Genomic DNA, 144,179 nt, shown 5'->3' on the forward strand with positions numbered 1-144,179 from the left:
CGTCGGGATGTTAAAATAAAATAATTAATATACGCGATTAAATCCGTTAAAAAAAAAAAAAAAAACTAGTTTTATTTCAATGTGTAATAATCGCGAAAATCTAAGACAACATTATATGTCTATATAGTTTTAAGAACGATTTATAGAAGTTCCCAAAAGTAGTCTCTGAGATGATCGTTCAGGCGTAGCAAACTATGGCGCTTAAGAGACCAGCAATAATTTCGAATTTAAGAAAAACATGAAAAACTTATCCTCCCTTATCAAAGTAAAACTCATAGTAATGATAAGCATTATCCTACATGACCTTTTCGTCTAAATACCTTAAAAGTTTTCTGATAAAAATATTAAGGTAGGTTCAGAAACGCGAGATAGCACGAGTGTCATATATTACAATATAAATTGAATTTTGGTAAATATTTACAGTCGTTTTCAAATATATCAAATAAAATAAATGTATGATATTATTATAATGAGATCATATTTTTTTATGTAAATAACATAATAAATGCTATTTATAGATTTTAATATTTAAGTTTTATGTACTTAATATCAGAGTATACGAAAGACGTATTTACAATTCATCAGGTATACATATATTTATACTGGAATGTGTCTTTATCATACAATTTATATGACTATGTTGATTCTTCACGTTCCACTTCAGTAGATTTCCCTTTTCCAATGCTAAAATCTTTTAAAGCGTCTTCTATGTGTTTGACCTGTTAAAAGAAATAAACTCAATTTAAGAACATGTAAAAGAAGGGCTTTAGGCACGGTCAAACCACCACTCCCTTGTAAATACCACCCACTTATCATTTATTCAACAACCAAACAGCAACACTTATTATAATAGTGTTCCGGGTTGAAAGGTCAGTGTTACTACAGAAACAAGGGTCCATATCACCCTAGTCGCCGAGATTGGTGGTATTTTTAAATTACCAGTACCAAAGTCTATGGGCAATGGTGACCACTTACCATCACGTGGACGAATTGTGTGGCTAAATATATGACATTAGAAAAAATATACATATTAGGACCGGCATCTGAAATATTGCGTTGCTGACATATGTCATGACTTGTGATACGCTAAAAAAATAATATATATATGGATTTAAGATAACGTTAACGCTACATAACGTAACGTTCACAAAGCTATAGGACTCTGGGTAAGCTTTGTTTGGTCGGTTTCACCCTCTTATAAAATATTCACCTAATAGTATTCTTGTATTCCAATTTGATGATAGAGTGAGCTGCACAGCCACAAGGGACATGACATTTTAGTTCCAAAGGTTGTTGCGCGTTGAGGATTAATATTATCGCAGTGCCAATGTTTACGTGGTAGTGATCACTTACTATTGACCCATTTGCCAGTCTACCTTCTGAGTCGAAGTAATAATAATGGCGCATTAGTAATTAAAAAAATAAAACTTTTTTTTAAATTAGATTAATAGCACAATTATAACATTTATTGTAAGTTTACATTAAAATATCGTTTATTGTTTGTCACTAAGACAAAAAAATGACAAGAAAACGCTTATTCATTAAAGTTTTTTCAATATTTTTGGACTATTTTGATAATTTTGAAATTTATACATTAAATAAATTTTTGTAAAGCACAGTTAGATCTCTACTAAATTATGTTTTCAACGGAAAGTAAACTATTATGATTCCGTGAACTAACATGAGTATAAATAATAAATATAGTTATATATATAAATATTATTAAATATGAATTCTTTGCTACCTTAAACGCGCTACATCCATTCACGTCAGGAATACATATGGTTTTGACATATAAGCGGATATTTAAAATTGGCAACACTAGGTACCTAATGCTATTATTTACATAAATTCCCATAATATACAAACATTGTTAATGAAATACATCATTTATTAAATATTATATATATGATTTTTTTTTATTATTTTAATTATTAATTGTCAGCTGTTCTACACCGATTAAAATGAAAATTTGAAAAGAGATTAGGTGACAAATTTATAATTGAGTAATATTCAAACTTTTTGAAATGTATTCAACCATTTTCTTATATATTCTTATTCATCTCAATTAAACTTAAGTTAAAAACTCTTACCTAAAACATACCTAAACAAGTATGTACATACACCTTTATATTGAGTGTTGCTATAACAATTAACATAACACTAAATTCACCGCAATTTACTAATGAAGTCTAAGGTAATAACTACAGCGGTCCAACCCACATCATACTGTCCGCAGAATATATGAGTCACCTGCGCGTTAGGGCTACAAAATATTACTATAGGAAATAAAGTCACCTATGACATGAAGCGCTTTAAAGCGGCATTAAGGATACGATATCAAATAATAAGAGTTTTGTATCTGTGTGTGTGTCAATTATGTTAAATGTGTTAAAATTAAAGTTATCGTTGGATGTATTTTCAATTGAAGATTATTCACCGAAATAGTTACGTTACATAATCGTACATACTGTTAGGTATTATTATAACTGGTCGCAATTAGTTAATGAAGGTTACCCATAATTCCGGACCAACCCATGTCACAGCGAATAACACAAATGACTCACCTGTGGTTATGAATTAAATAAAGCCGACCACACAGCGTATACGAAGCTTTAGATGTGACAATCTCAATTATAGTCCACGAATATGTTTTGTTTATATACTTATTTTAATCTATTTAAGTATGTGTGCGTTAAATAATATAAATAATTAATTTAAAGCCCGTTCTACACAACCGATGAAGCTGGAATTCTCTGTAGACTTGTTGATACTGGCGATATAATCTTGTACACTAAATATAATTTATATCACATGCTTAGAAATCATATACATAATGTCGACCATCCACAGTGCATACAACGATGCAGAAGAGATTCTTGTAACTTACTTTTATCATGATCTTTTATGATTTTTAAGGTTGTTCGATACAGAAGTACCTCATTTATATTATTTAACAAACTTTCCCTTAAACTATTGTTAAGGCACATATATGTTATATGTTCGATAGAGTCGATATAATTGCTCACCTGTGTCGCTTCAGGGTCTGTCCCGGGGTGCGTGTACTTGTGTAGGAAGTAACATGTTCCAGGTATGTCCTTGGGAAACGAATTCGGCAGACAGGATCGATCACGCGGCTCCATTTCGAATCCCGGAAACTTTATTAGCCACCTGCGTGCAAAATTTTTACTCTTCTCATTTCAAAAAATATTTCATGATAAAAGAAGTCAAAATAATGAAAATTAATTATAGTAGTAAGACTTGAATGAGGAACATAATGTTTTATCAGAGTAGGCTTCGATTATATGCTGATTTAATTCTAACAATTTCATTGTGATCTTAGTTTTATTGAAATCACTATACTACGAACTAGATAGTATCGATAGACTTATAAAATAATGTGACATATTTTATAAGTCCCTACAAAGACATCCTTTTATTGAAGCAGAGTTAACCACGTTGCTTGAATACGGGTTATATTTCACTGATGCATGTTTCCCTTCAACGCTTATCATGTTTGATAGAAATTTAGAAACGAATTAAGAACATTTAAACGAAGGTTTCTTAGCCATTGAGCCATCAGTGGATTTGTTCCAGCACATCCGGGTCGGTATCGTCAATTATAAACTGACTTGTCAATAATTAAAAACACCTTTCATTGCTTTTTTTCAATTTTGAGGGTGAGTCAGTAAATTAAAGGACGTAAGTTTTGAATGTTAGTGTAGAACATTGAAAATGTCAAAAATATATTTATATTAAATGATAATTAGGGATCAAATACTATAAATATGCATACACGTTTGTATGTATAAGTAAAAATTGGGATCGTATCTTGTAAAAATTGTACATATATATGTCGTTACTAGACTAATTTCTATGCAATGAAGTAGCTTGGAAGATCACTTTTTAAGTAAAGTTATAATGGTAACTTATTTCTTTGTTTTATTTAGTTATAGTTGTGCTGTTTAGTTAAGTGTTTTTAATTTTTTTTTAATAAATGATTCTACGCGGACGTGATTTATACAGCAACAATTTTTTTTGTAAATGAATTGAATAATTTAAACTATCATGTTCATTGCTGCTCATTTCAATTGCTAGCGAAAAAAATATGCCTATATTTGTGGGAAATAATTTGAAATCAGTGCATACAATTTAAGAAATTCACAGAAACAATGGCAACATTTTGGAAATATATTAAACAGTCGATAACATAGTATAAAACAAACCTTGCCACTTTATTACTATTATTGATTCGGGATATGGGCAATCAATTAATTCGTACAATAAAGTTTAACGGCGGCAGGAATGGGTTTCGATATTAAAATCAATGATGCGAATTAATTGAGTATTGAAACGGCTTAAGCTCCCATTGAGAGCAAATAGAACAATAGGCTGTAAATCTGAGACACTTAAAACTAATGAACAATATAGAGGATGATTTACAGTCAATAGAATAGATAATTCAAGTCACACTTATAAAATATTCGTTTATATGTTTTTGATATTTATTCAGACTAATGTGATAGAGTAAAGTTTGTCTGTCTGTGTATTTGTTAACATGACTAAATCACTTTACCGATTACAACGACTTGGCATAGAAAATAACAAATAACGGACTTAAGGGCTAGTTTTTGTACAAATTTGAAGATATAATAGAACAATTCTAGTTAGTCTAATTCTTTAATACCTAGTCGATATTCTTTTAACTAGTTTTAACCAGTTCGGGCGGTTATTTCCGAAATAAAAGTAGTTTATTACTCTTTCATGTGTCCAAAACCAGATGGCCCAGTTGGAATATGTGCATCCTACCTAGAAGATTACGAATCCAAACCCAGGTAATCTCAGTGTTTCCATGTATAAGCAAAATACATGGAAACACTGAGATTACCTGTGTTTAAAACTCACCTCATATTATTATCGTGGGGAAATCTACATGGGCTTTCTTCTTAAAAGTATGCCCATGTCCCATACATAAATACCATAAGCTCATCTGAAATTTTGACATTAATTCAAAACTTACTTGTAGGTGGTTGGACTGACGTTGATTTTCAAAGGCTCCGATCCCGATTCGAACTTATTAGCCAGTGTGACGTTGTGACCGAAGAGGCAGTACTTCAACATCGTTTTACCGACCACACCAGCCAAAACTGTTCCAGTGTGTAATCCGATACGCATCTGTTTATAAGAACAATCTTAAGATCTTTTAAGGTTACATTTTTTAGGTTGTGAAAGAGAGAGAAATGTATATTTATGCGTATATTTTATAGTTAACTATCTCTAAGAAGCAAAACTTTATAGCGCGTCCTCATTTATATATATTTTTTTATGGCATTGGTTGGCGGACGAGCATATGGGCCACCTGATGGTAAGTGGTCACCACCGCCCATAGACAAAGGCGCTGTAAGAAATATTAACCATTCCTTACATCACCAATGCGCCACCAACCTCGGGAACTAAGATGTTATGTCCCTTGTGCCTGTGATTACACTGGCTGGCATTTATATACAAAAGTCATCTGTTTTCTTCAAAAATACAAACACAATTTACTTATTACCAAAAAGGTTGCCAAGCTGGTTGATCTGTTTGTTGCTGAATCTAAAATCAATTCTTTTTTTCATGATATTGGTAGGCAGACTGGTCAACTCATGGTCATGGAAATCAGTTACCTCCGCCCATAGATAGTAAAATAAACATAACTCAGTACATACTCTGGCTTACAAGAAAAATTAATCATTTAACAAATAATTTGAATGGAAGTTTTTATTTAGTAGATCAAGGTATACCTTTATAGGATTTCCTTCGTGTGTAAGGTGTTGAGCGCATGTCTCGACCATGCGTAATGCCATCCAAGCGATTTGTGGTGCGTGAGTTTCTATTTTTCTGTGCAGTCCACTGGCAACACAATACGCGTCGCCAATTGTTTCTACCTAAAGTTTATTTGAAATGATTAGCAAAATGAATCTAAAATTATAAGCAAACATTCTTCCTAACAAAATTTCCTTTGAAAAATCTGCACATATAAGAATACTTCCCTTTATGTATTTGCAATAGGTATTTAACAATCTGTAGAGCTATTAAGTAAGAATTAACAAAAACCAGCGCTGGCCACTTGGGGGGGGGGCTGTCATTTGCTTGGGGCTAAATTACGAGGATAAAAAAAAATCTTCATGTTATCGAAATTGCTTTTCATATTTTAATTAAAAAATTAAATTGTATATTTTCTACTACAAATGACTCACAATGCGTTATTTATTTAAAATTGAAAACTTTATCCAATTTATGCAAAATTTAGATAATAGGGCGGCATTTTTAGGGTGTCCAGGAGTGGCGCTCAAGTTGAATCCAGAACTGCTTAAAATTCACGAACAGAACACGATCGTGAAACGTCCAAAACTTTTTAGCTTCTGTACTTATATTGCTTAGTATTTCGAACACAAAATAGTAATACTCTATTACCTTATAAACATCGAGTTCCCCGCAAAACACGTCAAATACGCTGTATAAGTCTTCAAGCATGGCTATCACCATCATAGGCGTGGCTGTGGCACAAATAGAGGTGAACCCCACGATATCACTGAACAGCATCGTGACGTCGTCGTGGCTCTTGGCTTCAATGTTCTCACCTATGGTTGAAAAGTTGTTAAAACCAGTGAATTTAACTAATTTTATCCTTTTATCATTTGGTTGGTTCTGCTGTTGGCTATGTTCTGGATTGAAGGGTAAGTGAGCCAGTGTTACGGACATAAGGGTCATAACATTTTGGTTCTCATGGTCCTTAAGCTCATTGGTAATGGAAGGAATCTATATTAATATAATAAACGCAAAAATAACTCGGTCTGTCTGTCTTTTTTGTATTCTTTCATTGTATGATATAGTCTAATTATTTATGCCTAGCTCCTTTCGATTAACCCCTAAAACGTGAAGCGAAGCCGAGAACGCCAACCAGTGGTTAATACTCCTTACAAATATATAGGAATTATGATATAACATATATTAAATCCCAATTCACTTGACGTGACGATACGCTATAATTATTCACTTTTCACTTTGAAGTGTACTAGCAACTTACTAACCGAACGAAACCTTGTACTTTTAACGCCTTGTCTGAGATCAACGCATATTATAAAATAAGAAAATGAGCTTAATCTAAAAAAATGCTTGAATATAGTTTACCAGATATTAAATTTTATATTAACAGTTTCCGATAAAATCAATAATGCATATTGATAAAACAATGATTTTTTTCTACATTGTGAAAGCAATTTATAGATAATTAATCATTGTTCAACTTAAATAATTAATATATTTATAATTATTTCATAAAAGTCAATCTCTGCTCCGAGAGTTAACTCCTTAATAAAAGTCTTTAAAACACGTAATAACTATTCGCCGGTAACAATACACTTTTGATGGCTCAGGAAATTGGTTTATGAAGCTCATACTGTCACGTCTGTTTAAATTTTACTTTATAAACTAAAAGGCTATAAGATATAAGAACAGTAAATTTGAAAGTAATCATATTAATAATATGTTATCGTAGAGTAAATATATCACTGGGCACTGTTACTTTTAATAGATCTTCTCTTATTATGATAAGGTGGAGTCGATTCCGCAACTCTCCTTGGCGACACATAGGGTAGATATTAATCTGACATAGTTTTCCTTACGGTTTTCTTTCAAGGCCGAACACGAGATAATTATAAACTAAAATTAACGTTTTCAAATCTCTAGGCCAATTTAGTTTATTGTGTTATATTGATTTCATAAAATATCACTCAATCAAGTTTGTAATAATATCTGCAAACTTTTGCACCAAAACAAAACAAAACAAAACCAAAACTACAAAATCTTCAAAGACTTTGTGAATTTCAAACCGTAAAGATATTACAAATCTTTTAAAGAATTTCGGAGAATGTGAATTTTGGTATTCCGTTACACTCGCTACCGGTGAATTCCACATACGTTCTCACTATGTCATGCGAAAGTCATAACGTTTTTCAAGGGGATTAAAAAAATTGTACGACTTTTGTTGTTGATCGAAGTATTTAGCATATATTTTCTGTGCTAGCAGTTGCACTTTTTAATTAAAATATATATATGCTTGTCTATTCAAAGGCAAAAATCTGCATTCAATATAGACACAGAAACAAAAACCTCGGATCAGAGAAAAACCGGCGAAAGGACCCAGTGGCATTTGTGGATGTCATATTTAACAATCAATGTTTTCATACAATTATAAAAAAATATATATTCGTTATTTGAAACAACCTTAGAGGCGATCATATCATTTCCACTCATCAATAAATTTAGTAGCCTACCATGATTTTTTTTATAACGTCCAAAATTGATTTTAAATGTTTTTTTTTTTTGTAATTACTGGCATTTGTAGTGATTACTAGACTATACAGATGACATATACACGTATTAAAAAACTGCTTGAAAAACTGTTACTTGAAACTTTCCTAATTACCTTAATACTAGTAGTATTAAGGTAATTAGGAAGTAGTTTTTAGTTAGCTTAGTACTAGTATTGAGGTGTTTTTTCAAATTCGATGATCTAAGTGAATTGTAAGATCTTTTATCTCTATCGTAATAGAATCATAGACACTCTTAAGGTTTATTTTCTTTAGCTTTACCGTTATGGTAGCCTAACCTCCTTTCTAATTTAGATTTTTTATGTATCTGATAGTTTTAATAAAATAATATTATTTATATAATACTTTATGTTTTGATATTATTTAATAATGATACATACATAATATTTAAGTCAACGTTATATTTGTGATATATGTAAGTAAATATGAAAACAAAATGTTTCTATATTAAATTTATAAGTAAACTAGCACACAAAAAACAACCATGCCTTAAGGGTGCTAAGCATTAAAAAAAAGATCTCGTTATGGTTTTTGCCATTATAAAAACTAAGGACCCATTTAAGTAACTCTATATGACTCTTCAACATAAAAAATATTTTCATATTTATATTACATAAATTAGTTTAACTTAAAGTCAGTTTAAAAGTTAAAATTCAGAACACTCAAAATGATGCAAAACTCACCGAGCCACAGACGTTTCGCGATGTGCGGTGGAAATATTAAATGCAGTAAGCTGACATTTTTCTCCCGTTCTTTGTCAACAGATTTACTGGTTTCCATTATTGAATTTTTCAATTTGTCCATTCTCTTCCTCAGTCCATCCTGTGAAAAAAGTTATAAGTCTGACATCGACAATAGATATTTTGAACATTTTTACCGAAATATAGTTTCGTGGAACTATAAGCAATGTAAATTAAATATATATTTATTTATGAATCAAATGCTTAAGGGTTTGGTCAACATCAATAAAAAAAAAATACCAAAACCATTACGAATAGCTTTATGAGTTATATAAAATATATATTTGTCATCGATTATCAAATTGAACTCAATAAATATTTGTGCTTTTTGGTGAATTTTCACGGTACAAATATTTCATAAAAAAAAAAAAAAAACACAAAATGTAATAAATATTACACTAAACTCGATATAATTTACGTCCACGAGGAGTCCACGAGGGAATTAATATGGTATTCCAGACCAAACAAAATACACAAGAGGGAATAATCACATTAAATAATATCATATGAATTATGTAAATCCTTATTTAAATGCAGTGAAATTCGGGAAATTTGACATTCCTTTAAAAACAGAAAACAAAAATCATCGAAAAAGAGAATTAATTTACCAAAATTACTTAAAAAATATTAATTTCACTTAATAATGTTGTGTATATTATACACATAACAATGTTATTTATTTACTTTACTTTATTATATATACAATGAAAGTATTTGAAACTCGCATAAAATGCTTTTACTGCGGCTTTAATAAGTCAAGTATCAGCGCTTACATCGATATTACACGGAAGGAAAAGGTCGTATTTTTCAACAGTAAAATACAGGCTCGTATTGAAAATGGTATTTTACAGAACGCTTTATTTTAAAGCAATTATTGAAAGCAGATAACGTCGGAAAGTTCTCATTAGGGTTCTCATTCCGAGTATTCGATTGGGGGATTTATATAACTCTCATTAATTTAGAAATCAATTTACTTATTAATAAAAATAAAAAAAAATCGGTCTCTCTTCTGTATTTTAAATATTTACTTTTTGAAACATAAAACAGTTTTTTGATATTAAAATTCAATAAATTGTTGAAAGTCTTAATCATAATTTGAATCAAGGTCTATAGCGTTAAACTAACCATTGAACCAAAGAGGCAATTACAAAGTATCAGTTTTTAATTACTGTATAAAGAAGCACACGTAAATATTATGTGAGTATAATTAATATATGTTGATCTCTGAAAACATACACACATACACTGTTTGTTTATCAATGAATACTGTAAAAAAATTTTTTTTACAGTTTTTAGTAAGAACTTATTCCGGACCCAACATAATCTTCAATGGTTGGAATGAAAACTCATTTTGAAATGTAAAAAATCATTTAAAAAATCCAAAGAACAAAAAAGGGAGTCCTGTTCATAATCTGTATTAATAAACGATTTGACAATATTTTTATAAAGTCTCACTGATAAAACTACTAAACTAATATATGGACATCAAACTTATGTCAAAAGATGCAGCGTCTTTCGAAAGAGTTTTTAATTTTTAATACATGCCGGCTGACATTTAATATTGAACACACATTCATATTCACAATTATGACATTATTTAAATGAAAATTACGTTTAGATGTTAATTTGTCTAACATAAATGTATTCTTAATATTCTCATATAAAATTAAATGTTTTAACAAGCCAATTATTGTACGTGTAAGCCCGGAGCTTTGCATGATAAATATGATAAAACGGGATGTACTCTCACATTTAAATTTCTGTTTCATTAAGTTTAAATTTCGAACAAGCTGCAAATAGATACATAATTTTTTTTAATTTTATTTGTTAACATAATAATTACATAGCTTTCATTATACTATAGAAATAAAAATTAAAAATAACCATTGCACAAATCATGATCAGAAGGAATTATTTCTAAAATAATAATAATAGTAATTTAATATTATGATAACACACAGCATTTTGGAACGAAGTTCATTTACGCGGCTTATATTAAAGTGAACTGGCATAAAACTTCAAGTAAGTAAAAAGCGTTGTGCCCGTCCGGAGACATTTCCTTCTCTTTCTCTTTATCCCTGTCTCTTTTTGATCTTATGCGGTTTTATTGAATATAATTTAAATTTGTTTTTTGTTATTATTTTATTCATTTTAATGACATTAATATTATTCTCAAACGTTGTTCATTAAACCAATTCATTCTAACAGGGTTTTTCACGACAGCTTTCTTTTTTTTTAACTGGTATCATTTTTTTTAAAATTACTAATAAAGACTATAGGCTGTATATTTTGTATTCCGCAACAATGTTGTAAACACTTGCAGATTTTGAGCTACTTCTGAGACTTTCGTCTCAGATTCGTCGACGGAACAGCTCAATAACCTGGATTTATAGCATTACAAACTAGCCACTAGATCAAGGAGGCGGTATAGTCTCTAGTTCTAAGCAAACACAATACCAGCTGCCAATAGCAATTACCACTAAACCAATAAGTTTTTATTATCATAGATAATGTAGTGTTTATGTTAACGCCTATGATTAGGCAGCTGTTGAGCATAATATAAGCATAATTAGATCGTGTAGCAGGTGCCATTCATAGTGATAATAATACTGTAAGAAAAATTTAGGATCCTATCTGCCAAAATTATGGCGCTACTAAAACGACAAATGTGTAATTAAATTAATTTACTTCTAAATCTCTTTAAGAATGAAGAAAATCGAATACGATTTGTGTTTCAGCAAATCTTTTAAGTTAATTTCAGTGTAACGGTTGCTAATTCATTTCCATTAGTATTCTTAAATGTTTCTTTAGTTAAGTGTATAATATTACCATGCATATTATACACACACAGAGGTCGTGTACTCTTATTGATATGTGCGCACACAGGTCACTTACTCTACCCATAATCCAATTAGATAGCGATTCGAATATATTGAGAGAAAATCTTGATTTAAGTACTTTCTGTGCCACAATTTTCCAATACGGAACACAATAACTATTGAAGTGGCTTGAGCCGGGATATACCGAAGACCTCTTTGGGCTCTGATATGAATTAAACCAACAAAAAAATTATATACTAATAAAATACAACATATACTACAGAAAACAACATTGTACTTAAAAAAAAAGTTATTCTCCTTAGTTCAAAACTCCTTAAGTACTAAAAAACGACGACAGAGACGATACATTAAGACAATTCGCAAATGGCGCTCTTAAAATACAAACCTGAGCTCTCGTCTGTTCACTGACTAAGATGACGTCCCTGGTAGCGTCGTGTAATGGGATGTCGGATATAAATAGCCCTCGTCCTGTCAGCCCTTCGAGCCCATCAAGGAAAGGCGAACCAACAAAAAGTAGCGAGTCAGACTCCGAACAGAAAACCATCTGCCCTTTTATCTCGAGACCCTGCGGAAAAAAAATGGTTACGCGTTATCGAAATGATGTCACCGTGGATATAAGAATGGGAATCGCTGACACAAATAATATTAAATTATATCTTTAAAATGAATCCTTTATATATTTAAAATATAAATGGACTTACAAAAGAATTATAGATGTTTTGAATTTTAACAAATGTTGACGATTAATCAGCCTTTATTTTTTGCTGCCCGTCCTGACTACGTTATGATAAAATTCACACAAAGTTACAACAAAAAAGGGGGCTACTTCCCCCTTTGAAGTTGAAATTTCCAAAAAAATTGTTACGAAAGGAGTAACTATGCTATATTTCAAGTAATTCGGACGATCGTTTTGGAGATCACGTCATGAGTTGGTGGTCGGTGGTCGATCGGACAGAATATAAATTAGATATTTCATGTGTTGTAGTACCTATTATCTTATAAAAACCTACTATACTACTACTATAACAGCCTGTAGTATGTATGCAGCACTCACCATTAGTATGCTGAGCAATCACCTGCATTCGAGATAGTCGTTTTTAAAATGAGTCGACTAGTAACAAATGTGGTAATCTAACATTTTGACAAATGTTGGTAAAACAATAAAAACAGATTTTGGTTAAATTTGTTTGACTTGGGGTTACAAAACTTTTTAAATATAATAATATATAAATATAAGTTTATATAAGGTTGAATTAATGCTATATGACAATAAAAATCATTCTACACAAGTTATGAAAACTATTTTAATTTTGTAGATTGCTAGCTTTGAAACTATTATTTTAAGAATGCCGAATTTGATATTAAACCTGGCGCAGATAGCTATCTTTGATTGCAAAGACCATATCCCAGAATCAGGGTTGTCACAAATCTTTATGTATACTATATTTTTGGAATACAGAAAAAATGGTAGACAGATATTTTTTTTTTATTTAACTTATTAAATATTAAGAACAAAAAATATTATATGCGCAGATTTCTTGAATTTCATTCGCGGTAAGAGTCTACTGAGTATCGAATATTTGTTTATAAAAATTTTCTTGCAATTCTTTTAATTGAGTCATTGATAATGTGGCGCATTATAATGCTTTCGAATTGTGGTTGCACACTCTGTCAGGCAAGGATTTTACTGAGTACCTAAACTAAAATTAAATAATCAGAACACAACATTGTAAACTTTTACTTTCTATATTATGTCAAGAAATGACAACCCTATGAATAAACTTATACCTCAATTCCTTGGCCCGGTTTTTAGCCCAATTTTCTGGATTTCTCTTGCGTTTTCGTGCAATGTTGTTGGTTACTACGGTGGGGTGGTCTTCCATGATTGTAATTTTACTTGTTTTAATTAGATTCAATGAAAAAAACACTTAGAGTGCAATAAAATAAACAGATAGAAATGTACCGGCGGCCGTTACACGATGCAAATGAGCCATATCTTCTGATTGGTCGACAGCGTAAGATAGCCGGTTTTGAATTCAAAGTTTGTCAGATTGCCGGATTTGAAACTGATATGAAACTTTGATTCGCTTTTTCAATGGTATATTACCAGTTTTGAAAGCAATGCCCAAAAGAAAACGTTTTTATTCAAACTTATCTATGTTGCCATATAAATAACATTTTTTTTGAAAAATGCACAGATTGCCGCCTTTGAAACTAGTCGACTCAAATATCGGAAAATATCATATTAATTCCATAATGTTATTAACGTAATAAAAAGCAAAAGATATCGTTGTCATAACTTAATTCAAAATTGACGAAATTTGTAAGATTGTGCTCTTTGATACTCAATTTTTATTTGTAACTGATGTAATGTTACAAATCGTATCACTTCAAGTTGCGATTCTGGTGTTTAGTTCTTTTTATCAACTTATTTATTTCTAATTGGATCTGAACTGTTGCAATACATAAATGCTTACAGCGAGGGAACACAATAAAACAAAATTACGCTTAGGGCAGCAAATTGAAAAATTATAATTTTAACACTTTTTGGCTCCTAAGCCATCATAACAATTATTAGCTTTTGTATTAGGTGTGCTGTTTAAATTGTTGTAATGAACACGTTTCCCTCAATTTTGGTCTTTGTTTTCGAGATAAGGTCCTAACATCTCATAGGTCCTAACATCTCATAGTCTGTTTTTTTAATATTAAATGTTTCGAGTCCCAGATAAAAATAAAGGTAATAATTCAAATATGTAATAATGTATATTTAATTTTTATTAAAATGATTCCTCGAGAACTCTCTGAGCATTTTCACCAACTTTTAAAATTACGCTGTAAATCTTTAAAATCCAATTATAATATACTCCCAATGTAATTATTAAGTATATTTAAAGTATACGATTAGAATTCATAGTAATCGTGAAAATGAATCTTCATACGTAACTTTTAATAGCGACTTGTAATCCTTTTGATGTCACGTTTCCTTAGCCTAAGTTTTAAATTATTATTTTTAATGCCGTATTTCCATTATTTAATGACACTGTTTAAAATGTAATTAGTACTGAGTGGCGTTAGCGCTAATTACATTGACATGACAAATAAAATATTTATATGTTTTTTTTGTCTGCTTATTAAGGAACTTTGGGATAAAATTAGTGCGACTAGGTAATACTCACACATTAATATTTCTACCGCGAAACAGAATTAGGTTTGAAGAGTGAGTGAGAAAAAACATAATAGTTGATAAATAAATGGTCAATAAATTATAATTAATGCGTGTCCTGCAAAACTTCGTATTTATTCAAAAGATTTCTTAGGAACTTCGAAACCTATGACAGGTTTTGTTTTTATTTAATTTCATTGTGAACTGCAAGTCACTCACCTACATTTGACGTCAAAATGATGAAACTTCTTTAAAAGATTTTTTTAATATCAAATAGGTAAGTAGTACAAATTAGTTCAGGTAGTAAAGGAGTTTGTCGACAACAATTTACTTTAATTTTGTTTACGTATTTAATTTTTTTTATACATCCATAGCGCCGCTCTCTAATCGGCCAGTAACTTTTTTCAAAAGAAATTCTTTGTTAATTCCTAACAATTTAATAAAATGCCACTAAGAATCCTCTTTAATTTTCTGCTCATCTACGCCTGGAGCTCTTTAAAATTAGACCATAACCGATTATTTATATGTGGCTATCGCCCCACTGGGACAAAAATTGATTTACGCTATTAATATATAAGATGGTTGTCAATCATAGGGACTTAGAATGATCAGCTGTTTAAGCTTATTAAAAAATACGTGTGCATCTCGGGACGCCCGACAGAAGTGATAACTTAAACTACTCGTTGCCGTATGCGTAAGAGTAAGGGAAGCCAGACAGACTGGCTCCGTAACGCGTTACGTAACGAAACGGTTTACCCTCCCGTACGAAGTTATCACTTCAAAAGTGTCTTGAAAATACATAACTGAAAACCTTAATTATTTTGTCATAAAAATACAGGTAAACGATATACAAACATATGAGCAGGAATAATACCTGACAACCAACCACTAAAACGCAAGCAAAACCGCGTGCGACAAGTAGTATATAGGTCTAATACATCTCTATTCTGTACGTAGGTTTGTATCCTCTTATTTAGATTTTACTCAAAGTATTTTTTACTTTTAAATTGCCAAATATGCAAATATTATTCACGCCACGTGGCCTTAATATGTTGTCGTGTGCACGAAGACTTGGCCTCACAATTTTTAACTCGCATTGTGTTTTCAGTTGAAATAGTTTGAGCATTTTAAAATTACTCTAAAATTCTTTATGTAGTTGCCGGTTGAAGAATTAAAAATGCTTAGAACAAACACGTAATTACTTGAGTAGAATATTTCTGGTAGACTTTTTTTAATCATATTTATACTAATAAGGAAAACATTTAACTAAAAATTATCAACATGGCCTTCATTTTATACAAATAATTATTGTACAAATCATGACCGCGTGGAATGGTGGCAAGAATGCTAGCAGCATTCCCCGCTGAATCGCAATTTCGATCCTGTGGGCATAAAATGAACCGGCCCTCTTGTCACCAGTCCCCACTGGCAATAAAGCGAAGTGCACGTACCTATAGTAGATTTTTATCCTAAGTTTACATCGACATAGACGATGGTTAGGTTCTTACTCATAAATTAATTCTATTAACCTTCTATCAATTAATAATTTTGGTAATTGTTTATTATTGGTTAATATGCGGGACAGGAAAATGGGTCACCACTGTACATAGACGAAGCCGTAGTAAGAAATTTGAACCAATCCTTACATCACCAACAACTATAGGACCTAAGATTTTATGTAATCATCATTTCAGCAGAATCGATTTAATTGTAGTAAATTAAACGAAAACTTGTTAAAATACAAATCGAATAATACCAAGAATACAATTAAAGCTTACCACAAAATTACAATTTAATCCCCTACAATCCGTTTACGAAGATCTTTCGTGAATCAGTCGAGAGAATGTAATTTCGACATTATATTCGCACGAGTTGTGACTTTAGGGTTTATATAAGGTATTATTTTCGGTCGACATGATAGAAGAGGACTGTGAGAATATAAATAATATTGAAGACATTCGTCTCACTTCGTAATATATTTAAAAATAGATACGTTGTCGTCACGTGGTCACATCACTCAAAAACATTGGCAATATGAGAAATATTTACCATCTCATCCAATTTGCTTGGTAGGGCACAAATACTCATCAGATATTTTACTGCCAAAAAGCAGTACTCAGTATTGTTGTATTTCGGTTTGAAGGGGTGTAATTAACCGGCATAAGGGACATAACATCTTAGTTTCCCGGGTTGGTGGCGCATTGGCGATGTCAGGAATGGTAAATATTTCTTACAGCACCATTGTCTGTGGGCGATGGTAACCACTTACCATCATGTGGCTCATTTGATCGCCCGCCAACCAATATCATAAAAAAAACCCTTAAATCCCCAATGCGCCACAACCCTTGGGATTTAAGATGTTACGTCTGTTGCGCTCTGCTTTATTTAAACTCAAAAAACAACGTAACAATGCTCTTAGCTGCTTGGCGATATAACATAGGAGAAACATGTTTTACTTAGACGGGCTTGCATAAAACCCTTCCACCAAGTAAAAATAATATATTTACTTTAGTTAGTAATTTATAAAACATAATAAAAATATAGAATAACTACTGATTTTTTTATTGATTCGATCCTGTATAATTCATATTTTGGAATTCGAATTAGTGTAACCAAGAAAAGCGAAAACAATTTGTGTAAAATACTAGTTTTCAATAATAATATCTCTTTCATACCGCTTGCGACTCGTATCGTGCGACAGAGAGAGTTGCAAGTCCTGGAGGCAAATATGGCAAATTCCTTTTTGAAATATTTTTATAATGTTTTCTCCCTAACCTTTATGAAATTATACAAATTTTAGTCTACTTTAATTCAATAATTTTTTATCTAGTTTTAACTGTCTAATAACTGTCGTGGGCCATACTTGTTTTTTATTATATGAACAACTATTAAATTCATTATATGAATGTTGGTAGCTAACCAAAAATTTGTAAATTGTAGTATCATTAACAGAGAAAAAAAAACGGTATTGCTTTTTGTATGAAAATTTACAGCTACAAAATTATCTTAACTAAATTCTTTATTTTTTAACTGAAAAATCTGTTAGTGTTCAAAATTATTTTTGTTACTAAATATTCCAGTTTCAGTTACGTTACAAAGGGATAAAGGCTTGACATTTTTTCGTATTGAATACTACGAAATAGGACGCGGATATCACGTAGCGGACTTATTTCGACTATTCAGTCGACCGGTCAGCGAAATGTTTAATAATACTCAAAAGTCAATTAAATTCTATCCCATAGTATATGTACGTATTTACACAAAGTACTGTAATATTGTAATGAAGTTATCATGGAGCCTTTCCGACGTAATATATATTTATTTAAATTTTTATTATATTAAATTAATATTACTAAATTTATATTTTAAAAATGTAAGCAATTGTCTTATTTTTACATAAACAGTTAATGTGCCGCTGGGCTAAGGCCTTCGTTCTCTTTGAGCAGGAGTTTTGGAACTTATTCCAGCACGCTGCCCCAATGCAGGTTGGCATGTAGCAGAATTTCATTGAAATTAATCACAAGCGGTTTTCCTCACGATTTTTTTCTTCGCCGCTAAGCTCGAGATGAATTACAATTAAACACTAATTAAGCACGTGAAAATTAAGAGGTAATCTTACTCGTAATCTTCGGCTAAGATTTAGTAGAACTATATATAAATTATTAAGGGAATTTCGAAAACTGTGACAGGTTTCATTTTGTTTTCATTTCATCGTAAACAGCAAGTTACTCATCTACATTTGACGTCTAAATTATGAAAACTTATTGAATGAAATTTTTAATGTCTAATAGTATACATTAGTTCAGTTAGAATTGGAGATTTTTTTTTTCTTATACAGCCCTAGTACTGCTGACTAACCGGTCAGTAACTTTTTTCCGCTCTCTGAAATTAATTATTTGTAACAATTTAGTAAATTATAATCAAGAATCCTCTATGCTACTAATATAAGATATTTTTTAATAGTATAAAACATTTTTATATTTTTCTTAAATAAAACGGAGTGATGCATATTTTCAAAAGATAGATAAAGATAGAAGAATAACTAAGTAACGCCATTAAAGTACTATTACTGAGCGACTCGATTTTATATTTTGCATTTTAAAATCCAACGTAAAAAAAATGTTCCTCAAAAGAATTTCATATTTTACCTGAAGTGGTAGAAAAAAATGAACTTAATTTATGTGTGCCAGATAATCTTTTAGAATTTAATGTAATAATGTTTAATGCAAAGCTTTAATGAGTAATTACACACGTCTTTAACAATCAATCCATCATAATGAAATTTTGGATTTTGTCCGAGTCCTACACATCCCTCCTTCCCACACGCACACACACACATTCACACGCGGGCTATGGTGCGAGTGGAAATTAGTACTATATTAATATAACAAAAAAGTTTTATTTATTCTTAAACGCCAAATTTAATAGACGAATTGAAAACAATGCACTTTTGTATTTTTTATGATTTAATTGTATAATAAAACAAAGGAAATATAAAAAAAAATCATGCGATTAATGACACATTTCGCCAAAGACTCAAACAAAAGACAATAAACGGAGCGTTAAAATAAAAAAATAAAAAAAATCACCTAAAATTCGCACCATTTAGCGATTTCACTAGCCATTGGAAGTTGATGTTGGAAAACTGACGGCTACAAATTTCTGTACGTACGTTTCTGACATTTACGTCAGTCAGTTATTCGGTCGCGGCCGACGACATCGCAGCCATCGTTCTCGTTGCCGTATAAAATTGCGAACATTTCGTATGCCAGACATTGATTATAGTTTCGTTGGTATTTAAAATTGAAATAGTTCGATATTTAAAAATATATTTTTTAAATTATCTGTCGAATAGAGTAATGACCTAAAATACAATTATATGTATTTGAATTCGAATTACGACATTAAATGATTCGTTTTGCTTATAGTTAGTAAAAGTATTTAATATACTTATCCGCCATTCGAAGTCAATGATCAGTTCTAAATTATATTTCAAAGACATTTTACAATCGGATAGGCGGACAGCTCAGTCAGTCTTTTACATAACCAATACGCTACCAACTTTGGGAACTGATGTCCCTCGTGCCTGTGGTTACACTGGCTTACCCTTCAAACCGGAACACAACGGTACCAAGTATTGATGTTTGGCGATTGAATATCTTATGGGTAACCTACCCAATAAAACATACATATACATATTTTTATAGACTGCGGAAATAAATTTCATTTGATTTTGGTATAAATACATCAGATATTAAAACTAGTACTGCGTTGATAATTTCAAAGTATCAATTTTGTTTCAATAAAGCTGAAAGTTGACTTTCTCTATATTATTGGCGAAAATTAAATTCAATATGAATTGAATTCCATTGATATTGAATTTCAGTGACTAATAGAATTGTGCCGTATATGCACATAGGTATTAAAGTAAACAATTGATAAAGCTCACATGACTAATATGTTTCACATCTGTGTATCTCCTTACTCTTTGATATCATGTATAAAAGTCGAAACATTGCATATGTAAAACAGTGCGTCACAGTCCGTATAATTGTACCGTCTCGTTAATAAATCGTAAACCAGTTAGTGACTTTCATTATCATCAACATCAGCCCAGCAACAATTCACGTCGGGGTCACCAATTATTTTATATATATAACATATATATATAACAATATAGCTTTATCAATTGTTTACTTTAATACCTATGTGCATATACGGCACAAAATAAACTGTTTTGTTTTCAGTATTCATTGCATCTGATATAACGTTGTACAGTTTATGGTGTTTCGTATAACTGATTATATTACTATTATAAATTGCTAAATCAGGTTTGGCTTCAACAGTACATTAGAGCCTGAGAAATGCTTAAAGATCCAACTAAGCAGAGATATAATTATATTATTTATAGTAGTTTTTATTGTATTTATTTATTTTTATTTTAACGCTCCGTTTATTGTCTTTTGATTGACTTGTAGCGTTGAATAAACGCATTACTCGCTTCAGACTCTTTGGCGAAGTGTGTCAATAATCGCATGATTTTTTTGTACATTTTCTTTAATAAATTATACAATTAAATGATTAAAAATACAAATGTGTTTTGTTTTTAAATTGTTTATTAAAGTTGGCGTTTCAGAATCAATAAAACTTTTAATGGTTGCTAATAAACTATTATTAGACAATCAGCCTAGTATTATTAATCAAAGATTATTTAAATCGTAGAAATAATAATGACAATTCATGACTGATTTTGGTCATCTACATATTATAAATAGGAAAGTAACTCTATCGTATACACTTAACTTTTAAACCATTATAGGTGAAATTTGGAAAGGAGATATTTAATTTACCCCTCGAGGGTGTAAAATGGGGGATGACGGTTTATGTGCTACATAGGCATAGATGGAGATTTAAATAAAGAGGTAATATTTTCTAATATCGTACAGGTAAAGCCGTGGGTTCAACTAGTAATGTATAAATGAATGAAAGTTAATTAATGTATGATAAAACTTATTTTATTACATAATATAATTGACAATATATTAATAATATATGATACTAATGATAAATAATAATTGCAATACTTGCACAAATTAATTAATTATAAATAAGCTAATCACTGTTTCTTGTAAAAATAAATGTGATTTATCTCAACAACCCCAACTTTTTTATAAACCTTCTCCTCAATAGTTAAATTATTTACACTGCCTATGACCAGTTCCCAGTACTTTTCAATGTACGCACATGACAGGACAATGAGCATCCCCCTTTATAATATTTTTTTAATTACAATAAGAAAGTAATGAAATATATGCCCATATTAAGAAACTCAAAAGAGTATCTACAATTTTTACTATAAACGCGGCATATTATATATTTATCATACCAATCCGTATTTCAGCAGGTGTAAAAGTTCTCATCCACCTCCTTAAAGAGAAGAGCGACCGTAGGATATCTGATAAACTACTCACAATAAAGGATAGGCAAACTATCATCCCAGTTTTTGTCCGCACTTAATCCAACGCACCGAAGCGTGGATTGCCTTGTATTACTTAGTGTGTAATGATTCATGACGTCCCTGGACGCCATAACTTGCACGTAACAGGTATACATATAGCTTCTGATTTATTATCACGCGTATGAAAAACTATCACAAAACATCGTGAGCTGTCCTGTTAGAAGTAAGATAAATGGGTTACCATATAAAATTATTACTTGTATGTAAATTAAGTACTGGACGTAGAGATATTACTTGTTTTTGTTCCTTAACACCTTATAAAAAAATTATACTTGTATGTTTTTTTTACTATAACTAACTATTTACTTTTTGGTAGCATCCTGATGGAAGCGATGATAGACATCAATTTAGGCTGAGTTCGCCTTAAAATTCTAATTAACTCTTTCCCTGAAGTCCCAAATTAAACGCGGCAGGAAGCACAGAGGCTAGTAAAGTGGAGAAAGAAGAGATTTCTTAAATATATGAAATACTAGTTTCTATATCAAATTTAATCAAGAGCTACTTTCACATTTATAATACTATTATCGATCTTAACTACCCAAAGTACGCTTTCTTCGTCTTCCTGCGCTTATATTACAAAGGTTAGCTTTTATGAAATAAATAGACGGGTCGGGAAAATGGGTATGTGGTCAGCATCGCCCATAAATATTGCCGCCGTAAGAAATTAATCATTCCTTACATTTCCAATGCGCCACCGACCTTGGGAACTAAGTTATTATGGTCTGTACTTAAACTGGCTCGAACATCCTTAAAACCGAAAAAGTAATACAAAGTATTGCTTCTTAGCGGTAGAAAACATGATGAATGGGTGGTGCCTACCCAGATAGGCTTGCACAAATCCTACCTTGTAATTTTGTTTAAGTAACAACTTAAGTTCGATGGTTTGTGGCGTTTTGGTAATATAATACCTGGTTATTATTACGGCCCAAATGTTAATGAACTGTGGTGATCACTTACTATGAGATGACCCACTTACTTATTTACCTACCTATAGCTTAAACAAATAGTTCAAAAAAATATTACATCTTACACAAACGGTTTTTCAAATATGGAGATTCATCGAACTCATCCCTTAGCATATTATTGTAAAAAAAAATTTGTCCGTTATTTACAAAGTAGGATTTGTGTTAGTACAAGATCGATATTTATCTTATTTACTTATAATCAAATACCAAACTTCCAATACATGAAGATAAATGTCAAGTCTTGAAAGCAGGTTAGGTAAAACTCGCACAGCATACCTAACTAGCAACGACTAGAGGTCACAGCGTAGAAGCCGTTTACAGAATAATAAACAGGAACTACGTTGAGAAAATGCAACTATTGAAGAATAAATAAAAATTTATAAGAAAGTGACAAAGTTCTATAATATCTAATAATAAATATTTTTCAGCCAGTTTGATTAGGTATCGCCTACTAATATTCTGCCGCCAAACAAAGTATTGTTGTGATTCTGGTCTAAGAGTGAATAAGCCAGTATTACTACAGACACAATGGGCATAAAAAAAAAGTAACTATTGAGTTTCTTGCCGATTCTTCTCGGTAGAATCTACAATCCGAACCGGTGGTAGCTTTACTTTAAATAGTTTTTTAAATGAAGATTCAAAAGTGTAAAAGCCTACTTGCATAAAGTATATTTTGATTCGATTTGATTTGATAACGTCTTAGTTCCCAAGTTTGATGTTGCATGGACGAAGTTATGGTTAGTAAATCTTTAGCAATATATATGGTTACCTTACCTGTTGGTAAGAGGTAACCGCCCCTTTACCATTTTGCCTACCAAAATCAAATGATTGAAAAGTATTATATAACTTGGCTACTTTAAGTAAAATGAATAGCGTCTTTAAAATCAAACTTCCATGATTTCAGATATTAGAACCTCACGGTTGGCAGTACATTGCCAATGGAAGATGTAACAATATCTGATTACTCCATTAAGTGAAGGTTAATCAGATTACCATCAAGTTGACCAATTCCTTGTCAGTCTTCCTCATTTAAAAAATCAATATAAAGGCTAATGAAGAACAAAGGGCCTTGCAATGGTAAAGAATATTTAAAATTGGAAAGGTAACGTAACGTTTATTCAGAAACGGAAGCTTTTTATATGAAGTATAAAACTGGAATTCTCCAGCGGCGCTGACCGTATATGGGGGCAATGGGTGGAAGTTTTAGGCATCATATATCTTTATCCATGCCTCAGCCTTTTAATGCAAAATTCCATGTAGTTTTGTTGAGAAGTTAAGAGATAAAAGCGTAACAAACAAAGAAATAAATACACTTTCGTATTTACAATATTAGTTAGGATGTATTATTAGTAGTAAAATCTAATATTTTGTTTCCTGATTCGAATTCGTATATATATAGCAATGTGCACTATTTTACTTTTTTAACTCGACTTTATGAGTTTGCAAAAATAAGTTTAATCATCGTCATCATCAATGTGGTACCATCGTTACTTCTGATTTTCCATAACACATGTGCTTTAGCTACTTACATTGGGATCACATGATATTTATTATTTATCATCGATTTTCATCTGATTATCTTGTTCTTTTTTTAAATGCTGAAGAATAACTCGATAGTGACTGTAACTCTAAAATTCTTGTTGCTTTGCCATTGGCTACAATGAAATCATTAATTTATGAAAAACAAAATTGTAAATAATGATAGTTTTCTTTAGGATAAAAAACGCTTGATATTCGGTTTCTGTAAATGTAATTGAAACAAAACCTCTTTTATGTACATATGTATCTATATTTGGTTTGTTCAAGAGTATACTTTTATTTTGATAAATAATGTAATTATGCATAACATTATTACATTATTTAATAATAATATAAAATATATATTATTCTAGAACGACGGAAAATGTATTTCCAAGTTTTCCGTTCCTCTCGCCTCGTGGCCCAATCTTGGTCAAACATAGTTAAAGGTCCAACAAACAAGGGGATTGTTTGCTCTTCCTAACAAATCCCCAATAACGAGCTAATTTCGATCGCACACTTCGGTATATAGTATTTTATCTAATAACAAGAAATCTGTTGAATCTCATCTACAAGAAACCACTTTTTGATACTGTATCCTTTCTTTAGATGCTTAATAAAGTATTTTTTGAATTTGGAACATATTCTGATATCAAATTTCATATGTTCATCCATTTATTAAATAACTATGACATAAAAAAGGCATTCGTTAAACGAGCTCATCGTTTCGTTTTAGGTCAATTTAAGAAGTTTCATACGGGGGTAAGATGCTATTTACTCATGGATTGAACTACTAATACGTGATGCAGGTGAAGTTGCAAAGAGCAGCTTGTATGTCATAAATATATCAAAGAGGAAAAAATATTTCAAAATACAGAAAAATAAATACAAAAATATGAGTAAAACGTTAAAAATAAAATTGATGTATGTCTTGTTATCCGGAAAATTTGAAGGAAAAATACGTGTTTTTAAAAAATATAATGATGAAACCTTTTGACCTATTTCAGAAATGGTCGCTTCTCGGGGGAGATTTGGCAAATCTGTAGGACACAATTCAAAAGTTTGCGCGGAAACACAAGTTCACTTTCTGTTATCTCACTCTGACAATTCGTCGGGACAACAAATATAAAAGTAAAGTACCACTTAACGGCCTGTAAATGTACCACACACTCCCTGGAGAAGTACAGAGAAGCTGAGAAGAAGGTCAAGATATTTTCCTTCACCGAGCATAAGATGTATTATAAACACAAATTAAGCACATGAGAATTCAGTGGTACTTGCCCGGGCTTGAACCAGCAATCATCGGTTAAGATGCACGCGGTCACTAGGGCATCTCGGCTTCACAGCTTTTCATCATTTCCACACACAACACGCATTGAAGCAGTGTGGTAACCTAAGCTTCTAAACTTCTTCCCAAGAGAAGAAACCTTTGCCCAGTAGATTTAGCCAGTAGAAGTAACTGGCTACAGCAAAATACTTTTCTACAGAACACAATTCATAGGTCATTAGTAAACAGGAAACAGTTACGCTGATACTGCAATATTCAAGGAGCTGACAAAAACTAAGCTTTGAAACTATTAATTAGATCTTCATTAGCGTAACTATCGCTGACACGGAATCTATACCTGCGTCACAGACACAAAGGAGTTTTAATACATAAGGTGCTCAATAATGTCGTAATTATGAATACGTTTTATATTTTGTTCCGAAATAGTTTGGGACAAGTGCAGGGGAAAGAAGAACCAATTATAAAACAGAAATGTATCATAACTCTGAGAAAATAAATAGACAATATTAATAAAACAGTAACCCAAAAGGACTCGTAAGTCTGTGAAAAACAAATATAATTATATATAAAAAAAAAAATGAAAACAAAAATGGCGATTTTACACTTGAACGAATTTGAAGATTATTTGGTTGTTGCAAATGCTTTAAGGTCATTAATTCATAGATCATCTACTTTGATACAAAATTAAAAGTGTGTTGTAATGTTTAAGAAATAGATGAAGAATTTTTTAATTTCTAGTATTGTGCGATATTTAAAATTTTCCACTGTCTATTTTCAGGTAAACTTTCTTGTAGCACGCATAAAACATATAGAATGATCTATGTTAGTTTCCCAAGTGAAGTAGTTTATCCCTGAAGGGATAGCATAACAAGAGCATTGTTGGTTTCTTGTGGAGATAAAATCTTAATTGATACATTAATCGAGCACTGGTGTAATTTTCTTAGATAATATTTTGAAAACATTCATATAATATTATCTGCGTATTAAACGTAATAATCTAATTTAATGATTCTCCTTAATTAACAACTACTTATTATAGTAAATTGGATGTTTGCGCTGATTTTGAACTGATATGAAAATACAAACAATTTAAATTATTTATTTAAGTATGATTATATGTGTGAAAAATTATACACAGATTTCCTAATTGTAATTAATTGTCAATATCAACCGTTATAACCATCGGATGATTATTTATTAGTGGACAAACGAAAATTGTAAGTCTGAAATTTTGCTTGCGATGCTGTTTGGAACTAAGAACCCGCTCATAAAACTTGATTAAAAAATACATAGATACACCAAAGACACGTAGAGATTACAAATACTGAATATAAAAACAGTTGATGTGATGTGTATGAACGCACGTGTAATATTTTTATTTTATATCGCGATTTAAAATATAATCTTCTTTTATATTCTTGTGTTAATGATGACGTCATCTAGACACGCGGTAGCGTGTCAGCCAAATTCTAGTAACAGAACTGGCGAGCAGCACCGTGTATAATATTACACGAACCATTTGGAGCCACTTTTGACCTCCTCATAACTCAAAAACTATAATATATAACTAATTCGTATATGAGAACTAGCCAAGACAGACCTTAGGCAACAATATATTATCCCAAGTTATGAGAAGAAATAATATTTTATGTAGTTATAAATAAATTTCAGAAAGGACGATTTAACTTGGCACAAATTTAGATTTCACTTCTTTTGTTGTTGAAGACAACAACCAAGGTATATATCATAATATTTAACTTGGCTCTCATTTTTACATTTATGTTTTTGATGGGATAATATTATTACTTCATGGTCCATCACTGACACATAGGGTAACCATTGAAAATCAGCTTTCGTTTTCCCTTTATTAAAATGGTTGAAATGAGTATTTAATGAGTTTCTTGCCGGTTATTCTCGGTAGAATCTACTTTCCAAACCGGCAGCTTTACGTTTAATTCAAAACTACAACGTAATGATTCAAAAACCTATTTATACAAAGAATATTTGATTTGATTGGTTAACATAAATATTTCTTATCTTTTGTGTTCGATTTTGTTTGTTTTTTTTTCCTATTATTGTATTTTTAGTTATTTTTATGCTTTTTTATTATATTCCTATTATATTACTTGTTTATTTTGTACAAAATGGAATGCCTCTTTTTGTTATTACTATTTATATTATGACTGTATTATCTTCGTCCTAAATAAGCCTGTTCTAAATCCAATTTATTTAAGATTCTCATCATCCTCACCATATACATTCCACACTTAAATAAATAAATGGATCTAATTTACTTGCGAACAGTATGACAAAGCGAACGCAAGTCTAACGTAATGTTTGAGAAACATTTGAAGTGGTTTACAAAGGCTCTTGCGTGGAAGTGTTTTGGGGACTATTGATACCACAAAGGTACGTGGACAATAGAAGACCAATGTTCATTGAAATAAATGGGTATATGTAAATATTTTGATTCAATGAAATATAATTTACATTTACTTGCAAGGGAAAAATGTCTGCGAGATATTGTGCGCAAACATAGGTTTGCTCTCTATTTGCTAAATCTCATAGTCCAATTGGAGAACAATCTGACACGACCAGAAAACCGGAGAATTAGAAACATCAATACAACGCCGGTCAGAATTACGGACATGTTACATTTGGTTTGGAATAAAAAACTTAATTACGTTAAGCTGAAGATATATTTTTGTAGAAGAAAAATAATAACAATTCAATTAACGTTATGTCTGTGAACAATTTTTAAATTTGAAATTACGAAATTGTTGCTTTTTATTAAAATTAATTTAGTGTATTTTTTTTAAGTATTGTACGTGGTCGTTAATTTTGTCAGCTCAACACTGTCAATCTGTGTATAACATAATACAGTTATTTTATCAACTCACTAACAAAATTTTGTCAAGTAAAACCTCATTACATTCTTTATACCTCGTACAAACTCACGATTCATCCCTATTAAATATGCTGACACTAGAAATATTGTGGAAATTGACAGCCATGTTACTATTGAAAAATGTTGTTACAAATATCGAAGGTCGTTTATATTATGCAGAAGATGTAAGCCGTCAGCTTTGCTAGACGTAAATTAAAATATACCTAATCGTTTTTGAAGTAAAACTTAATTGGGAGTAAAATTTCAAGGTCAAATGTTCGTAAGTCAACGTTTCATATAACCTAAGAAAGAAACTCAGCAGATTTTGTTTTGTCTAATTTTGTAATTGTCTTAAATTATCAATATGACAAAGAAATTCTTGTAGGCGTTTTACTTACACGGTATGCTATAATCCACGAACACACTAATTGTATGTTGCTGACATTTATAAGTAAACAAGGTTGGTCCCCAATTTGAGAGACTAAGTCAATGTAGTAGTACTCAACGTAGTAAATTGAAAATTATAGTGAAGACAACAATATTTCAAGCTATACTATTACTCGAAAGCTATTCCATATTCAAACTTATTGATAACAGCTGTATTTGTATTAACTGAATGATGAAAACCTCCATATTGATAGATGCTACTAGCAAGTTTAATATTTGTATAACATCGTACCCAACAAAACGATGTTATCAAATAATTTGGATTTTTGGCGTTAGAATTGATGATGATTAAGGTATCTCTAGTAGGCATACATAGTAGTATAGTATTGTTTATATTTCTATATAATTTGTATGGAATGTCCAATTAAATATATATTTTTATTACGATATAAGTAGGAGGACGAGCAAATGGTCACCACCGACTAAAGACAATAGCGCTGTAAGAAATATTAACCATTATTTACATCGTCAAAGCGCCACCAATCTTGGGAACTAAGATATTATGTCGAGTCTGTAGTGACACTGGCTCACTCACCCTTCAAACTTGAAAAGTAAATGTTCTCTTTATTATTATTTCGTTGAATATAATAAAGATGTTATGTTAGGTAAAGATAAAAATAACCCGATTTTACCCTTGGACTACATCCCTAAGTTATTTCATGAAATTTCACTTGATCTTTGAAAATAATTCTGTTTCAAGTACTCCGTAACCTTTGTTTGGGTCAAAATAGATAAACATTAGGGAATTACGACGATCTTTATACGAGATTACATTTTCTTTGATGTAATATTAACACTGACATTTCCATGCGGGGTACTTTGAATTCAGATGTTTGTTGAATTTATTCGCTTCTTGTATTATTAAGTAGATGAATTCTTTTCATTGTTGACTTGTTTTGTGTAAGAAATGATTTATTTTATCAGACTGTCTTATCGGATATTTATCATAAAAGAAAATCTAATAATTTACAAATAATTGTTAAAAGTAAAGAAATGTAATATTACGTCCACAATGTGTGATCCACTGTTAGGCTTTGGCTTCCTCACCTCTTGAAGAGAAGACTTGGAGCTTATTCCACTTCGTTGATCCAATGTGGATAGATATACATATTATATGGCAGAATTTCATTGTGTAGCAGGCTAGCAGGTTTTCTCACGACCTTATACTTTGAAGCGATCGTACAAATTTTGATGAAGCTATTATATTTTTACTTATATTTATCTTTTTTTATAAAATAGTTTATCTTGACCAACAGTCAAAGTGTAGCCTAACTACTAAGTATATGAAGCGAAATTTAAAAACAAAGGTTTATTGATGTGTAACATTTTCCCCTCGCTTTCCTGAAATCTTTCGGAGCAAAATCATGCAAAGGGACGGAATTGTGTAACAGGATGCCGGGGAAGAGCGCGCTATTTGATTTGACCAATGAGCGCGCGGTGCGACAGTTCAAGTTCAAGTGGTACCTCAATTTCCAAGAATATATAATGTTAATATTGCTTATTTTATTATGGTTATGCCAAGGTGTCAGATAATACTCATCATAATATTACTAGTGTAAGTCTTGTTTGTGTAATGTTTGTGAAAGACGATATAATTAGAAAGAATGTTACTTGTGAGATGACGTCCGACAGAGAAGTATGGAAGAAGAAGACATGCTGCACCTACCCCAAATAAAATTGGGATAAAGGCAGGAGGATGATGATGATGTTTGTGGAATGTTTTAACGAAAAGATTTTTGGAAATTTCAACTTTAGCAAAAAATGTTGACAAATAGGGTGGTTGGAGATTTAAGTTATATGAATTTTACCAGTACGAAATCGGTACGGGCCGCTGGTACAAACAGGTCCATTAGTAAGAGTGTAACTTTATTAGTGATTTCCAATGAATTAATTTATCTAAACAACAGCGAAATGAACGAGATGAATAGGGTAATCAATTATTATGTACAATATATGTTGAAAGCACGGAATACAATTATTGACTTTCCCGATATGAATTAATGTGTACGTATATTTTAACGTTAGCTCTGATCCGGTAATAATTTCTATTCACAGGGTATTCACGTCTATGTGATTAATATTATTTACTGCATAATATTTCATGGGCTACATTAGCCTATCCTACCCTTTAAGTGGGTATTTTAGAAAACAATTACAAATATATATATTCGTATATCAATCATTTGATTGTTTTTTAAATTTAAATACGAATATAAAAAAAATGACTAGGCATATCATTACCGCCAAACAGCAATACTTAGTGTTGTTTTGTTCAAGTTTGAAGAGTGAGTAAGCCAGTGTAAAAAGGGTTGTCTTACCTCCCATGGTAGGTGGCATATTTGCGATGTTAGGATTGTTAATAATTGAGGTAAGTAGTCCCAGCCTACTTAAATTACCTGCTAATATAATTAATAGATTGTAGCAGCCCTAGTTGGCGCTGATCCAGTCTATATTACCCTGCATCATTTATTATCCTAATCGCTTAGATATCGGTTTGTTAATCACAATCCATTTTGGGGCCAAAGACCTCAATTTTAATGCGATTTCCAACTGAACCATTATAATTGCTTTTGCGAGAATGTTCAAATTAGTTACAATTTTATTAATTACATAGTTTAGTAACTAAGTAAATGTACTTTATGAGTAGGTATCTTTTTCTATTTGAAGAACCTAAGTTAAAATCATTAAATCAAGAAAATCTTCCTTATGCTTTGGAGGTAGCAAATACTAGCGTGCAAGCTAGTAGGTCCAACCATTGCCCAACCATTGACCCAAAGTTTAATGTTCCGTAGGTCCAATAGTTGGCAGCACATCAAAGGCCTTTACGATTCTCGAAATGCTTACCAGGATCTTCTGGTATTGAAAAACTATTCCTTAGAATGAAATGAAACGAACTCTGTTGTTCTAATCACAATCAAATAATTTGATTAAAAAGATATTTAGAAAGAAATAGATAATGATCGTAAATTTTTTGTAAAAATAAAAAAACATAACATACCAATAATTTTGATTAAAAAAGAAAAATGAATTCAGTAGATATTTTTACATTCAACAAATACGTAAAAATAACAAATCTATCAAACAGCCGCGAGGTACAAATGGATTTGTGATTCTTCACCAAGGTTTTAAGAAATGTTTATTGTGTTTATGCGTTTTCCTTTTGATCGTTAACGCTACTTACTGTAAGATCATTTATAGATTTCTGGATTTACAACCAAATAATAAATTTTTTATCATTTCAGAATATTTTTTCCCCAACCTACTGATCTAAGCATGTATTTATTTATAGGTAACTTCCATAAGAAAGTAGTAGTTGGTCCCCATTGTATTGGAACAGTTAAAATTTGCACCATTTATCTTGTGCTCCATCCTTTGTGATAGATCAGTGTATAAAACAGTCTTATTATCTTCTTGATGTAATATTTTAAACGCTTGTTTTGGTTAAAAATAGTGAGAACGGGAAGAGTTGGGAAATAACAAACCTCACGAAAGATGAAATTTCAATTTGAGAAAAATTATTGCACGTGAATTAAATCAATTAACAGGAGAAGAGGTCTTCCTGATGAAATAATAAATGGGTAAAAATAATCCTATTGGGCGTAGGAAATAGAAATCTCCTCGTAACATGCTAGCCATTTTTCTTTAGAGGATTTGGGCATTTTCCTGTTCGTGGCCAATAACGGCGATGATTTAAATAAATGTGAAGGATGTTTTTAAGTCATCTAAAAATATATATATATATTTTAATAATCATTAGTATTTTTAAGATTCGTTAACTTCAAAATTTGTTGATTTCAAAAAATGTTTTCTTAGAAAAATTTTAGCTTGATGATGAAAAACTGTGATGAAAACAATAATCATATAGATTATTGTTTTCATCACAGTTTTTCATGTGATTTTGTTTATTTTTTTTTTTGTTATCTATTTATCAAGTATCAATATAGAAAATACTCAACCTGTCATCATAAAATTTTGCATGGACGTTGACAGTAAAAGACATCCACTATCGAACAATCCCCTAAAATATGTGGGCGAAGCCGCAACCGTAAACTTTTATTTTTATAGAACGACGACAGCTTAAAATTTATTTTACCGCCTTGTTTTCATCTTAAAACTACGATAAAAACTTAATGTTATCAAGATTTTCGAAGACTGCTTTTAGAACTCTATTGATGAATGTGTATTGTACTGAAATTCTAATTCAAGAAAAAAATTGTGAATTTCATAAATCATAGTAATAGGTATTATAGCGATATATATTAAAACATAGGTTGTTATATCTGTTAGAGATCAGATCATAGTCAGATACAAAAAAAAATATTTATATATTATATGTATTTTGTCATGAAGAACGTTTTTTTAATATCCAATTAGTTGGAACGCGCCTAATCTAATTCTAGATGGAGCTACAGCACCGATTGCCGTCACAGTTGGTATAGTTTTATTGTTAGTAATAATTAAGAACAAATTGTATCAGATAATAGTTTTTAACCGATTGAAAAAGGCCTGTTGATATAGCCAGTATTGTAAAAAAACTTAAGAAACCCAATGTTTAGTCTAACGAATTTCTTTTATAAAGGGTATTTCTTCTTCTGAATTGGTGACATAAATATTTTGGACTTACCTCTGCGAGAGAAGTTGACCCAGGTATCTTCAAGCTGAATGTGAACGGGGTATTCAATCTTTGAAGGACCTCACGGAAATCCAGCGGTACACCCCTCGGCCTTAGAAGTCTGAAGTAAGTGCCAAGAGACGAACCATGTAAGGAGAGATACGTTCCGAAAAGTCGCATAAATCCGCCGCCTAAAGGAGAAATGAGAAATAATTATTTTATGTCTATAATATGAAACATTGGTATTTATTGGGCACCTTCGTTGATAATATTTGAACAATACACGCAATACTCGTAACAATAATATACTATTATTAGTATATACATATCAATACACTGAAATGGTTTTTCGAGTGCTATGCGTAATTTTTAGACAAATACATTTTTATTTCATATAAATCATCTTGAATCGCAAACATACCCATTTTTATATCTGTTGGTAGCACTTGCTAGTACGCACATACATCTGTCCACATATAACCGAGTTGATTATATCACAAAATATTAATATTAAAGGTAAGTGAGCCAGCGGCACGAGTAGGCAAGCTATGGCCTAATAAAATGGTAAAATAATAGCATACATAATTTACCAGATAGATATTGGAGTTCTTAAATAAAATATAGCCCAGTGGATAAAACATAAGTGTAGAAGTGAATGTTCAGCGAAGATTACGTGTTCAAATTAAGACAAGCACCATATTTTTAATTTTTGCCATAAAATATTTTATATAAAATATTAAAGATATACTTAAAGATTTGCTTATAATATTTATAAATTAGCTTTATAATATTATCACGCATATAAATTTCTTCTTAGTATTAATTCTTGTTAGTATTTTGGAGATCGTAACGGAATAATCAATTAATTTCTTTTGTCTTCATTCGGGCTATAGAAATGCGGAAAGCTGCCGATCTGATTGAATAATATCTCCCCAAAGTCTCATTCAAGAATATTTACTAAATTATATCTGTGAGATAAATTGTGTCATCGTTTGAGGATATTGAAAGATATTGGACATTTATTCTTCAAATATGTTTAGAGACGAATGATGTTGAAGTCCTTATTAAGTTAGGCAGTAAATTAACAGTGTGTAAATGTCTCACTGGTAAATTAAGACATTTTCACCTTAGATCTTATGATATCAAAATCTTCCAATGCTTGTTGCTGGATGAACATGAGGCACATTTTCACCAGCTTCCTTTTTTTTTTGCAACACCGTACACGATATGATTTATAAACACTAAACACTTGAAATTCTGTGTCGCTTGCTCAGATTGAAGTTTATCTTTTCAGTTTAAATTTACATGTTGTTACTACTGGTCCATCTCAGTTCTTTCACCATTGTGTTTAACTTAGTTGTAATTAATTATTAGTTGCTCTGTGTACTATGTTTCGTATTACTGGTATTAATATTCTATATATATAAAAAGCTAGCTGTTTATTTTGACATATGTATAATAATTTATGACATTGTAGTTAATATGTTTTAGAGAAAGGTATATTCTAGTCACAGCAAAGCGTGGCCAGGTCTGATAGTTCAGTATAAAAAGTTGAAAAAGTCGTCAAGCTTCTCCAGTAATTCTTTTCAGTTTCACTTTCCTTCGAATACAAATAGTAGTTAATTTTTTTTAAACATTTGTAATTGTAAGTAATCCTTCATGAAATGTATGAAATTAAAATCGCATTTCAATAGAAATTACTCCATCAACACGCGAATGCATTAACAGGGGTGACAGTCACAATTCACAGACAGACAGAACGCAACTTTGCGTGAGTTGAATCTATTTTGTTTTCAGTAACACCATACATTTGTAAATTAGCAGTAAAAGAGCAACTACTAAGTTTTTTTGAATACTTTAAAATCTACACTCCAGAACAAAAACTTTATATTAAATTCGAATACATTGCTAATAGGAATTTCGTATCAAGACGATTGAGTCCTTTGACTTATTACGATCCCAAATAAATATATACTATTTGAATTAAATATCGGAATCTACAATTTATTTTATAAATCCAGACAAACTATATCAATTACGATATAGTTTAGTCGGAATCCATCCGCTAAATTATAATAGTCAATATAATTTAAATAGTGTAACAATACTTTAGGATCAGTAACAGAAAATGAAATTGATTTTTGAATTTAGAACGCAACGACGACTTAACTTTAAGCCAACCCTTTATTAAATAGAATTAATTAAATGGAACCCAAACTGAGTAATATATAAAATAGTTATTAGAATTCTTACCTTTATATGTATTTTTTATGTAATAGGTTTTTTTATTTCCTTAATCCTTATGCGTTATATAAAAGTGAGTATTTTTTATACTTTATGATAATACATACAGATGCTTCTAAACATTTAATTTCAATGAAAAATTAAATATATTTGCTTCTATTAGTGATGCGTATCGATAGTCCACTATCGATAGACTATCGATGGACTATCGATAGTTAAGGTGTTAGCGATAGTATCGATAGCTCCTCCAGTAATCCCAGTATCGATTGATCTATAGTACTAAGTCGATAGTACTAACGATATCCTGAATAGTTTTCGAGGTCAACTATCGATAGTTCTGCAACGCTGGTTTCTATATTCATGAATATCGATATAATTAAATGTTACGAAAATATCGCCTAATAATTATTGAGAATCGTAAATAGGCTCGTAAATCTGACAAGACATATTAATACGGATCGTTAAATCGTTAGGTTGTAAAAATAGCTAAATCGTCTGAGATAAGCGGTGACAAAAATTTTATCTTTTATTTATCGTCACCAATTTATTTAAGAGATTTCAATTTAAGAGTCTTTAAATTCGTCTATCATTTGTTTTCTTCCTCTCTTCTTGTGGAGAAGGTATAACGTTACAAGAATTATATTTATACTTTTTAACTCGCTGCTCGCTACAGTCATGAGTTTTGACAGTCACCATATAAACTCTAGTCATTATTCTAAATATGGCTTTGTCAGCTCACTTTCAAAACAATCTGGACGCAAAATCACTATGCCATAATTCAGACTAATTTTTAAACTGTGCTCACTTGGAAAACTACTCGGAAAAATTGATTTTTCTTTGATAAAATTGACAAAATAAGACGCTTGGTGCATGGTAGTCTTTGAAGTTGGTGAAGATCATACAAAAATAAAACAACAATTGAGCTGTTTGTTAAACGGTTATTGGTTACCTTACAGTACTTTTTTTGTCTCTTTCCTTCCTGTATTTGGCTCTCATTAAGTCCAGCATTACAATATATTTTAAAGATAAAAAAAAATATAGCCTTTATTGTAATCTCAGCCATAGCTGATGCACCAAATTCGATATTGTATTTTATTCTTATATCATTAATAGTAATATTGACTATTTGATTTTACTATCCAATTTCAACTTCATCACTAAGGCCTGGCCATTCATTCGTTTCAATCATAAGTTTAATATTTTCGTGCTTCAATTTTTATCAGACAGTTTCCGTTCAACGTTTCACAAAACTATATGATCGCGAATTTTCATATCTCAATATTTTTAAAAACTGCTGTAAATAATTGTATATACAAAAATGTTTATAAATTTATTTGCACCTTGTTCTGTTAGAACCGTACAGCATTAAAAGTCAATAAAAAAGATACGTGGACCAATGTTTTTACGGACAAAATAGTTTTGAACAAATTGGTTACATTTTGTGGAATAGACTTATAGTTGACAATGTCAATATCTACCAGCAGAGGTGACCTCTTATTATAAACTTCTTTATTTATTTAACAATTTTCTCTCATCGGTGAATAAATTAAATCAGAAGAAATTACACTTACTTGCAAACTTTTCCCATCATCAGAAGTTGCACTCGAACATTGCATAATAATTTTGGAACATTGTATTCAAAATTGACCTTGAAATTTGACTTTTAGCACGCCGAAATAAAATTCACTTCAAAATTAAAACGAAATTCTTTTTCTCATTAAAACAGCAAAAGTAGATACACTTCTTTATTTCTACTGCATTGACTAAGAAAGGTTATGTAACAACAAAATAGAAGCGAGACTAGGTCAAACAAGAACAGCATCGGAGGCATCAAAAATAGAATTTCCAGTTATATCCTGACTGAATTGATTTAACTCTACCAGTATCGAAACAATTTTATAAACTCAACATGAAAATTGATATCGAAGAAATATCGGAGCAAAAATACAACCAGTAAGAAAGCTACAGTTACGTAAAATATGTTGAAATATAATTCGAAAATCTTGGATTAGTGTGAATGAAAGTTAATTTACACTGTTGAAAGACTGATAAAAGTTACGTATTTTAGTAAGAAAGAGCCATTGTGTCCGCAATTTCGTTCGCTTGGACGATGGAAGGGTAAATATGGAATCTTCTTGTAACCCTTTCAATTGTGTGAAATGAAAATATCCCATATTTTGGTTCCAATATATAATGTCTCTTTCAAGGTCTTTAGGAATAACAATTCTTTGTTTACGTATATGATGTATACAACCATATGACGCTAGTATATATATTAAGATTGATGAATTAATGAATATTTTGTAGACAATTGTGTTGGTATTTTTCTATGTATGTTTTATATAAGTCATGTAACTCAAATAGACAGCATATGAATTTCCCACGGCTGGACTAAAGTTTCTCAACTTTTGGGATGCTTGGCATATTTCACCAGGTTATTTCTGTTTCAACGCAAGTGATGTGTTTGTTAAACATGTGGTAATTCTAATAGGGTACAACATTTTTAAGATGCTGCATTATCTTACAATTAGTAAACTATTCAATGAATCTATAACTATATGTTTATAAAAAACACGCATTACAACTAATAATACACTCATTGCTTATCATAAAGAGTTACTTTAAGTACAAGTTAATTAAAATATTTTTAATCATCTCCTGCTAATGACGCAAATATTTAATTTAGACGCCGTTAAACTTTATCATGATATCCTTCTTGAAAATTGTTTACAGGGTACTTAATAAAAACAAGTTTTAAGAAAGCGTCGGTGAGCTGAAAATACAAACTTCTTGTTCATAAAGTAGCGCATTTCGTCCAATTTGGAATATTCTCCAGACTTTATGTAATACTGCAGCATCGTATCTTTGAATTCAGCCAGCGGTCATAAATATATGAAATTGCTTCGGGAAATCTAGATACTACTTTTAGGAATATATCAAATCATTAAAAAATGCGAAAATTGTCTTTAAATATATTTTTCTATATTAGTATTAATTATATTTTTCAGTACGACAGAACGCTATGTTTATATGCAGAATAACTATTGTAAAACTAATTAATACGTAATTATCGCGAATAAATAGTTAAATAAGATAAAAAAATAGTGATATTAATACAATTATGTATAGTTTTATAAATATGTTATGTATAGTGAGTTATCTTATACTATATGTATACATTTATTTTAGGTTTAATTATATAATTTTTTATAAGATCAGTAAAATATCAGCCAGTGATATCTCACAGCTGGACAAAAACCTATCTATCTGTCCTCTTAAAGAGAAGGATTTATGTTCTAGCTACTGGGCTATCTCGTCTCATCACATATATAATAATAATTCTAATTGAAACTTTTCTTAAAGTAATCGAACACGAGAACACATGTCTGGCAACTTAAAGTATTTCCAAGAACATTTCCGAAGAAATTAAAAAACTTTTAGTTGTAAATTACGTACCAAGTTGAACGAGCTCCAATCGCTTGTCAGTGATGAAGTGCCAAGGAAATGCTTTGCAGAAACTAGCAACTCCGATCCTTAAATCATTTACTTTGTTTGATGTCGCCAGGCTCACTGCGTCGCTGGCAGCTTCGCAGTTGTCTTCTTTTAATTTCTGATGTAATGGTAGTGCACTTATATCATATCTGCAAGAAATAAAATTCCTTTTATATTGTTTTTCTATTTTTTCTTTTTCATGTGTAATTTTACTAAACTTACCTAAATCTTCTAGGATCGTTGGAATAGCTGATCAGTCTTATGTCAGTCTGGGTATCGTATAGTCGCATTGCTATCGCTTTCAAACAACCAACAAGCAAGTATGCGACGGGTTCGCTCTCCGTTGTTAGGTGTAATTGTATTCTGCCAGCGTGCGAAGTTGTACAAACGAAAGCCGCTTCGTTTTCTGTTGATTCATCTTTGAGAATATCGTCCTGTTGAAATTGTGTCAAACATTAGTTTATTGACTTTATATATGTTATCATATGTTTTCGTTTCTAGTAATATTTCATTTCCAATCAAGCGTATGAATTCAGTAGGATTGGTACCAAAAATATTTCAAGGTCAGAATCATAGTTGTGATTTACATACTGAATAGACCTAAGAGGCATCACGTTTTAGAATAGTATGGCAGCATGGAGATGATAATAGCTCTAATGCTTATTAGTAGGTCAGAGTTAGAAAAGCCAATACTGTTGCATCTTTTAATAACAAGTAATGAAAATAATAAATTTTTAATCAAAAATCATATCAAAACAACTTCTTACCTGATCATGTAAAACATCGTGTACACTGTCGAGGGTTGTTAGAAATTCAGTCAAATCTGTTCCTAGACATTTAAACGCTCGCTCCAATCGACAGTTGTGTGAAAATGCTGTTAAAATTAAATATTCTCCTAATTTTGCCATAAAGTCTTTAGTGCTTACACCTGAAAGAGATATAAATTTATTAAAAAAAAAACAATGTTAAATACGAATTTGATTGTCATAGTTTCTAATTTAAATAATAAGAGATATCTCTGGCAGATAACGTCGAACCGTTGAAAGACAATAATCCTATTGAAATCATAAAATTATAAAAATAAATGAGTAAGAAAAATTTAAATTCTAGTAAAAATTTTGCAGGAAAGTTAAACTATATTGAAAAGATTTGTCACATCAGAGTAGCATAGTTCATGAAATGAAAAGTAATACATTTTTTATTGTATTGTCCAAGAAAATATCAGTAGCGTGAAGAGAAACCATATTATATCGCGTGAAAATTATAAGTACTATGTTAATACAATTTCCACGAATGTGTTCTTTGAGTATGTACTTTGCAAGTATGAATGTTTAAACGATTCGCAATGTTTAATAAATATATTATTTTATATAATGTTCCAAATTTAATTTGGAAACATAGAAATGAATACCATCTATTTATATTTGCAATAAACTATAATTCTTAGATTATTTATTAATTTAGATATCTAGAGTGTCGTACTACAAAAGAACTAAAACAGACGTGCCAACTTTATTATCTTGGTGTGTACCACAGCACGCTTGCTTTCGCCAAATGTCATACTACTTTACTAGAGCGAGTGCACTTAGTTTCCAACAAAAGGCAATCTTTTTTGACGCGTTTTCAGAAAGCTTAAACGAATGTTATACATTCGATAGTAATTCTCTCCGAATATCTGAAAACACTGAACCTAATTTGAAGATATTTTGAATAAAGCAAGCTTGAACTCCAAGGAAGGCTCTAAGGCATAACCGAGGGCGACAACTAGTTTTAAATAAAAATGTGCAATCTATTTTACTTTGATACAAAAAAATTAAACTTAATTAATTACAAATGATGGCATTCACATTAATTATTGTTCATTGGTACAAAACAAATACAAACATTGTATAATTAATATGTTTATAATATTAATACATATATTTAATACCACACATTTTAATATATAATTTATTTTTGTATAGGTATAGTTAAATATTAAATCAAAGCTTATGTTGTTTGTAAGTTTATTATCTGTTTTTTACAGTTACACAGGCTCACTCACCGTTCAAACCGGAACTCAACAATACTCTGCTGTTTGGAGGTAGAATATCTGATAAGTGGGTGGTACCCACCCAGACGGGCTTGCACAAAGCAGTACCACCAAGTAAAAATCGTCTTTGTTAGACGATTAAATAAAGAACGACATTTGTTAAACCGAGATTAGGACAACACTGTTTATTATTTTCTGTGTCGTATTTTTTTTTAATAATGTCACAATGGAGCGGTTCTTTAAAAGGTTGACAGTACGCAAGTTCCAACGAATTGTTCGAATAGTTACTAATTTCTTTAAGTGTCCGATAAAGTTTGGACACGGCTACTAGTAGGAGGTATTAACGAAGGTTCTAGAGTATTTAAGAATGAAAAACTAAAACAATGGTGAATCCTTTGACAGTGACAAAGAAGCCCACTTGGGCGTAAATGACAATGAACCTGCTAATTAAAAATATCAATTTCAGATTTCTTTCAGACTAAATATAAATGGACGCCAAACTCTTGCAACGATGGTCTGAATTCACACCAGTTTCTCGCAAAAAAATTACCTACATATTCAAATGTGCATAGCTTGAGTTCACTTAAGATGACATACTCAAATTAACTAGCATGAGGTCTGATAGATTAGATTATTCATTGGATCTGACGCTATACGCATTGGCACATGACTTCGGTTACGTGTATATTAATATTTAAGCGCTACGCTATAATATTAAGGATACGAACGCGAATGCGTTTGCGTTCAGGGTATATTCATTATAGTTTTATGGGTTGTCACAACATGAACGCCGCAAAAACATTTGAAACCCCAAGTCATCATATTTCAAAAATGGAACAAAGGACTAACTTACTCTGTTCGTGACGTTTGAAAAAATTGAATTAATTTACGAAGTCATCAATCTTACTTGAACATTTTTTACCGACAAGAACTTTATCGGAAGAATTTTATCACTCATAAGTATGAGGAAACAAAATAAAATAACAATATAAAAATATTTTCAGCAACTTGGAATATTGATGAGTTTAATGTTCATGGTGTTACAATTAGGGGTTTGAAACACAAGGTATACAAAAATTTGCATGACCATTATTGATTATCTAACAGATTTCCTGGCTTAAAATGAAATTATTCAAATATCTAGATAGATCGTCGCACTACAAAATGACCGAAATAAACAAGCTAACTTTATTATCTTAGTGTGCGTGACACTCGAAAGACGTCATACTAGTTATGCGTGTACTTGGCCACTAGGTTACTTGTACTTCGATGCGTTCTTCGTTTTGACAGTCTATTTAGGCATATAAATAATCAAAGGTTCAAGCTTTTATTTTACGATTCCCAAATAAATTGTAATATAACAATTTAATTAAACGTTATCACTTTAGTTGTTTACGAGATGTTTTCATTGTTCTTTTGAAAATCAACCTTTTACGTTGAGACAAAAAGTTTTACTTGAAATTCATGCCAAAAATTCAGATGAGATTCGCGAATGAAAAACAAGACTCAATAATGGAATTCTTGGAAGAGTGAAAGGTCATATTATAATAAACAAATATTTTTTAACAAAAGAGTGTGTGTTAGGACTGTGAATTTAGTTACATTACCATTATCGATATTTTATACGAGTAATAAAATACAAAATAAACATACTTTTTTATACATTACAATATATACAGGACGATAAAAAAAGAGTTCACTAGACAGATATGATCACAACGTGAATTTCTTCAGATATTTTTTTAAATAAAAAACATAAGATCGACTATAATTTTTCTTTAGATTAATGAATACATATTGGTTGAAATTAAAATTATATTTTTTTTACAAACTTTTCAAGAATATTTGATAAATAGTTTTCGGTAATGGTTGGGGAATTTCAAATCGCTATCTATGATTATTTATGTAAATACGTGTGCAGCTGTATATGTATATATGTGCTGAACTTACAAATAGAAATAAAAATACAAAATATGAAATTAAATAAAAAAATAAAACACATAAGGTGCAATTTCATTCAATAAATAATAAAATATAAATACCTAATTACATAATAATTGCAAAATTATTTAGTACTTACTATCAGTAGCTCGGACCGCGTCATATATTTCTTGTAAATATGCGTAATTTCTACAGGATTTGACGTCATCTGGTAATCGCCGACTAAAGATATAAACATATAATTACTATTTTTAACATATAAGAAGTAACAGTAACAGTCTGTAAATTTCCCTCTGCTGGGCTAAGGCCTCCTCTCCTTTTGAGGAGAAGGTATGGAGCTGCTTAAATGTTAGTGCATAAACATTTGGCAGAATTTCGTTGAGATTAGACACGTGTAGGTCTCCTCACGATGTTTTCCTTCACCGCCGAGCACGAAATGTGTTATAAACACAAATTAAGCACATCAAAATTCAGTGGTGCTTGCCTGGGTTTAAGCCTGCAATCATCGGTTACGATGCACGCGTTCTAACTACTGGGCCATCTCGGCACATAAGAAGTGTATTGTATTTTACATAATGATTGTATTTCAAACACCACGTATAACAAAACGCAATTATAAAATAACCATTATAATTGTGTTTTCTTTTGAGTATATTTAAAATAAAACTCGGTATCGTTTCGCTCAGATATAATATTTAATTACTCATATTAACAAAATATGTTTTTATGTTAATGCATTTTTATTTTAAACTCATAACTCGTTTTGTTGGTCTCGTTAAGGATTGAAGATTCGAAACTGTAATAAGCATCATCTAATTACATTCATTAAAGAGATAATTCTAAAGCATTTTTATATAAGTTACAAATGCAAATTTAATAACGAATGCTACCTCAATTTAAAAAAAATATATATATTGCCACAACATTCGGTGTTCACAATACTCAAAACATCATATGAAATTACTGGAGCATATTTTTATGAAATTAAAAAGCTGTCACATATATAAAAATAAATATGTCATTAGTATTCATAAAATCCAGTTATAAGACAAGTATGTGAACTTCTATTTACCTAATTTCAGCGACATGTGAATATATCGAAGCATGCTCCGTACGTTTTCAAAAGGAGATATAAATAGTTTCTTTTGTCTTTGTAAGTATTCTTTTGTTTTCGATGTTGCAAGCAACAAATATAGTTTTGAGAAAATATTTATTTTTTAAATTTTTCTCTTTTAATAATCTCATTATTTTGTTTTGTATGATTTGTACCCAGCCCAAATGAATGGATGAATCATAATTTTCAAAGGAATTATTGCTAAGCGCATCTTTTATTAGAGCAAGTAAGCGCCTTTGGTGGCAGGAAGCCAAGCCAGCATAGGTGATCCCATGGCGTCTCATTGTCGTCAGGTAGGCCAGTTAAGTCAGCCAAAAACTATTAATTTATTATGACATACATGATATTATTAATAATTTATTGTCGAGAACTCCAATATATATAGTCTAATCAAATAAATAATCAAGACATTTATATCATATTAAAAATGAAACACTTTTAAACATTTGTGGTTCAAAAAGAATATTATATTTAAAAAAAAAGAACAAGTTATTAGAACCATTGTCTGTGTGTATGAATAGTAAAAAATAATACAAGAACATGCTTCAATTTTTTTAAATTAATGTTATCAATAAATCAAGAAAAACGAAGACAATGATCTGCATACTGTTAGAACTCACTTCCTATCTTACGCTTGAAATGTTGTAACTGTAAAATTCCATAAATATACGATATTTATGGAATTTTACAGATAAGAGCCGAGATGGCCCAGTGGTTAGAACGCGTGCATCTTAACCGATGATTTCGGGTTCAAACCCAGGCAGGCACCACTGAAATTTCATGTGCTTAATTTGTGTTTATAATTCATCTCGTGCTCGGCGGTGAAGGAAAACATTGTGAGGAAACCTGCATGTGTCTAATTTCAACGAAATTCAGCCACATGTGTATTCCGCCAACCCGCATTGGAGCAGCGTGGTGGAATATGCTCCAAACCTTCTCCTCAAAGGGAGAGGAGGCCTTTATCCCAGCAGTGGGACATTTACGGGCTGCTTATGTTATGTTATGTTATACGATATTTTGTTGCACAGGTTCCTTAACTAAATTTATAAAAACAATATTGTAAAATCACTGACATATTACAAACGTGTTTTTCGAGTTTGTTCTTAAAAAAAAACATTGAAGTTTTTTTTAAAAAGAAATTGACATTGACAATTAGTCGAATAAATTTCAGTTAAATACTCAATTTCACTTTTTATATGAAATAAAAAACCGTCCAAACAAGAAGGCAGTATCCATCAGCAAGATTGGCAGTTACTGTAGAATAGTCAAAAGAAATGTCTCATAAAAAAATGTTACAAAATATGAATAAAAATTCATCCATCTACATTACATTCCTTTAAAAAAAAACAGACCTAAATTATTCTGTTAATCCAATATAATCAGAACGGTAAAAGTTAATCGAGGGCGAAGTTAATGGTGCAAAAGAAATTACAATTTTATTAGTACTCACAGGCAATCGTATTTGTCGTAATGCTCTGCCTGGTTCTTCGTTAATGACGTCACTGCGGCGTGGAGGCAATCATTCTGTAAGAAAAGAGCTTGTTTTATGTATTGAACATAAACGCTTCACTTTAATTTGTTATTATCGGATAATTGGTTTGGAAATTAGTTCGTTAAGTTTGAATATAACAAAGTTCTTTTGCAATGAGAGGCTTCGTACATCATCTATGTACAAATAGGCTAAAAACTTGCTTAAGTGATCGAATTATCTTTGAATTCTCCTATTTCTTCATGCATTGGGATTTATAATGTATGGAAGTGGGTAGGACCAATAAAATCACTGCGATGATCGTCTTCGGCACGGATCGGAGACGCTGCTTGGATCCTATAGATATGACTTAGGCTTGTGCTAGGGATCGTATAGATATGACTTAAGCTTGTGCTAGGGATCGAGAGGCCAGGATCATATCTGTGACTTCTAAGTCGTTAACTATTGCCCTATTGACGCTTTATTTGTACATTTACTATATCTTATTCTTAATTTTATATTCTTCTGGTAAGTAATTTTACATATATTTTTAAAAACATTAAAACCTGCGTGTGTCATTTTAGTATGATTTTTGTATAGTTGTAAAATTTAGATCGAAAAATAAAATAAAATAGTTAAGAATTCTTATGACCAAAAATATTTTTTTCTGATAGCGCAAGGGCAAAACGCCAACCGATTCTTAATGGCGCCATAAAAACAACATATATCACCATGACATGCCAAAACAGATGATAGATTTTTAAAAAGGTTCTTTTTTTTTGGGCCGAAAATATTTGTGAAATTGACAGCTAACGGTGGGACGTCGAATTTGAGACCGATAGCTAAATTGGTTTGAAAATAGATTCGTCTGATTTATTTTTTAATTGACGTCTGAAGGGCATAACTGAGAGAAATGTTTACTTAAAACGTAAATGAAGCTTAGATGAGTTGGTTAACGCGATTAGGTAATTGCGCGGTAAAATGTTTATATTTTATGATTAATTTGGATTTTTTTTTTTAGTGTCGTTTTTATAAATGAAATGTGATATTGCACAAATTCTAAATGGTTTTCAATGTAATCTAGCAATAGATATTTTGAGTTAAGATAAAATTAAGGGATAATTTTTTTCATTAAGAATGGCGTTCTTGTAAATAGCACTAGATAGGCCTTTTGACATTGGAATTGTTATATTCATCAGATTATAACAATAATATCGCTAATGTATTTCATGTCTATAATAAATACTTGTGTGGATTTATACTAGATTTATGTAATATTTTTTTTCACATACATTACTCTGATCCCAATGTAAGTAGCTAAAGCACTTGTGTTATGGAAAATCAGAAGTAACGACGGAACCACAAACACCCAGACCCAAGATAACGTAGAAAACTAATGAAATTTTTTCTACATCGACTCGGCCGGGAATCGAACCCGGGACCTCGGAGTGGCGTACCCATGAAAACCGGTCTACACACTACTCGACCACGGAGGTCATCAAAATGTAGTATAGTATTTAAATTGTAATTATATCTTGCATATCAGAATCAGATCTGTTATTATGGTCTCGAGAATTAAGCGTTTTATGGAATTCATGAAGAGGTGTTTTTTTCCGAACAGTTTTACGAAATAAATGACGTTCAATACGAAGTTCAGAAGATGAATTACACGAATAACATAATATATTCATCTCTATAAATAAAATATTTAAATATATAGATTATATATCGATGTATAGTATTATATATGACGAATGTAGTAAGGTCATGGAAGCCGTACAGTGCTCGACCCAGATACGACATACGCCTGTGGATAGTTCAAACTGAATTATGGAAAGGCAACGTCTTCGCCAAACTTTATATAGATTTTACGCAAGATATAAAATTATTACTGAACTTGTGATCTTGAAGTCGAATCTTTGGGAGGTTCGAAATCCATCACATATTTTTTATTGAAACGAAGTAGGTTAACGTGGACAATATGGCAAATATGGACCATGTAAGTGGTCATCAGCCCATAGTCACTGGCACTTTAAATATAAACAATACCTTACGCCGTTAAGGACCTTGTTTACCTATAAATAATTACACTAGCTTACTCAGTATTTCACTTATATGATAGTGATGATTACAAAGATGGGTTTGTTCAGAGTTTTATCGGCAATAAAGTACTTTGAAAAACAATCCAAATTTTGAAATAAAATGCTTCGAAGTAGAACATATTATGAATATAAATATAAATCATGGGTAAAGATTTAGTCGTATAATAATCTTGCCCTTTTTTAAATGTGATATTTGACGTATAAAATTGAAATTTAATGGAAGCATACTCTTCGTGGTTATTGGGAATTAATACCTCGACCATCGCTCGTACACCAACGTAAAACATTGATTGGTAGAAAAGTTGGTTCCAACTTGTAATACAGAAGATTACTGATTTCAATCAAAAGAAATAGTAACACGTACGCCGATATTACTTTTGTAGTTTTGGCACATGTGAGTTTAGTGTGGGCGAAACGTTGATGTTGGCTAAATACGTTGAGGGAAATTCGAAATTTGAAAAAAAAATGAGGCAAGGCTGATTATATTTGTTTTCCACTAAATGAAAAATCGTGCTACGTTCAATTTATTAAGGTCAAAGTACATTGTGCGTAATAGGAAACCTTAAGTGATGGAACCAACGGATCGTATTGCGAAAGACGGAACAACGATGCTATACGCATTTCGGAGTGTCAAATGACTAATGGAGTGATTTTTTGTCTCCTCAGTAAAGTATATAGTATGTATCTATCTATTCTAATAAACGAGGAGACAGTTCTTTGTAATACCTCACTGAAGAATCTTTTGACCTCATATTCATAAAACTTATACCACATGCAGCGTGTTTCGGAGGTTTTTGTATAATAATATAAACGACCCGCTTCGCAAGGATGCAATTTATTGTTAAAGAAAATGAGGAGTGCTCTTAGCAAGGAAGTATTCATACGATATATTTATTTTATAACGTTTATTTATTAGTCTATATAAGTAGGTCGTAAGAAATACGAATAATATCAAAATTGGTTTGAGCCGTATTTTTGTTTTTTTTTTTACCATTTAATTAACAAATTGAAATTCCATTAATTTTCGTTCTATCTAAATTTTTGCATTGATTATATTAGTAAGATTATTTTTATTTTAACAAAGGCATAGAAAAATTGAAATAGTCTGGTATCACATTTAAGATGATCTCTGGCTAATGAACTGTTACGCTTGATTGATAGTATTCGCAGGTTCAAATCAAATCAAATTCCTTTATTAAATATTTATATTCCTCTTACTTACTGATTGTCAAATTAAGCCGGTGGTTCACTACCACCACCGGCCTGAAAAAGAAGATACCCAGCGGGGTATTTTTTATTTGTAAATTTGTGATTATTTAGAAATATTCAAAATCAAGAAAGAAATAACTACGAGGCGATCGTTTCATTTCCAGAGCGTGCTATCAACCATAAATTCACTAATTGTATAATACGTTTGTGCACACAAGCGTTCTTTAACAATTTATTTAAATTTGACGACAGTCTTATTGGACGCTAATTCCAAGAAATTGCGTCGTCTTGGAATTGCCATGTTCGTATTTCTACATAACCTGTGTTTTATGTATGTCCAGCGATAATCCTACCGAAATAAGACTAATGTCAACGTCACGTGCAGATACATGTTGTAGATAGTATAGTATATACAACTATATTGTATTAGATTTTCGTATATGGATCTTCAAAACGTCTTATCATGATGTTCGGAGAAATTATAATTTATTTCGTCAATTTTCCTGTAGTCCTCGGCTAAGGGTTTCTTTATTTAGTGTAGGAAATAGCGTATGCTGGATGGAATACCAAGATAACCCACATTGGAGCAGTGATAGAATATGCTCCAAAAATTCATCAGAAACTTTGTAACTTTGTGGTCCACTTAAGGAGTATTGGTATTTTTATAACAAAATAGGTAGGCGGGCGGAGGTATCTACCTATAGACAATGGCGCCATAAGTAGTATTAACCATGTCTTACAACACCAATGCGCCAATCTTGAGAACTGATATCCTACGTCCCTTGTCCTCGGTCTGAAGAGACCGAAACACAACAGTATTGAGTATTATTGTTTTGAGGTAGAATTTGTGATAAGTGGGTAGCATCTACCCAGATACGCTTGCACAAAACCTTTTCAACCAGTAAAAATTGGCTTCGAATACAGGATACTTCAAAAATTATTTTCGTATCAAAAATTCTGCTTTTGATCAATTTCCACCGCATCAACGACGGGAATATTTCTTATAAAATATTATGGAATATGACAGTATATAAAGCCTTAATTATACAGTATTACTTTCCAACAATGTCATTACATTCTACAAAGGAAATTTTAGAATTTTAAGCTTATTCAAATATGTTTTAGGAAGCAATGAAGTATAAAATAAATGGCGTTCTTTTATCTTTCTCGGCTTATGTTTTTGGTACGCTTGTTATAATTGGAAGGAAAATATTAAATACGAATTTGTTGAAGGCAGTATAATATTTGTAAATTAAGGATATTTTTGTATACTGACAAACAAATATAAAAAGATCTACGATTACACGACGTAGACAAATATGTGTCGTGTGTCGTAATTAGATATGTCAAGTGCGACGCGATTTCCGTGGGAATTTGGAAAATTAAAGTTTTCATATAGATTTTACTGAAAATGTATTTTTTTCCATTTATTAGTTTTATTATTTATCATTATTTTTTTTGGTATTTTTTCCCAAAGTTGGTGGCGCATTGGCCATGTAAAGATTCATCAAGATTTCTTACGATGACAATGTTAGTGGGAAGTGATGAAAAATATATACATACCGATAAAATTTAATTTATAGACAGTGGTATTGAATAATATTTCAATAAAATTAGTCTCAAAATTAAGATCAATGATGACGATGTCCTCCTAAACAACTTCACCCACGTCGATCATTCTCAAGGGATAATACCGGTCGTAATATCATGAAAATATTGTACAAGTATTATATTCACTTAAATATACCAAAAAACGTATCACGACTCTTTACTGATATTTGAATTGAATGATACTAATCTTTATTTTCTAGTAGTTAATCTACTAGAAAATAAAGATTTTTGAAGGAGTATGGCTATAAGACATGAGTCACTAGACTCTACCAGACTTAAGGCTATTTTAATAGTTGTTAATTCATAGATCGCTGCTTAGCAAGCTGCGTTTTGTAACATAAAATCGTCATAAACATAATAGAATACGTATCTGTGAATTTTTAACGTAATAGAGTTTATTGTCATAATAAATAACTAATTGGTGCATGCTGTATTGATTCAGCTGATTTTGAATACGTCTGCTCTTAAAATGATAATATGAAAAAAGGTTTTGAAACTAATCTTTGCTCTAAGATAATGACAATACAATGTTTATTTGATTTACTCCTAAATTCATACTCCCTTAATACACTCACTACACCAAATCATAACAGTGTAACTGGTCGCGTTTAAAATGTATGTATTTTGTTTATTATATATTATTATTTCAAGTCAATCTTCTACCATAGGCACTTTAATTAAGTACACACTGTATCGAAATTAAAAAAAAATAAAATTTTCGTGAATATTAAACGAAATGCCGATATCGTTAAGCCGACAAGGGCTTTTATGAAAATACTGATGGAATTTCGACATTTTACTTTGATACAAAACACTCATTTTTATCTCGATTAAGTTTTGTTATAAAGTGTAAAAGAATTTGCATATTAAATTTTTTATGCACGAAGTTACGTTAGTTAACGTATAAAATTATTCTATGAATAAAAATTGTATGCACACAAAACCACTTTATATGACTATGAGATGTTTAATCTATTTAAGCCAGAGACTTCACATAAAACTATGAATTCAATGGGTGTTCATAACCTCAACCTTTAGTACTAAATTTTTACCATATAGGCCAATCTCAAATAGTAGTTACTGCACAAGCGCGGCGCAATCAAAGATACAATCCAAAACTATCAAAGTCCAATGAATATGCAAAGTATACTATAGAAGTTTTAATTTAAATAATACAAAGAAGATATAAAAAAAACGAGCTAAAGTAAAACCATGTATTTTTTTAAGCAAACTACAAAGCTGTATCAATCGAGCTGTACGGTGCACCCTTTTGAGGGAGGCTCTCCGTATTCCGAGAAATTCTCTAGATTGGAAACCCGCACCGGCAAGCCAACCCTCATGGTATGCACGTGTGATCCCGTGATGCCCTTTGCAGGGAAAGGAACTGGTGGTTTCTTAGAGGGTATCCCGGCAGTCGGTTGCTGGTGAGTTCCACATACCTACCTTCACGTGGAGAAAAAGCATTAGCAGCCCGTAAATGTCCCACTGCTGGGATAAAGGCCTCCTCTCCCTTTGAGGAGAAGGTTTGGAGCATATTCCACCACGCTGCTCCAATGCGGGTTGGCGGAATACACATGTGGCAGAATTTCGTTGAAATTAGACACATGCAGGTTTCCTTACGATGTTTTCCTTCACCGCCGAGCACGAGATGAATTGTAAACACAAATTAAGCACATAAAATTTCAGTGGTGCCTGCCTGGGTTTGAACCCGAAATCATCGGTTAAGATGCTCGCGTTCTAGCCACTGGGCCATCTCGGCTCTGGAGAAAAAGCAAAAATCCGTATTTGTACCGAAAAAAAAAAAACTTTAAATTTTTTTAATTTATTATATACAACAAATTATTCCTAAATTATAGTTACCTACATAGTAAAATTATAAGATATAAGTTCCAATCTTGCTGATGATAATGTGTTGTGTACAACAAAATTTTCAACTTCAACGCGAACGAAATCGCAGGCAAAAGCCAGTAGAATTAATAATATGGTTTTTAAGTATATAAATATCAAAAGAAATAAAAGATGTTTTGATAATTATTCACAATTAAACAAGCGAAACGGAACAAAGACAAACGAAAAGCTCAAGTAATATTGTTTATCTGAAACTTCGTATTTCAAATAAAAGTTTGTTTATAAGAATGAAGTGAATTACAATGTTGAGAAAATTCACAACTTTGAAAGAAAGTTATCAAATATTATAATACCAAACTACAATATTGTACTTGGTGTTGTATTCTTGCTTCTCTTTCATAACAGTAACAGCCTGTAAAATGATTACAGCTGGGCTAAGTTCTCCTCTCCCTTTGAGGAGAAGTTTTGAAGCTTATTCCACTTTCGTAAGCTGCTCCAATGCGGGTTGGTGGATACACATGTGGCAGAATTTCGTTTAAATTAGACACATGCCGAGCACGAGATGAATTATAAACACAAATTAACCACATGGAAATTCAGTAATGCTTGCCTGAGTTTGAACCCGCAATAGGTTAAGTTGGACCCGTTCTAACAACTGAGCCATCTGGGTTCATATAATTATAATTATAGCAGCAGTATTATTCTGAAATAACTCACTTCGTATTTCACTTTTGGAAAATAATTATACGTAATACGTGTGTACAATTTTTATAATCATTATTCCATATCTATAACAATACTAACTTTATTTACAGTTTACATTTATATCATACCATTTTCTTTGTTAATAAATTATAATAAATTCACTAGTAATTGGTACTCTTCGATCGTGTTTTGCGATGAGACTGGGTTATCTTACAGAACAGCTGCTCTACAGGAAGTAAATCTTAGTCAAGTGTGACATTGTGTTTTCGTTTTTAACATATTTTATTAAAAATATACTTTATAAAATTTATGTAACTATTATACTTATTAGATCATAATATAACAACAGCTTTAAAGTTAACACTGTGTGCATTTAGTGAGATATTCTGAGAGTCTTTTTGGGTCAGAATAAAATCGTTAGCTGGTTTTTATCGTTTCCACGACGTTTATTGGTTGTTAAGGTAACTTTTCAAAGGGAGATGTTTGGAATGTGAAAGTTTTGAAACAAATGCTTGTTTCGTTTATAAGGAACATAAAAGACTTGAGTATTTTATTTTACGGCTGAAATTGGATCTTCAACTATTTCAATAGAAGGGATTCCTCTGCTAGATAAATATACTTTGTGACAATTTGCGACGTATTTCAAGGGATCAGTTATACACTTATGATATGATTTTTTTTTTTTTTTCATTAGCAGCCCGTAAATTTCCCACTGCTGGGATAAAGGCCTCCTCTCCCTTTGAGGAGAAGGTTTGGAGCATATTCCACCACGCTGCTCCAATACGGGTTGGCGGAATACACATGTGGCAGAATTTCGTTGAAATTAGACACATGCAGGTTTCCTCACGATATTTTCCTTCACCGCCGAGCACGAGATGAATTATAAACACAAATTAAGCACATGAAATTTCAGTGGTGCCTGCCTGGGTTTGAACCCGAAATCAGCGGTTAAGATGCACGCGTTCTGACCACTGGGCCATCTCGGCTATATATGATATGATATTCTACTATAAATTAAAGGTTGTAATGAATTATATTTTATTAATAATATTTATGCCTTGTTGAATTTTTCAATACTAAAAATTTCAACTGAATAAATTACACGTACTTTTTGTTGATATTTTGTCTTTTGTTTTGATTATAATATAATTTTTTATTTAATTTTGTGTTGCATAATATTTTTAAATAAAGGTAACATCTGTGTGTCCATTTAATTCACTGTCGACGGATAATATTATCTCGTTTTTTTATTAATAAGTAAGTCAATTCTTTAACCGTCTTAAAAATAAATATAGGATAACAATACGCTTGTATTTTTATGTTTGTTAGTCGATTTGGGAAATTCTTTATTTAATTTCACCACCAGTAGGTTTGCATTTATATTTTAATAAAAATATATTTTGTTTTTTTATCTAAACAAATTTTATATTATGTAACATTAAGAATTTAAATTTTAGAAAACTTATATTTGAAAGAACTAATTAGACTTTTTTTTGTTTTCTGTATGCATTGCAAGTTAAGCTTTATATTATTGTCAAATATATTCTTCACTTTAAACAACAATGGTCAATTGAATGACGATTACATTGATCGAAAATAATTGTGACGAATTTGTCGATTGCGTGACCATTTAAAGCATATAGCGCTGTTATTGTTCGAATAGCGGCGATGAAAATCACGGCAATCCAATAGATTCTAATTATTACCTCCAATATGATTAACGAAGATAATAAATTTAAAACCTCCGATGTGAAAATCACTCGTTTCGTTCAATTTCACAAACTACCTATTTCAAGGTGTTCAAAATGACTTTCGTATAAAAAATTATGCGAATAGTAATGTATTTTTATATATTACCTAGTTGTAATATATAATTAACCACTTGTAAAACTTATATACTTATAAGTAGACAAGTATGTTTTCTTTTATAGGAGTAACTGCAATAGTTCCAATCGTCAAATAACAAAAGAACTGCCTACTTTAGGACCTCATATGTTGTGTCCCTGGTGCCTGTAATCACACTGGCTGATTCATCCTTTAAACCGAAACACAACAATAATAAATAATACTATTTGACGGTAGAACATATGGTGTGTGGTACCTGACCAGACGGGCTTTCATAAAGCACTATACTAAATTGTAACATAAAAATTAATTAATCTCAGTTCAAAGATATCCTTAAAATTTGTTGATTAGGTACTTGAAACAGATTTAATTAATGACCTTCTTAATTTCGGACCCGTAATTTTTATAGCGTCTACTAAAAGTTGTTTCAATAAAACTCGGTGTTGAGATGAGGTAGAATCTCATATTGAAAACAAGAGCATTCAATGTATGTTGCGTTTGTGGATAGATAAATATTGATGCAGAAGTTTATTTGACAACTACCTTCCTTACGAAGTTTTCCTTCACCAAGCACGAGATGACTTATATTAAAAAACCTAAAGCTCATATCAAAAAAACATTGACAAAAAGAGCATATTACGCAATAGAAGATTACATTAATGATAAAATTGTGTGGACTTAGCATTTGTTGATTTATAGACATGATATATATAAATTTTGATTGTACTTTATTGACATAATCTGTAATTGGACTTGTGGAAAAGAGTAACTACTGAGTTTCTTGCTGGATATTCTCGGTTGAATCTACTTTCTGAACCGATGGTAGCTTTATATTAATTATTAATAATCCAATACTGTGCTTTTATGAGCCTAATTGTTTGTTGTTTGAGCCCTTGTACCTGTAGTTACACCGGCTCACTCACCGTTCAAACTGGAACACAACAATACTGAATACTGTTTTTTTGTGGTAGAATATCCAATTATTGGATAGTACCTACTAAGATGGGCTTGTACAAAGCCCTACCACCATGAAGATTTTTTTTATGATTTTGATTTTATAAGTACAAAATTTGAAGCTTATTGACACAATTTTTTCCCCGGATTTGAATTTACGTCATAGGTCATCTCGACCCATTTCGATATATAATAGAATTTGGGACACTCAACATTGATAGCTTTGACAAATTAATTGTAATTCGACGTTAATAGCGTTGATTGGAATGGGGCTGTTCAAGCACATTGATTAGAATTGATGCGAGAATATAGTTGACAAAGCTGTTAATATAAGCAAATAGTTAATGACAATTAGTATACAATTGCATAATGATTATTCGTAACATAGAATAGGCATGTTGTACACACCGATGAGAATATCTTATTGTAAATTAATATGTATATTACTTGGTAGTTGCTTAACATGAATAGAAAAGTGCAATTGATCTGTTTTAACTTCTAGTTGTGAGATCCAATAGGAACCAATAATAAGCGCATCTGACAATCGCACGCGTAAACGCCTTCACTGACCGTATGGTGATCGGGACGAAAAAGTTCTCCTATAAAAATATTATATATTTTTTGTCTCTTTTTTGTTGACCCACTTATTTTTTTTTTGTTTTTCTAAAAGCATTGCAAGTAAAGCCTAACGTTATTGTTAATATTTAAATTATATAAATTGTTGTATAAAACAGTTCAATATACTACAATATACTGCACATAATACGAAGTATGACATAACGAGCTCTTTAATTTAATATCATTGTGGTTCTCTTGAAATTTTTTAATATTTTTATATATTTGTTATAACAAGAACTAAATAATATTTTACCAACCATACCATACTAACAAATTATATATAATTATATGAGTACTTAATTTCAAACGTTTTCATGTAGTTTTACAAAAATATGGTTCTGACTGATAGGCAGACGATAAAAGACCCTAAAATGAAGTAATACGAAATAGTTTTATATCTAGCTGATATCTCCAAGCAACACCACAAAGTTTACAAGTGTTTAAATTGTTTATACAATTTCATTTGCAACTGGACTGGAAAGAAGTCTCTATTTTTGAAGGAAAACATTCCAACATACAACACTAATTCGACTATGAATACACACGTGTGTAAATCCATATGAATTTGCACAAACATTTCTGAGTTTGTTTTCAATACGAGGGGAATTTAATACCCAAATTAACCACCTGAAAACTCTGTAATATTCCCCAGATTTGAATTCATAATTTTAAGTAAAAATTTGTGTGTTCTTTCCGGTAAACAATTTTGACTTTATTGTTTATTTTCAATTAAATTTATTATGATATGATGTATTATAGTCATAGTATTATATTATGATCAATTAGTAGACAATTAATAACAATACTGCCTCAATAGCGAAATTTTTTATGGCCTGCCTAGCGATGTAAAAAGTCGCACGTTCGATTCCTGATCTCTTGGGCTCTTGTCATTCTCAGACCAAGCACATAAGCTTAAATTAATTTAAAAAAAGGCTTTGTATTATACCGGTTTCAAAATTATTTTGTATTCAAGTCATTTCCTTTTACAAGCTTAAGCTAGATATAAAAATATGTTAATTTTTAGTAGTTCATATTTGATAACAAATCTAGTATCAGAAGTAGAATTATAGCAGTCATCATTCGTTATTGCTTTATTTTGTAAGCAATTTAATTCGAGTCGATATTGCTCAAGGAAGATATGCTAAACGCTGAAGCAATTAGTGATGATTAATAGTTTCTGGAATTAATTGTTGATAACTGGGGTTTTATGTTAGACGGGGAGATGTTTTGTGATCTTATTGTTAATGAATGTTAAAAAATGGAACATTCTGTTGGTTTCCTCGTGTTGTTTTCTGTCACCGACGAGAACGAGAATCATGGCTGAATGGTAGTTAAGCATATATTATATTATATAAAAATATACTTTTTTATTTGATTTTTTTTAAATGAACACGTGATTTAATTCACATAGCATATTTCGAATTCAATTGTATCCACCAATCCGTATTGGAGAAGCGTGGTGCATAAAGCCGCATAACCTTTCAAGAAGCTGATACTTTTTGTTCATTGGTTATCAATATAGACATTGGTGTTCATCTAAGTATTACAATATATATATATATATATATATTAGTGGTTAAATGAATTCATTTTCAAAAAACGTTCGATTTTCGTAAATATCGTTTACATTATCTTCGTTTTAATATTTCTTAGGGAAGCCCTGCAGAGTTTAACTCCAAAACAATTCAAACAAAAACAGACAATATGATCGTTAACATTATTACTTACACTTATAATAATTGACAAAAGAAAAACCGTTCTAATACAATCTTTATTACTTGAAGGGATTCATTGTAAAAGCGTTAAAAATATATCTGAAAATTCACACAATTTACGATTCCCAATTGATTCGCTCTCGTCAATGTTCAATTGTATTTCGACAAAGGCTTCAGCAAAATCCATCAGAGTGTCACACATGATGCGGATTTTTATTCGTTTTACGTAAGGCTTACATAAACCGGTCTTTTTAGTTCTTAAAAGTTTTTCCTTTCAACGGAGAATGAAAAGTTTTGAACGTTTTCACTGTATCAAATATTATTTAGTTTTACTAAAATATTGTTCTATTTAAAAATATTTCTCTGTGTGTTTTGTAAATATGAGTTATACTTCATAATTATCAGTATTAATTGATTTTATAATATAAAGTATATTATTATTTACTAAACAAAATTATATAATTGTTAACATATGATATAGAAGGTGGAACAAATTAGGGATTTAATGTCAAAAACCAGTCAATCAGAAATGAATGAAGATGGAATAAAATACAAGTTTTTTTTTTATAATATTAAAAATATGATAAAAAAAAGCGGTCAGGCGAATGTGTCATCTAATGGTAAGTGGTCACAACCACCCATAGATAATGGCGCTGTAAGGAATATTTACCTTTTCTTTTATCGCCAATGCGCCACCTTGGGAGCTGAGATATGAAGCTAAAGTTCCAAGTTGGAATGTTTTTTTCCGACATCTATAAAAAGTATCATCCAATTCACACAAAACCTTAATGATAATAAACTCAAACTGACACTAAATGATTCCGTCAGTTACTAAAAACTGTATGAAAATCCGTAGGATATTTTTAAGCTTATCGCATTTAGTCAGACAGACTTTGTTTTATAATAAATAGTAATAATTCCGAATAAGCCTATTTTAAACCTGTATTGTGTGAGTAACTAAATAATGTTTTAGTCGACAAGCGTACTCGTATTATATTTAGTTATATAATAACTAGTGACTCGCCCCGGCATCGCATGGATGCAATGCTGCCACTAAATATAAATAATATGCACTACAGAATATCTTACAACGTTCACAGTTTTTTTAGTCGTTAGACAATACAAACCGCTATGTCTCTGCCCTATAAATCTGTAATATCTTTGAAAATAAGCCATTATTTCTCGTAAAAAGTAAAGGATAAAAAATGGTTGTTGGGAGCTATCCCTAAAAGATAGACATATACCATCACGGACTTTTTGAAGAACATTTTAAGGTGTACAATACACTGTATTATATTATTTTGATCTATCTCCAAGGGTTGAGCCAGGATTTGCAATGTTAGCGCAAAAAATGTGTTTATTTACGATATTACTTTGGAAACCTCTAAAGGTATCAGTGCATCACTATATTGTGCATGTATTATAAATATACATACATTTCTCTTAAATCAATATATCTATTGATAAAAACCGCATTAAAATCCGTTGTGTAATTTTAAAGATCTAAGCATACATAGGGACAGACATCGGTAAGCGACTTTGTTTTATACTACATAATGATTATTACAATCCAGGTATCGACCAGGTCATCTAATAACATGAGCAATATCTCTTTAATAGAACTCTTTATGTGACTCAGCCTATACGATATGTGTAGTCTTTACTTAGCTTAAACAGGCCAGCAGTGCAATTCTGGAAGAATCCACTTCCACACTCGTGAAAGGTTGACAACCGACTTATGGTGATAGGCCATGCTGTAGCACGCTCGTATTAAGAGGTGAGTTCCGAGATTATTATAGAATAGCTCTATAGTTATGAATAGTTTCTTCGAAATGGATTCTCTGGCTGAAAAGGCTAGCAATACTAGAGCTGTAAAACTTTTATTACGATTAGAATCATCAAATTTTGCTTTATGTACCTTTATTTAATAGTACACATCAAGTTTCATACCCATGAGATTTTATCATTATTAGTAGAATTTTGTTTAATCAATTTTTACTTGAGTTAATACTAATTGATTGATTGATAAAAGGTACTCAGATAGTGTTTAATATTAATTTTATTTAATCTTGCTGGAAAAATGCGTTACCCTTTCTCCCACATGTAGCACTAGCACCGCGACATTTTTATGATATAGGGGGCAAAGGAGCAGGTGGCTCACCTAATGGAAAGTGATTACCACCACCCATGGACATCTACGCAACACAAGGGGGCTTGCAGGTGCGTTGCCGCCTTTAAGGAATGAGTACGATTTTTTTTTTGAAAGTTTCTAAGTTACCAAGTCAGTTCGGAAAAACCGCCAACGAAAGCTGGTTCGTTGGATACGTTCAATGGAAGGAGCTGGTACTGGGGAGTACCCACCCAGAGGTGAGATCAGTACTCCATGTGAGGCCGAATTTGCGCCTTTTATAGTCTTAGGCGATGGGCCGACGTGAAATACTGCCTTGCCTTGCTGAGCACATGGTTGTTCCGGTTTTCGTCGACGTTTTCCCGAACCGATACGACTTGGGAATCTTCAAAAAATATTAGTGACTGTTCCTGATTTGCAACAAGTCATTGATATGCAGAAGAAACAGAGTGGGCGATAGAACGCAGCCTTGTGGAACACCAGAATTGACGAATTTTAAATCAGAGCATGCACCGTCAATTTAATCGACATTTTCCGAACCGGTAATAGAGTTTACTTCGACTATCAATTATTAAATGAATTTTAATCTGGCCGATAGTTCTTCAATACATAAGTACCTATATCTATTTGGTGCGCATTGCTTTTCGGGAGACACGAGTGACGCTGATCGTCTTCGTGGACAGAAGAAAATCATTAGCCGATAATAAATGAGCTAGCCACGTCAAACGGCAAGTGCTAGTACACTGCACTTCAGCATCCTCACCTAAGTAGGTACTTTATTGGATTTAAAGTAAACGAATGAGGCAATTAGTAAGAACAGACTGTAAAAGTTCTTTGGATCAGTTATTTTATTGGTATATCATTTATTATACCATGAATATATGCTATTTATCGTTCTCGGCTTCGTTCGCTTGGTTGGTCTTCAGGTTAGGCATAAAAAGTAACCTTTGTCCTTCCTTGGAGTTCAAGCTCAATTCACAAAATCACATTCGGTTTAGTGGATTGATTGTCAAATTATTATAGATTATGTTTATTGGAGTAAAAAAGAAAGTGCTGATGATATTGGTGCTTCGTAAATTAATCTTTAAAAGATCCTACTCGATAAAAATATTTTAATTTGAAATGAACTTTTTCTACATCGACTCGGCTGGGAGTCGAACCCGGGACCTCGGAGCGGCGTACCCATGAAAATCGGTGTACACACTACTCGACCACGGAGGTCGTCAAATGAATGTAAAAATATTACAATATTTTACTTATACTTACGAATATAAAATAGTAAATTTAATTTAAAAAAAAATAAGCCTTAAATTCATATCCAATATAAATAATATAATATAATGATGACCATTTCATATTTTCTCCTTTGTGTCAATAAAACCTTTTCTTTAATGTTAAAAGAGTAAACTTTACATATATTCTGCTATTCTAGCAGTACTATCTGTAAGATTTAAATCCTATTAAATATCACCTCTCTGTAACCCTGTATAGATAGTTCACAATAGAAAGACTATTGAATTTTGTAACACAATACCCTCGAAGCGAAAAACTGCATCCGTATTTGTTAGGATAGGTGTAAATATTAAAGGCAACTCGCGCTTTTTCACCGTAGATAAAAGCCTTTTATTCCAGCGATGTCTAAAAGGGCTTAAATGTTTCTGCATTAAAAATGCTAAATATAATATTTTATTTCTTTGAAAGTCCTTTAAAAATGCTTATTTATTATTACGATCCTATACAGGTGTCATTCGTGCCTGTGATTACATTAATTTTACGAATACATTAAAGTCTTAAATCGACTAAGATAATTAGTCATGTCAACGAACGCTCAAAATGTCTAGACGAAATTCCGAACAGATTATGATTTTTCAGGGACAGAACCATAAAGATATATATTTTGTTCTAAGCATTTTCGCTGAATTCGTTCAGTTTTCGGTCAGCGTTGAGTTTTTAGCAATTGGTTCGATTTTTATATAATTAATAACACCGAACCGAATCGAAGCATTTTCTCTTTGAAAGTAGTTCGATCAAATTCAGGTGCTATTATGATGTAGACGTTCTCGTAACTTTAACTCTTTGTGATAATGTTTTGTACGGCTAGCCGATTATTGTAAACTTCTGACTAATTGTGTGTATTTCGTAACTTTCCATAATCTTTTCTTGATGCTGCAAAATCATTATTTCGTTATGAGAATCAGCCACAACTCATTTTTGTTTCTTTCAATTAATTCGGAATAACTTTTTATATTATATAAAAAAAAAAAATACTAGTTATGATAATTTTGTGACCTATTCAAATAATTTCATGATGAACATGGAATTTTAAGCTCTGTAATTCGTGTCATAGCTGTTTTGGCACTAGTGTCATGTTTTACAACATTTCTATTTCAGATTGAAATTTTACTTCCAACGCGCCTAAAAAGTAACTTTATATTAAATAATATAAGAAGCTATAAATTTGAAGTTATAAGACAAACGGCAGATTGGAGAGAAACATTAGGTACGAATAAAATGTGTCAATGTTCTCTAATGTTATTATTTAATAATTATTGATGCGCTGACGCGCTGACTCCATCTAATATCAGAAAAAACAATGAAATCATAAAGCGTATAGAGAGCGTTAAGATTCGTCTCTTATACTAAATTATAGTAACGCTTCATTGTCATTTTAAATCATTTGGACTTTGACGTAATAGTGGATGTATATTTATAATACATTTTACACTAGCATAGGCAAGTCTGCACTATTTTTCCTCGATGGAGTCAGAAATGCACTAAAGCGTCACGTGGTCATGATTTGTAAACTACAATACCTATTTTCAATTTTGATTTCTATATACTTATTTCAGTCATCAGTGGTAATAATTCTTATATATTAAATAATCATTCAACTTGTATTATTAAAAAAAAATATTCTTTTAACAAGTCTTGCATACATAGTCAAGATCGCTGTTGTGATAGTCTTTGTATTTCCTCAAAGCAGTTATTTATAGAAAGAGCCTTGGTGTATTTTGTAAGTAAACTACATTGTTTAAAGTGTTCGAGTTGAAAGGATGATGGATTGACGTACATACGTACAGGAAGCGCCATTAGCGACGGTTAAAGAGGGTCGTATATTAAACAAATGTTGGGATTACTCTTTGGTGTTACAAAATTACACACACGCCCTAAAAATACTAGGAAGCAGTACACATTTTTGTTTTATATTTTGATTGAAATTTTATATCGTGCTTATAATAAGTTGCAATGCACTACTACATACAGGTACTTACTTTTACAATTTTTAAGTAATCAAATAAGAACAACAATTTTTAAAATAAAGTGGATGATATTTACTTGTCTTTGTGCAAGTTCATATTATGGCTGGGTACCACTACACAATTAGTATTGTTGCGATCCAGTTCTTTCAGGAGAGTGATGTCATGTAACTAAAAGCACAATGGACATAACACCTCTGTTGGTCGGTTGAAGGGGCATTTGTGATATAAGCAATGGTTAAAATTTCTTAGGCTATGGATAATAGTGACCGTCTACCATCAGGTGGCCCATTTGCCTGTCCATGTGCAGTAATTTGGCATCGAAATTACCAAAAACAGTTGTCTGTCATAGCGAATATTTGTTTACCACAACTGTGACAGAGCCGAGATAAATCTTGATCCCCAGGGCTTGAATCTTTTCAGCCTTCATGGATGGAGGGCATGGGTGTACGTGACTCCCTTTTCTTTCACCTCCAGTTGCATAACGAAGATCACTGTGGTCATGCGAAGTGTGGCCAGTTTCGGTTTAGGCACCTGAGGTACCGTTGGCGCTGCTGCAGCATGTACTGCAGCTGGGTGAAGCTTTCTTCGCCTTTCTACCCTGGTTTACCACAATGAACCAGTATACATTTCCTGAGGCTCCCTTGCTTGGAATGCCGACACACTCAATGCGACTATGCTTAGACGTTGGCATAAAGTATTTACCACCACAATTTTTAGTATTTTAATCTTTTAAATAATGTTTTATTTATATAGACATATCAACCATTTTCAACACACGCGATTAATGTACATGTTGGCTTATTTAACTTTGTCACGATAGTTTATATTACTTACAAATATTTCCATATTAATTATTAAACACATCTTAAATCAATTACAACGACAAAGGAATTTTACTGGAATATTGCGTCATGTAAGTTTCGAAGCAATCAAAAGTTAGTAAGTACACCTCGTGTTACCGTTAGCTTATTAAGTATCCCAGTTAGCTTTCGTTGAAAATCAAAAACATTTCGTATTGGAAATATTTTAGATTCCAATATTATAGTATACCAGCATTATGTAAAAAAATATTTCATATGAAATATTATTAAATAAATTCTTAGATGCTACCTCCTCATCACATATTTCTACCTCGAAGAAGCAATACTTGGTACTGTTATGTCCCAGTTTGATGGGTGAGTGAATCATTGTAACTACAAAATCGTGATACATTTACTATGGGATCTTTAATATTTCTTACAGATCCAATGACTATGGCGGTGGGGTGCAATTAACATCAGGTGGTGCATTTGATGGTTAGGCTACCTATTTTAAATAGATAAACAAAAGCAATACTAATATAACCTAAAATATATAATTATAAATGTGTCAGGTAGACTAACGAGCATTCCTCGCTGGCATAATTCTAGCATAAATCGCTAAGGAATTCCGATTTGTTAACAATAATATTATTAAAGGATATTCGTATGAAAGTAATTTCGTGAGTACGATGTTAAAAAAGAGTATTAATTATGTAATATTAGATACAACTTGATTTCATCATTTGGTAAATTTGACTTATAATCCGGTGGGACGGCAATTTGACACGACCTGGGAGATTTGGCGCAGGGTTAACAGTTTCACCTGCTTTTCATACTTAAACTGCCAGCTTAAAAAACTTCGTATTTTTACAGATATTTTTGATACAGAAACCGGACACCATTTGATTTGATGCCAGTGTTTAAATCTAGGACTTCTAAATCTGCAGGCTCATCAGCTAGTCACTAAGCCAATGGCAGTCTGGTTATTTATAATGTGTATATAACAATTTTGATCTTATTGACATAATAGTAGTATTGATATATGTCGCGCTGTTCTCACTTCGTGGAAGTACTTGTACATAAGTTCCCAGATCGGTTAACGTTTATGACAGCTCCAACACTCCAAGGAATGCCTTAGGGTCATAGCTGAAGTTATTTCCAGGTGACATTGGTGAAATGATTTCTGTGTCTATTTGGCATAAATAAAGTATGAAGTTGCATGCCCTTTAATCTTCGTCAATAAACGGAAATTGCAACAAAAAAAGCAATAGATCCTGACTTTTACAACTTTGTCATATTAGTATGGATACCCGTTGTTTGTTAAAAAAATAGAATCAGATGGACCTTTTTTATTTCGTTTCTCTAAAAATTACATTATTTAAAATCGATTACTATTTATGAGCACTTCTGTATCTCCAGCTTTAGGATTATTGTATGTAAAGCTTTGATAATTCGAAATGTATAATGTTTTGCTTAGAAGAATTGATAAAACACTTTATCGGCGCTATTTTTTTTCAGATGAAATCAGGAAATAAAAACTACGTGCTTCCTCAACACCTTTATACATTTATAATTAGTCTATATCGTGTTATGTTAACTATTAGTAACTTTTAATTAAGTTTCAAATTTATTTATTTAATTATGACTTTAAAAGTACGAGAAAATTGTTTATAAATTAGGATATCTTTTAAAAACTCGTTGCCTTTTTTGATTATTTCATTATATGTTCACGTGATCACTTGCAAAATCATTTTTAAATAGTGTTAATATCAACCGTTATACTTCAACCAGCTATGATTATTTACTGAATCCTAACGATAACAAATAAAAATTATCAATGACGATCATTTTTATATCATTGAGAGTTATCGAAAAAAGATAGATATGTAATGCTGTTTCAGACTTTCATATAGGCAACATATCAACCATGCATAGTTTTCCATAAACCTTGTTTGGTAACAACCGTCTACTATTTGCGTCAACACGTTCATTAGCATTTTTAGCATTAGCAGCCCGTAAATGTCCCACTGCTGGGATAAAGGCCTCCTCTCCCTTTGAGGAGAAGGTTTGGAGCATATTCCACCACGCTGCTCCAATGCGGGTTGGCGGAATACACATGTGGCAGAATTTCGTTGAAATTAGACACATGCAGGTTTCCTCACGAGGTTTTCCTTCAGCGCCGAGCACGAGAATGAATTATAAACACAAATTAAGCACATGAAAATTTAGTGGTGCCTGCCTGGGTTTGAACCCGAAATCATCGGTTAAGATGCACGCGTTCTAGCCACTGGGCCATCTCGGCTCTTCAACACGTTCACTAAGCTTTAAAAATAACCAATCAAATCAATTCAAATAACATTCTTAAGACTCGTATGTATGCCTTTATGAAAATAAAATAATGGTTTATACCATATTTTCATTGTTCGCTGTTCTACACATTAAAAAATGAAATGTTATTTCGTTGCTCCTTATATTTTTATAGCATCGTAAAAGTTTCGTATATCCGTTTACGTTATACTTATTTTATAGCATCACTGGAGCAAATAATATATCCTTTTCTGTTTGTATTTATAATAGAAACTATATCGTTAGAGTGTAATGTATGTATGTATGTATTTTTGACAATGACATGACATCACTCAACAGGAATAATATCAGAAAATATTGTCTGTCTTTATAGACAAGTTGCGAAACATGCGTTAGGGATGTTTTGTGATTCAAAGGCCCTCGCGTGTAACATAAAAAGAACTGGTTATAAAGTTCAGTCACTATGACTATCAGAAAAACTTATACCTGATTCACTATTCTGTATTCAAGGGTTTAAACATTTTAACGAACGTTATTTGCTGATAGTAACTCCTTGAAAATGAGGAAATAGCTAGTAGACGGTGTCATAAAAAAAAAAAACATGTAACTATAACCAAAGTTACTCAACCATTACCTAATTGTTAATTTTTTTCCTTTACCTCGTTGAGTTTCTTTCGCCGATGTCTGCCAGGAAGAGTTCTATCCGAACTGGTCGAAGATTTTTGACAATTGTCAATTTATGGCAAGCATCGTGTTTTTTTATTGAATAATGATTTTACGTTTATCTAAAGATGAATAATTAAACTTAACCATATTTATGAGTTGTACTATCTTATATAATAATTAAAACCAACTATTATAGGCATTGTAAAATAGTATAAGGTGTGAAGACGCTTAGCCGAGCAACTTCATCATGTTTCCCAAAATATACACTGTGCGCGCGCATCTTAAACTCTCATCATAACACACCAAAATAAGTATAATTTCAAACTAAATTGCTATATAAAATAAATAAAAAAGATCCGTATCTGCGTTGCTGATGCAGATTGCATTTCTCCACTACAGCTAATCCCTGAACTATACAGATTTCATGAATTTTTCACTGTTAAGCCGATCAGTTTGAAAGAATAATGTTCATACCCCAAAAGCAAAACATTGCCTCTGTTTCACTCTATCTTGCAATCTCTCCAAATTGCCTCTTCACTCTGCAAAAGGTTTTTTAGACAAGCCTATCCATAGACGTCGTAAATTTTTCCTCTAATGCGATGTCGACGCTTTTGTATTTTTTTAAATTTGATAAAGCTTATATTATTGAAATATAAATGATTTATTATGATTCTTATTTTAATTGTGAACTAGAAGTGCCCGCGACTTCGTGCGCGTTTGAATTTAATAAAAAAGTGTGACTTTATTATTATTTTACTTATATTTCTAAAATAAAAGTAGCCTAAGTTACTCCTTATTACATCAGCTATCTGCCAGTCAAAGTCCCGTCAAAATCGGTCCCGTCAAATCGAACAAACAGACAGACAGACAGACAGACAAAAATTGTAAAAAATGTTTTTTAGGTATATTTACCGTGTATACATTACATATGCATTTAGTAAAACGCGGTTATTTTAATATTACAAACAGACACTCCAATTTTATTATATGTATAGATTAATAATAGTGAAAAGTGGATATGGATAGTAAAAATGTTTATACAAGTTAAATATCAATCTGATGAAACGTAAAACATCAGAATTTTAATTATATAGTACTATAACTTTACGAATGTATTTACAATTAAGGTGTATATTACAAGTCCAAGTAAATGTCGTCGCATTTGATGGGCAGAGGGCCACAGCCAGCCAGCGTCCTCGAGTCACGTTTAAGTGGTTGAGTTTATTGTGAGAAAGCATGGAGGTTGATTTTATTGTAATGTTTCTGGCGCAGTTTTATTTCTGTCACGGTTACTGAGTACGAAGTATGTGTTCTTCGTATCTCGTTTAAAAATATGTATGACAAAGACATAATCAAGTAGAAATATTTCCATTAAAACATTTCTTAGTTTCTAAGTCTATAAATTTGCTTTATTGAAACCAAAATTATATATTAGATCAAATAGTTAGGAGTCGTAATCATTCGTCTTCAAATTATGCGAGATTAAATAAAAACAAATCGACAACGTGAAATACTTCTACGATCCTGAAAGAAGACTTGCCAAAGTTTGGAGTAAAAATTGGATCCATTATAATAACCCCCAAATGATATATTAATAACAATGATTACCTCATTTTGAGATTATTATTTTATAATAGCTGTGCCCGGGACTACGTGCGCGTTTGAATTTAAGAAAAAATTTATTGTTGTAGCCTAAGTTACTCTTTATTACATCAGCCAGTAAAAGTCCCGTCAAAATCAGTCCAGCCGTTCCAGAGATTAACCGGATCAAACAGACTGACAGACAAACAAAATTTTTAAAAAAATATTTTGGTATATGTACCGTGTATACATACATATGCATTTATTAAAAAGACACACTCCAATTTCATTATATGTATAGAAGATTTATACTTGTCTCGGAGCCTTGTACAAGTTCGTCTATGTAGGTTCTTTCCGCTCAGTTATTTTATCGCTAAATAGTAGACTCTCTGTTTAAGTTTGAAGTGTGGATTATTTAGCATAGTTACATTGGGCAATATCTTAGATCCTATACTATGCATTGTCAATGAAAACAGTGCCTCTACCTTATTAATAAAAATAAAAAGAAATGTATGCACCGATAGATCGCCAACTATTTAATTATAAGAATACATAAATACTACGCATTCGTCGCCGATGGGAATGTATTCCACGTCCTCAGAAGTCGTCATGAATAAGTAATAACGTTTATGTAAACATAAGACTGTAAGATATAATCCATTTATAGATATATATTTATAGCTTCTAACTCTAATACTATGTTAAGATGTCAAGGTTAAAATATCTATGGTAATACTAGCTGTACTCTGCGACTTTATCATCAATTGTTAGTAGGGCATCAAACATTCTTTCGCCAAACAGCAATGCTTAGTATATTTGTATTTCGGTTTGAACGGTGAATGAGGGATATAGATAGTTTAGCTCCCAAGGTTGATGGCGTATTGGCGATGTAAGGAATGGTTGATATTTCTTACAGCGTCTGTCTATGGGCGGTGGTGACCACTTCCCGGACCATTTGTCCGTCCGCATGCCAATATCATAAAAATGGGTTGGTCGTAAAAATTGCACTTTAGCAAATTCTGTAACGATCTAATCAAAACAAAATTGACTGAATTGACATTGACTCTGTACATAATATGGGTAAATACTGACTAAATACCAATCGAGCACTAGGCTGGCTATAATATATAAGATTAGTAACGTTATCGATGGTATATTGCTGTATTTCAGTAGAATATTTGAGTAAGCCAGTGTATTAATAAAAAAATAAATTCAAATCAATCGAAAAAAAATCAAAAAATCTTGTTGACTGGATTTTTATATTATAAAATAAATCATGCATAATATGCTCCAAATTTCAGTTTTATTGACTTAGTAGTTTCGACTGTTAATAGTCAGTCAAGATAAAAGATAGAGGACCGAAGAATTTAACGATATTGTCAAAATAATACGAGTACCCCAGATATTATTACTTATCATCGATCCAGTTGTCCATTGCTATGACACATAATTAGAATTTTTCTTTTGGAATATAATGCTTCTAGTCAATACGAACTTACGAATAAGTCCTCATATCACGATAAATGAAAAAAAAATATTGTAGTCTACTTTTAATATTCTTCGTAAAATTTCATTTAGAACAGGAAAGTAGATAGACGAATTGATAAAACACTCGATTGAATTTGGTTCCGTCTCTCTGTGGAAGGATGGGTATGAACATTTTTATAAATAAAGTTTTTTCTTGCACTCTTCTGAAACAGTGAAAGAAATACTTTACAATACAAAAGATTTCAGATTTTATTATCTGTGACTACACTCGCTGACCGTTTCTTCTATCAGCACAATGAAATATAATGCTGGTGCACGTGATTATTTTTTCTACAGTTGTCAATTTTACTAAGCTTCTTTGGACTACATCCTAGACTTTTATATCTCTTTGGGTTTACGACTTTCAAATTTGAAAACACGATCGAATCATCTGATTAATTGTACCAAAAAAAATTAAAGACTTATATAAAACTAATTATCACAACTTATTTATTTATTGCAAGGTAATGCCAGTTAATATTAAAATTGAGTTCATGCTACTAACAGACCAATATTTTAATTTTAATGTAAATCAAACAATAAATACTAATAATTATAACATGCAATTAAGAAATGTCAGTAATCAAAAATTAAATATTCCTAAATACAATAATAACTACGGCAAGCGAGTATTGGAATATGTTATTCCTACTTTAATTAATAAAATCCCTAATGATATAAAAAAACAATTAAACATAAAAAATTATAAAAACAAATTAAAAAAATTCTATGTGGAACATGCTGTATAGTGTAGCTATTCAAATTGTAAATTCCTGGAACTAGTTCAGTGCGCGAGCGTCGACCATTATTACAAAGCTATTATTTTAGTTCTACCCTCAATTTTGTATTTCTGTTACACTTATTATTTTTACTCATACTCATTGTTAATTCGTTATCATTTTAATATGTTGTTATCGTCTTTTGAATCCGCGGTGCGCAGGAAAACCGTCTGTGGTTTTTGTTGTACCGTTTTGTGTATTATTAATGTATTGTTCTTTTGGTTTAATAAATAAATAAAAAAAAAAAAAAAAAAAAATTATTTTTGCTTGTCCAACAGTCGAAAATGTATTTTTTATGTAGTTCTAAATTTAAATTTAACGCGTACAATATACACTGCCGTCTATGTTCCCGTTTAAAAGTATTTTAAAGTCTAATATATTGTGTAATATTCCATAGCAAAGTTGCCTACGAAATAAATATTTTTAAAAAACAATGTATTACATTTTGCCTTAACTTGTCTGAAAAGCGGAATTTGAAGATATTACGTGTAAGGATTTAATGGTAAAGTTCGTACTGCAGTTTGTTCTGAATAATTTTGTTAAAAATGAACCGTAGGTACGAAAAATAAAGTAGAATTTTAAATGAAGACTTATTCGTCCATTTCGGCATTATTGCATAATGTTTAAAGTTGAGCAATGGATGGTTGGCCGCAACATTAGATAAACATTATTATTTTTTTTATAAGAAATAAAAGCAGATTTTATTAGCATTAAAACATTTAATGTATTTATTTTCCTTAATATTTATTCAACGGAGAATTAAAGTGCTTCTTCTTTATTTATGTTATATACTTGAATTATTATATTTTTAATTGATCCATCAATTTTATTCCTCAAATAGTTACATTTTGTGATAAATGTAGCGACGCTTATGTAAGTACTCACCACCATCAATAGAAATTGACGCTGTCAGAAATATTAATTATATTAATCATTTGGTTATAAACACCATTGCGCCACCAACCTGTAGTAACAATGGCTCACTCATCCTCCATACCGGAACAGAACACTATTGAGTATGGCCAAGCGATAGAATATCTGATGAATGGGAAGTACTTATCTAAACTATTTCTGAGATAATACCACATCAAAAGTGTAATATTAACAGCTTCCTTATTCCAGACTACAACTGAGTTTCCTCAGCTGGTTTGATAATAATATAGTTAAAATATACATTATTAATGTATATAGACACATACGACATTGTCTATCGATCTTCAAACTCGAAGCTATGAAAGTATCGAATAATATTATTTCAACAAACGGAGCACTTACCGACGGTGCTGTCAAGAGTTTCAACGCCTCGCTCAGATGTTTCAGTGTGAGGGTATTACTGTCCCCCACCTCCTCTTCCGGACCAGGAAGGTGAACTGACGACTGCCGAGACCGAAACTCCTTTTTACCGGAACCGCCGCCATTTGCAAATTGGTGTTGTGAGGACGCTCGGCGGAATGGACACGACATGATCAACTTTATTTTGTGATCAAGTCATAGTATCTGTTTATAGTATCACTGTAGATTTGCGTTTGACCCTGAAACAAAGATATATATTATTAATTATTTTTTAATATTCAATGTTTTATTCATTTAGGTAAAGCACTAAGCATACATTATAATATCAGTCGCGGGTAATTTTTTTTTAGTAGCATAAAAAATACGCCAACATAATTTTGACGTGTTAATCAATCAGTTATTAAAAATAAAATTAATATAAATACCTCAACGTCCATAGAATTAAAAACGTTAATACTCAATCAGATCAATCAATTAATGTTCATATTATACAAATATGTTTATTGTAAATGGTTACTAAAACAATTTACAAACATTTATAAATATTTCAAAAAAATCAAACAAGAGTTCAAAAACATTATTATTTATCAAAACAAAACTACAATATGTTAGTGAATAATGAAATTCAATTATATAAATTTCATTTCGACATAGTAGTATTAATTCCCGGAATTATCAATTCTAATAGGGTTAAAAGCAAGCGGGTAAATATTTACATGTTACAAACATACGAACGAGTTAACGGAAATTGTGATGGGATTAACACTTTTGAGATAATTTGCTTAACGCTAAATTAAATTGAAATTTATTCAATGCTTAAACGATTAAATTGAATTTCAAATTTTCAATTTCAATTCCGTATTTTTTTTTTTGTTTTTTTTTTTTTTTTTCTTATTTTGACGATAAATTTATTATGCAAACATTAATAGAATTTAATTATGTAAAATTGTTTTTGTTTGTTTATCCTACAATTTCTCCGCGATGTTTCAATCAATCACAGGGCAGGCAGACAAACGCTAGAGGCTCTTTTATATTTTAAAATTAATAATTTACCCAATGGCTCGAAGTAAAGAGATATTTTGTGTTTAATTGGCGTGAATACGACGTTAAAATTTATTCCACAGTAGGGCGCAATACAAAAAGCTGATGATAACACAATCGGCGGATACAGTTTGGTGTTTCAGATACATATAATATCTACATTCAAAATTAATTTACCCAACTCGATAACAAAAGTATCAAATAGTTCGTTGCGTTAGAAAAATTATGTACGGAATTTTAGTAGAGAAACGAAATCCTTGTCACAGGAAGGATGTACTAACTTTGCGGCGGAGTCAGGAACCCTTTGTTATAAGTTTGAAAATGATATATATCATTATAAATATATGTTTAACGTATTATGACACAACTATAACTAAACTTTGTGAATAATATTTCGAATCTTGAGCTTCGAGATTATAAATAGTACTCGTATAACAATAAAAAAACTTTTGTTCACTACAACTTTAAACATCCTAACGTTTTGGCATTTCACGTGATTTCAAGCGATCAGGAAAAATAGATACCTCACGTTATTAGCAGTAAGAATGGAATTTCAGATCGTATCCGAATCGATGAAAACTTTTCGACAATACATTTTCTGTAAGTAAAAAGTCGAATTGTAAGTTATAGACGCAGAAGTTAATATATTAAAATTGTTGTACTAGTGGCACTATTCCAGACTACAATTTATCTCTGTACCTCATTCAGTCAGGTTCATTCATTCATTCAGATCTATTCAGTCGTTCTGACGTGATTAATAAACATTCATCCATCTAAACATTCACATTTATAATACTAGTACGATTATAAAGTAATTATAACCCAACCTAGGGTGATATGATTAAGCTTATTAATTCATCGTACGTTCTAGATACGAAGGTCAGACGCCAATTGCTCTAACAGCTTATAACATATTAAATATATATTAGATCAATAAACGCCTTGATAACATCTTATCTATTAGGAACATACTTTCGAAATGAGTAAAATATAAATAATATTTAATATCAAATACCTCCTGCTTGGGATTTGAAATTTTATTACTTAACACTACTGTTTGTTTGTAATGAAACAGTGTCCGCCTGCGGCTTTATCCGTATAAAATTAGGGGGGGGGGGGGGTTAATAGATGTCCTTTGTTATTTTAGTACCCACTGACAAGGTTTATGCAAAATTGATTGGTCGATTAGTTAAGACGTGAAAGCGTAACAAATAAACGAACTTACTGTTGGCATTTATGTATGTATTTATACCCTTTCTCAGTAAATGGGCTATTAAACTCAAAGTATTATTTCAAATGGTATTTCTAAATCCTAATACTATAGCGCTCAGAGAAACAGACAAAAGTAAAGTAGGTACGGCATATACCCTTTTTCCCTTTGAGGAAATGGTTTATAGTTAATGACGCTGCTCCAATGCACAATGGGTATAATACACATACAGGTTTTCTAATGATGTTTTCCTTCACCGCCAAATACAAGATGAATTAAAAACACAAATACAGCATATGAAAATTCAGTGGTGCTTGCCTGGGTTTGAACCTACATCATCGCTTAAGATGCACGCTCCTAACCATTCGGATATCTCGGTTCTCAACGAAATAAACTCTTCAGATCTGTATATTTATAGTTCTTACGTTCCTTTGCGTATAATATACGTAATATTGAAAACAACTACTATTGGAATCAGAGTAGAGGCCACGTCAGGAGTGTACGTATATTGTTTATTATTATTCTAAATTTACAGACATCTGGATTCGTGTTAACCTTAAGATATGAATTAAGGGATCTGGATGCGTGGAGTTATAGTAACTAACAGCGACGTCAATCTTAATAATTAGACTTTTACGTAACCTTCAATATTAAAAATACCATTTGACCCCGAGAAGATTTACTTAGTTCGAAAATCTATTATCAACTCCGGTTTACTCGAACATTTTGACACTTATTATTCAATTGTAATTTCTTTTTTTTCACGGTACACAAGGCAAAGGTATAGTGATTGTGAAATAAGATTGGTTCTCGGGTAAAAATTAAAAAGAACATTTTTTTTTTACAACGATATTTGATTAATCAAAAATTGTTTATACTAGAATTGTATCAATATCTAGGACATTTTAATACTGACGACCGTCACGATAATACCGTCAGAACTGTAACAGAAATATAAATGGTGCATACCTTTACGGTTTCGAATGGACAGACATCGGAATCAAAAGATAGATATTTCAATTTATATCCAATACGCAGTATTGTGGATCCATAAAGAAAACTTATTACGACATTGTATTGACAAAGGAATGCAGGATTCCTACCCACTTAGAAGTAGTAAATAATTTAGAGCACTAAAGCCGTTCCAACGAACAGATAGACGCTTTTATTATTTACGACTTCAATATTTCTAAAGTACATCAATAAAACAGATATATAAAAGACGACTAGCATTAGAAGCCGTGGTTGAAAAATATAATATATGTACCTATATATTAAAGCAATTTTCAAAAAGTACATCAATCTATAAATAAATCATTAATAATAATTTGTCTAGGTGTGCTGCTTATGAACTTTCAATCAGCTCGCTAAGATCAAATTGAAGACTGGTGCATTTTAACATGCGTTCGGTCAGTTTACCGCGACCTAAAAGTGCTAATGTATGAATTTGGTTAACTTACGCCTCGGTAAGGTGATCGTGCACATGTTAAAAGGCACTTATATAATTGAATAGAATTGATATCTAATGATTTAATTTAACTAGCTTTAGTATACTTTACAGTTTCCACTTTATTTTTTTAGGAGGAAAATATTTCTGACGTTTTATAACGATTACTGTGATTACTTTTTTAAAACTTCGACTTCATTGAAGCTTGCAACTGATACCTCATTTAAAAAATAGATCTGCTCTAAATGTTTCATAAAATGCTATATTTAAATTTCGAATCAGATTTTGTAATTCGTGTAATTTATTCCAAATACAGGCCATGAAGCAGCAAATTGTGGCAAACACAGTCATGGTGGTCTGTGATTCAACCTTCGCTGAGTGCATTCATTAGCGGTGAGTGATTATGCATATTAATGAGTGAGCGTGTCTAAGTATACAGTTGACGATAAAAGCGTACTAGAATAAATTAATTTCTGGTTTAGTATAAGAGTATTTATAATGACCAACAGTCATCGAGCGGAGATGGCCCAGTGGTTAGAACGCGTTTTAACCGATGATTTCGAGTTCAAACCCAGGCAAGCAACGAAGTTCTGCCACATGTGTATTCCGCCAACCCGCATTGGAGCAGCGTGGTGGAATATGCTCCAAACCTTCTCCTCAAAGGGAGAGGAGGCCATTATCCCAGCAGTGGGACATTTACGGGCTGCTAATGCTAATAAAAAAATGGGTGGTACCTACCCAGATGGGCTTAAACAAAGCACTACTGCCAAGTAAATAAATGTTTCCATAAATGTACCTTCTCGGCTTCACAGACTGACTGGGTACCGATTAAGTTTGTTGGTAATACTTCCTTCCTTATTATGTTCAAAATTATCCAGCTTTTGAATTATTAATATATTCACTCATTCCATTTCATAAATAATAATCTCGTGGTTATAAATAAATTAATTCATCAATTATGAATTGATATTTGATACAGTATCTTTAATAAACTCCGGAATATTACCAGTAATATACATAAGATATATATGATGAAATAAAATTAATTTTGATTATATTGACATAATGTCGGGCGAAATACTGTAATTAAAAAAAAAAAAAAAAAGTAGCATCATATTATATTTATACTAAAATATCAGTTACAACTTTTAACGATGAGCCGTGATGGCCTATTGGGTTGAAGCCGAAGGTCAGAGGTTCAAACTTGACAGTCGATGCAGTTTTTATATGGTTTTTTTTTAAGGTGTTGTGGACAAACTGTCTGTTGCGTTGCCTTTGCGAAATGAGTACGTTCTATTCTTAAAGGTTCGCAAGTCGTATCTGTTCGGAACACACACAGTGTGGTTGTGCGGACTAAAGAATTACTGGTGTTGTGGTGGATTTTAGGTTGAAAAGGAAAACATCGTAAGTAAACACACATGTTTCAAATGAAAAAAGTCCAAAGTGGCTCCAAGTCCTCTCTTTATACTATTACTAGTCATAGAACAGTCAAAAACAAAGAACTTATTTTAAAAAAGTAGTTATAACTGTACTGTATCATGCGCGTTACAAGCAGTTTTGGCTTGCATTTTGATATTAGAAATTATTTTTTATACGAAAGTTCTAAGCGAATAAAAGACGAAGACTAATATAGTGTGAGTGAAAAAATAATATTCGATGCAATATATATAGATATACAGATAGGATTATAATTGTCGAGCGGGCGGATTTTTCTCGAAAGAAATGACGATGAAGAAATACCGATTTTAACGAGCTAGATAATATGAAAGAACAATATAAAATAGAGGATAATTAAATTTAAAAAAAGATTCCCATCTATTATATTCGAAATATACTATATTTGCTTATATATTATATTCGAAATCATATTCTCGTAATTTTATTTAATTATTTTACAATTTATGAATGAATCCATTTAAAAATGATATGGTATTATTCTTTAACACTTAGTGCTAGAAATTTTATTATATCCAATGCCGTTCCGAAGTTTTTTTTTTAATTTCGTTATTTTTTTTAAAATACAAAATTCGATATCTAAATATTGTAATTAATTATAACAAAATACAATATAATAACAATAAACAATATTATATTGATAAAATAATATTAATTGTTATTTATAAAAAAAAAATCAACGATTTGCAGGTAGGATGCAAGAAAAAAAAAACACGTACATAGAAAACCATTTCAATATAGTTATCTTCACTACACCATTATCCTTCAAATATTTTTAAATAATTATGGATGTACGGATATTACTGTAGATTTATCTTCAAAAGTTTACCAAGCCAATTTTATTCACTGGTGACCTCGTTGGATTGTTTATATGATAATCTTAAAATCTGAGCCAAGTATCTCGATTTCATGTTAAAAGATTTTAAAATTGTTAGCTGGGAAATATCTGTTGTTTCCTATAAAAACAACGTTAAGTACCTACCTTGAATTACAGCAATACATAAATAGACAAAGACACATCATCATCCTCCTGCCCTTAACCCAATTTTACTTGGGGTCGGCGCAGCATGTCTTCTTCTTCCATACTTCTCTGTCGGACGTCATCTCACAAGTAACATTCTTTCTACCCATATCGTCTTTCACACAATCCATCCATCGTTTCTTTGGTCGTCCCCTACCTCTATATCCATCCACATCCATTTTCAATCACAACATGGTCCTCATTCCTCCGCATAACATGCCCATACCAAGACAGCCGGTTTCCAGATAGCTTCTCGGTTACCGGTGCCACTTTCAAACTTCATCTTATGTACTCATTCCTTACTCTATCCATTCGCGTAACACCACACATTCCTCTCAGCATTCTCATCTCCGCCACATGCAATTGTCTTTCAGTCATCCCTTTTATAGCCCAACATTCTGATCCATATAGAACAGCAGGTGTGACCATGGTCTTATAGATCTTCCCCTTAAGTTGAAGGAGAAATAGACAAAGTATTATTTTTAAATGAAAGGAAACTATTTTTCTTATCATTCTCAAATATATGTCTCAATTTATAAATAGAATAAAATAATGACCCTTTTAGCCTCTGTCGTTATCTCCGCTTTCTTTTGCTAATTCCACGAATTTTGATACGTTTTCCACGAATAAGAACGTTATAAAAGGAAGGTCTGACGTTTAATTTGTACAACATTGTTGACCTAAAAAGGTGTTTTAAAACTAAAAACTATTAGCCATGTAAGCATCGTTGAAATTGACAGATTAAGTAAGAAATTTTTAAATAATTAGATGATTACAAAAAACCGAGCCGAGATGGCCCAGTGGTTAGAACGCGTGCATCTTAACCGATGATTTCGGGTTCAAATCCAGGCAGGCACCACTGAATTTTCATGTGCTTAATTTGTGTTTATAATTCATCTCGTGAAGGAAAACATCGTGAGGAAACCTGCATGTGTCTAAATTCAACGAAATTCTGCCACATGTGTATTCCGCCAACCCGCATTGGAGCAGCGTGGTGGAATATGCTCCAAACCTTCTCCTCAAAGAGAGAGGAGGCCTTTAGCCCAGCAGTGGGAAAATTTACAGGCTGCTAATGCTAAAAAAATGCTAATACAAAAAACGCTTACATTATATATTTTATGTTTCAATGAATTCTGTAATAATAATAATTAGATTTAAATTATTTTTGAATTGGATTTATAACATTAATATTAAATAAGACGGTAGTTTGATTTTTCTGTTCATTGTTGTGAATCATGTGATTTGTAGTGAGGCTTATAAGTGATCCGATAAATAAGTGAAGGCGTTAACATTTAAGGTATGATATAATTTTGTGATAAAGTATAATTTTTTTTAATTTGATTATTGCTTGTTAAATTATTGATTAATATATGATTGTATTTTTGGAATTTGCAAGATATAAAGTTAGTATTAAGGTAATTGGTTTTGATGTTAATATTAATTAATACAATGTTACGATTACAACAGCTATTGTAATGGTTAAATAAATATTTTTGCTTCATATAATCTTTTATTGTCTTATAAACTTAAAATATTATAAAGAAATAGAAATTCTTCTTAAATTATTCTAACTTAATGTGTTAAGTTAGTACTCTATAAATGAATCTAACATACGCTGAACCTCAGAAAATACATCAAAACAATGTAGTAAAAGATCGGAGATCTTAAAAATGCTTACATGAAAGTAGAAAATTACATGTGTGTATCTTCCAAAGTACACCCAAAATAAACTTTTTTTTTATATCAAATATTAGTAAAAACACTATAAATTATTTGTCAAGTTATTATCCAATTTATTATTAATCGGAGAAATTAACATAGATTTTTTTTTTCAATTCTCATTTGAATAAACTATTTCGAAGAATCGTTTACTGCGAAACGGGTGATCGGATAATCGGCTGTAACAATAAAATGATTTCTTTCGCAGCTAAAATACTGCCGTGGTCACATTTTGATCTGTTTCTGAAAGTTATTATTCATATTTGTCGCTATTGACAAAAAACCATAAAAGTATAACCTTGGTGTAGTTTTATGGTTTTTAAATCGATTATTATTGACAGGAGACCTAATACTTTTTATTCAGAGGATCGTATTTGCGATTCAGACGAAATGCTCCTACCACTCTTACATTCATGATTTGTATCGTAACTATTTTTATTTGAATACAATTAAGTCTTTAATGTAAATTTAAAGAAATGTATATAGTAGAATGAACTTATACCCACTTAATATTCTCTTGCTAAATGCAATTATCATTATCTTTATTAATAAATTCCACCCGTGTGATGCAACGGATCACTAGTGTTTTATAAAATAACGTTTCGATAAACTAGAATACATTTGATACACTAAAAATAGAGATCATCATTTTGGAATATTACGTGATACGAATAAAAATCCGCGGATCGCTTATTTTATAAACACAATTTACGTATTCTATTGCTATGGATTGAAAAATTAAAAGTGATACACTAATATAATTAATCATTAATAAAGTGACAGCTTAGGTGCAGTTAGGACCTTTTTCTACCTAAATTCCAATGCGGACACATACGTGACATATTTAAATTTAGCTGAAGCAATTTCCCTCACTATGATTTCCTTCACACTTAAGCGATTCCGTGGTCCTGGTTCAAACTCGAACTCGCGACCGTCCATTAAAAACTCACGCGTTCTCAGCAATAGGATGTCTTAATTATTATAGTGTGACCATTCACACACATATGTGAAAATTTTATAATTTTAATTTTATTATTTTTATATTCTCTGACAAGAAACTCGAAATGTCAGATGCGATATAGACTTAAATAATAATAAGGATCAAAGTGCCGTATCATCATAAGGCGGTTGTTACACTTCACGAGTGAGACACAAGATCAATTCTTACATAATCCCACAGCTGGTCGTTGCAAAAGTTATTACACGCACGACGATAGGGCGTTAAAATTTAATTTCTGACATGTTTTCTGAGTTAGACTCTCACTATCAATAGTGTGAAAGTTTATTTAAGGCTGTATTATGTTTGTGTTTTCCGTTTATTCGGTTGTTCTAATTATGTAACGTTCAAAGTGATACGTTAGTGGAAAGGAAAATAAAGGAAAAACTTGATTTCGTTTCTGTCAGTTGCAGGCGTTCTTTCTTTGATATTTTTATAAATATTAAACGGGATATAGAATTCATGTACCGTGCTTTAAAGTTGAGTAATTTGTGAAAAAATATTAATGTTCGTTTTTCTTTAACTGTAATTCCAAGTTTATATTTTAGTTTAAATTGTAGGACTGTTTGCTCGTCTGGATAATCAAAACTAATAAAATATTTTGGTGTCAAACTGTGTTTTTTTTATATTGAAGGATATGTGAGTCAGTTTTATTACAGGGCTAGGGATGGTACCATCTAACTGACGGAGTATTGACCGTGTAAATGATCAAACAATATTAGGATTTTGAAAAGACTTTTTTTAGTTTTATACAGAAATTAATAATCCGATATGATAATTCAACGCGATCTAAGCATATTTTAGTTATGGAATAGACTTTTATTCATTTTATAGAAAATACTTATTATTTATTGTCTTGAATTTCCAAGCCCAAATAATTTCTGCGAGTAATTAATTAATTCTAAGGATTGAAAGCGACGCTGATATATTAAATACCTCATGATAATATAATTTGTTAAAATAAATCAAGAACAATACCTTATTTATCGAATCACGTTAAGAGCATGACTGATTAATTCAGTGATGGGTGATGTGATTTAGTTACTTATTTCAAGAATGAAGCGCGTCACATATGACGAAGATACAATCATATTTTATCTTAAGATAATATATCGCCATACAATGTAACATCACATGGATGATACATATTCATCTTACAGATCTTAAGATACGAGGGGTATAGAAATCTTAGCATTAAGGAAATACATTCCGAATGAAAATGATTCATAGAATTTATCGTAACAGAATTGTTATACTTAACAGCTTCAAACTTAGTTCTAAGGCTTGACATTTTTGCATGTTTTAAAACAATCAATCGCATTTTTTTTTAAACTTAAAATGTATTTTTAGTCATTTTTTTTATTAATAAACTGTCACTTGTTAAATTTAACATACAACACAACATTAAATTTCAAACGGAATTCATTACATCTTTCTTTAGATAAAACATTCGACTATTTAATAAAGTTCCGCAGATATATCTAAACAAATTAAAGTTTTATTTGAAAAGTTAATTAAATTATTTTAGTAGCTTCGTATTTTATTAATTTATTCGCCATAATCGACAATTCGAAAGTCCTTCATAGTTCTTCTTCGAATATTGATTTCGAAATTGGAATGTATGTTTGTCGCAATGTCTAACAACCCGTCGGAAACGTCAAGGTCGCAGGTGCAATGGTTTACTAGCGTATTTGAAACTACACCGTCCAACTGTCCGAAAGTTCACGTGATTGGAGACCAAACTAGAAAACTTTACGACACTAGACGTCGATGCAAACTTTTCGCCTTTAACAGCTATTATACAATTAATTTTATCTCGAGTTCAATACGTAAAAAATTGTATAAAAGTTTAATTGATTGAATTCAAGTGAGGTTTCTTTGTCTATGACATCACAGTGTTTTTGACGTGAATATGTCTTTAAATTCTATTCCATAGCGGGAGGAAATTCAATATGCTGATGGTAACAATATCGGTAGATACGGTGTGATGTTCCAGCTACACTACACAGTGTCTATCTATTTGTTAGATCGGGTGAGGTACGTCACGCACAGGGGCAGGCAAGCACTGACATTTCCCTTTCGTATACATTTTGACTTCGAAAAGCTACGACCTTCGTTTGAGTTTCAATCGTTATCTCATGTCAAGATCTATTCAAAATATGTATATAAAACATTTGTGTGGAAAATTTATAGTGAATATATAAGATGTTAAAGTAAATAATGCATTGTCGGCGTAGCCAAAAAGCCAAAATATATATATAGAGATCGTATACGGTTCAAAAGGGCTTCTCAAGATATATTAAATGATAGCCATAAAACACCATATGGCAGAAGAAACTCTGCCAGGAACGGTAAAAATATAAGGCGTCCAAATGGACCAACGACGGTGAAATTCGTACTACATCGATTTTTCCCAACAATTCTAAGCGAAACCTGTATTGGTTTAACCAGGAATGTTGATGTATCCTATATACCGTTGATTTCAAACTTATCATATCACAGACCTATGATAAATAAAGTTATAATATATTAATTATTTGTTTATTTATTTTTTTCCAGAACCGTACCTTTAAAGGAAAAAAGGGACCCAAGCAAGATCAATTCGTTGTCCATCCGTCTGTCCTTCAAGAATTGTCTGTGAAATAGATACCAAATACTGAAGTCTGTGGTCAAACATCTAATTCTACGCAATCAAAAGATGACCGTCTGTGTCGCATTCCAACCTATAGCACTTCCCGACGAGAATAATTAAATTTGGCAAGAAACAATAGCTTGTAGGACAAGTATAGGAAAAAGTTAAATTTGTACATACATCAGTGTCTGTTTGCCTATCTGTATAGTGGTACGGAATCATCGGTGTGCGAGTCTAAATCTCCCTTCCCCGATTTTGTATTGACAATAAACCTTGGAAAATAGGAGCTTTTGGTAGGGTTAAATTCGTGGTCTAAACAGTTAGGGGGATATCCATTTACACAAGGTAGGCGCGTTGTTTTTAAATCTTGACGTTTAAAAATAAATATAATATTGGACAACATCATATACATTACTCTGATCCCAATGTAGGTAGCCAAAGCACTTGTGTTATGGAAAACCAGAAGTAACGACGGTACCACAAACGCCCAGACCCAAGACAACATAGAAAACTAATGAACTTTTTTCTACATTGACTCGGCCATGAAAACTGGTGTACACACTACTCGACCACGGAGGTCGTGAATGATCATGACATACATATAATACGCCGAAAGATAATATTTGCCGAGATGTTCACGAATTCACGTAGAACACACGGTCGTGTCCCCGATATACGTTTCTGTACATTTAATTAATTAATTTTCTAATGACTAAAACTCCATGTTTATTAACGTTTGTATTCCCGCCAAATAAATATTTCCATTTCGTATAATAATTGTATACGTATATATGTATATGTATATATGTTTGTATATTAATAATAACGTATGTAACCATCTTTACGTGACGCACAGCAATGTCACGTATTTAATATACTCTGAGAAAATCGAACAAATATCTTTCATTCTAATATTTGAAGTAAATTCAGGAATGTTTTATTTTCTCTAATTTATTATTTAGTCACTGTATATGTATATTACGTAAATGAAAGAGAAGAGGGCGTACATAATTTTAATTACTATATTATGTGATTTAAAAATATCTGGCTTTTTAATTTAATATGGTTTTTTCAAGTTATATATTTTGTTTATTAAAGAGGATATCACGAGTTTATATTTCATTTAAATCATTTGAGTATATCGAACATTTTACCAGTTTATAAACGAATACTCAGACGGGCTTTGTGCGAGTCCGTCTGAGTAGGTACCACCCACTTATTCTATATTCTACCACCAAACAATATTGCTTTTTGTGATCCGGTTTTAAGGGTAAATAACTCACTGTGACTAGATGCACAAAGGGCATAACATGTCAGTTCCCAAGGTTACTAGCACATAGGTTCTATAAGAAATATTTAAAATTTCATGCGGCACCAATTACAGTGGCAAGTGGTTTTTTTTTATGTATGTGGTAAGTGTATGGGCACGTGGGTATACTAATATTAAGTAGTAACAGCTTCGCATATACATAGTGCTGTAAAATATTACCATCCCTTACACCGCCCATGCACCACAAACCTTGGAAACTAAGATGTACGTGACATGTACCTGTAGTTTTACTGGCTCATTTACACTTCAAACTGAAACTCATAAATAGTAGTAATTGCTGTTTGGTGGCAGAATACCTGATGAGTGGGTGGTACCTACCCAAACCGGCAACAACAAAGCTACCAACTTAATATATTGGTGTCCACTTACTTATCAGGTAGGACATATGTCAGTCACACAAAGCCATAAAAAATAACCAACATATTACCTACATATACATATCAATATAAATCAGAATCAGTCATCATTCGTTTACGCTTATTTCGTACAATAATAGCACAAATAAGTATTTATCAGACTTTTATTGCCAGCCGCCTTCCTGACGCCAACTTTGCTCGGAAATATATAAACTAATAATATCAGTGACAGGTCCCGTAAATATCTCAATATTCGACAAAGGCCTTGTGTCAAGGAATTGGCATCGGAACTTCATTGACAGTATTTAGTGAATATTAAACTTCTTCAACAAGTGCGTGTATCATAGTATTTTGAAAATAATCCGTTTTAAGCATGAAAGGTAAGGTATGGGCGTTTGACTAGATTGAAGAATAGTTTTTTTTAAATTATTTTATTTACTGTGTCATTTCATGTCTTTAAGTAATCAATTTTCATTTTAGTCAAGTTAACGCCCGGCATATGGTACAATGCAGATAAAAACACTTGATAATAAATTTTTTCCTGTGATATATACCTATTGAAAGAAACAGATTACGGTGCCGCCTAATGAGTTTCCATCGCGTACTTAATGGTCCAACGCGCACTACTGCAAGACCTTTTCTTGTTCCTTATACCTATCCTGTTTTAGATTTCCCGACTGACTAATATTATAACATTTTTAATTATAACAAACACAGCAGGGCTTTATTTGTTTCGTTGTAGTGGCTAGATAAAAATCAGTTATAGAGATTCTGGGTTCAAATCCCAGGTCAGACCGATAAAAAAATATTGGATTTTTCTATCGAAAAATTATCAATTTGGACGTTAGTAGTGTATACCTCTAAAAACATGTAAGGCCGTTGATACCTACGCCTAAACTCTTTCCGGTCGTATTATGAGCGTGAGGGAATATAGAGTGAACATATTTATGCACTATAATAGGTCCTGCGTTTTTGGCTGGTCTCCTTCGAGATTGGGCGCCGTGGTCCGGACGATATTATTATTATTATTAGCATTATCATATTTATAATTATAATCACCGCCATCATGTTTATCCGCCATGACAAATCAAACACGACTGAAAAGAGAGGGTACAAGTCCAATGACTTTCTTTTTTCTGAGACATGAGACTGTAAACTACCAAACTTCCAAATCCTTGTCTGTTAAAAAACCGAAAAGAGCCATTGGGCCAAATTTTCGATTAAGATTAACAAGCTTAACTACTAAGTTAGTAATTATAAATTGCAATGGAGAATTGTGATTCGAGGCCGACAGCAATTGTAATATACCTAATTTGTGTTTATAATTCATCTCATGCTTCAGAACTATCAAAAATTTGTGAAGAAATATGTATGTGTCAGATGGAAGTCTGCTAAATGTGTATCCTGCCGACCGCATTGGAGCAATGCGTAGGAATATGTTCCTAATCTTTTCCTCAATAAAGAGACCTCGGTCTTAGCCCATCAAAGGAAAGTTTACGAACTGATACTTTAACATTTGTCTGAGAACTATAATAACTAACTTTTATCACCTTACTCGAAGATTTAACTCAAGACCTCAAAAAGAAGAAGCAATCAAAAATTGACTGATTTAATAGCCAAATAGTGTTGCTCTACTAAAATTAAAGATATAAAGTTATATCGATAACATTCCAAGGTCATCTATTGTTCTGATTTAGGACACGTGATTGGGCATGATGCAATCGATAAACTATATTTGGATGTAAAACTCATTTGATGGTACGTGCAAATGTTTATATTTGCTTCAATGTAATGCGTTCAGTAGATCACATTTACAAATTGCTCGTTGAGCCCATAATGGATAACAAATTAGCGAGCATCAAAATATTAATTTTATCAGATATTTGAATATGGAAGCACAGGATGTCCTTCATCAAAATTCATCATGGTTATTGTACACACGTGTGCGCTATTAATTAAACTGTTACACTAATGCTTTTTCCACAACAAATTATTACTATCTTCCAATAAAAAATATTACACAAGCAAATAAAAACAATATTCTATTAATTTAATAACAGATAACAAATTGTCGTTCACGTGGTGCGCTGGTGACATTCCAATTTCTTAATAATCAATAGGGCCGCCTCTTACAAGTCTTTACATAAACACATTAAGACTTATAAGGTAACTAAGGTATTATTGTCGTAAATTTTTAATTAATTATTGTTACTTTCCGTTCATTATTCACATTTAATATTTTCTTTCAGATAACTATAAAGTCGGAGTCGTTGACAATGAAAAACAAAGTCTTATTCGAAGATATAGCATATAATAAAAAATATATAGGTATATTAATATTTAATGCACATAATTGGAAATTCCATTATTATTTTCCCTCCTTGAAGTAATGGCCACTGGGTCCAGAATTATAACGATTTTCTCCTTAGATTATGTTGCAGGGTATTATTATACTGTACTGGTTCGCTATCATCCTAGTTTTTATTTTGTGGGTATGCCAATCTTTCTTGTACCGGTGAATTACTAAATAAAAATTATTTTATAATAAATACTGTTCCGTAGTTAAGCTTGCGATTAGAACTCTTTACATCGGGATGTTATATTATTTAATTTAACGAATTACTTCATCTTTATAAATTGGATCGGTCCCACTAAACGAATGTGGTGTCATGAACATGGCCGATAAAAAAAACCGTGACAATAAAACTATTATCGGCGCAATCACCTCTCGATACGTTTATTGGTGTAATAAATTGAGAGACATAACTATTCTGTTTGATTTTCATTCGTTATTTTTATTTTATTGTGCAAGAGTTAATAGGATATGTATTAAATTGGCCTTATTAAGAAACATGAAGATTTAAATTTGGAATTGTATCAAAATGTTTATAACTGACATAACATGATGATATAATAGTATCGTATTCGATATTTATATGTTCCGTACGTAAATGGTTCCCTATTTATAATCCCTCGCTATCTATCTGTTACTAAAATATTCGTACCAGAAGATGCAGTGCAATTTAGGGAATGTTTTAGTATATAATAATACTATATAAATAGATGCGATTCGCAGTTTCACACGCTTTGAATTTTTACTATTAACGTGAGAAAAATCATACTTTTGTCATATATATTTGAGAATTAGAAAACTCGCACTAAATTTTCACGCGATTCGTACACGAGCAAACATTGTTTGTAGAAAATATTTGCGAACAATATATTTTGATATCTATATCGAATCTAATGTCACGGACAAAATGAAAATAATATTTCGGACAACATTTTTTGTTATAACGGATTCCATATATACATTGGCTTACTCGCCCTCTAAATCAGAACACAACCATACTAAGTATAGCTGTGTAGGTAAAATATCTGATCGTGGTACCTAGCGAGACTGGTTACCACAATGCTCCAAGTATTTAATCCATAACTTAAATCAATATATTTTTAATATAGAGTGATAAAGGACAGTTGCGTTTGAATTGAGTAAATATTAATAGTATTATCATTACGAAACAGTATGAAATCAAATAAATAATGTGTAAAATACTGTTGATGCAATTAATTTTCTTGTAACTATTAAAACATATGCAACTCAGAATGAAAAAAACTTGCGTCAAAAACGTAACATTATAGAAGCGTTATACTGAAAAATCGACCTTAATTGACTTATAATTAATCCCTAAGAATTTATTGTTAAAATTAAATAAATTCATCATCCTTGTTCTATGAAAAGCTTGCTGATTGGCTGAAATAATATTGCTTAATGACATTATTGCTAAATAATAAAGATTATATTATAATTATAATAATACACGTTCAGAAATTTGTAGCGTTTTATAAAAAATATAAAAAGAAAAAAAAACAGCCAATAAGAATTTGTCAAATTGATTTATGTGAACATGTGAAACAAAAAACAACATTCACGTAAAACTAACCTAATTTTATATTCTGGAAACAAAGTTTTCTTGACAACTGGCATTAATCCATTTCCGTTGACAGAAACATGATGTATAACATTACGTAACTCGAATATTTCATTTTATATGTGTTAAAGAACTACGATTCATCGCGGCGCAGTGAGTTCAAATCCAGCATATGCTGTGCAGCACATTACAAAATGTCAATCTTAATCGATAGTTCTCAATTCAAACCCGAGGCAAGCAACACTGAATACGTGTGCTTAATTTGTTTAAAAAATGTATCTTGTGCTCAGCGGTGAAGAATCATCGCAAATAGACTTGCACGTGGTGGGCGAAAATCTACTACGTGTATTCACCAACTCACATTGGAGCAACGTGCTGGAGTAAGCTCCAAACTTTCGCCTCAAAAGGCAGAGTTTTTTGCCCAATTGTGAGACTTGCATCTTATGCATGCTGAGTAAGAATTATGTATCTGTGAAGGTTGGTGGTGCATTTACGATGTAAGGAATGGTTAATATTTCTTACAGCGCCATTGTGTATGGGCGGCAGTGACCACTTACCATCAGGTGTACCATTTGCCAGTTCGCCTACAAATATCATAGAAAAATGACAGTCATACCAAAACTTACTACTTAGTCATATAAATACTTAGCAAGTATATTAGTAATGAAATTAAAAGCATTCAGTAGATACAACATTTGTCGTCGTAAAAAAAAATATATCAAAACTTACTACACTGATATGTCAACAAAATAAAAACAGTCATATATATTTTCCAGTTAATTAAATAATATTTTCCCCTACAAAATTAGGTCATAGAGATTGCGAACTTTTTTCCCACTTGAAAATAACAAATCACTTGTAAATTAGTCTCAGAATAACGAAGTGAGATATTTTTAATTCGCGACAAGATAACTTGGTAATGACACTTTAAGAAACTCAAGTCTAGAGTGTAATGAGCAGGATTTGTTCCTTGTCCAAGTTCAGATATAACATTAATTTAAAAAAAAAACTTTCAAATGTCATAAGGATATTTCCATTAATATATATTTATTTGTCTATTTTAATTCATAAATGGATAGTCCATTCAAAACTGAAAACTAATTGGGTAGGTATTTCCTAATTTAAATGTATCTCTTAATTGTATGTAAATACAATCAAGAGATACATCAATTAAGAGAATGCAAAATTTTGGTGATATTAAAGTCCGTTTGGGTAGATATCATCACCAACTCACCAATTAATTATTCTACCGCGAAATGGTGATACTTTGTATTTCTTTGTCCCGATTTCTACAGTGAGTTAGTTGGATCGAGATTGACAGCGTATTGGCTATACTTGATATGATTTATACTTCTAACACTAGTAACTTCGTGAGTTTTTTCGAAGACCTACCTAATACATTTATCAGGAAGTTCAGCTAGATTGCTTGAAAAATATTAACAAATAATACTGTAGCTGTTTTGATTGATGTTTGATGTGCAGTTCAAATAAATATGAATTTTCAAGTTCTTTATTTGTATTTGTAATAATATATCATGTTCGATGGTGATGACAAACGTAACCGAAACCAGCTTTAATCTTGTCAAATTCTGACATATTCAGTTCCATTAAATCACAGGATTTGCATTGTAAAATAAAATCCAAACTTCCCCCTAAAAAAAACCTTTGGCAAAGATTGCAACATTGTGAAGCTTGAATTGATTCATACATAAAAGGCTATGCTTATAAAAGACTATAAATTACAAGTTTTTAAATTTAGTAGCAAAATTTCTAAAAACGAACCTTTCCCGTTACGTGAATCTGCATTCATTCCATCAGACAGCAATCTAGAATAGTAGAATAGATTGCCTCACTTGCCTAACCCAATTGTCGTCAAAACTAATACGAGACGGGGAAAACGTCACCGTTTTCCTTAAGACCGATGACATCGTAAAAACTATTTCGTAGCTACGCTTAATTACGTTTGGACTAATCCCTTTCTTTGAACGTTGATCGATCAAACGAAACAAATGATTCTTATTCCTCTGACACAAGAAAGTTTAATATAAATCCATGATTACATCAAAAATGCAAATAGTACAGTGTTAATGCATATCAAATTTACAACAACAGCGCCATTAAAAAAAAATGCACAACCAATTTGTGTGTTTGAACCAACGTTTCTCCAAACCAACATGACGGAGAACTTATTTGTAAAACAAAAAAATTACTGCATGGTTATTTAAAATAGAAAAATAACTTATTTTTTCGCATTTGTCCATAAATTGATATTTTGTTTATTATATCATTTTTCTATATTTCCTAACAAAAAAAATATTTTTACATTAAAAATTATTATTTATACACAAAAAAATTACTATCTCAATCAAAGTGATACAAATTGAAAATGATATATAGAATCTCACCGATTTTTCTTTAGTATCAAAGTTTTTTTGTAATTTGCATTACAAAAAAATATGATCATGCTATACATTAATTTTCATATTTGGAATATCTTCTTTACATAATTTCAGCCTCCATCTAGTTCTATTAAGGGATGAATGTTAAAAAAACACTGTTATATCTTTTTTAGTCATCTTTAGAAAGCATAATGATTAATTTAATTATACATATCATCAATAACGAGTACATATCATCAACTTTTTCTACAACTACAACATTCCTTTCACCCCAAATTTCACCCTCTTATCGGATTCATTTTAAAAAACGCTGTAATATTTGTCTTTTAAACATTTTGAAGTCCAACACAGATTTTTATATTTCTAATTTCAAAGATATGTATGTAGAAACTTCCATACAAAACTTCACCACCTTATGAGATGGTGCATCACCAATTTCGCCCTCTAAGATTATGTATTTTCAAAAAGGCTATTAGATCAGTGATATTCTAAGAAATAAAAATTACGATTTCCGTATTTCTCACTTCAAAATGACAAACTTTTATTGGAACCTTCATTCTCTATTTAAAACATTTATAAGATGAATTTCTAAAAAAAATTTAATAACTCTCTTATTTATCACGTATTATAAGTAAAGACACGCTTGAATACTGAATCCCATATTTATAAATTTCAATTCCATGAGGAATTGCTGTACATTTCATCCTGTTAGATCCATTGGTTTCGCCTGTGCGTTGTATGTCAGTCCCAGTCATTATAAAATTATATTAAGCAGTATAGCTATTAATATTAATTGACATTTACCATACAAAATGGCTTATCGGAATCTTCACATGTCACCTTTAATTTTTTTCACAACAAAGAAGTTTGCTTCTTGAGGACATTATACTGGCACTACCATTTACGGTGTCTCAGTGGAATTCATAATATATATTAGTTCGGATTTTATTTGAACGACAGCGACACGCTTTACAAATTCTAAAAACGCACACAGCGTTTTCATGTACGATTTTTTTTTTTAACTTACTGATTATAGGAAGAAGAAAATGTAGTTTCAATGAAAATACTGCGAAATTTAATGCACTAGTGATATGTATTGTTAATCAAAAGTCAATCAGAGTATTGATGTTTTTATAGATTGTCACTATTTAAGTTTTAGCACCAACGTCCAACATGCAATACAAACTTGTAAAATGACTCAATAATCGACGAATAGAAGGCAATGAAGCGTAAAATTCAAATAATTCTAAATCTATTATGAACAAAGGCTGGAACAATGAGGCAAAAATCACTTACTTTCTGATCCGATCCGAATTTTAAAAGCACTCAATCGAATTGCGGCCTTACAATTTGACATTGTGTTTTAAATTCATTTCATTTCTGATAGTGACATAGATTACGTTTATATTTTTCTTCAGGTACAATATCGAATAATTGATGAAAAAAAGAAATTAGCTGTAAAATTTATGAAGTCATCCTGATCGATTTTGGTCAAGTTTTCAATGGAAATTAGCTTAGAAATATTAAAATGAAACAGTATGTGTGATAGTAACATTACAATGCATAAGTTTGTATGCGCTAAATATCCAGAGAAGCTAAAGAACAGAGAAGCTTGAAAATTGATAATCATACCAAAGGCGGCTTAAAAGAAGCAACATATTGAAAACATAACAATGATTCATAGTATTATCAGATATCTGAAATAAAATAAAAGCACTTGTCCTCATTGGAGGATACACTCCACTAACCTTTTCACGGAATAAATTTGCTCACAGAAGTGAAATACTGCTCGTAATGTCGCATTTGATGTATAACATTTGACAACTCAACACCGACCCGGAACGAGAGGAAAGATGTAACACATCCAAAAAAAACTGCGTCTACGTAAACGCAGATACTCCATTCTAGAACACTCATAATTCAATTGAACAGCAAATAACGACCGTTATGAATTGCAGGATCAGCTAGCTATACATGCTTTTCAAAGGAAGACAAACTCTCCTGAAAACTTTTATTAGAAAAATCTAATGACTCTTCACTGGCCAAACTTGGCATAAACAGGACCTTGTAGCCACTACACCAAGTGATTAATGAGTAGCGAAATAAAGTATTCATAAAAGAGCTTCGTGTTAACTATATAATAAAATAATTGTATAAGGCTTGAATTGAACGTAAAAATCAACATGATTATACAGCCGAGTCAACAGAGGTAATGAAAGTTTACCAACTATGCAATATTTCCGGTGCGCCGTCGTTTCCCGTTCCCAGTACACTTGTTTGCCCTCATTTTACATTCCAGTCATTTATTTCTTGGTTTCGATAATTTATAATGCAAATATAAAATAACCTACATTGAGGTTTATGTATTGATGAACATTTTTTTTTTTAATTTAAATTTCGATAAAACGGAATTCTAAAAGGGAGTAAGTAGGCCAGTTAGATATTAAGCTGTTGTCATTGTAGTACTGTTTTTAATATAATTGAAGCATATTGGATTCTTTAGATTTTTGACGAATTTGTTTTATAAAATGCCTGTACACGTAATTTTTAATTGAAACTGACTGAATCGTCTGCTGCGGTAACAAACAGAATTACACTCTCTTATATGCCGTCATGCCTCTCTCGTCATTGACGCCTATACTACTAACATACTATATTTATTAATAAGAAAAAAATATTTATTTTATTAAGTAAACTCGTTTTGTTTTAATTATTTTTCTTCGTATTTATTCATTAGTTTTCTTCGACTATAAATTCTCTTAACAACCATCAATTTAGATGTTTCCATTTGCCGGGCGTCTCGTGACAGCCACATTTTTTATACTTTACGAACGTTAAATATATTACAAGTTGAATAAATGAATATGTGCGTGATAGAACATGTGCGTAGGTTTTTACAAGCTAAATTATATTGCATGTAAAGCTACCACCGCGGGTTGTCCCGACAAAGACCGGCAACTCAGTAGTTTCTCTTTTTAGTCGAATTTAATTACATTTATATAATCTAAGTTGTATTAAATCTACACTTTCTAGTATCTATTTTCATCATTACCAAGTTTACTTTTCGATTGAATTGCTGCAATATTATAAAGCGTTAAGTAGATGTATTAGATCGACGTCAGAGAGAAAATTGTCAGTATGGTTTTAGCTGTTGAAAAAGTATGAAAAACTTTGCATATAAGATTTGAAGTTCTCTAAAATGTCCTCAAAATATAAATATGAATTAAGGGGAAGACGTACCGAATATTTCTAAAAAAAATATGTTGTTAGGACTTTTTGCAACCCGTCTTGAAAATTACTAACCATTCATTCCAAATTCTACCGTCAAACAACAATATTTGGTATTGTTGTGTTCTAGTTTGAATGTTGACTAAGCCAGTGTATAGGCACAATGGCCATAACATATTTAGTGTCTGGATAGACTATTTGTCAGTCTGTGTACCTATTTAAAATAAAAAAAGACAGCTAGTTTATAATGAAATAAGATTCTCGCTATCATGGACGTTTAGATTTTTATGTTAGTCGTTAAATTCAACCGTTAACGTACATTAAGCGTTCCAACATTACCGCAGTGCGTCTGAATATCACAAACAAGGTTACTAGTAAGATTGAAGTATAATGTTTATTTATGTTAGCGGTAGTAATTTTCATAATTTATTATCGAAAAATCGAAACGTTAAAGTGGTCTGGCAACATTTTAAATGATTTACTATCGTGTTTTCGTCTATTAAACGTAAAGGCGATGGTCAATGATTCATTTTAATTGATTAACTTGTTTATCATGTCGTGGAGTTATAATATTTTTTACTAACGACAAATTTTCACAAATTTCATAATATTATTCATAATTCATAATGAATTCGAATGTAAGTTTGCTTGTTATCTTTCACGCTCAACCTACTCAGCCGATAATCACAAAATTTCGTAACTACGTTGACACGTACATAAAAATGTACACAACAACGTAACACCTTTAACTGATTGTTAAGCTACTCTTACGTGTCCTTATATCGAAAGCTTATATAAGTCTGTATTGAATAATGAAAGATAAATCTAAATTTCGATTTATTGTATTTGAAGGTGCATGGTGCGCCATCTTGTTTATTCATACTGGTTGGAAAAGAGTGTCAATGGGAGTTGAACGGCGCTCTAGTGAAGCGTCGCGTCGATGGTAGCGTGGCAGCCATCTTGGATCGACAGTTACATTCAAGATTTCCCGCGCACCACGTATGCGACGAATCGCTAATTTCCAACATTATCTTTATACTTTTGTAATATATTTATTGATTTATGTGGGTTTGTGTATATGATTTATTTGTGTATTGATCGATATTGATGACTACTGTAAATATATCTGACGAAATTGATTTGTTTAATTAAAAACTTACTGAATTTGTGGATCGTTCATATATAAAATCGTTTGAATATATCGACGCCCACTTATCTTGAATAATCCTGATATTGCCAATACAATGTCTATATATTAAAAAAATAATACACAACAAGAAGTGTATTGATTTGTGTTATTTAGTAAAATTTATATAATTTGCATTAATTGACTAATAAGTCTTATAACTAGATTATAAGGCTGCATATCACTAGTCCTTCGATACCATCGCTGCGTCGGTTCGTATAAAAATATGGGTCATTTCTGTCTATAAATTTAAATAGATCCAAATTTTAGTTGCTTTCACTACTGCGTTCTGGAATTTACGTAAAGTCTTTAATCCTGTATCTAAACTCTTCCTGACGGTGCTAAACTCTACATATGAGAGTTAAGGTGAACAGAGGTCGCGGGTGTCTGCGTATACGCTTATGCACAATGAGATGGCCTTTACAGATGGGTCCCCTGAGAACGGCCGCAGAAGCCCAAATCTGAAGGATATTATCTTCATAATACTAAAATATATTATTAATAGAGCGTTCTACTTGTTCCCAATACATCACGGAATAAGTTTTAATGGATCCGTCACGAAGGACCGATTTCAATCGTAAGTTTTGACAGATTTTTTGACCCAAATTAGTTGACCATCCATAAATAAATATATATATATTTTTTATGGCATTGGTTGACGGACGAGCATATGGGCCACCTGATGACAAGTGGTCACCACCGCCCATAGACAAAGGCGCTGTAAGAAATATTAACCATTCCTTACATCACCTATGCGCCACCAACCCTGGGAATTAAGATGGTATATCCCTTGTGCCTGTGATTACACTGGCTCACTCACCCTTCTAACCAGAATACAACAATACAGAGTACTGTTATTTGACGGTAGAATATCTGTTGAGTGGGTGGTACCTACCCAGACGGGCTTGCACAAAGCCCTACCACCAAGTATCCATTTTGCTTATCTATTTTGACATGTACATGATATTAAATTAAATTAATCATGTGAGTTCGTAAACAATACATCATTGCGTATATCTCAAATTCCGTTGCGATTATTACTATAGCAGACTTGTATAAAGAAGATAAATATTTATGGCATAAATAGTGCAAAACACGATATGTAATGATGTCATGCGATGACTATTGTGACGTATATGAAGACGTACACGGTATTTATTTCAAACCGATTTACTCATTAACAATAGCCAGTAAAATAATCTGTTGAAACTCAGTACTTGTTTTATAATTTCAATTATATAATTCCTCGCACTGGCCGTAGTGTTGTTTTTTTTTTTTGTTGACATAAAATAATATAACAATAAAAATACAAAAATAGGTGGCGTGGGACATCCGGTTGGAACAAAATAGCTTTCTCTACATATTAAAACAACAGATACAATTAAATTGTTATTAAAAACTCCATGTAAAATATATATATATATATAAAATTTTATATGAAATAATAAGACAGAGAGAAATAGAAGAAGAGGGAAAAGTCGCCCCCTCCTGGCGACGTAAAGCTTTATCCTTAAATGACGATTTCTGCCAGTTCACACTACTTTATGCCGCGTAAAAGAACTTCGTTCAAAAAAATGTTGCATATTTAACATTTTCTCATCAGTTTTATGCATATATTGTTCTGAATAAATAAATATATATCAAGTTTGCGTGAGAAAAGGAGATAGAATGTGTGAGCGCAAACACACACATATAGCTTACATGTGTGTGGGTGAGTTCAATTAATATAATCGTGATATTATTACACACGGACGAAGCCGCTTACGTCAGTTAGCTTTATAAACATTTGGGTCTATTTTGGCGTACAAAGAAAGTCCCGTTCCAATTTCATTTTCAAAAGTCTCAAAAGGCAATTATTTTAACACAATTCATACAAGTTCTAAGAAAGAAATTCCGCACTGTGCCGCAATACGTAATAAACTAACAATAGTTTCGTAGTTGTCTGAATTTTTTTTTATACTTCTAAGAACGAACAATAGTCCGTAATTAAGAGCGGTATAATGGCATTTTATTTGAATACACCATACATTGCGCCGTCAGTGTGGACATGCGACTAGGTCACGCACGCTGTTAATAATTATAAAGTTTGCTATGCACGAGCGCGAGCGGAGGAGGAAGCGATTATGTAACGACTGTGTGTTGAATGACAAAGGAACATTTACCGCGTGACATTTTTGCACAAAAACGATATTTCAAATGCAAAAAAGCAAGGAGGAGGACCGCCATATATTTTATAACGTAGGTAGCTAGCTACCTACGTTATAAAATTTTATAAATGTATGGATATAATTTTATGGGTAGGTTATTATTAGATATAAGACAAGGTGGTCGGACGACCTGGTGAAAGTGGCGGGAAGCCGCTGGTTGCGGGCTGCACAAGACCGGTCGCTGTGGCAATCTTTGGGTGAGGCCTAATGTCCAGCAGTGGACGTCCTTCGGCTGAGAGAGAGAGCGAGAGAGAAATAGGTAAACTGGCAAATAGGCAATGAATGGTTACCACCATAGACAAGGGCTCTATGACAAATATTAACCATTATTTACATTGTCAATGCTCCTTGTGCTGTAATTATATTGGCTCATTCGCAATTCAAACCGGAACACAATGATACTAAATATTGCAGTAGAATATATCTGATGAATTGGTAGTACCAACATAGAACGGCCTTCACAAAGAAATATCTGCGAACTGAACATGGAAACATCTAGATATGTCTTATCATGGCCTGTAATGTTCATAGATACAGCCGTCAATGACGAGCCTTTAAATATGAATAGACGTTCTCATTCATCAATTGAATCGTAATTAAAGTCGTACAGGATACTATCGGATTAATAATTTTGCGAGTATTTGTAGTAGTTAACAATTTGAGCGTGTAGATAAATTTAAGTGCAATTGCTTTGGATCGTGGAAGTGCTTGAAAAGCAATTGCAGGATTTGATTCTACTAATAGGTTATGTTGAATGAAACTTCGTAATACGTTTCGTATCCATTTATTAGCTGGAAAAATAAATGATTGGATGTATAAATGAACCGTAAAGTAATTGTTTATATTATTATTAGTCTATTTTTAGTTATGAAAGGACCTTATCAATGAACTATAATTTGTTTGTAATTTAAAAGTGGATACGAATTAATAAATCTGATTAGTAATTATTAATATCTCAATTGCAATGTGATAACTTAATTTCCGAGGTCGGTGACGCATTGACGATATAAGGAATGGATAATATCTCTTACAGCGCCCGTTTTTACAGGCGGTGGTGACCACTTACCATCACGTGGCTCGTTTGCTAGTGCGCCTAACTATTATGTTAAAAAATCACATAACTATTTAATAATAATTAATTCCAAATTAGTAATTAACAATATTTTACATCATTCATATACTTATGATCTTTTTATATAACAGGCTTAACAATTATAATTAAATAATTCACGAAAAATTAAAAATAAAATTTCGTTATAAAATTTTTAAAACAAAAGAAATACTGCCTGTTAGTATAAAAATCGCTTCCGTCATCGCTTTGTGCTTTAATGTGAAAAGAGGTTTAAGTAACGCTTAGAAGCCATTCGTTTTTTAATTAGGAAAGTACACTTTGTTTTAGTGGAGTTGTTTTAATAATTATATTGTTTATGATAAAACGAATTTTGGGCCTTTAATACAACAGAGAAACGAAGATTAAAAATACTGATTAACGTAAAATTTACTTCAACTATTTATACAGAATTCCGCATAGTCATAAAACTCTAAGAAATGACACATGCATGCATGTACAAAAAAAAATTAAATTTTAAAAACATTTTATTCATTTATTAAAATGAATGAAATATTTTAATAATTACATATATGATAGATGGATATAAGAACGATAGATTATATATTTTAAACGATCAAAGAAACACGCTTTTTTTAGAAAATTAAATATTGCTTTCTCAAGATACAATTGTCACTAGTATCAGAAATGTGTTTAATTTGTGTGTTAACTTACATAAAATTCAGTTGTAAGATTTGACCCACAAATGCTAAAAATGTAGTAAATGATAATCGAACTTGAACATTGAATTACAATTATTATTTTCTTATTTAATTCAACGATTATTTTGCTCGATATCTTTATATAGTCCTCTAATAGAAAAACTGTATTTTTTTATATATTATTTTTATTAAAAAAAAAAAAGAAAAACTGACAATTTTTCCTTATTTATATGAACATTTGACTCTGGTGAATTTACTTATATTAATAAAGATTTATGTATATTAAAAGAGCTTAGGTTAAATATATACGTTTGAGTGAGCCATGTAGTTAGCGTGATTTGTAGCTCATTTGCAAATCAAGGTCATGGTATACAAGAAGGCATTATATTTCAAGTCACTTTTATGATTATATCTAATGTCATGATAATCTACTACAATTAAGGTAAGCTACCTTAAAGAACATTAAGAAAAATTTTGGATTATTAGAGGAAATATATTCATTTTTATTATTTTATAAAAATAGCAGTCTTAATTTCTTAAGCACGCAAAATTACACTGGAATTATAAATACTAAACTCGTGAGTAATTTCTAGGGTTGAGTCGTATTAAAATTATAAATCAAAATTAAAATATTCTTTATTCAAGAAAGCTCATAAAAGTGCACTTGAATCTTCATGTTACAGTGTTTAATTATTGTAAAGCTACCTAACGTTGCTTATAATATTAATTATGAAAATAAATATATATATATTTATAAATTAATAAAATAAAAATTTGATCCGCACAAATCAAGACCGTCTAGGATGCAAATGATAAGAATACCAGCAGCATTCTCTGTTGAATACAAATTCGAATAAACTGGGCGTAAAATAATGTAGCACTCTGGTGCAATGGGATAAGATGGAGCATTAAATATATTAACAAATAAGCATCATCGTTTGGTGGTTTGATAAAGATGAATATAATTAGACGAGAATACGTAGATATATAGTATGCATCACCAAGTCTTTCGAATTTAATGAAATTATTAACAATTTTTTCAACTATATACATATATAAAATGTTACTCTTTTATTTTTTATAATGAGAGTATTGCTAATTTAAACCTTTTGTTTATAAATTTTAATTTAAGTTTAGAAAAAAGTTTTTTTTTATTTGAACACGCCTGGATACGATATTCAAGAACCATAAAAGCAACATTAAAATATCAGAATAAAAATATGATTACATAAAAAAAAATGACTGTTTCCCCTCATAGGCTTATTCCATATAATATTAATAATAATCTCTTTATTGAAGTATAAACCCGATACAAAATAATACTGTACAAAACAATTAGGATACATTCCGCTATGTAACTAAAAGCGAATTAAATTAAAAATAAAATTGTCAATATGTTTTTATAGCCATATAGCCAATCATCGCAATATTATTTAATAAGCGTTTAATAGAAAGTTATTCAATTGTTATTGATGACTGTGTCCTATATTGTGGATAAAAACCCAAAGATTATTACACAATAAACGCAATCAAATACTGTAACTATAGAATTGTTTTATATATTACATAGCTCGTTGATTAGGTAAAGTTTCAAATATAATATATTGTTGGTTGTGACTCAGTTTATGGTTAACTAATATTATGTAATCGATTTGATGAAACATTCAAAAAATAAAATTAGGCCATAACCATTAAACTAAAAAAAACGAAATAATTATGATTTATGATCGAAAAGTTCAAACTACAATAAAATTTATAAAATATACTAAACCAGGATTATTATATAATAATTAATAAAGAACCTATTTCAATTATTAATAAAAAAATACTGAGGAATGATTAAGATTTAAAACGCACTTTTCACTATCGCGCTTCTCGTGTTCCCTAAATTTGGAATCCGAAGCTGAAATCTGTTTAAATGAATATTAAAAAGATATTAAAGATTTCGAAAGGAAAACGGCAACAAATGGAAACACATTAAAATTTTAATATAATAACTGGGACGGTCGTTTGAAACGATAATATTTAAATGAATTATAAATAAATTTCTTAAATGAAGTATTCGATGGGTATTTTTATGGGAATATTATTTTGTTTTCGATTTTGCAATAGCAAAAATCATATATAATTCCTTTAAGAAATTAAAACTCTATTTACTATTTTGAATATTTAACGTCCATTTTAAATATTTTTTCTTCCATGATAAAACAAATTTATCATAATGTTCCTATAAAATAGTGATTTCTACTACAACGACACATAAAAATATATCAAATAATTTTTCACTAACCTTTTAAGTAGTCTTAATTTAATTATAAATAATAAACAAAAACACACGCACAACACGATTAAATACACGTAAAATATTCACGTCTATCGGAACAGACACGTAACGACACGTAGCGCTCGTAGTGGAGTCTACGCGGTACTGCTACGTCGCTAAAACTCGATGCGCACGCTTGAACCGACAAGGCAAGTACAACTAATCTTATTCTCAATTCATTACGGCCTAGAATTGTCTATTTTTAATAAAAAATATTCATGCAGCAACATAGCAATTTAAAGCGCTTTACATTTTATTATATGATTATTAGCTTTGTATATATTAACAGCGCTAAAATATGCTTTCTTGCACTGTTTTATGTTTATATTACGACTATTGTTTCTAAAAAGATTGTCCGGATTTTATAATTATTTTAATTTAATATTTTATTTTAACATGAATATGTTAGATTACAATTCAATTATAATCAACTCTTCAACGCAAAGCTTCTTAGAGGATTAAATAAATGCCATTTTCTTTCGATGCATTTTTTTTTGTTGAATTGCATTATGGTATTTTTTTTAAATAAACAGTTTTTTTTATTATTTTCAATCAACTTAAAAATGGAGATTGTTAATATATTTGTTGCTTAATATTATTGTCATTTGTAAACAGATTTCAATGATTCTCTGTAATAATACAGAATCAAATATGTTAAAAAGTTGAAAAATGTTCCATTAAAGATATATATTAGTTTTAGTAGTATTATTCATCAAAGACTTATTTAAATATTTAAATACACTATATGGGTCAGAGAAGAATTTGGTCTAATGATTCCCTGTAGAGGAACTCAAGGTTGGTCAATATTTTGCATTGGTCGATTAGTATTTTGTCTTGATAATTACGTACAAAAGACAATTGGTGTTTTGGAAGCACTGTACTTAACTTTGTATGATTTTAACCCGTACGAATTTAGGACGGATCGCTAGTGATGTTATGTAACAGCAACTCCTGGCATTTTGTTCTCCTTTACCAGTTTTACCTTTTATTGATTAATCAAATTAAATTTTTTACCTTTTATTGATTAATCAAACTATATTTCATTCAAGAAGGCTTTTACAAGCAACTCTAAATGTTCATTTTACAGAATTATGTTTAATGTATAGCGAACATTTGTAATACAAAGTTATCACAATTAAATACAGTTAAATTTATATATTATAAAATACTGCCTAAAGCCTGTCACACACCCACCTACCTTTACTATATAAACATATCGTACTATATAACATTTATTATATCAGGCTACCACACATTTTGCCTTCATTTAATGGATGGTTGGTCTAGAATTAGCACGCTATAAAGGTGTTCTGATTTCAAAATACTGTTATTATGAATTCAACAAATCTTGCTAGATCAGTATATATTTATAATATAAATTACGGTATAGACTGTAATATATACATCATAGCTACTTGTGTGGTCGCTCGTATATTAGTATAGAAAATATATGATTATATTACAACATACATTAACAGCCTGTAAATTTCCCACTGCTGGGCTAAGGCCTCCCTTTGAGGAAAAGGTTTGGAGCATATTCCACCACGCTGGTCCAATGCGGGTTGTTGAAATACACATATGGCAGAATTTCCTTGAAATGAGATACATTCAGGTTTCCTCACGATGTTTTCCTTCACCGCCGAGCACAAGATGAATTATAAACACAAAGAATTATAACATATTATTAACCGAGATAGGCCAGTGGTTAGAACGCGTCCATCTTAACCTCTTAACATCTTATGATTTCGGGTTCAAACCCAGGCAAGCCCCACTGAATCTCATGTGCTTATTTTGTGTTTATGATTATATGTCTTGAATTAATTTATATTAATATATATTATAGCTATGTGTGTGAACGCCTTGAAAAATAACAATATAAGCCTTATTTATTAATGTTTTTTATAACAAACGATTTAAATTTATAAATCGGGAAAGTTAAAAATAAATGCGGATTTTTTTAGAAACTTTCCCCTAGGCAGGATTTATTGACTTTGCGGAGTCGGAAACTTGGCGTTATAAGCTTATGCTTCTCGATAATTTTATTTATGGATATCGTTTTAGTTATTGATTAATAGCTCAATAACATTCTCACTAATTATATTCTTTATATAAAATATAAATAGCTTGACTAATTCTTATAAGCAAGCGAATTTCCTGCGATGATGAAGTTTTCCTTTTATTTGGTTCTAGGGATTTGTGTAAGCTAATCTTACTACCCACACATCAAATATTCTAACGCCAAACAGAAATACTTCGTATTATTATCTTCTGGTTTGATATATATAATATATCAAGCCAGTATAATTACAGATATAACAGCTTAATTTTCAGCTTTGATGACATATTTGTAATGATAGTTAATATTTTATGTAAATAATAGTTATTATTTATATATTATTATGTCTATTAGTAGTAAAGTAGTAGGTGATCGTTAATCATCAGTTCAATCATTTTATTTTACTTACATTTGATACATTTAATAAAATCGAATACATCCATAATAACAATATTAGTTATTAGCCAACGGTGGAAATATTATATTGTATAAATATGTACAGACCACAAAAGACCTACTCTTTTTATTTTAAAATAAGAATAGTACTAATGTGTCAAAAATAATTAAGGTGAGCTTATCACTTGTGTAAGGAGTGGGGACGACAATAGCCCAAGGGGTCAGGATCGAACCTGCGACTTTTTACATCGCCGGGCGGCCCGTAAACCATTGCGTTGTTGATGCTTCATATGCTCTATTCTCTTACGTTTATAATGGGATCGCAATCCGATATAAATGGATGTGCAAAACCAACAGCTTTACGTACTATCCCGTACCATACGGGAGCGTAACAATGCATACTCCGTATCTTGAAACTACTGAGAGAATTCCTTTCTTCCTCGATTCGGAATTTAAACATAGTATCTTGAGATCAATAGACTAAGCTAGCCAGTACACTACATCGGCAGTTCTTATAAAATCTATACTAATTAAAAAGTAATTTAAAAATTTTAACAAAATATTTTTCTAACGAGAATTCAAATCGCGTAGTTTTATGTTAATTTAATGCATTAATCTACTATTTCGGTGATATAAGACACATGCATATAATATTATATACACATGCCTTAATTATATACATATAAAAGATATAAATAAAACTTGTATGCATATTTACGTTTAACGTTATCTTCTATTTCCAGAGGGTGAATTTTTAATAATTTTAATATTAAAACGATCGATCATTTCGATATAATACCGGAGATAAAGTTGATGATATCAGTGTCACAAAAACTCTCTAAGGAAGATAAAAATTGATCATAAAACGATAAAGAATGTTCCTTTTCTTATATAAAATATCTATCGAGAATTGAATGAAAGAATTAAGGAAAAAAATATATAAAAACGGTAACTTATTAACAGACGAAAGCAATTTAGGTTTATTTTCTATTATGTAATAATGATTTAAAGGGAGTTTATTTTTAAATGTATTTGATACTCTCACAGACATCCATAAATAAAATACATTACTGCTTCTACACAACAAACCTTTGTTGTGTAGAAGCAGTAATGTATTGAATTGAATTAATGAAGCAGTCTGATTTGAAGGGTTAAATGAGCCGGTGTAATAGACTATTTGATTGGTTTTTAAAAGCCATTTTATATTATTTAGTAGAGGTTAAGGAAGCCAGTAAAAGTTGTTTTTTTTTTAACTCTAGTACATATTTGCTGAATAATATCAAATTAAAAATTCCATATTTAAAAAGCGCGCGAAAACGCTTCTTTGACAACATGGCGCTGCAATGGGGCCGGTGACGTCACTTGCCTATAATGTTATCTGTAATCTGTGGCACATATAATCCACATACAGTAGGCAAACGAAGTTAACAAGCAAATGACGTCATCATAAACCCGACCAATCGGGAGCGTTTTGTGTCATGTGACAAACGTTTAAAAAAATGCATTTTTGTTTATGGATTTTTTTAAATAAATAAATTATTATTTTCAACTTTCGTTGTTAAATAACCATTTTTACATTCATCATGTATACTGATTACAATAATTGACACTTTATTTTTCGCATTGTCAAATAGCCTATTATAGGGAGATAACTCCTTTGTTCCCCAGAGTGAGGAATCGTTAATATTTCTTACAAAGCCAATGTTGTGAGTGCTAGTGACTACTAACTACTAGTTAACCCATTATTATAAAAAAGAAAATTTAACTCTTATTTTTTTTTCTTTTAAGTTTTAAATGAAAGAAAAGTAGTTAGGTGATTTTGGGCTCCCGCACTCGATTTAGTTACGCGGATTCTTATACTCCAAATACTCTGCTTGAATGTAATATTGTAAATACTTTTAACAAACTAGTTTATGCTTGCGACTCCGTTCGCGTAGAAGTTGAAAATATTTGTAAAGTTTAAGTACATTAAGGAATACATTACAATATTATCAGTAAGATTGGAATTTAAGAAGGTTAGATAAAAGTACTAATAATCTACTAATGACTATAATTTAGAAGTAAAATTAAGTACTACAAAATCAACATATTCTTTTTGTTTATTAATTTTAATAGGAACAATTTTATTTTACATGATTTTTGCGAAACTTTAACCGTTTACTTAGCGTACGCAACAGAAACTCTCAAAAACAATATCTCCCCATTTTTGCAACATTTTTATAAATATTCCGCTCCTAGTCCAAGCCTTATGTTATATAGCTTAAAACCTTCCTCGATAAATGTACTATCTAACCCTGAAACAATTATTTGAATCGGATCAGTAGTTCTTGATATTAGCTTATTCAAACAAACAAACCCTTCGGCTTTTTAATATAAGGTAGTTAACTAATTATAAAAAATAGTACAGTATTGAAGAATCTGAACTGAACAAGTAAAGTTCCCGAGTTCCGCAAACGAACAATACACTTGTGTCGTGTCTCTGGTGTCAAGATTATGATCCCGGCTCATTTACCCTTCATACAGGAAAAAACAAACATAGAACACGATGCTATACAAATCTGATAGTGCAATATTTTAGATCAAATGATAAATTATGGAAAACATTTATAAATAAAAATCCGGCCAAATACGAGTTGTACTCGCGCACGAAGGGTTTCGTACCGTTATCTATAAAAACGGAAAAAATCATGTCTGTTGCATGGGAGCCCCCTCATTTATTTATTTTATTTTGTGTTTTAGTATTTGTTGTTATAGCGTCAATAGAAATACATTATCTGTGAAAATTTCAAGTGTCTTACTGTAACGGTTCTTGAGATACACCCTGGTAACAGACGAACTGACGGACGGACCCTACCCTTTGGGTACGGAACCCTGAAAATGATAATTTTGTAATATAGGTTTGTTTTTGTTCAGGCTTACGCTACCCATAAGTACTGTTTATTTCAGTAAACATTTTCAGTAATATTTTGAATACTTACTTATTGGTAGGGCTTTGTGCAAGCCCGTCTATGTAGGTACCACCAACTCATCAGATATTCTACCGCCACTATTGTTGTGTTCCGGTTTGAAGTGTGAGTGAGCCAGTGTAACAGGCACAAGGGACGTAACATCTTAGTTGCCAAGTTTTATGGCACATTGGTGATCTAAGGAACGGTTAATATTTCTTACAATGCCATTGTCTGTGGGCGGTGATGACCACTTACCATCAGGTGGCCCATTTGCTCGTCCGCCTACCGATATTATAAAAAAAAAACTATAGTTATTCCAAAAAAGAAAGAAATAAGAAGTATTATTTAATTACACATCGCAAATATTATTTGATAGATTCGCGAACTATCTGAAATTGGGGTAAGAAAATTGGCAAAATATATAAAGAAGTCTTTATATTAGTCTTTGATCTTAAAATGAGACCTTGAGCGATTCAACTTTGTTGGCTGTTTTCATTATTATTCGTGAACATTGTAAGATAAATAGAAATAATAAAAAAAAAATATATGACTACTTATTAATATTAAGAAAATTAAATACTTATTATTTTAGAAAATCTTATTATTGGGTCTTTGATCTTTTTCTTTCAAATTTTCATTGGAAACACTTTCACTGAATTAAAGTTGTCCATTATATTAAATTAGGTAACATTTTCAAATTTCCATTTAACAGTTCTGATTATATTAGCTCTATACACGTGTAGACAGAAAAACTTCAAATATTTTTTTTTCGCTATTCTCATAATATTGTTTTATTATAGATCACGTATACGATACGATGACATGCGATATCTGGTCTACGTTATCGCGTAGCACCTGATTTTTCCTTAAAAACTTTAACGAAAAATCCTTTTACAAAATTATCTTAAAATCATCGAAAGGTTAAATTTATCGCATAAGAACTACCTATAAATGACCTTTTTGCAGTCAACTACTAGACGTTTACTTCTCCAAAGAAGAAACGAGGAGGGAGGATAAAAGAACATGAATGATCGAGAACCGGGACTCTCGGTCCTCCATAGTTGGTCTAGTCGAAACCTAATTCTTGCTTTATTTATAATAACCTTTTTATTGATTTTGCTAACCGTCTGTGACCAGATCTAGCGAAATTATTGTGCACAAGGGTATACAAAAATGAAAATTTACTTATAAGTTCCCTACCCTTACAGTCCGAAACAACGACATTCTGACAAAATCTTTACTAGCTTAGTAAGAAAAAAGTTACTGTGATTTTAATAACAATGAAAAGAACAGATTTAAGGTGCCACCGAAAAGCCAGCGAAGTTGCTCCTTTCTCTATTAATCATTGATTATATTATGGCTTTTATAAATAAGTACCAATTACGCTAATAATATGCGTGATATTCATTTTCCCTTGGAATAGCGTTTTCCCATTTTATTTATAAGCATATAAAATAACGGGTTGAAACATTTTTCTAGTTATGCGAGTTTATTTATCGAGCACGAATTTAATTAAAAACACAAATGTGTACCAGTGAGCGTTCCACGTGACCTCACCCAGCAATGACCGCTTCCTCGTCGCGGGTGACGGGCGCTCGCCGGGAATCACCGGCGAACTCGACCTCGCTGCGTGACGGGTGAAGGCATCACACGGACACGGCAGAGCGGGATCCGCCGCAGCTCGCCGATTGCCGAGGCTCGATTGCGCTGTGGTGTGAACCCCACCCGGTCCAGACATCACGGATAATAATCCAACAAGTGACCCGTCTATAGTTGCAGATGGCGTTGCCACCGGTGTGGCACCGGGGCCATCGCCAAAACCAGTTGGCCTGGGGCCCATGCAGGCCTGGGTGGAATATTACGTCGAAGGTGTTAACGAAATGAAAACAAAGAATGAGGATAAGACGGTGAATAATTTATAATCAAATCTAAGTATATTTTTATAGAGCCATTGGGGTCCTATGTCAAAAATCAATAGAATTGGAAGCAATTTTTTTTTAATGTATTATTAATCAAATGGCACATACATAGACAGGTAAACTCATACAAAGAAATTGAAAAGAAAAGAGAATTTTATTAATATATTACAGGTATTATTGCCAAATTACATTTTCGTTTTAGATTATTTATCATGAAGGAAATACGAGCACGCTATGTATTATTCATTTGTAATAACAAATTCTTATACTCCATCATTTATTTCATAGTCATCGTGAATAATATTTATGAAATCATTTATTCAGATTAAAAGTGGATTTTCATTATTTTATACGTAAAACCAAATGGCTATCGCGCTTGATTCACCGTGAGAGCCGCTAATAGAGTAAGATTTCTAGAGACGTCAAATGTCACTTTTCACGATTTTTTTATTGCGGATATTCACTGATAATTCACGATTTTTGTCATTTGAGCGAGTACTATTTTTCCTTCGGAAGCTTACTTTATCCTTTTTCGTCACAAAATGGAACAAAGTAATAAACATTTTATTTATTTGGCTATTATCGACCATTTAATATAAAATTTATTGGTCTAGCTGCCTTAAAATACTATTCCATAAAACTTTTCTCGCTAGTGGCTCTTATTGATGAGCCACAAGAATCGATATTTTATTGCCCTCATTGGGTATTTTATTTGGGAAATATTTAAACACAATCATCAGTGGAAAAAGTTTTTCTTTGTTATCATTAGAATTGATCTATGAAGTTTTGACTTCGAGTTGATTCTGATGCCGGTTGATAAGTGTTCATAGTGTTCATATATAAATGTGTCTAATTTCAAAACTAGATGGCACTGTAACATTTAATCATTTAATCAAGCTATCGTAAGCATTTCTTTTTACTATATAATGTGATTAGTGAACAATGCTGACGTTGTATATTTGAGAAAAATAAAGGTGTAAGTTGAAATACTGGTACTCATTTGCTATTCCTATAACAAGTGAGATAGTGTTATATATCGAATACTATATATTTAAGAAATTCACTAACTGATACTTCATGAATCATAGTTTTAAAATCAAGGTACCTCTTGTCAAGTCAAGTTTTCAAAGAATATACATTTGACTCTTTTCTGTATATTTGCAGTCCTTCTTTTCCCTGCTCATGTATCAATCTATTAGGGGGCGCAGCATGTCTTTTCCTTCCATTCTCCTCTATTATTCGTTATCTGATCGTTCACACCCATCTCTATAATATGCCTCCTCACTCCATCCATCTCTTATGTCGTCCTCTCCCCTTCCTCCCTCTATACACGTGCTCCTCACACTTATCGCTTCACATGACCATACCAACTCAGGGTTACTTTCACTTACTCTGTTATTGGCGCTACTTTCGAACCTTCCTTATTATATACTCTTTTCTCAACATCCTCATTTCTGCTACGTGCTATTTATTTTCATCTTTCTTCTTCACGCCCAGCATTGCGATCCACACATGACGACAGGTCTAATTGCAGATTTGTAGATTTTGCCCTTCGATTTGAGCGGCATCCATGATTCATTAGTTATTGTAGTGACATTTCACGCAGCCTGAATTGATTCAATTTGTAACGTCCCTGCCAGTATCACCATCACGTTGCACGAGTGATCCAAGGTGTTCTGTCATTTCAATCTCATCATTCATCAACCTATCATATAAATTCTCCATCTGCCTTAATTTGAATATAGTCTTATAGCACGTCACCTATTTCATATATTAATACTACATACTTATAGCTCGTGGTAGAATAAAATACAGTTAGTTTTTTACTTCAATTACTTCAGCTGTGTTGAGTGATAGTGCTCTATATTCAAGTGATATGGTACCTATGCCGCTTAATAGTTTAAGAATTTCTAAATTCTGCCACAGGAACAGTTTGTATTGCACGAATTTAGGTCTTTTATTTTGATGACTAAACAGGAGTCATCAAAATAAAAGGTCTTTTATTTTGATGACTGTTATAAACACATATTAAACCCATTTTTTGTATTAAAGCACACAAACTTTGATATGATATCAGAGTACTTTATTACTGAATTAAATGGTAGTCTCAATTATATATCAAAATATAACTTTAAAAATTCGTGTACAATTAAACATTTACTTAGATTATTATCTTTCTGCGATTGTTGTTATAAACATGTGCATCATATTTTTGTAAGAAAAAACTATTTCCTTTAGTTTTATTTTTTATTCAAAGTCCGAAGCATTTCTACGTTAGTTCTCTAAGAACACTTGACTCTTGAAGAGCGACAATTTTAATAAAGTCAAAAGACCAGGGTTTCTTTGATCCATCTACAATAGACAATTAGACGAAAAGCTTCGCGTATGTGACGTCACTTACCATCAAGTGGTCAATTCGTCAAAACTTCTAAAAAAAATACGTAATAAAATACTTTTGAAATATTACAGCTTATTTTTTAAGTACTTGTGATACGCAAATTAACATAAAATTTTATCTTAAAATATTTTGACATGTACCTTATTTATACGCAATAATATATTGATTAATATATAAATATATAATATTAATTAATATATTGTAATACTTAATACACTCTCGATGTATTTAATTCATAGTCATACAAAATTTAATTCTTCTTAGATGTATTAAATTTCTGTTAAGGAAAATAGACTGTAACTTTATTTTCGCACATATTTTGCACTATCTTATGTCCTATACAGTCAATACATAATTTTCACACTAATTTTAGTAAAGTTCAAACAATATTTCTCAATTTTCTAAACACTTCATCTTTGTCTTATTGTTATACAAAATAAATAAATAAATAGTACTGATGTGATCCAGTGCTTAGAATACATAAACCGGTTAAATATAATTGAATATTAGTGTGCTGACTAATTTTGTGTTTATAATTCATCTTATGATGTGCGACAATTGAAAAAAATGTTGAGGAAACCTGCATTTGTCAGATAAAAATCCGTTGCATGTGTATCCAACTACAATAAGATTCAAACCTTCCTAAGGATAGGAACCTTTAGCCCAGCCGTTGGACACAGGTTGTTACACAAAATTCTTTATTTATAATATATTATTGAGACCGTTTAAGCGAGTCACGAATATTGCTGGAGATGGAAAACCTGTTGTTATTCCACTCAGTGAGCCAGATATTTGGTCTGTGAGCAATGAACTTTTCGTGCAAATCTTTATATACTTAAACACATTTTGCAAATATTTTTACTTTATTTTTTATATACACATACTAATATTAGAAAAATGTAAGTTTTGTTCATTTGTTTTTTACTGATTTAAGTAAAAACTATCGATCTGAAATTTCGAGTGATGTGGATACTCGCATATTATTTAAATTTATGGTTTGGTTTGATTTTTTTTTAACTTAAAAATTAAACTAAGTTGGGTTTTGTGCAAGCTGTCTGAGCTGGTAGGTACCACCCACTTATCATTATATGCTACCGCTAAACTGCAACATCTAGTGTCGTTGTGTTCTTGTTCTGTTTTAGTTTGAAGGGTGAGTGAGCCAGTGTCTCTCAAACCTCAGGTTCCAAGCTAGGTAACGCATTGGCAATGTAAGGAATGACCGATATTTCTTTCAGCGCCATTGTCTATGGACTGTGACGACCACTTACCCCCAGGTGGCTCATTTGCCAGTCCACCAACTATTTCATAAAGTTGAATTTCTTTTTTTGGTCGGTTTGCATTCTCAAACGCTACGCATCACGAGTCGGGTAACAATATTTATTTTAAAAATAATTACATTTCTTCATCTAAATTAGGCAATGATTTACTTTGGGCTCGAAACGATATTATTCTTTTATCATTATAAAGTAAAACAAGAAGATAGTATTAAAGAAAATACCCCTTATATTTTGTACTGAGAGCTGCAATTCAATATAACTTTAGAAAAATGGATAATATCTCCAATTGAAAACTCAACTTTATTCCGTTAACATAAAATCTCAAATCGCTTGTAACGTAATGCGGTAACACCATTATGAAGTAACGTTTTGCAAGTTACAATTTGTATTGTCACATTAGACTAGGATTTTGAGAAGTGGTTAGAAATTCAACCTTATAACATAAATATAGGGTATAGTTTCGAGTGTATTCAATCCAAAAGTATTTTGTTTGTCCATCAAGTACTTAACTGTTCAGAACGAAACTTGCATATAAAAGTTCTGTATCTGTTTTGTGTGTTGGTTTGATAGTTTTGTTTTATTTAATATCTTATTTTGTACTGCTTTTCTGTACAGCTTCCTATATTTGTTGTTATAAGAAAAAAAATATACTACACAAAAATCAACTCAACGGGGAAATGCTGCTAGCATTCTTGCCACCATTCCACGCGGTCAAGATTTATACAGTAACTATTTTTAATTCATATTTGTATATATATTTAAGCAATTAATGTTATATATTCTTTTAGTAAACAAGGTGATTAGAAAATTGGCATCTTGTGTAAAATCGTCGAATACATTGGTGTGTGATTCCTTAAAAATTCACTTCTCACTGGATATCTCACTTGTGAAATCTTGTTGATTTACTTATTGGTACGCTATTTTGATACACGTATCCTAAAATTTTATAATTAATATAATCGATATATCATATGCTATTTTCGGGAAACATACAGCTTAGTATATATAACACACAAACATTTGATACCAAAATAAGTGTTACATAAGCGAGCAAAGTTTCCACTGTTACATTAAAACATGGAGTAAGTCTAATAAGATAATTAAATAATAATTAACAGATAATCAAAGTATATAAAATTGTTTTTTTTTTTTTAAATATAATATATTATATCACATACTGATATATCACGCTCATGATCTGCAGTGAGTTTCGAGTTTGTCCAAACAATATACCTCTTCTGTTTTTTATTAAACTTCAATTAATCTAATTGAGAAGTGTTAACAAGAAGGCGCCCAGCTGTTGTGGCATATAATACTCTCAATGATATTTATCTTAGTGATTTATTTACCAATACCTTATTTTTATAATTCATTATTAACAATTTCATTAATTATCATAGTGGTAAATCACGCTGTGAAAAATAATTTAACCTAACTAGTTCGTAAACTGACTTCCTATTATTTTTGTATAAAGAAGGTAGGACGCGCCAAAGGAGCACATTAGGTGACGTTACGCTGACCGAATTATAATAAATTGATGTGTACTAATTATTGGATTGTGTTTTATTTTCATAAAACCCTTGTTGATAGAAGTTATAGGTACATGTATGATGCATTAACGATTGGAATCAGGCACAATAATCTTAAAACAGCATGTGAAATATGTATTAATATTTTCTGAGACATTAAACGCCGAGACTTCATATCCATTACTCAGCTATTATGTCTAATGTACTGTCCCCGTAAGTGTAAACCTTATAAGTTGTGACAACCCTTATCTATTTTAAACACAGATCTATCAGGCAATTTGAAAAAAAAACGAAAAAAAAAATAGATCTCTACTTATCTAGATAGATAGATAAAAACTTTATTGCACTCAATATCATAAAAAAAAAAAAATAACAGTACATGGTAAAATGGTTAATTACAGAAAGTTGAAGGCAAGGGCGGCCTTATCACTAAAAGCGATCTCTTACAGGCAACCCAACAGATGAGGACAACATATTCTGTAAAGAGGGTAGTGCATATTATATTATGATGCATACATATACAATGGATTTAATATAAAATTACATATATATAGATATGGCACCGTACGAAATATTGGTGTATCTTTTAACCGAGACCTTCTGTAAAGTGCTACATGCATATAAAATTGAGTTTACTTGTAGATTATGTCGGTACCGAAAATATCTTAACGATTATACAAATCACGACCGCGTCGAGTGCTCGAATGCTAACAGCATTTTCCCGTTGAATAGCAAATCTAAAGTAAATATTATTTTAATTTATATATTCTGCATCAAAATCAACAAATATTATTATCATACGATTAAATCTAATATCTACTCTTATATATAGGAAGGGTTAGTGCTCACAACACGTTAATCCTTTACGAAAAACACGGGTTCCAGTCTGAGATATCACAACTTCACTAGTAGTAAACATTGTAGGAACCTGTACATCCACCAAGCGACGTTGGAGGAGTGTGTTGAAATGAGCTCTTAACTTTCGCCTCTAAACGGAACGAAACCTTAGATATATAATTTAAATAAAAAAATGGTAACTATTTCATATTTATAAAAGACACGGCGATAGATGTATGTTTTAATTTATATGTAAGGTATTATTGTAGTTACATTTTTAATCAAGGCATTCCTAGGCTTTGTTTGCTGAGCTTTTGCGAGTTATTATTACTTTTTTTGTGATTAGTTACGTGGCTGATTATGTATTGAGAGCTTTTGTATTAATATTATTACATAAAAGAGTTACAGTTAAACAGATATCAATTATTATATAAATATTTTTTTATACGTTTTCAATTAATTTCAAACACGGACAATTAACACACACGGATTTTTAACTTTATTACAATTATAATTCAGAATAATATACAAATATATTTTAAACATTAACGTAAAAACTAAAAAAAAATATTTTAAAACAAATATTTTTATATAAAAAAGTTCATGTGAACGAGAATGTCCTTGTCAAGAATTAAAATTTAAACTCATTAGTATAAGAGAAGGTGATTATTATTAAGTTAAACGAAAGCTATAATTCGCTTAGTAATATCATAAATGTAAAAGTTTGGATGGACCAGAACGGAAACCATATGGTACAGATCTAAATTAAATTTAGCACAGACGTAGATTATTGTCTGGAATACATACACACATAGGGTACTAGGCTTTTTATATACGACTAATCTACAAAACACCGGCCTAATCAAACTCACCGGTGAAGGCGTGGGCGGAAACTAATAAAATATAAATATAGAGTTCTTATTGTGTTATTTCATATTTTATTTTCAAATAAAATACGAAAAAAGATTTGGTGATTAATGTGTATCCTTTTGAATTACATTTAATAATGGAACATGTTCTTGAATTGCTCGTTTGACGTCATCGGTCCCTTTGTTCACTTGACTAATCGTCAAATAGATAAAAAAAACATCATAAACATTACTAGCAACATTATTATAATGAAAATGAACACTTTTTGCACACTAAACACAATAGCTAAGAATTTATTATAACGCCTTTAAGCGTCTACTGTATCAATGTGTTAAAATATATTTTTCTCGAGTAAAAGTGCTATTACAAACACTTTTGATTCCGTCATTTTCCAAGTTTTGTTTTAAGTGCTACAAGTGAAACTACCACCGATACATAACACGAATTTATCCCGAAAATGAATCAGCGGGGATCTCAGAGTTACTCTTTATTCAAATAGTCGTGGTTAGATATATGGTCACAGGTCCCGAAATCCAAGATTCGAACCATTGCATCTGATAAAAATGGAAACTATGCCTGGAAGTAGGAAGTGTGTACACTGCCGTGCCTTGGAAAACACTTAAAGCCATTGCTTCTGTGCCTCATTCTTGTCTTTTCAGATTTCCCGTCCCATAAGATTAGGAGAGTGAGGGAATATAGAGTGCGCGTACACTTGTACACTATAATATGTCTTGCGTGGTTGGCTGGTCTCTCTTGAAATTGGCCACGTGACTGAAGTCACGCAGGGCGACATTATCAATCGCAAAAAAATGAAAAATTCATTTAAATTGTAATATGACATTCGTACATTTAAAAATTACTGACACTAATATTATTTACTCGACGAAGTCTGTCTTAATCGTCTGAAGGAAATATCTGAACTGTGAGATAGGCATGTCAAGCGTACTTAATAGCTAGCTCTGATCTATACGCCTGATAAACCGAATATAACTTAATGTCTAGGGAACTAGCGATGTTAGCTGACTTGAAGATATTTGACAAGTATTTCATGTGATCACGTTACAGATCTTGTTTGAACAATAATGGTACTGAAAGAATTTAGATAGCTCTTTTGTTGGCAATAAAATAATTTATCTTTTTCTGAGGTTTTTTTTATATACATGTAATTTTCTCAATTATTCTAAAAACAGAACAGAAATCCAGCGCTTTGGATTTTTTGGTAAATGGTATTATTTATAAAAATAAACGTAAACAAGGATGACCTAAACTATTTGGCAATATTTAGAAAAACTGACAAACATCACATCATTTAACTGTATTAATCTAAATAAATCTGTTTTTAAGTTGACATAAAATCCTGTAAACTAAAGTGAATATTGCACGCATTTAATTATATCGAACAGAACCATGTAAAATTTTTTTTTAACATTAACCATTATAATTTTTCAGCATGTTCTTAGTAGAATATACATTTGAAATTATTAACCGAACCTTATCGATTCCCTTTGACCTCAACTTTACCACATACCGTAATATTCACCGAATTTCTAAACAAACTGAAACAGACAGAAATGTGTCACGATTTTTTATATCAGGAAACGTAATAAGTATTCAATATTTTATTATATATTAAATAAAATGAAAATAATGTTAAAATGCACATTTATTTATTATTTATTAAAATATTCAAACCAAAATGTGGAATACAATCATTTCTAGATAATCAACTACAGCTGATGTGGTATAATTATTTAGAATACATACTTACAACTATATTTATTGATGAAAACACACACACACATACATACATACATCTCGTAGTGCTTCTATAATTTGAATTTATAAATATTATCGGAGAATTAATTCAATGAAATATTTTCATATTTTTTGCTATTCACGTATAATACCTCGTTTTCTTCGTTATCGTAATAAGGCTGAATCATACTAGCTTTTATTGATATTTAAGGGTCGGTAAATACGATTGAAATCTTAAAATAAATCGAATTTTTGGAACACTATCTTATATAATCTATAATTTGTATGTACAAATATTTATGTTCTTTTTATTTGTTTGCTTGCTTAATTATTGAAGGTCGTGCGTCCTGAAATGCTTTCACCGATGTATCGACTGTCACAGCCACTCTGTCCTCGGCTTGTTTCAGTGCAGTCAGGATGTTAGATCCCGTTATATTTTGAGTCTGGTCATACCAGCGGGTAGGTCATCGACGTTTGGTCTTTTGCCTTCGATTTTCTCTTTAACAACCAATTTAACCAGATTGTCTAGTTGTCTCCGGGTCACCGTAGATGTTAAAAAGAAGAGGCGATATGATTCATCTCACACTTTATGTTATTGTATTACATAGTGTACATTTAAAACAAAAAAAAAATTAAGGTATATATATAAAATATTATGTGTTGGTGAGCTTCGAGACTATGAGTTGGGTTAAGGTAGTATGCGCAAGTGATCCCGTGACGTCTCCCGAAAAGACGGAGTGGGTACCGCTGGTTTTTTAGCCTTCAGCGCCGGCGAACCTCACAACCCCACACCATGTGGGGGAAACGCGTTATGCTTCTTCCAGCGGAAAAAAAGCCTCGACGTGTGACTAAATCATATGCCGTGACAACAAACGACATTACACTTTTTTATAGTGGCATGACTCTCAATCTCCTTCCTCCTTCAACCTCTTATATATTATTAAAATAAAAAGCAAAATATACTTATTTCATTTACTTCAGCTTTTCCGTGAGGTCCACATTTTTTTAGATATGTCTACATTTGTATCAGTGCGATATAAATAAAATTACATCACTGTTATATTTAACTATTAATCTTATATACACCATTCTTATGTACAGTATTTTCATATTGTAATCGGACGATATTAAGCTTAGAAATAATATTATTGTTAATTGATGTTATACATGCATTTCCATACTTTTAACTATGCATGCAATTATTCGCATGCGTTTTAGCTTAAATTTTGAACACACTTGTGTTGTTAGTTACGATACAGTCTAGAATACTAAATTTAATTAGTTTAATTAAATGTTAATTAATAAAAGCGATATTGTTTTAACTTGACATTAATCTTTATTATTAACAATAAGTCTACTCGATTAATATCGATTTTAACAATTTTGATTTATCGTTGTTAAAATGACTATTGATTGTCTTCAAATATTTATAAATATTATTTTAATAATTTAAATAATAAGAGCCGAGATGGCCCAGTGGTTCGAACGCGTGCATCTTAACCGATGATTTCGGGTTCAAACCCAGGCAGGCACCACTGAATTTTCATGTGCTTAATTTGTGTTCATAATTCATCTCGTGCTCGGCGGTGAAGGAAAACATCGTGAGGAAACCTGCATGTGTCTAATTTCAATGAAATTCTGCCACATGTGTATCCACCAACCCGCTTTGGAGCAGCGTGATGGAATATGCTCCAAACCTTCTCCTCAAAGGGAGAGGAGGCCTTCGCCCAGCAGTGGGAAATTTACAGGCTGTTAATGTAATGTAAACACTAAACAGATCATTAAAATATATTTTCGCTATTAAACTGTAAAACAGAGTCTACAACAATTTAATACTTCAGCACAATTAATACAAGTTGAAAAAAGAAACGAATTAAAAAGATAACGTTCTTATTTCGATTTAAAGTCTGGAAATGCAGACTGAATCCTTTCTGTGGCTCGGGCAGTATTCTGCCAATCGGCAATCTGCAATTTAGCTACAAACACAGCTTTGTAATTAACTGCAGAATACTCGAATAAGCGCCGCGTTGCTGAGACGTGCTTTGTGTGGACGCTTCAAGAATAAGCGAGATTAAAAACTTATTCTACTCAAGTATACTGATATTTTGTCTGTCAATGATTGTAATTTAGTTGTAGTTCATATTTTTATTGATGGAAGCGTCGTTTTAAAAACATGAGGTGTGGTAGGCTTTACCGTCTTTACCATTGGGCACATGGGGCCGTGCCCAGGGCCCCCATCCTGAGAGGGCCCCGAAGAACCAACAATTTCCTTCACACGCTTGTTCTCACGTTGACTGTTATGTATATTTTTGAAAGTGATATATTTGTAAGAAATTACTTATATATTTATAAAAAAAGGACATTGACGATAGTCGATATTAAAAATAGAAAGACGTGCTCTTCATGAAAGAAAAAGATATACTATAAAATAGCCATAAGATTGTACAAACAATTTACGAAAATTATCGCACCGTTTATTTGAGACTATACTTAAGGCCTGGCCGTAAGCGAAGTATTTGTACATGGTAGTAAATATCTACCTAAAGGGCCCCAAATTCATGGGTGCCCAAGGGCCCAGCATAGCTTGAGACGGCTCTGGTGGTAGGTCTCATGTAGGCACATTACTTGTAAATCGCTCATTCGTAATTCAGTTTTCAAGCGGCCATGTACGGTATTACTTATTGATTTAACACTTACCTTCGGGTTGCAGCTTGACATGAATATTAAAACTATAAGAACAAATATATATCGGAAACAGCTTCATACATCGCTTCAGAATTCGAAGCTGCATCCGATCCCACCTAGGTGTAGATGTCCAATCCACAACAGTCCGAATTTAAAAGCATTTTCTGCCTCGCACAACTACTCTGCGGCACCAGCTTTAAACAGCAGTACTCAGTATCGTTGTGGCTTTAATGTATAATATGTGTTTGAGCGAAATTATAATAATATAAAAAAAATATGTAAATTACGCTTACAATATTAGATACAAATTATATCATGCTGTGAATTCAAAGAGTTTTGTTAAAATTCATCCCTTATAACCAAAAGCAACGTTTAAAGAATTGTTAAAGTTAATTTTTGTTTGCCGATAGGTCTTTAGGAGTTCTTAATTATGTTTACCCGAGTGTGTCTAAACAGAACACGAGTCAGGGAAGAAAGTAATTAACTCAGTTTTATTGGCGACTTACTTAAACACGAAGCATTTTATGACAGTCTTAATAATACGGTTTTAAATTTTTGAATACAAGCCGGTGCGATTGTTTTGTAACATTTTTCTATAATTTACTAATATTTACATTAACCTTTTATAATTAGAATTTGCTAGTATTTCGTAGATATATTTCATATGGAGTAGCCTGTTAATATCCTTATACTCAAGTCATTCGACTCGTATTACACCCTGGGCATGATCGATTGGCACTCTTCGGATTTGCTAGCCATGACGACCTTTCTCATCATCAACGTCAACGTCCGTGGAGAGCCCTATAGCACCTATATATAGACCCTATAGCACAATTTCCCTCGAGGAGTGGAATATGAAGGCCTAATCTCGTTTTATATTCGTTTATACTGAAATGTTTGGTAATGATGTAGAGTTTAAGTGGATTTTGTTGTGAAAACATTTCATCATTCTTATTCTTCATCAACATTATAAAATTAATCTTTAATTTTGAATAAACAGTGTTGTTTCGTTGAATAGGTTATACACACATATTAATAAAATGATGCTTTTCGTAAGGATGAGGATTTTCGTAGAATAAAGCCCGCCAGTTTTAACCCGTAGGTGAAATAAGAACCGAACTTTTGTTCAACGCGTCCATTAATCCAACGCATCAATCATTGATGGCAGCGGGAAACAAGCGAGAATATTTTCGAGGAGGGTCAGTCCAGCTAATCATAGAAATTTATCAATCCTTTTTTCCATACAGCTTCACAGTGCAATTTCAACTATATGGGAAAACCTGTAGCCAATCATAATGAGTTGTGAGCAATTATAAGTTATTTCAAATCCTTAATTTTTAATATTTCTGGTATCGCTGGAAATTAAAAAGACATTAAGAATCATCATTTAGTAAAAACTCACTCAAATACATCGAAATAAAATGAAGTGATGTGAAACTAAATTAATATTACGAATATATTATTTATACAATATAAATTTATCATAAAATATATGGCTAAGCGTCAATAGTGCAATGATTTACGGGCCGCCTAGCGATGTGAAACGTCGCAGGATCAATCCTGACCCCTTGGGCTATTAGGCTGAGCTTAAACAAGTTCCTTAACCATTTAAAAAAAATGAAGGTACTTGGAATAAATGACGTGCACAAAAAATAGTTTTATTCCTTCCGAATTTATTTTTTTACCAACCATAACCATATTTGATATCAATAACACTAAAAATTTATGAACAGTGGACTGATGGAATCAATCAACGACAAATTATTCCATTCATATATCTGCTAGTCATATCCGCTTCTCGTTGCGCTTACGCCAATTAAATACTAATGTAATCGAGTCATACGTAAACACACGTGACGCAATTCTAGCCGCTTAGACTTTTATTGGGGATTTTGTTTTAGAAAATAAGTAATGTCTCACTACCTACATACAGTACAATATTTCCCAAGCATTTGGATATTTTTTTTTCTTTTTTATGTTATAGGGGTATATACAAACTACAAACCAGCAGGAGGCTCACCTGATTGAAAGTGATTACAACCACCCATGGACATCTACAACTTCGGGAGGCTTGCAGGTGCGTTGCCGATCTTTAAGGAATGACCTCTGTGGTCGAGTAGTATGTACACCGGTTTTCATGGGTACTCCGAGGTCCTGGGTTCGATTCCCGGCCGAGTCGATATAGAAAAAGTTCATTAGTTTTCTATATTTTCTTGGGTCTGGGTGTTTGTGGTACCGTCGTTACTTCTGATTTCCATAACACAAGTGCTTTATTAGCTACTTACATTGGGATCAGAGTAATGTATGTGGTGTTGTCCAATATTTATTTATTTATTTATTATTATTATTTCTTGAAGGTTCCCAAATCGTATCGGTTCGCTAAAACCGCCGGCGAAAGCTGGTTCCACAGAGTAGTTGTGCGAGGCAGAAAATGTCATACGAATAATATAGAGTAATAGGTACCTAATATTGGTACTATAATTGAATTTATAATATGTTAACCGTTCCTTCCATGGCCTATGCGCTGTCAACCTTGAAAGCTAAAATGTTGGACCTTGTACCTATAACAGCCAGTGGGCAGGTACACTCGCACTTGAAAGAGGTACATCACAATACTACTACAGAATATGTCATGAGGATGTGGTACCTGTTCGGAGCTCCAACACCAAGTGAACACAATGTACACAATGTACCATTTATGATAAAATCAACTGCCTTGTTGATTTAGTGACCAGCTGATAAGTACCAATTATATAAGTCAATATGATTCCTATCGCATTTGATTTCTCATCGGATTATGAGAGTAAGGGAATAAAAAATATATATTTGCACTCTTCCTTCGTGAAATACGCTGTGTCCAAAATCGGTAGAATGTTTCTACTCGTGACTTCAGGCTTCCGATTTCGCAATAGAACACTTTTTATTGACTTAAATATGTGTGACTAAAAAATGGGATAAAATTCATATTTTTATTTACAAATATAATATAAAAAACTTATCAAAGAATAATACGTAAGTGGCAAAATTCTTGAAAGAAAATAACAATTTTCAGTAAATGAAATACACAAAACAAGAACAAACGAAACCTCTAGCGATAACAGTGGCAATTTTTACACCCATTCGTACGTACCGAATACGTAGCGCTTACGTTATGACAAAGCAGCAAAAAAGGATAGTAGGGTTGACAGTTGTCTTTTGTTTTATATGCGTCGATTCAAACGAATACGCTTTACACTCTTCACAGGAATTTGGAAAAGTTTTTTCAAGGTCAAATTCAAAAAAATCGATAATCATTTGTTTCTTAATTTACTTTGAGCATAATTTATCCTTAATTTAATAAAATACGAACCCATATCACTATGGGTTACACATAAGAAATATTTGATATGGCGTTCTTGATTGGTTGATTGGTGATCCATTATCTGTCATTTTACCAATAAATCTCAATACTTTGTATTATTTTATGCTTCAGTGACTTGTATTATTATGATTAGTGAACCAGTGTGAACACACATCTTAAAACCCAGTGGGATTTAATGTGAATTCTCCACCTATTGAAAGTTTAAAATTGGCTATAACAAGTAATAATTAGTTATCTATCAATGAATGTTAAGGTCAGTGAAGCTCATCTACAAATAAAATTATAAACATTTTCTCATCAAATTTGTTTTAAAAAAAATTCTCGGTAAAATAGAAATGTTTCTTGAGACACAACGAAGAAGACACGATAAGGTTGGTCCAGTTAACTAAATGTTTTGACGTTTAAATTTCACTTAGTTGACAGCCCTGCTGGCGTTGGCACAAAGCCAACATGATTGGTGAGAGTGTGAGAATTAGGGTCATTGCACACTAAAACATAGAAACAACAATTCCAAGGCAGATCAAATTTTATTTTCAATTAATAAAAGTAAAGATTTATACACAAAACATATTTGTATGTATATAGATGAGCATTTATTTCAAATGAGAAATCTGTCTGTCTGACTTTGAGAATATGAATTTTTGATATAATATTTCTGATAGTTAAAAATTATAAGTAAAATTGAAAACAAACATCTTTACAAATATTTTTATTATAAACATTTATAATTTGAGTAGACAAATTACCTGATGGTAAGTGGTCACCACAGACCATTTGCCACCAGCCTTGGATATTATTTCCATGATATAACCATAAATGTTTAATGGAAAAATGAAGATAGAACAGGGTTAATGGCTTTATGAGCTTACCGAAGAACATCCTTGCAATTTCCAGAATCCAGACTGCTACTGAAAAACTCGTTGAACCCAGGATTTCCAGATCTTCAGCTTTATATCTAACCGCTGTATCATCGACACATTAGAAATAAAAAAAATACAAAATTGTTATTATCATTTACCATTTCAATAAAGCAACATAGCTTTCTTTAGTAACTCATTTTCACTGAGTTGAGTACCTTAGCTTCTACTAAGACAGCACCCTTACAAGTTCTGTATCACAGAATCTTCAAGACAAAAACAAATCGTAGCTCTTACGGCAACAGCCTTAAAAGCTATAATGCAACGGATTTTATATTTTAATTTGACCACGATACACTTGATGTTTTATTTATAAGTTAAGCATAAATCTCTTCAGCGACACATATTGAAAAGCGACAATGTTTTATGTATATTTCCGATCGATATCTCTTACGTTTTCGGAAAATGTTTTCCTTTACACGGTTCCTTATCTAAATCTTTTAAGATAAAAAGATAAAATATTATTGCATCAAGTTTCTTGCGTGGTAATTATAAAATCGGTTTTATTTTGACTTTTAATATTCGGCCGAATAAAATCGCTTTATAATCGTACTTTAAAATAATTGACTGGCTTCATTTATTACTTCAAGCGATAGAAAAGCGGAATTGGAAATGGAAAGCTATAGTTTATAAGCACTTAAAGCTTACATGCCCTTGAATGCTTATCTCTAAGATCTGCTTGAATTAACATTGGAATTTCGGTAAAATATTTCTTATGTTGGGGTCAGATTTTAATGACTTATTAAAATAAAATATATTTTTAATTATTTACATTGAATTTGTTTTGTAAATGTTTAGAAATATAACCAGTAGGTACTAATTCTGATTCAGAACAATTTCATTTTTAATCAGTTTTTAGAAAGCATTAACTTGTACCAAGTAATAAAATAAAATAATTTTTTTATCGTATCTTTTTAATGTATTTCAAATATTCTTATTTGTATATTTTACGTTTACTGCCCCGGCTTCACACGGATGAAATTTATTAATATAGAAAGATATAGTAATAATGATATGACATAAATATAAAACATATACGTACATAAAAATACAGTGTTTTTTTTTTTAAATTAGACCATTAGTTCCTTAGGTTACCTCCTACATACAAACATACACAAATTACATCTTTATACTATTATTATATATATTATATTAGTATAAGTCAAAGTCAAAGTCAAAAATCTTTATTCAATATAGAAGTGTTTGCACTTGCTTATTGATTGTCAAAAATCTACCACCGGTTCGGAATTTAGCACCTCGGACCTGAGAAGAACCGGCGAAAGAAACTCAGCGGGATATATTTTTTTTATTTTTTTTAAACATTTTCCATGTAGGTACAATGATAAGTATATTTTAGTTGTTTGAAACAGCCTGGAGGCGATCATTTCATTCCCAAGGTGTGCAGTCAACTAAAAAGTCATTAGTGTTGTAATATCCTTTAGCACACAAACGCTCTTTAACGACTCTTTTGAATTTTATAATTGAATAATTTTGAACGTTTTCTGGGATCCTGTTGTAAAAACGTATACATTGCCCCAAAAAAGAGTTACTAACCCTGTGTAATCGGGTACTTGGAGTAACAAGTTTATTCTTGTTCCTAGTGTTAATAGAATGTACGTCACAATTTCTGGGAAAATCATTTATGTTTTTGCGTACATACATAACATTATCAAAAACAAATTGAGAAGCGACAGTCATTATTTTAATTCCTTTAAATTTACCTCTTAACGAATCTTTTGGGACCAGGTTATAAATTGCACGAATAGCCCTCTTCTGCAGTACAAAAATAGTATTAATGTCAGCTGCATTACCCCAGAGTAGGATGATGATAATCACAATTTAAGTTTTTCCTATAAGAAATATATTTTGAAAGGGTTCTATACAATAACTTATTTTTAAAATAAATAGTAATTTTATCTTCGTAAACTTTGCCACAAAAAGAAAGAAAATCTGACACAACAAACATTACATCATATTTCTTTTGAATTTCTTCTCTCGTCGGTGCCAAATTAACTTATATCTTGAAGGTTGGTACACGGAAGTTTGGTCGCCATTTATCACACAAGAATAGCTTAAATACACACACTCACACAAGAGTATCGTCATATAAAATATTCTGTTACATGTCGATATTTTTTCGAGATTTTATGGGATACGTATAAATATTACCTAGATTTGTTTTGTCGAAATCTCTCATTTAAAAAAGTATTTGTTTCTGTATATTTATTTAGAATATATCGTTTGTAGAAATAATCGCATTTTATAGAGACTAGCAATTGTTGACCATAGGGTCCACCATGTGGCCATAGGGCTACTCCTCCCCACGACATTGACCAAACATTGTCCGCTATAATTGGCCAATGTCTAGAGGATTGTACTACGTACGCTGGTATTTCAAATCAACTATTTCTTTTGTCTATAATTACGCATATTTAACTTTTTAATTAGATAATGATATATAACATATTTATGTTAGGTAGGTATTAACGTAATTAATATAAATATGTATATCCTGATTCTATCGAATAAGTATTAAAGATAAACAAACCTTAGATTTATATATTTGTTCACACAAAGTTCCTGCATCAAAGTTCAGGATGACTTTCGAATTAATATTTTTCATAAGTATGCAAGCTTACTCTTACTAGTGTCACACCTAATGACCGCGATACGCTACTGTGCACCAATGCCTAGAATAGAAGCAATTCTGTTCAGCTGCATTTCTTGATGTTCAACAAGCGTTCGATCGGGTCTGGCACAAAGGGTTACTGTCCAAAATTAAACAAATTCTTCCATACTTCGCCTACCCGCTGATATCTTCCTATCAGATATGTATATATATGCAACTGAAGGTTCTAAGTAAAGCATCGAGACGTAACATCTTTTATCTACAGTTGCAAAGCGGGCGTACCACAAGGCTACGTGCTTGGACCAATCATCTATAACATATTTACTAGTGACCTACCCCAGTCACCTGGAGTATATGTAGCAACTTATGCCGATGATGCAGCTTTCCAAGCCTGTAGTAGTAAACCTAATAGGACGAGCAGATCACTACAAATTCAGCTTAGCGACACCTATGCTTGGCTGAACAAGTAGCGTCTCACCAACTCGCATTGAGGCTTCGTAGTAAAATAAGCACCAAACCTTCTCCTAAAATTAACAGGAGCATTATAATTGTTATGGGCTTTTTTACTGCATTTATAATTTCTTTCAATTTTGTTTTTTTTTTTTTTAACGTTGTCTAATGTCTAATGATCTGTATAATGATGTGGTTACAATAAGAAGTATAAACAAATAAGGTTATAATAATAATACTTTTTTTTATTTCCTTAACATACATAGAAAAGTAATCAAACATAAGAATACATTCATTTAGATTTTTTCTGTTAAGACCCCTAGCTGATTTAGGCCTTCTCTCACTAATAATAATAAATGAGGTTACCAGAACCTTATATAAAAATAATATATTAACATATTAATAAAATCGTATCGTTAATTTTTCAATCTCAAGCCCCTGACTCTCCTAGCATATTATAATTAATTCCTACAATTAGCCTTTTTGAAAGCATTATTTCTTTGAAGTAAAGTACAAAGTTTTAATTAATATTTTCTCCTACTGCGTTCATGTAATTAACTGTACCATTATAATACCTGTGGTTGGCAATTTCGCATTATTTTTAGATTATCATATATTTCTGAACCGTAACCTATACCGGTAAATAAAAATCGGTATTACCGATTAAAAAAACGTAAAGTAACAGCTTGTAAATGTCCCACTACTGAACTTTCCATTTTGAGGAAAAGGTTACTAGAGTTTATTCCACCACGACGCTCCAATGTGTTATGGTGGATAAACACGTGGTAAATTTCATTAATATTAGACACGTGCAGTATTCTTCACGATGCTTGGTTCATCTGTGGCTGTTGTTACCCTTCAAGCAATAATACTGTATATTGCTGTTCCGCGGTAGAATATAAGATGAGTGAGGGGTACCTATCCAAACAAACATGCACAAAACCCTACTACTAAGTACACCAAGTATCTCGTTATAGCGCGAGCTCGAAACTGAGATAATATGTATTCCATATTTATTATATATAATACTCACCATTTTATTTAAGCGTGGAGTTAATGCTTGTTCACTTCCAGGCAGGAGACATAACATACATATATAATTGTATTTAACTAACATGACTGTATTTTTATATGTTGAAAAAGAGTAATTACTGAGCTTCTTGCCGGTTCTTCTCGGTAGAATCTACATTCCGAACCGGTGGTAGCTTTACTTTAAATAGTTTGTTAAATGACGATTCAAAAGTGCTTGTAAAAGCCTACTTGAATAAAGTATATTTTGATTTGATTTGATTACATATCTTAATTTTTCAAATCGGACGGGTTATAATTTATCCTAACGAGTTGAAACTATTATTTTATAAAACTCCTATAAATGCCTACAAACCTACTAAATTAAACGGTAACAGCCTGTTTCAATCTGCCATAGACTATATTTTTAAAGTATATCGAATAGGTTCTCTATACTAAATCGTAATCATTAAAATATGCAACGTTTAATATTCTGCGATATTATATTCATAAATGTTTTCATAGAAGTTCCTGTAAAATGTTTGCTTCTGGAATTTAATATAATAAGGCCGTTGAAAAATACTTTGAATGTTACCTGACTGAACTTTTTAATTAAGTTGTAGGTGAGGGAAGTGCGTTCTAGATTAAATTGCTTCGTATATTTATCAAGAAATACGCTTATTATTAAACTAGATAAAATCTGACTTTGTTTGAACGATCTTTAGACTTTGACTTCCGTGGTATATATATATATATATATATATATATATATATATATATATCTCAGATATTATACCGCCAAACAGCAGTACTTTTTTATTATTATTTAATTTACAACATCCACGGGCTCACAGTTGCCCGTGCCTTTTTTTACATTTTAATGTTATAAATTTTGGCGTTATTTTATATTTTTACTGAACATCAGCAGATCTTCGCTGGACTTCGAGCTTGTCGCCTTCTTGGAAGACGTGGCCCACTCTGACATTTTTTTTTTATTTAAACAGCAGTACTCAGTGTTGTTGTTGAAGAGTGAGGAGCCATAACTGCAGGCAAAGGATATAACATCTTAGTTACCAAGGTTGGTGTCACATTGGTTATATAAGGAATGGTTAATATTTCTTACAGAGCCATTCCATTGTCCAAGGGCGGTTGTGACCTTTTACAGTGCTCATTTGCACGTCCGCCTTTCTATATCATAAAAAAAGTCTCAAGCTAATATATTCTTATCGTAATCTTACTTTATATTTAGGTTAAGTAACTTTTATAACTTTGTTTTGGATAAGATAATTTAGCGTATAACGACCCTTTTTAAAGCTTGTATACCACCGACAATTAACTCAGTACCTAGTATATTTTATAGTGAATTCAATTATTTTTACCAATTGTATACGACTAAATTGAGTTGACCTTTAAAAAGTCACTAACTTCTCACCTTTTTGTCATAGTTATATATTATGAAGCAAAGTCCTTCTTCGTTTGTCTGTTAATTTGAACGCAATAAATTCAAAAACTATCATGCGGATTTTTATACGGTATTACATGGAGTAATTCCTGATGAAGGTTTGGGGACATTTATTAAGATTTTGAGTAAGTAAATTGACTGAAATAGGACGATGATTATCGAAAAAGGTCATTAGAACTGAGACTTGTCTTGGCCTGCGTCCCGTAAACCAATAGACTGATATTATGTATTATTATACAAACAATTTATGTAGATTGTAGACCCATCTACTACAAGCGTAGCCGGGACGAATATTTTGTAATTATATATGATAATTTGTTTTATTTAGTAATGTTAAATAATAATTCTATAACAAACAATCATATATCGCCATAACATAACTAGAATGTAATTGTTGTTAGAAAAATTCATACGTATTCTTAGGAAGCCATCACACGATACCTAATTTGTAATTTTTTCTCGTTAATTATCGTAGAAAATGCATTAAAAAATTGTAAAAGTAAATTTATTTAATTGGTTATAAAATTATGTGTATATATAGTGTATATATTGTGGTGGTGGCAGAACTCTGTGTCGTTTATCTCTTTCTATCTGAACCACTCACTCATTACCGCCAAAATTACTACAAGATATTGTTATAATTTGATTTAAAGGGTGATCAGTGTTATTGAAGGCAATAAGGTGACGGGACATTGATGATGTAAGAATTGATTTATATACTTCTTCCAACGCCTATACATTATATATAAACATTTAGCATGTTTTTTAGCACTCCCTTTGAGGAGAAGGTTTGGAGCATATTCCACCACGCTGCTCCAATGCGGGTTGGTGGAATACACATGTAGCAGAATTTCGTTGAAATTAGACACATACAGGTTTCCTCACGATGTTTTCCTTCACCGCCGAGCATGAGATGAATTATAAATACAAATTAAGCACATGAAAATTCAGTGGTGCCTGCCTAGGTTTAAACCCGAAATCATCGGTTGAGATGCACGCGTTCTAACCACCGGTTATAAACAATGCATATAAACATACTATATATAAATAAATGAACGATCGCCTACCATTACGATCAAATGAATCTCTTATATGTATGTTTCAATCAACAAAAAATATTGTTTCAAATATCGGTCAAAGCTATCCTTTATTTCATCAGAATCATCATTCCTTTGATATATTATAAAAATATATATAAATATTAATAATATTACTTTTGTAGATAAAAAATATCTGATCAACCAACCGGAAATTATCCGGCAAATCATCCGGTCACCGACCAGTAGTATAGAATAGTACTTGGCACCGATTTAGTCAGACGGTATTCGTATATGCTTATCTGACAACATATACCCTAATAAGCCTTTAGCTTGATAAGCAAATTACAGAGTCATGCGGGCTTTGCTAATGCTCTGGTCTTCATTAATGCGTCAATAATTATTTAGAGATCGTTGAATTTAATTTAAGATAATTTATAAGTACTTATATGATGACGTCATTCGAAATAAATGAAAGCTAAAACATTTTTTTATGTAAATTATTTTAAGGTTTTTTAAAAGTGATGATCAACTATATATCTAACGAAAAGGTTGAATATATTTTTTACTTTAGTGAATTTTTTTGAGTAAATTAATTTAGTCAGAAATGGAAGGTTTTTACTTCTCTTAAATTCACTTACTTTTATATTAGCTTTTACCTTTTTTCAGAAAACATCAGATTAAAAGGATATGACACATTATTTGTCTATATTAAAATGTTGATGTATGTGGTTGAAATAAATCACGTACACCACAATGGTCAATCATAATGAAACATAGTGGAAAAAAAAAATGTAATTTTTTCAGGGTTCATATTAGGTTTGTGATTTTGTTTTATCGACCATAACTTTAGAAATGTCTAAAAAACTTCGGTTAATTATAACGATGGGTTTGTTGCTATAATTCTTATATCATACCATTGAGAACTATACTGTTGAAACTTTGGAAGTTGTATTCTGTGAACCGCATTAAGATTTTCACACAAAAATAGAAAAAAAACCATAAATTTTGGGGCTTCCCCATACTTGCTTATTACTTATACTACAACTGAATCTCAAAAATTTTTTTTCGTCATACGTCCCCTCCTATGGATGTGACACGTACTATGGATAGGTCTTCAAAAATTATATTTCATTTTTTGTCTAAGTTTACCAAAGTGACAAATGACATTTCCATCGACATTTCCAAAGTGGAAAAATATGTGCGTGGAAAAAAGAGAATGATAAAACTAAAAAAATATAAGATCTGACAAATATATGACTTTACCATGCAGACTTCCACCGTAAATTGGTTTGGACGAGAGTAAGTAATTTTTTTAATACGTCATAAATCGTAAACCCCAATTTACCTTTCATTCAAAAGTTACAACGAACTGCGAGAACTTTTATATTAGGTTACTTGCTGCTACGGAACCCTTCATGGGTGAGTCCGACTCGCACTTAGCGGTTTTTTTTTTCAAACGGACCAAAGGAAGAAATCATATTTTTTTTATATAGATGATTTTATAGGTAATTTAAGTGAAAATGTATTATTCTTTATGAAACAATAAATATATTAAACAGCTTAAAAGCGCTGTAGCACATTAAATTATATATCATTCAACCAAACGAGATGACAATTGATAAATTATACATATCAAAGGAGTATCAACTCTATATTTAAATGTAAATAATGAACGAATATTTCTCGTTGAAATGGCACTTGTAGTAATCACCTTAATCATTAGCAGATAAAAAGGATTACAGATATTGAAAAAATGGAAATAATATTAAAGTATTACCTCACATAATATTCGAGACTGCCTTTGTCATAAATTTATTCAGTTTTAATCAATCACTGATACTAAAAAGTTTAATTTAATTTGTATCTATCACGAAATTTGTACGCAATCAACTATTATTTATAACTGTTTTTAGAAAAGTATTTACATATAAATATTTTTTTTGTTTTTTTTTTCAATATATGTATATATGTATTAAAATAAGAATTATTTATATTAATGAATTTAAATATTAAAAATAGTCGACTGTACAAATGATGACCACGTGATGGTGGCAAGGACGCTAGCAGTATTTCACGAATCGTAATCCCGATCTTCTGGACAAAATGAACCCAAAGAATTTTCGAATGAAACAGGAACATAAAACATAAAAAAATCTACACCTATTGTGTTTGTATGGTTCTTCAGTTTCCAAATAGTTACAACTCACAATGGTCTTTTTCGTCGACTGCAATTCGGGTTAAAACAGACCTACTGCTACTATTTTTCATATGAAAGTTTCATATCAATTGGATTAGAAATTTATCCAATAAATACAAAAAAAAAACCTAATCTATTCTTAATTGTATTATCACAACTTTTTAAAAAAATACTTTTTCTATAACACAGAAATAGCGTATTAATTTTAGAAATAAGCTATAATTAACTTAAATGATATTAACAAAATATAAACGGATCTTAATTCGACGCAATAGTGATACTTATGAAGATATAAAATAAGTACGACAATTGTAAACAACAGTTATAAATTTAAAAAGTATTTTGTTTTGAAATATACTTTAGTCCATTGTTAAAAACATTTTGTAAGTGTAAAATGTTGATAAACGACACAACATCCGTTTGTTTGACTTTATAATACTGCGGCTCACGTGACTTCTCTGTTGGACAGATGCTTAAGCTCTTTCGGTTTTGTGCGGTTTTATATTTCGTTTTACGAAAATTCGAATTAAAATTACATTTCATAATCTTCTTACTAACCTACCTGATGTTTTAAATTTGAAAATAAATTTGTTTAACTACTCAACCGCGATGTTAAATTTATCTAACACCTTGATATACTACATGTATATAGAAAAAAACAAGTACCTAACCCCTTTCTGATTCACGGGTGAAGCCGTAGGCAGAGACTGGGTTTAATACAATTCATCTTCCCTTTTGATTTTTTTTAAAGTATTTTGATGAAATTTCACATGATATCAATTTGCATGTCTGTTTTTAAAGATTCACAGGATTCCTTTTTTCCCGGAAAATGCACGATTGCATCAAAAATTATATTTATTAAAACTTGATGGGTTTTAATAAACTAAACCAGCTGTATAAACTTTAATAATATTTCATGTAAAGAAAGATACTATTTATTTTGTACTACGAGTTTTATGGTCAACAAATGAACAGATCTGATCGCGCCAAACTCTTTGTGGTTTAACCTGAGTGTCTATTTAGATGAATACTGTATGAACTATACACAAATTATGTATACTATATTATATATTTTCTGAAATTCCTTCGCTGGTTCTTCTCTGGTCTGAGGTGTTTCTTGCCGAATCTGAGCTAGATATTTGACGATCAATAAATCAATCTTTATTCAAGTAGGCTCACAAAAGCACTCTTGAATCGACATGATAGTGTTGAATTAATAAAGTAAAGCTCCCAAATAAAAAAGTAAAGCTTCTAAAAGTAGATTCTACAGAGAAGAATCAGCAAGAAGTTTTTTTTTTTTTGTTACTGTGTACTAAGTCTCACTAGGCGTCCTGGGCACCGGCGAATCCCACATAAAAATTCACGTGTGTATTTATGTAAATTCTCGTTTTTCCAACGAGATAAAAAGGTTATAAGTTATTTATATTCCATTTTATCTAAATCCACCTTTCATACAATAGTGATTGAACAACCACCAAATCATTTAAATCACATAAAAACGAGCAGTATTTTATTGAATTACATGACTTCATTGCTAATAAAATAAATTTTTGTTTTCTAATTAATGACAACTATTAAAATATTAACAATAAGAAGTTACACAAGTATTAACTATAATTGCCTTACAGATGCAGCATAGTTACTCGAGGAACTTTAAAACTTATTGACATTTGACGTCCTCATAACATCAGTAGAGTTATTCTTTGTCAACATTTTCCAAATATCTACAAAAGAATTTATGGAAATGTTTTGAAAATTAATACATTTCCCAGGCTTTCATTCCCCTTTTTGTCTCCTAATAAATTAAGGGAAATCCAATTTTAAAGTATCTTTATCGTATAAGCGTTCGTTACTCATACTAATGCACGCCGATAACTTAACTTGGAGGGGCGCAACTTCGTGAATGAATAGAAGTATAAAATCTCAATTGTCATTGGGACTGTAAAAAGTATTTTATATAATTAATAAAGTTATATATAAAGGAGCACAAAAGATATCTTAAAAATAAATAATTGTATCCTACTAAAACCGAAACCAATATGAATTATATATATAATCATCATCTGTATTATGAGGCGCTAAAATATACACAGAGGTCGTATATTATTAATATACGACCTCCGTGGTCGAGTAGTATGTACACCGGTTTTCATGGCTACGCCACTCCGAGGCCCGGCTTCGATTCCCGGCCGAGTCGATGTAGAAAAAGTTCATTAGTTTTCTATGTTGTCTTGGGTCTGGGTGTTTGTGGTACCGTCGTTACTTCTGATTATCCATAACACAAGTGCTTTAGCTACTTACATTGGGATCAGAGTAATGTATGTGATGTTGTCCAATATTTATTTATTTATTAAAATTCATAGGAGAAATTTAAAACACAATTTATTAGCACAATAATATTTATCAAACGAATAAATAATTTGTTCATATATGGTTCGAATACAATAAATAATCAATTAATTACAGCATACTTGTAATTAATGCGTTCTACGGAGTTTAATGGAAATCTATCAATCATTTTCATTATTAGCAACGTATTTGTTAGTTGTTATTTTAATCTCATTAATCTTACTTGTGTTATTAATTTTGAAAATGGTCATAGTGTGGATTTTTTAATTTTGGTACTTGTATATGCTTTAAAACTCATATTGTATTATATTATATATCATCTTAATTAAGATTTGTACCGCCTGATGATAAATCATCAGCACACATTGACATTAACAATATTTATAAATAGTAATATTATTTTAATATTTATTATATATATGAAATAATATGTAATTTACAATTATGTATATATATAGTTTGATAGTCAATAATTATTAGTACATAGGATAAAATTCGCTTTCTGCTGTCTGTCTGTCCCGATGTGTGCTTAGATTTTTAAAACTTTGCATCGGATATTGATGTGGTTTTTAACAGATTTTACAATTTAGAGGTTTCTAATGCGATGTTGTAAATAATACACTTTTTTTGCGCTTACATTGCAAACGCTGGTTGAACCCTACGATATATATCAAAATAATGTATTTGAGTATTGTACACCTTAAAAAGGCTTACAAAAAAGTCTGTGATATTATATATCTATCTCTTAGGAATATTAACGAGAAATAACGTTTAATTATGAAGCGATTTTAAACAGCATTAATTCAATTAAGTACCTTAAATACGTTGTGCATTTAATATAGATCAATATGGCTCTGAACTGACCGAAAATGCTTTGAATGTTGTACATATATAAAAACATTTTGTAACATATTTAGTATCAGAATTGCACCCATGCGAAGCAGGCATGTATATATTGTACGAAAAAGCATTTAAATAAATAAATAAAATACACAATATACCACCAACCTTGAAGACGAAGATACACAAAATAATGACCATCAAACCGTCCTCTGTTGATAAAAGTACGTTAGGCATTTCTTAGAATCAGGCGCATTTTTCATAAAGCCTCCTTGACATGATCGATGTTCACACCATCTCTTTTATTGTTATCCAAACGAGCAAAGATATTAAATGCTTCGAAACGGATTCAAGAAAACTAGGTGATATTTTTGTATCGGTTTTGGTTTCTGTTGCCGTCTGTTGTTTGTATTTATTACCGTTATTAAGGTTTCCGGCTAAAGCTAAAAATATTAGGCTCAAATAAAACAAAATTATTGGATGAAGAAAACTTGGTGGTACGGCTTTGTGCAAGCCCATCTGAGCCAGCACCACCCATTCCTCAGCTAATCTACCACCTAACAGCAATACTATTGTTTTCTGATTGGACGGGTGACCCAGTGTAACTACATGAACAAGGGAAATAACATCTAAATTGCCAAGTTTACTGGAGCATTAGCCATGTAAAGAATGGTTAATGTTTCTTACAGAACAAATGTCTATTGGTGGTGGTGACCACTTACCATCAGTTGGTCCATTTGCCCGTGTCTCTACCTATACAATAAAAAAAACTTAAGAAAATCTAATAATTATGTATGCAGTGCGTTTCGTAGAAGGTTTTTTAATAAATATTATTACAAACCTACGACTACTACGCAGTTTCTCCCACTAAAAATTTAGACTATGGATGTTTACAACGTGCATTTCACGTTCTTGCAATAATTAAATAAATCTTCGCACTGCTACGCACAAAATGTGTAAACCCTTCTGGAATGTGAAAAGGTGATTAGAAGATAAGAAGATTTTGAATTTAGTTACGTTTTGAAATTTTTAATGCCAAATACTTCCAATAATATAAAAAAAAAATGGAAGAACAAAATAGTATTCACATCTTTTGATATTTATAACTTCTTCCACTGTTACTTTCCATCTTTCAGAAGCCTTTCAAAACACCATTAAGAAAAAAAAAACACTGCAGGAAAATTTTGAATTTTAACAAAACCCATTCATTGCGTTTACGTATAAAACGGTGAAAATTGTCTGTCTTCAAATAAATTCACGAAAACAACGAAAAAAAATATATTTTACTTTTCAGCTAAAATTTTTTTACGGTACCATAAACAAACAATATTATAGGTTATTTAAACAATACAAATAGACTAAATTATATTCTATACAGTCAGCATAAGGATCATTTTTGTATCATATAAGAGAATCATTAAATGGCTTAGGTATAACGTTACATGACGAGTCATGTCTGACTAGTATGATTGATGATCACGAACATACTAAGGGTGGAGAACATGATATGTAATCAAAGGAGAGTGTATAAAAAAGATTGATATTACATGAAATAAAAACACTCACACTTAATGACTTCAAAATAACATAATTATGTAAAGTATACAGTATATAAGATCGAAGCACATACTAGTCACAGCTCAAACCACTTTTCTTAGAACTGATTAAAATATACTTAAATCGAAAACTTTAGTGCACGCATGTTCTTACTATAAAAACTGCATAGATAAGCCTAAAATTAAAATATAGTTCTATGAGTGTGCAATCACTTATCGCTTCCAGCTACCTGATGGGCGTACTTGTGAACAAAAAATAATTATATCTAGCATTTACCAATATACATTGAATTGCACCTTTGAGCACTTCTACCTATTATTTATAGATGCTATTTTACCTGAAATCTACTAGGTGGTATCTACCAATTCGTGCATACCCGTCTTGGATGAGTGATCCAATCATTAGATATTCAACTGACAATCAGAAATTTAAAATAAAGTATTGAAGTTTGAGCAGCGGTTTGAAGTGAACATTTAGTCACAAGGGACATAACATCTTAGCTACCAAGGTCACAACTAGCCATTGGTGTGACGTGAGGGTGATTAATATTTCTTACAGCGGCAATATATATGAGCTGAAGTGGCTACTTACTATCAGGTGACCCATTTGTCCATTAATATATATATATTAGATGAATGTTGCAGGAATACATACGAAATCACAATAAAATAAATATTTATTTATTCATATACTTTATTACAAAAATAAAAGTAATAAATTAACTAAATTTGAAATGACAAAGGCATTTTAATGAAGCGAATATTTGAGTTCTGAGGCATTCTGTTATAATTCCTCTAGAGACGGTACGGCAAGGTCAGGCATTGTTGCATAGCGACAAAATAAAATTAAAAATAGTGATGCCACAGTTACTAGAGCATTCAGCTAATTTGGAAGAGTACTTTGGGTACGACACGCGCAGAGTGTAAGCTTATCTAAGTAATAAGTTACTTGTTGGTAAAAGTCTGTCTGAAGTACCTAGCTATTATATATTTTAGCGCCAAAAAGTAAAACTTAGTATATCCACTAACTACACACAAGAGACACCTTAGTTTCCAAGATTGTAAGGGCGATGTATGGTTAAGTAAATTGTTGATATTTGGCCACTTATCTTCAGAACTATTTTCACGTCTGGCTATTCATATTGTATTAAAATATAAACATTTGCTGAATTCTCCTCAGAATAGAGACCCTCAATTCAAAGCACCTAAGTTGCTTCTTATATCACGACCAACACTACGAAGTTCCCAATTTCGAATATTCAGAATTTGTCAGAAAAACTCAATTAGGTCGAGCCGAGATTTTCGCCTAAGACTTACGAATCTGTTTTATGTGTATATGTGAATAATATGTGACTGTTCCATTGTATCGTACCCGATTCTAGTATTATTTAGTCTGATTCACATTTATTCACTTTTATATCTAACTCACTTCCATGCCAAATGGCAAAGAGTCAAGTAAAAACAAACATTTTGCCAAATCGTGTAGATTAGTGAGAAATGTCTGGCGTCGATATTATACGAGAAGGAAAAACAACACTTATAAATGAATCTAGAAGTACCGTCAAGAATCTTTGTAACTTTTTTTTAAGATTTCGGTAGGCGGGCGAGCGAATGGGCCACCTGACGGTAAGTGGTCGCCACCGCCCATAGACAATGGCGCTGTAATAAATATTAACCATTCCTTGCATCACCAATGCGCCACTAACCTTGGAAACTAAGATGTTATGTTCCTTGTGCCTGTAGTTACACTGGCTCACTCACCCTTCAAACCGGAACACAATAATATTGAGTATGGCGGTAGAATGTCTGATGAGTGGGTGATACCTGCCCAGACGATCTCACATATCCCTACCACCAAGTAAACTACCCTTTTTAACCAATTTTAAAGTAAGGTGGAGGCTATCAATTCCGTTGAAATTTTTTTTTTTTTGCATTAATACTCCTTAACTATGAACTCATTAGAATGATAATTTTTTGTTTAGGTTGGTAAACTTACCACTCCTGTTTCTTTTGATTAAAATTTGCTTAAATTAAAACAAATATTGCTCTTTATAGTATTGTCTTAAAGGCCTTTTTTCATAAATATGGTAACGTTGCAATTACTTGCATGCACTGCTTACTTGGCAGAGTGCTGGCTGCATGCCAGGACACTATAAATACTTTCAATATCTAAAGTAATAAGTGTAAATGTTCTACTATTGGGCTAAGGTCTCGTCTTTTTGAGGGAAGCTTATGTTACCTCGCTGCAACAATGCGGGTGCGTGGATACATCTGACACATTCTTATGATTTTTTTCTACATCGCCGAGTACGAGATAACGATAATTAAACACACGTAAATTCTCTTTTATTTGACGGGGTTTGAATCTGTTTATATCCGTAACGATTTAGATATTATAATTATTTAGCTATTTATTTTATAAATAAATATTTATTTTTATTTCGGTCTGGATTAAGCAAGAATTGAAGGACACAGGAGTTTCATTACATTTATTTGTGTCACGTAATTTTATTAAAGGACAAAACAATTTTATTATATTATAAGCCTTAGTAATACTACACATCCCTCGTGTATTATTCGGTATTATGAATGAATTGTAATGGAGTAATTTCGGATAGGCGTAAACAAGGTTATATGATATAAGGCCAAAGCCACATGAAATAAACACAAAATACGCCTTAAATCAACGATATCAAGTTTAATGTATCGAATTTTTGAATATTTGAATAGCTTGAAAATTAATTAACATTTTATTAATGAAAACGAAGTTTTTAATACAAAAATTGATATGCTTTTACAGTTTAATAAGATTTTATTAAAAAAAAAAAAAAATTTTTCAAAAGTAAAATTTAAAAATGACACCGCTAATTAATTTCTGTTAATAATAAAATATTTACGTTGCAAAATGATACGACCGTTTCAAAAATGAAATGTATAATTCAATACAAAATACTTATTGTCTTTAAAGTCAAGTAAAATACGTAAGTTGAGGCGAGATGAATTTGAGATCTGAATCCATTTAAGATCACCTCACGTTATGTATTTACGACTCTCTATTGGCAATGAGCTCTAAGTCACTTTGTGAGTTCACTATCTATTATTATATATGTCGGAGAAACACTTTTCTCAACGACATCATCTATAGTGGTTGAGGACTTGGTGGGCGTCATGAGGGTAAAGTGCGAACACAAAACACGTCGATTATAGTTTTCACAATATTTAATTTAGTTTCAGCACGTTTAAATCACACAAAATCAAAGTTACACACTCAAACCGATAATTAATAATACGACCGAGCAGTGAGTTCAAAGCGCCACTTCTTAACACCACCAATAAACCAACTTCAAGGACCCAACTCGATCCATTCCCAATTTACAACTCAACTTGTGACCACTGTCAAACTGCCTTATATAAAGATGACGCCTCGACCCCACTCAAGCCACGTGCTCTGCTCTGATTGGTCGTTACTTAAATTACGATAATAATGTTATTTAATCCGTGAAAAACGTAACTTATAAAGTAAGATCAAATTAAAAGTTATTAGAACCTTTTACAATTTCAATAAACATTAAACATTGCACACTATGCGTTAAACAGTAATTCAGTTGACAATGGCTACTTAATAACTTCCTACTTTAAATATAATCACAAATCCGTTATTAGAAACATGTTTTAGGCTTTACAATAATGTAAGAATTCGTATTAAATTATATTAAGATTTCTAAAATGTGTTTAGATGATAAAGAGACAATTTTATGCAGTATCGTACAATTAACAAGCAACTCCATCAATGGCTTCCTCCGACACGGCCGTCCTGACATATCACACGCCCTCGTGTGATGTTGAAGGCCGGGCATCATCATTATCTGAAATAAGATATTTTGGTGTAGTTCGGCCACTCCTGACTAAGAAAATATCAAAACCTTAATAACCTCAGTGCTACACATTACTTAAAGTGCGTAGTTTAATCACACTATTAATTAATAATAACAATAACATCCATATGGCCACCTCGCCTTTTGAAAAAACTTATTTCTTTCAACGGCCACCTCGCCTTTATCTCTACTGGTTTACCTTCAATGGCCACCTCGCCCTTAACTAGTTTCAATCTCAATGGCCACCACGCCTTTATCTCTACTAGTTTACCTTCAATGGCCACCTCGCCCTTAACTAGTTTCACTCTCAATGGCCACCACGCCTCTAACAAAACTATGCCAAACTTTAACCATCCACTTAGTACTAAAATACCTTAGATAAAATTACTACGCTTTATCACACGATAGTACACTTATAATCAGTCATTCGAACAGAAGGTATTATACGAAAATCTTACCATCACAGTCATCTGAGAGACA

At 31.4% G+C, this 144,179-nt stretch overlaps 2 protein-coding genes across 2 annotated transcripts in view; both read right to left on the bottom strand.

Moving 5' to 3' along the window:
- Positions 1 to 593: 593 nt before the first annotated feature.
- LOC125072354 (head-specific guanylate cyclase) lies at positions 594 to 73,318 on the bottom strand. The gene is made up of 14 exons (XM_047682964.1): positions 73,075 to 73,318; positions 46,127 to 46,200; positions 43,702 to 43,784; positions 40,357 to 40,517; positions 39,812 to 40,023; positions 39,554 to 39,738; positions 33,866 to 34,044; positions 12,341 to 12,520; positions 9,059 to 9,197; positions 6,457 to 6,623; positions 5,784 to 5,927; positions 5,021 to 5,175; positions 3,030 to 3,171; positions 594 to 719 (listed from the first exon to the last, which is right to left on the bottom strand). The coding sequence occupies exons 1-14, from the start codon at positions 73,261 to 73,263 to the stop codon at positions 636 to 638; spliced, it is 2,094 nt and encodes a 697-aa protein (XP_047538920.1). The 5' UTR covers positions 73,264 to 73,318; the 3' UTR covers positions 594 to 635.
- Positions 73,319 to 143,553: 70,235 nt separating this feature from the next.
- The window catches only part of LOC125072402, a 2,149-nt gene continuing 1,523 nt past the window's right edge, over positions 143,554 to 144,179 (bottom strand). Inside the window, exon 2 of the mRNA XM_047683028.1 lies at positions 143,554 to 143,690. Within this exon, the coding sequence (XP_047538984.1) occupies positions 143,647 to 143,690 (44 nt within the window). The 3' untranslated portion in view covers positions 143,554 to 143,646. The remainder of the gene's footprint in view (positions 143,691 to 144,179) is intronic.

Source organism: Vanessa atalanta, chromosome 21 (assembly GCF_905147765.1).
Source record: "Vanessa atalanta chromosome 21, ilVanAtal1.2, whole genome shotgun sequence".
Lineage (NCBI taxonomy): Eukaryota > Metazoa > Arthropoda > Insecta > Lepidoptera > Nymphalidae > Vanessa > Vanessa atalanta.

Coding starts and splice junctions, on each gene's coding strand:
- LOC125072354 (XM_047682964.1), bottom strand. CDS start 73,263: ATGTCGTGTCCATTCCGCCGAGCGTCCTCACAACACCAATTTGCAAAT. Junction 46,201..73,074: donor AACTCTTGACAGCACCGTCG/GTAAGTGCTCCG, acceptor CTTTTCTTACAG/AATGATTGCCTCCACGCCGC. Junction 39,739..39,811: donor AACGATCCTAGAAGATTTAG/GTAAGTTTAGTA, acceptor TATTTCTTGCAG/ATATGATATAAGTGCACTAC.